At 52.5% G+C, this 142,954-nt stretch overlaps 1 protein-coding gene across 3 annotated transcripts; it reads right to left on the bottom strand.

The window, feature by feature from the left end:
* Positions 1–26,486: 26,486 nt before the first annotated feature.
* Positions 26,487–137,007, bottom strand: UBE3C (ubiquitin protein ligase E3C). 3 transcript variants are annotated; one of them, XM_059172391.1, is made up of 23 exons: positions 136,814–137,006; positions 113,486–113,539; positions 110,330–110,404; positions 109,692–109,838; positions 109,121–109,236; positions 108,859–109,016; positions 104,458–104,611; positions 103,827–104,047; positions 103,098–103,252; positions 99,760–99,947; positions 93,639–93,725; positions 88,515–88,672; positions 88,122–88,354; positions 79,114–79,218; positions 78,374–78,461; positions 77,235–77,332; positions 76,164–76,296; positions 70,112–70,359; positions 50,998–51,210; positions 43,298–43,486; positions 43,132–43,198; positions 35,305–35,435; positions 26,487–28,253 (listed from the first exon to the last, which is right to left on the bottom strand). In XM_059172391.1, exons 1-23 carry the CDS (start codon positions 136,877–136,879, stop codon positions 28,083–28,085), a joined length of 3,255 nt encoding a protein of 1,084 aa, XP_059028374.1. In that variant the 5' UTR covers positions 136,880–137,006; the 3' UTR covers positions 26,487–28,082. The 3 variants fall into 3 exon arrangements, with proteins under 3 accessions (XP_059028374.1, XP_059028375.1, XP_059028376.1); XM_059172392.1 differs by lacking the exon at positions 136,814–137,006 and adding an exon at positions 124,701–124,802; XM_059172393.1 differs by lacking the exon at positions 26,487–28,253 and adding an exon at positions 34,213–34,897 and having other exon boundaries at positions 136,814–137,007.
* Between the last annotated feature and the right edge of the window lie 5,947 nt (positions 137,008–142,954).

The raw sequence follows: 142,954 nt of genomic DNA, 5'->3' as shown, positions 1-142,954 counted from the left end.
CTGAGATCGTGACCTGAGCCGAAGGCAGAGGCTTTAACCCACTGAGCGACCCAGGCACCCCGAGTGAAGGAAAATCTTGACACATATTCACGTTGTATCTTATTTATGATTATATCCTCTTAAAAATTATGTTTTACTGTCTCCTAAGGGCGCACTTCTCAAATAGAATTGTTGGGGCGTCTGGGGGGGCTCAGGGGGTTAAAGCCTCTGCCTTCGGCTCAGGTCACGGTCTCAGGGTCCTGGGATGGAGCCCCACATCGGGCTCTCTGCTCAGCGGGGAGCCTGCTTCCCCCTCTCTCTCTCTGCCTGCCGCTCTGCCTGCTTGTGATCTCTGCCTGTCAAATAAATAAATAAAATCTTTTAAAAAATAATAAGTAAAATGAAATAGAGTTGTTGGGGGAAAACCAGACACATTTTGCCTCCTAACACACGTTGTCGCATCGTGGTCGCACACGCCCCGCACTTCGCACTCCCACCAGACAGTGCTCGGGCCAGCCTGCTCCCTCCCACGCCCTCCCGCTCGCTGCAGTCTGGCAGGTGAAGCTTCTGTCTGTCTGTCTCCTTGGGATGATGGGACTTTCTGAAAATGGAGAGTATTTTCTTCGCTGCCCAGTGCCAGGCATGCGTCCCACTTTGTTGGTGGTTCTCAAACTTCAGTGGGGATTAGAATCACTTGGAGAGTCCTAAAAACAGGCCTTTCCAGCTCCCCAAAGCCCAGAGTTTCCGAGAGAGTGGGTCCGGGTGGAGCCTGAGGCTACACTTCTGGCAAGTTTCCCAAAGGAGGCTGGTCCAGGGAACCTCACTTTGAGAACCAGAGCTCTCAGCGTTCTGAAGGGGGAGGGTGGGTGACTGGGGTCCAAGGCAGCCCCTCAGGAAGTGAGTCAGGAGGCAGCGCAGGCCTGGAGTTTGTTTGCTACCGGGATGGAGGTTGAAGCGATCCGATCTGCCGCTTTAGTAGAAACAGAGATGAAGCTGAAGACATCTGAGATTCAACCGATGTAGAGAAAAGGGCCTCCTTGGAGCTTTCCTTATCTGACTCCAAGCGGTGACCTCTCAGGAATAAGGTCACAAGAAGTTCCTCCTCGGGCAGATCTCCCTGAGTAGAGAATGAAAGCGATCCCAAACCCTTTGCCAGCAGAGCTCTATGGCCCTGCAGGGAGAGGGAAGCGTTGACTCGTGCCCACCAGACAAACATGACCGCAGCCGCTGTCCCGTGGTGACCCTCCTGAAGACCGGGCGGCTGCTCTCCCCTGGGCGCCCTCGTCTCTTTCGCTTCGCCCAGGGACGCGGCACACAAGCCGCACGTGCTCGCCGCCACGCCGTGACTCCCCACTCCGCTGGGCTTGTGTGTTCTTCGCACACGGAAATAAAATCGTTTTCTTCCTACCTGTGAATCTCTTTTGTCAGTTTAATTTGCAGTCCCCACCCCCAGGACTGAACCTAAGAGGGTGGAGGGAAAAGTCTCCTTCCTCCCCTGCCAGATCAACTTGAACTCATGGGCCAGGGTCAGATTTTGAGAGGCACGAATACCAGTCTGAAACCATATCCCGAAAAGACGTAGGAGGGTGCTAGCCTCTAAAATCACGATTCCTTCCCTAACGGAACTTACATCCAGCAACTTAGTTAAGGAACCACGCGGTTCCTGATGGAGAGTGGCTCAGGGCAGCGACTGGCGACATCTTCAGAGAGAGCTGGTAATGAGACCCAGACCAGCCACGGCTGTGAGGGGGTTCCCTCCCAGTGTCCATATTCTCAGCCTCTTTAGAACCTTGAACTGATGGTCATACTAGGAGGTCCAGGCGCTTCCAGATTCTGCAGAACCTGGGGACACACGCGCGGATCTCTCTGAAGTGGCTTTGGTCTTGCTGCAGCTGGCACGCCTGTCAGTCCGGGCCCAGAGGCATGGGATCCTGGGGGCTGAGTTCTTGCCCTGGTCTTCTGAAGGCTCCACCTAGCCGCCCTCTGACGTCAGGGCCACCCAGGGGCCACCTGCCCGCCAGGCAGCAGCCCCCCAGTCTTCGGTCCCCTCCCCAGTGGATTTGGAAGAAGGCAGGCAGAAGCCTCAAGGACGAGAAGGGGCAGAGCCAGGGAACTGAGGGCTCTTGCCTCCCTGCAGGGCCTGGGCGCAGAGAGGTGGGGCCCCGGGCGGCTGAATTCCTCTTCCTTCTGTCTGGCGTCCGGAACTGACGACCAAATAAAAGAAGAGCTGTGCTCCGCCGGCCGTTCCCACTAGTGTGCGTGAAGGCGGTCTTGCCCCTCACCCCCGGCCAGGCCCTCACCCACCCCATCCGAGTAGTTACCAGGGACTCTTCCAGCAAATTCTCAGGGACCAAGGGGAGAACGGAGACACCACTCCTTACTGGCATCAGTTCCCTACTGACCCAACCCTCTGCCTCCCAAATTCTTTGCTTGCCACTCCAAATTTCATATGACCAACAAATATTTTCTAGAAGCTTCATAATTGAAGGGGTTTGCATTTTTATAAAATGTCAGAATTCTGTGCACATCTTTTTTTTTTTTTTTTTTTTTTTTACGATTTTATTTATTTATTTGACAGACAGAGATCACAAGCAGGCAGAGGGGCAGGCAGAGGGGGAGGGGGAAGCAGGCTCCCTGCTGAGCAGAGAGCCCGATGCGGGACTCGATCCCAGAACCCTGAGATCATGACCTGAGCCGAAGGCAGAGGCTTAACCCACTGAGCCAACCAGGTACCCCAGAATTCTGTGCACTTCTGAGGCTCTTTTTAAAAAGTGTATCTTGAGGCGCCTGGGTGTCTCAATGGGTTAAAGCCTCTGCCTTGGGCTCAGGTCAGGATCCCGGGGTCCTGGGATCGGGTCCGTGTCTGGTCCCCTGCTCATCGAAGAGCCTGCTTCTCCCTCTCCCTGCCCCCCACCTTGTGCTCTATTTTGCGATCTCTTTCTCTCTCTCAGATAAATCAGATCTTTTAAAAAAAAAAAAAGGTTCTCTCTTTCTCTCCCTCTCCCCTCCCCAACTCCCTCTTTAAAATAAAGGAAAAACCAAACCAAGACAGGAAACCTTTCATCCTTGTACAGAATGGCTCAAGGACCATGAATCTGTTCTAGAACGCACTAGGACAAGGTGCGTAAGGCCTCAAGGAAATCCTGAGCACAACAACTTGTGTCAGACTCCAGCGGTCGCGGGGCCGCCATCTGGCCCGGGCGCCGTCCTGCGGTCAGAGCAGCCCCGCGTGCGTCTGGCGACCGCCGTTGCCAGGTGAGCCCAGCCCCGACAAACATGCGTGCGAGGGTTGCCGCGGAGTCTGTTTGGTTTCCAGAGCCAAGCGGCTCTCTTCTCTGGGCGTGGAGGGGCCCCTGAGGGAGACCCGCCCCAGACGGACCGGACCCCACCCCTTCCCCAGAGGAGGTCAGGTCCGGGCTGGGAAGCTCACTTCCTTCCCCTTCCCCTTTCCGGGACTTGACGGTCACCCCACATTTCTTCTAGGACAAAAGCTCCAGCTTTTCCACTGAGACCCTGCGGTAGGGACTGAACTGTGTCCCCTGTTGTGGTCTTGGCCTTGGGGGTCGGAGCAGGGACCACAGAGGGGGTCAGGTGATGGGGAGTCACTAGGGTCATCTGGTCAGGCTGGGTCTCATCCCACATGCCGGGCTTCCTTGTAAATGGGGGCATCTGGAGGGGGAGACACGGGCTGAGGGAGGCGATGGGAGGCCCCCGGCTGGACGCGGTATCCACAGGCCGGTGACAGGCTCAGACCGGGTCTCCCCAGCAGCCTCCGGAGGGACACCTTGAGCGGGGGCCCTGGGGCTCCGGACCGTGAGGACAGCTGTCCCCTGTCAGTGCCCCGCAGGGGCTTTGTCTGGGTGGCCCCGGAGAGCTGAGACGCGCCCTATCAGCAAACACAGGTGACAGCCTCTCACATTCCCCGCGGAACCTACTGAACTCACACGACCCCAGGGCTCTACCCTGTCATGGTCGCAGCTCGGTGGTCTGACCTTCCTGGTCAGCGTTCCTCACGGTCACCCTCCGGCCTCCTTAGCTCCCCACGGGCCACCAGGCCCCCAGCCCGTTCCCCAGCCGCTCACGACCGTCCCCCACTGTCGGCTTCATCCGCGGTCGCTCTCGCACATTCTGCGGAACCTACGGGACAGTCACGTCGCTGATACTGCCTGTGCTGCCTGCCCGCAGGCTAACTCGGTCCCTTAGGCTGGGGCCGGACAGGACCCGAGGCCTCCGGGCTCCCGCGTGGTCTCCGCGCGTGTCAGCCCTGGTTTGCCACCACCCGTCGCGGTCAGAGTACGGGGGCCCGCTCACTGCACCCCGACTCGCAGGTAGTTACGTCCCGGCCTGGCTGCCAGAGATGGGCGTTCGGGGACAGGGCCAGAAGGCACGACTGCGACCGACGACCCACGCCACTCGCAGTGGGGGACTCCCGACCGGTAGCCCCCATCAGTGAGCCTCTTACCTAATGGGACGCCCCGGCAGGGAGAGGTGCCCCTTCCCCGGGTGGGGACTCGCCAGTCGCAGCCCGTGGGGACTCGGGCTAGCACAGGGCGTCGCGTCCCGGCTTCCCCAGCGCCTGGCATCCGTGCGGAGCTCTGAGCTGGCCAACGGAAGACGGGGACACCCGGCCCTCAGCCAGGTTAGCCGTGGCTCCCCGGAGTCAGCCACGACCTCGGTGGGTGACATGAGCGAACCGCAGATGCTCCGGGCCAGGAAGGAGACGCCAGGCGAGGGCCCGAGGGACAGCGTGGGGCGGCGCAGAGTGGGTCACGACCCGGGGTCCAGCCGTCCCCGCCCGCTTCACCGGGGCCCCTTCTGTAGGGAGAAGACCACTCCTGGCGGGCAGCTGCTGCCATTGGGGGCCCAGTGCGGGCCGGGCCGTGTGGGGTGCGGGGGACGCCACAGGGAGCAGAGGGAGCCTTCGAGGGTCAGGGGAGTGAGGGTCCTTCCGCGTGCTCAGGCTATCAGCCGCTCGCAGCTCGTGCTTCTGCTGCCTCTTCCGCGGCGTGAGCCGGCTCAGCTGTCCTCCGAAGGCTCCGTGGGGCTGACGCCGGGCACCCGCTCCCGGGTGTCACCCCGATAGTGCCGAGGCGGCTGGCTCGGAGAAGCGGGGCTCCCCCAGCTCGGCATCTGCTCCTCAGCTCCTGATGCCCCGGCTGCCCGTTGGCAGGGGGTTCCCAAGGACCGCAGGTGTCCCTGCTCGCCCACCAGGGCAGCCCCCCACCCCCAGGCCCCGGGGACGCAGGTGCTGTCCGCAGGTCCGTCTTCTAGCCCTGCACACGCTTGGCCCTCCCCGTGTCCCGCCTCCCCAACCCTCCACTCCCTTCCACGCTCTTCCCACCGCCCAGAGTTCAGCCCAAATTCCCATCAGCTCCGCGGCTGGGCCACATCCGGCACACACCACCCACCATGTGCCAGGCGCCTTCCACGCCGCCAGTAAGCACCGCCTGTGGAACTGTGTGCTCGGCGTCTGTCTGTCCTGGCGTGCTGCCTGCGGGGCGCTTGGCACAGCGGCACCGCGGACACCCCGCCAACTGCAGCCGAAGGGCACGCGGTGCGCAGACGATGAGGGAGAGCGGGCGGACCAGCCACAATCGGGGGAGAGTCTGGCCCAGGCTGCCAGCCGGAAGGACCCTACCGCTGCCGTCTGAGACTCATCTCCGCGCCCTCTCCGTGTCTGCACCTGGAGCTCGACAGACGTGAGCCCTAACAGAAGGCCCCCAAATACTTCCTGGAGCGGGACTCACACCCTCAGGACCACCCCTGCCGGGGCAGGCACCCGTCCAGTGCCCGTCCCGCTGCAGAAGCGCACCTTCCCTCACAGCCTCGGTGAGAGCGCTCCCACCAAGGAAGGCTCAAGCTGGTGCTGACTCAGAACCATGGGTTCCAGCGGGGGACGGGCACCCACAGTGGCCTGGGCGCCCCTGAGGCCAGCACAGCGGCAGGCGGGCCGCAGGCCGAGTCCCCGGGCCAGGTCTCCTTCCTTCCCTCCCCGCTGCTGGAAAGCACGGGGCTCCCTGGAGGACGGACTCACCTTCCTGGCACCGGCACCCTGGGACCAGAGTCCCATATAAGCTCAGGGCTTCCTGGGACTTGGTCTGGAACGGCCCGTGGACCGCCACAGCCGTCTTCCCGATCCAGGGGCTGAGCAGGCAGGCCCACTGCTGGGTTCTGAGGTCGGGGCTCTGTCTCCTGGACCCAGGCAGCCCACCCAGCCCTGCTGCGGGCTCAGCGCCTGGGGGCTGTGGTCCGTCCCCTCTGCGGGGACAGCGGGAAGTCAGGGCACTGGGCCCCAGTGCTCAGGGGGACGGCTTCCAAGTCCCTGAGCCTCTGTCCCACCCCCAGTGTGACTCCCGTGGGCTGCTGTCCTCCAGGCCAGCGTGTCTGGGGACTGGTTACATGCACACGTACCAATAGCAACACGCTTACATGCATGCACAAGCACACACACGGACACACATATACACGCACACACGCACACTTGCTCACACACACACTGGCACACACATGCACACACTGGCGCACACACGTAAACACACATTCACAAATAATGAACATGAGCAGCACCGTACAACACTCACGCATGCACACAGCGGCACACACCCCCACACACGCACACACGCACGCTCACACAAGCACACAGACACGCGGAACACCACGCACACACTGGCAGCGCCCGCACACGTGCATACACACCTGTTTACGCACATGATCATGACATTCAAACACGTGCGCACATGCCTACACGTACACACACGCACGCTACAGGCGCACTCAGCTCGCAGAGTGAACGCTGGTCCAGCTGTCCCAGCGGGTCCGCACGGTGACAGCACAGACACGTTAACTTCAACGCGCGCTACGACTGCCTTTCGCACCTTGTACAAACGACGCTGCCAGTCCTGACCGTCACACCAGCCCTATGTCAACACCCAAACATGATGAGGGTCCTGCACCCTGAAGGCAGTCGCTGTCTGTTCGGAAACGTCTCCCACATGACACAAGAGTGCGAACGGCCCTGTGATTTTTCCTGCCACACGGGGGGTGGCGTGCCAAGTGTGTAGTTACTGCTGCCGCCCGGGAGGGCCACACCGCCTCCTGGAAGTCCTCCTGGCAGGGGTGGCCAGCTCTCCTGCCCCCGTGGGAGGGCCTCCTGCTGCACAGCAAGGCCCACTGTCCTCCGGGAGCAGACGCCCGGGCATGCGTGCGGGACAAGAGGCCCGGAGTGGCGGAGAGTGGACAGTGGAGCCGGGCGCCAACTTCCAGGGAGCTCTCCGAAAACCCCGATCTGGGACACGGGCCTTCCTCCCACTGACGCTTGTAGCTTTATTCTGGAATTTTTTTCTTTTTCTGTTCGTTTGGATTGTAGTAAACATGTGAAATTTAGGGGCGCCTGGTGGCTCAGTGGGTTAAGCCTCTGCCTTCGGCTCAGGTCACAATCCCAGAGTCCTGGGATCGAGCCCCGCATCGGGCTCTCTGCTCAGCGGGGAGCCTGCTTCCTCCTCTCTCTCTGCCTGCCTCTCTGCCTACTTGTGATCTCTCTGTCAAATAAATAAATAAAATCTTTCAAAAAACCCCAACATGTGAAATCTACCTCTGTGACATTTCGGGGGCCGAGGACACTCACAGTATCGTACCACTGTCCACAGAACATTTCCCTGTTCCAAACGGAAACTCTGTCCCCATAAACACTAGTCCTGACCCCTCTACTCCGTGAGTCTGACCACTCCAGGGCCCTCGTGGAGATCACACAACATTTGTCCCCTTGGGACTGGCTGGCGTCCCTCAGCGACGAGTCCTCCAGCTTCACCCGTCCGTCCTGGAGCGGGCGTCAGAGTCCCGTCCTTGTCCTGCGCACCTGCTCTCACTCCTGGTCCTTCTCTCTGCTCGGCCTGGAGGACATGCGCCGCCGGGACAGCTCCGCTCCTTCAGCGCCCCCCGCCCCCCCTCGGCACGGGGTCAGAGCCCTTCCTCCCACATGCCCCATCCTGGGCTCGTAGGCACACGGCTCAGAGTAAGCATAGGACAGCCAGTGACTCTGTCCATTGCTTTGCTGCTGGCGGGGGGCAGGGTGCTCGCAGGCAGAGACACGGCTCCCCCTGCACCTTTGTCCCCCTGAAACCGCAGGCTCCTCGAGGTCAGAGCTCGGCCCCTCCCCCAGGTGATCCAAGGGAGAGGCTCTAACCTGCCACCTGCACCTTTGCCTGAGCCCCACCCAGGCAGAGGGTCACCCCCCAGCTGCCACACCGGACCTGCCCCCCCAATGCCTGACCCCTCCCCCATACCCAGCATCCAGGCTGCCGGCTTTCCAGGGGAACCAGCTGAGCCCAGCCCAGCGGGGCCCTTCCCAGAGCACACGTGCCCGTCCACTAGGGCCCTCTGGAGCCTTGGCAAGCACGGCAGATGGCAGACGGCGCCGGGTCAGGCACGGAGCCCGCAGCAGGGCGGCAGCTGGGGGCAGAAGCCCTTCCGGGAGGCCCTGGGCTTCAAAGGGCGGCTCTGCTGTGCAGCACGCCCACCCCGCCCGTGCCTACCTGCTGCCGGCCAGGCAAACCTGTTTGCCCTCCTGCCCTGACTCACTCAGTCCAGTCTCCGGCCTCCCCACCCCCACAGAGGAAGCGCTCCCAGCCCCCTCCTCACAGGCAGCACCTCTGCAACTCCAGTCCTGGCCAGGACAGAGGGGAAGCTGCCTCCCCCACCCAGTACCATCTCCTGAGAAGTCTCAGCCCAGTGCCCCAGAAGAAAACCCTCATCCCGGGAGGGCCTCCCTCTGCCCTGCCCGCTGCTGGGCTGTTAGTCATTCCCAGGTTAGCATGGATAAGCAGGCTGTGCGCTCCAGCTGGGACAGAGGGACCCATTCACGGAGGAGGCTTGCCCGCGGCAGGGGAGGAGCTGGTACTTCCCAGGGAGCAGGTCTGGTTGGGGCCTGGCACGTCGGTCCCAGATTTCCCCAAGAAACACCTGGAGGTGATGAGGCCTTGGGTGGGGTGGGGAGGGGGATGGACAGGCCTCTGCTCTGTCCTGTGCTCTCCGGCCTGCGGACTGCTCTTCCCAGGGGCTGGTCCACCACGAGCCTCGCGACCTGTGACCATCCCTTTCTGGCCCGTGACCGCGGACAGCATCCTCTGCTTCTCTTTGGGGCCGTGCCCGCCAGGGGAGGGGTCTGTCCTGACTCGGACCAGCACCAACGACCCCCAGACCTTGCTCCGGAATGCCCCCTTCAGCTGTTTGCCTAACAGGAATCCACGGCCCCTGGGGCCTCCTGTTGGCAGCGATCCCGTCCGGCTCTGAAACCGCTGCAGGTCCTGCGAGCAGAGATGCTGCCTCTGTTCCCGACGGCCTCTTCTCGGGGACCGAGGCTCACTCACTGCAGCGACCGCCAGCCGTGATGGCTCTGGGCCCTCAGCCTCGGAGTCCTCCTGCAGGGCTGTGGCCCGCCGAGCAGGTGCTGTCCTTGGGGGAGGCGGGGCTGAGGCTGCAGACCGCTCCGGGCGCCGTGCCCCCGCCGCTGCTGGGAGGAAGTGGGGTCCCGTCTCTGAGCCCATCTTCGCTGGCGTCAGGAACCAGGACATTACCTGGGGAGCCCACGTCGGGCTTGTCCCTGCGGGTGAAGCCTTGTCCTTCTGTGTCCCTGGGGTGCAGATATGCGCAGGGAGGGGCGGCAACATTCCTCTCCCGAGACGGCGGTGTGAGCAGGAGCATGGGCGTGGGGGCTGGCCTAAAGAAAGCTCTAGAACAAGATGTACACTCCAGGGTACAGAGCAGGCAAATCTGTGCTTCACACTTTGCCATGGCTGGTGGACCCAGACCACTGGCCCTCAACAGAACCCAGAAAGACCATGTGGGCCCCGAGGGCTCCAGAGGGAGGAGAACAGAGGACAGGCTGCCTGTGGTGGGCCTGGCCTGTGCAGAGGCCGGCGGTTCCGAAAGCAGTTCACCGAGCAGAGCGTCTGAGCGTGTCTCGGTGAGAGCAACACCCACTGTCTGTGGGAAGCCAGGTCTCCGGAGAACAGCTTTCCTGTCCCCGCGGCAGGGGAGGAGCTGGTACTTCCCAGGGAGCAGGTCTGGTTGGGGCCTGGCACGTTGGTCCCAGATTTCCCCAAGAAACACCTGCCTTGGCCAGGCCCAGCGTGGCCCCCAGCCAGGGATGCCTTGCCTGTCCTGACCAGAACCAGCCTCCAGACAGCTGAGGCCCTAGGGCAGGCGGGGGCGTCCCCTGGTGAACTGGCAGCTTCTTCAGACCCGAGTCCCCTCCGAGTGGCACTTCCGTTGCTGGCTGCTTGTGCTGGGGACGGCCTGTACCTCCTGGACCCCAGGTGCACCGTGGCCGCTCCTGGCGAGGCCAGCGGTCCCCCAGCCGCCTGGACCGGATGCCCCGGTGGATTAAAGTGCTTGCAGACACCCCATGATGTGTGTGTGACGTCTACACCACCGCGAGGCTCTCAGAGCTCGGGGACGGAGCAGCATTCCCTGCTAGCGATTCAAAACCGAAGCCAAAGCCCTGTTCCCAAACTAAGAGCTAAGGTGGCAACATAAAGCCCAGAAAGGTCAGTCCCAAGGACAGGACATTTAAGGTCCTGGGAAGGAGAGCCCCGGGCAACCGCTCGTCTGGTGTCCGTCTGGGCGGCACCTGACACAGACGCGGCCATTCTCGAGGCCTGCAGTGCCGAGCGTCTGGGCCCGGCCAGCGGGGGGTGGAGCCTGCAGGTCCCGCCCAGCGTTTTTCGGGAAATACAGATGTTTCTCTGAATCCCGAGAAAAGTCGCTGGAGAAACTGGCAGAACAGGAAGAAGGACTACAATTCTCTTGCAAGAATCAGAACTTGGTCACCACGGTCTCGGCGGGCTGGGAAGTCCTGCTGTCAAGTGGACGGTACAGGGTGGTGTGGACGGTTCTGGGAACTGGACAGACAGAGGCATGGGGCAGCCGCCCTGGGAGCGGCCGTCACGAGGGGAATGTGTGCCAGGGCCGTCGGCTGCCCCGTGAGTGATGCCTGCACGGGACGCCCGCGCCGCTTCCCCCACCCCGGGGAGGACACCACTCAGACCCTGGAGGCCCCCTCCCGTCCCCCCTCCCCGGACAACGCACCCCCGGGCCCTGCGGGGGAGTCTCTGCGGGGTGTGGACGGAGCAGCCCGTGGTCTGAAAGCTGCCTGCCGGGCTGGAGCGCCTGCCCCCGGGCACGGCAACGCAGCGGCGTCATGAAACGGAACTTGATGGATTTCCAAGATCATGAATCACGCGTCTGAGACACGGCGGCGGGATCTTAAGAAAGATAAAGAACCCCCCCCCCCCCCAGCCGACTGAAATCCCATGAACCTTGCCTTTCCTAGCCCCAGGTGTTTCCATGTGACCGAGTCACAGAAAAACGACTCGCTCTCATCATCACGGGCCGTCAGTGTCAGCTGAAGACGAGAAATACGGTGGGACGGAAAAGGGCAGACTCGTGTGATTTCAAGACCCCGAGCAGCGGCTGGAATTCTGGCTTCTCCTTCCCGGATCCTGAAGCCAGGCCGTGTCGGGGCCTTGCGGGCCCACCGGCGTCCTCCGGGCCTGGTGCTCCTGCCCCCTCTGCCGGCTTCGCTGTTCTGGACCCCAGCTGTGCCTGGCGTGCGTGAGGCACTGGCACGCGGCTTGGGTGGACGTTGCCCTGCCCTGCAGGAGGACACGTGGGGGGGGCACGGGGGGGCGGTGGGGGCAGCAGGTACAGTGGGGTGGACAGGTGGCCCGCTGAGGAGGCGGCAGTCTACCAGGCCCCGGAGGGACATGAATTCTGGACCACTGCGCAGGCCACCTAGCACCAGCCCCGCAGGGTCGGGGAGCCAGGGGACCTTGGGTCCATCCCCGTAACGGGGCCACGGCCTGGGAGCCGCAGCCGTGCGCAGGGTCCCCTCAGTGAGTTCTCACACAGGCCTGCCGCCGGATCCTCTCGGGGCCCTTTTACAGATTGACCGACGGGAAACAGGCACAGGGACCTGTGTAAACCGCCAGGACCAGAGCTGACGAGCTTGAATCTCGCGCCCCAAGCTGCCCCTCCCACCGCCCCTCCCTACCCCCACCCTCAGGCTGCCGCCCAGCCCCGGACGGCCAGTCCCTTCCTGCTAGCGTAGGTCCCCCAGAATGAGGGCTGCACCCTGGACAGGGGCCTCTGATGGCAGTCCAGGCACAGACGTTCTAGAAGGTAACCCTCAGGGGGGCTTTTCTGTCCTGGCCTCTGTGGTCTCGGCGGTCGAGCCCGCCCTCCCGCAGAGCACGCGCTCCTTCAGATCGTGCTGGGCGGCTCAGGGGGTCTGAGCGGGAACCACAGTAAACCGGTGTGGACCCTTCTCTTGCGTCTGTGAAGGCCCTGACTTCATGTCCGCGCCGTCCCTCGGAGGTGGCCGGCCAAGGGGGACTCTCACCCAGCTGCCCGAGGTCCGCGTGGACGCGCGGTGTTCGTGGCCACTGTGCCCGCCCAGCTCCCACTGTGACTGTGTGCGACACACAGGGGGCTGTGTGCTTCCACGTGTCAGGGGGCTGGTTCGGCAGCCCGAGCCCCAGGAGGGCCGGCCTCACGGAGCTGAGCCTGGGGAACCCCCCGCTCCACTCGACTCCCTGCCTTCCCGCACCTGGGGGCCCAGGCCTGCAGGGAAGCGTGGGCGCCCTGGGCTCGGGCTCTGGGCCTGGGAGCAAAGTGGCTCAGCACGCCCCCCCACCCCCCGGGGTGGTACTGGACTGGGCTCTCAGTCGGCGGTTCCAGGCCTGGCGGGCTCTCCCTGACACACAACAGCGAGCCCCCCCTCGCAGCCCCCCTCTGTGCCCTTGGGCTGTGCACCCTGATGAAAGGCCCGCCCCGGGGGACCCCTGCCCACCCCTGCCCACTGCCTCCAGCAGCCTCTGCCATCGCCTGGGGATCTGCGGGTCCCAGGAGCCCATTCTTCCACTAAGGAGGGGCCTGGGAAGATGGAGCCATCGAAGAAAGGCAGCTGGAGGGGTCGCTGGCCCCATCAGTACGGCGCACGGCTCTCGGTCTCCGAGCCCCATGTGGACTAGAGATGACTTAGAGATAAAATCTTAGGGCGCCTGGATGGTCAGGGGGTGAAGCCTCTGCCTTCAGCTCAGGTCATGATCTCAGAGTCCTGGGATCGAGTCCCGCATCGGGCTCTCTGCTCTGCCATCGGGCTCTCCCTCCGTCTCTGTCTCTGATGAATAAATAAAATCTTAAAAAAAAAAAAAGAAAAATCTTAAAAGAAAAAAAAAGTGGCTTGAAAGACATCTAACCCCGCGTGGTGAGTTGAAAGACCGCCAGGGGAGGAGAGGTCTCTCTCGCTTCTTGCCTTTTTTTGAGATTTTATTTATTTATTTGACAGAGAAAGACACGGCGAGAGAGGAAACACAGCAGGGGGAGTGGGAGAGGGGGAAGCAGACTCCCCGCCGAGTAGAGGGCCCAGGACCCTGGGATCGTGACCTGAGCCAAAGGCAGAGGCTCAACGCTGAGCCCCCACGGCGGGGGGAATGGGCCACCAGGGGAGGCTGGAAGGGCCTGCAGAAGGTGTGCTCCTGACCCCGGGGACGTACCAGGCGCACAGCGGGGGCAGGAAGGCGCGCACACTAACCTGGGTATGGGGGCACGAGCCCCCCCCCCCCGGCGCCCCGCTTACACCTGCTGAAGGGGGGCCCCGCCCAGGTGGGGAGGCCCTGGGGGCTGTGCTGGGCTTGAGAGGACCCCAGGGGCGGTGGAGTTTGTGCTGGGGCCTGGCCTCACGATGACCCCTTCCTCCTCAGGGGCTGTGGACGCAGGGGAAGAGACACCACCCTGCCCAGCAGGCGCCCCCAGTATTGTTTGTGGGTGACTCAGGCCTGTGCTCCCTTCAAGCACCCGAGTCCTTCCACGGCTCTGCTCACCTTCTTCTTATCTCGAGCCTGCGAAGGCTCCAGGCTTACCCCCGGGGCCCCGCCAGACGAGCGGCCCCGGGCCACCTGGGGCAGACAGAGCTGACCCTGTGCCAGCCTTCCACCTCTGACCCCCAGGCTCGGGCTGTCTTCGCAAGACTCACCTGATGTCTGCCACCCGCTGCCTGGCCGGGCCGGACGGAAGCGGGTGCTACTCACGGGGCCAGTCTCCCAGCCTCCCGCACGACCCCGGGACAAGCTGGAGGTCACCACATGACCCTGTGGGGCCAGGAGGGGTCGGCTGTCCTGCCTGCTGGCCCTGCCCGCCCTGTTTATCTGCTATGGACAGAGGCCCTGTCTCTGCTGCATCCCCCTGCTTCGGCTGCCTGTGCATGGACACTCGGGTGGACAGCCTGGGCGTGCCTGGGGTAATGGCCATAGTTTACCGTCGGCCTGAAGGTCCCACCTAACTGGGCGTCCCGCTCCTCAGGGTGGGGGGGGGAGACGTGAGCTCCCATTGGGGCTGGTCCCCAGGCCCTGACTCCCCAACAGAGACTTCCGGAAAGTGGGGGTGCGCTTCCCCACTCAACCTGCACCGCGAAGGGCCTTCCCTGCCGCCAGGTCCCCTCTCCACGTCCCACAACAGTCGGCACAGACAGCAGATGGCTTACTGTGCCCAACGGTTAATCTTCATTCCCCAGAGGGCTCACCGCACTGCTGGGTGCCGACACCTGAAGCCTGCCGGCTGGCGGGCTGGCCAGCTCCGGCCGGGCTGCGGTCCGGCAGGGAGGCGGAGAGCTGGGCTGCTGTGAGACCCCCTCCGTCCATTCATGTGTCCTCCTGCCCAGGGCACTGGGGGCTGGCTCTTCTGTGGTGGGGGTCCCAGCTTCATGGTCAGCCCGCAGCACCCCCGGTTTTCATCCCTTGGACGCCAGGAGCACTTGCCCTCCCTGGCTGTGGCACTCAGAAGGGCCCCCGGCAGTGCCCAGGGACATGGTCGGACCCCGTGTGACCCTCCGGGCAGTGAGAGAGGCGGCGGCATGCAGCAGGTCACAGCACCGTGGGCCCAGTGCCTGGTGCAGGGGAGGCTCTGTGGGACCTGTGGGTTCTGGAAGGCCTGTCGGGTCTGTGCCTGAAGTAGACCGCCCCCCCAGAACCGGCTGGGCCACACTGTTCTTGGCCAGGGGTGAGCCTGGGACGCCTGCCTCCAGCCCCCAGCCCAGGCACAGCAAGCCGCAAATAGCTGTTTTGGTTCCCAGTTTCCTGACCCGCGCGGCGGAGGCACCACCTGGTGGCCGTCCTGGCCGGCATGGGGGGGGACTAGGCCAGCTGCCCGCGGGCTGGAGCGGATCTGTCCCCTGTGCTGACCTTGGTGGCTCTGCCGAGTGTGATCACTACCCAGTTCCAGGGTGACCTGGGCCTTGCTCTTCCGTCAGCTGGCGCGTGCCGCCTGTTTCCCAGTGTGGCCAAGAGCTGCGGACCCGCCACCCCCCACAGGGCCCAGAGCCCCGCATCCACACGGCCCCCACGGGGCTGAGCCGCACCCCCCGGCCATGCCCCTCGCTGTCCATGGGTTTCGGGGCTCCCCACCACCCCACCCCCCCGCCCCCGCGGCGCTGAGCAGACCCAGGGCCGGCAGTGCAGACCCGGTTCCCACCCCCGCCCGCCCTCGGAATCCTCTGGAGGCTCCCCAGTGCTCTCAGGGCCAAGTCCTGCGCCCCGTGTTGGGGCAGCCCTTCCTTGCCCTTCCAGCTCTCCGGCACGCCAGCCCCTGGGCACAGCGGGCGCCCTCAGGTTTCAGATATCAGCTCGCCCTTCGCTTTGGAAAGCTCCCTGACCCTGGACGGGGACCAGCCCGCCCTTTCTCTGCTCGCCACCCAGATCCGCAGGCAGCGTCTGGCGGCTCCTGGAGGAAGCTCAGGGCTGGGCCGGGGCGGAAGGCGCGGCAGAGCATCGGGAGCCGCCCTCCGGGTGCACGCGCGGGTCACAGGGGACACATAGGGCACGTGGTTCTGTGTCCTCGTGGCCGTGGTCTTTGGCCCTGAAAGATCCTAGAGCTGAGGGTCCCACCCCTGGGGAACACAGCGCTCGGGGGTTCCCACGGCCACCCTGCCCTCCTGGACACGGGACCCAGCTTCTGCTGCGTCCTTGACAGTCCGAGAGGACATCACAAGCTGAGGTGTTCACTGTCCCCGGGGCCAGATGCTTCACCTGGACAACAGATGGCTTGAAGCGAGGCTTCCAAGTCGCACCAGGACGCTGGGCGGGCGGGAGCCCAGAGAAGGGACCACCGCGTTTCAGCGGAAGAGCCTGGCACACGCAGCCCCCACGTGCCAGCCCGAAGACCTTCTAACTGGGGGTCTGCATGACCTCGGGAGCTTGCGACGGCTGCGCGCGGACGGCGCTGGGATTGGGGCGCGGGCGGCCTTTGTCCTTCTATACAGTACGCACCACGGCTCTGATTTCACAAAACAGCAGCCGAACCAAACAGCGAGGTGGGGGCCCTGCCGGGGTGGCTCCTGAGCCTGGACCACCAGCCCCTCACCTGTTGCCTCGGGAGGGGCCCTGGCCCTGCGAGTTGGTGTATGTGGTCATTTTATAATCAGGGAAACTGAGGCCCAGAGCATGTGACAGCCTGAAAAAATAGTAAAAAATCAAAACCACCATCGAGACGCTGTAGGGACTCCTCTGGGGTGTGGAGCCGAACAGCAGCCCCCACGGCGTCAGAGCCAGGTCTGCAGAGGCGATGCGGTTAGGGTGTTGGGACGGGGATGTCATCCTAGACCACCCGGCAGGCCCGATGCTGTCACAGTGCCCTTCCCAGAGAAAGCAGGTGCGGGCCCGTGGAGGCGGAGACAGCGGCTCTGACCAGCGTGACGACAGTCTCCACGAATGACCACGAATAGGAGAGAAAACCGGAGACATGAGAGTCTCCGCTGAGACCCTGCACGCACGGGACAGTTTCTCACTTTCTGTCTCCTGCAGAGCCCGGCGCAGATGGCCCTCCCTGGGGCTGACAGAGGGGGACGGTCTGTAACCTCTCCTGGCTCTGGGGGTCCCCAGCGGGAGGGTGCCCCTGCCTGGTCGGCCGCCACTCCCCCAACCCGTGGTGTCCCCCGCTGTGCTGGGGAGGGGCTGGAGGTCCCTGTGGGGACTGATCTCCTCCTGGGCCCGTTGGGGGAACAGCCTTCCTTCTACGGGACCTGTTTCATGGGGCCATGTCACCAAACCCTCACGATGAACTGGGGTATTTCTCTTCTGAATGTGGGTCCCTGTTCATGAGGCGTGTCCCCCTCCTCTGAGAGGGCAGGGCTGCCTCCAGGTGGGGCCAAAGGTGTGGCTGATGGACGGCCTCACCCTGGCTGCCCCCCCCCCCCAAGCCCAGGACCCCAGAGAGGCCTGGGAAGGAGCATTGGGGACAACGGCAAGGGGACTCCTGGGCCCGTCGTCGCGTCGCTCACTTGGCACCCCCACTGGAGCGGGGTCCTGCCGTGAGCTTGTCGCCCAGCCCCACCCTGTCCCGTAGGCTGCACTCAGCCGGGGTCACAAGTCGAAGTTTCTGGCTGGACCAGAAGAGGAATCGTCCAGCCCAGGGGCCAAGGACCCCCTCTCCCATGTGTCCTGCGCTCACACATGGACTGAGCTGGACACACCAGGACGGGCATCGGCCCCCAGCCTCTGCAGGGCCCCCTGGGACACCTGGGCCCAAGAGCAGGAGGGCAGGTGGAGGGCAGTGAGGCCACACTCAGGATGCGGGGGGACAGGGAGGACACCCAGCCCATCTCTCTGAAGACGATTTCAAAGGAAGCAAAACCTGTGTGCTCCACGGGGGTCGGCTCTGCTGGGCCCAGGGTGTGCTGTCCCCGGGAAAGCCTGGCCCCGGAAGTTCTGACGCGACGTCCTGCGCTACCTCCCGGGGGAGGGTCCTCCCCTCTCTTTGAGCCCGGGCTGGTTCTGGCCAGGACCAGGTGGAGTTCTGGGTGCGCGTGTGTGCGCCGTGTGCAGACGCACACGTGTATGTGAATGCGTGTGTCCACGGCCCGTGTGCGTGTTTGCGTGTGGCCCCAGCGCCCCCTGCCGGCCACATCTGGAACGACGCACAACCGCCCAAGCCGGGGTCTCCGGCTGGGTGGGTCGGGAGGCCCCCGAATAGGACGCGGCCTGAGGCCCCTTCCCCACCAGCTCCCGCGTGAACAACGCTGCTGCGTGTCCGGGGCCAGCTAGACCCGCCTTCAGGACCCCGGACGCACCTTCGCGGTCTCCTTCCCCCGCACGCCCCGCGTCCCTCTGGACCTGAGCCCCAGGCGTGGGTCCCTCCCAGCCCGGCTCCGGCACAGAACCGCCACCCTCTGGGAACGGCCAGACGTCCCTGGGGGGCCGAGAACAGAGTCCCCTTGCAGGGCCCCAGGAGCACAGGCTTCACACAGATGCCTCCTTGGGCTCAGGGATGGCTTCTGCCCCTTCTGAGCGTGAAGTCACCTGGCGTCTCCCCTCTGGTCCGCAGTGGGTGCAGGCCGGGTCCCAGCACCTGGGGTGGGCCCTCCACCCGCCCGCGCTCTACCAGGCCCCTGAGTGTCTCCGTCCCTGGCAGGGCCCGGCCCCCTTCCCTTTCGCAGGTGGCTGTGGCTGTCGGCCTCGCTGGCCACCAGCATGACCCTGTGCTGTGGGCTCAGGGGTACCCGTGGACGTGACCCGACTCTGCGGCCACAGTGTCACCTGACCCTGGCCCAGGTCCTCCCTGAGCAGCCCCAGACCAAGGACATGGAGCGTGTCGGTCTCTCCTGGCTCCCGACACGGGCCTTTGGACGTGCCCCGTCCCCACTCAAACATCCCCCCACATGTCCCCAACGGTCGGATGGGGGTGAGCCCAAGTCCCTGCTCTGCTAGAGAGTTAACAAACGGCGGGTCCCTCGTCGATGGGGACGAGCTCACGTCTGGAGGGCAGCCTGCAGTCCGGCCTCACACGCCTGCATGACTCATGACTGCCTCGCGCGTCGCAAGCTGCTGGCCCCGACGTTCAGGATCCGCTCTAAGGGACACAGAAGCCATCTCCCCAACTTCCTGTGGAGTCACTGTTCCTGCCCAGCTGCCCCCCTGTCCTTCCCCGGGGCGCCTGGTCTGTGCCTCCGCGCCACCTGCCAGTGGCTCCCGCCCGCCTGGTGCGTGCCTCCCACCCCCGCTCGTTGAGACTCAGGTGTCCTCCGGCCGGCACAGCCCCTGCCCTTCCACACCCCCCGCGCACACAGAGCCCCCCTTAGCCGCCGTCACTGTGCGTGCAGTCGGTGGCAAATAGTTGCCGCAGCCCTGCTGGTTCTGGCTGTGGGAAGATGGCGGGGAGCACAGTGGCCACAGGCCCAGGCTGCGGAGCGTCTCCTTCACGGGGGTCGGGTGCTGCAGGAGGTCACAGGGGCCTCCTGGACGTGGTCAGGCCGGTAGTGCCCACGCCAGCACGGACACGGGCAGACGCTGTGGAGACCACGGCCCAGGCCCCAACTGCCCTGGCTGAGGCTCCGGGTCCCGCCCACGCAGCTAAAGGGCTCGCACTCCACATAGATGGTACGGGTGCCCATGGGTGCCCGTGAGGCCCATCTGGTCCCAGCCTACATGTTCCAAAGGTCTTGGGGACTGGAGGAATCTGGCAGCTGCCGGAATGTCCTGTGCCTGGACCTTGGGTCGGGCCAGATGACGTGTGCTAATACGGTTGGGTACAGTGGTGCCCGTCTCTTGTGCCTGGGGGTCGGGGCTGCGCTGGACCAGTCCCCAGGGGGCTGCGGAGTGAGCACGTGAGCTCAGCGAGGGGGGTGCCATGTGCCTTCGCGACCGAGCCTGTAAAAACCCTGGACACCCGGACACCAGTGAGCGTCCCCGCCACAGGGGTTCAGCCCAGGGGCACCTGGAGGCTGGTGCTTCTCTGCCCAGGTCCAACCCAGGTGCCTTCCCTCCACTGGTCTAACCTGCGCCCTCCCGGTGTAGCCAGCCTGGCTCCAGGAGCTGTGAGTCCATCCTGTGACTCCCGGAGCCTGGGGGCGTCTCAGGGACCCTGGCCAGGTGGGAGAGGTTGTGGCCATGACTTCAAGGGGAGGGAGGAGCCCAGGAGAGCCCAGCCTGAACGCGGCATCCTGGAAGCCGAGATGCTCACAGGTTAGGAGACAGTCAGTGTGTTCCAGGAAGTAACAGATTAGTGACCCGAAGGCCTGAGGCCTTGTCTCCGGGGTGACCTCTTGTTATGAAACAGGATGCTTAGGTCTTTGATCCATAAAAATGTAAAAGATGAATTTCTCATCCTGTTTTGTTTTTTTTTTTTAAAGATTTTTTTTTTTTTTTTAAGATTTTATTTATTTATTTGACAGACAGAGATCACAAGTAGGCAGAGAGGCAGGCAGAAAGAGGAGGAAGCAGGCTCCCCGCTGAGCAGAGAGCCCGATGCGGGGCTCGATCCCAGGACCCTGGGATCATGACCTGAGCCGAAGGCAGAGGCTTTAACCCGCGGAGCCCCCAGGCGCCCCCTCATCCTGTTTACTCCAGTTTTTTCTTGTGTCCATCCTACCCCATCTGTTTTCCTTCCTTCTCAGACATGCACGTGGGGTTCCAGCTGTGCTCACTGTGGGGCAGGGGCCTGGCCTGGGGGGCCCAGGGAGGGCAGGGAGAGTGTGGTGGGGTGTCTGCATTTGGGTTGGGGAAGACAGACTTTGAAGAGCTCTGAAATAGCCAAGTGGGCCACCAAGTATGCACAAGGCAAGGTGGGGCGCAAAGGGAGGTCCGGACCGAAGACCCACGTGTGAGACACCGGGCTGTGGACAGGACGTGGTGGCTGCCGGCACAGAAAAGAGGCGGGCTAGGGCCGGCCCTCCAGGGGAGCCCAGCCATGTGGCCAGGGGACACAGCTGGAGGACAGAGGGCTCCATGACCTGCCTGAGCCAGGGTGTCCCGGGCACCAGAGTAAGGGCAGGGGCAGTCCAGTTGGTGGCCAGAGGTCAGAGGTCAGGGTGCCAGCAAGAGGCTTCCTGCAGGCAGGGAAGGTGGCGGAGACCGGATGAGCCTGCGGGCGCCAGTGTGCTGCGTGCCCCGGCACGTGGGGGCACGTGGGGACACCGCGCACGGTAACTTCTCACAGCTCTGGCCCCGGAAGCCCAGGACTGAGGGCACGGTGGACTGGGTGTCGGGTGAGCCTCTGACCGCTGACGTCCCGTCGCGGGGTGGTCACCAGGCGGGGCGCGGGGCGGCTCTGGCGTCCTCCTCTGACGTGGTTCAGCCTGTCTGGGGCCTGCCACGAGCACACGGGGAGTCGCGTCTCCACAACCGGCTTTATTTAGCAGAACAGCAACATCACAGCAGGTTCACGACTCTGAACTCAAAGACAGGGGCGCTGGGGGCGGGGGCTCAGTCGTCAAGTGGCTGCCTTCAGCTCAGGTCCTGATCCCAGGGTCCTGAGATCAAGCCCCCTCATCAGGCTCTCTGCTTGGCAGGAAGCCTGCCTCACCCTCTCCGACTCCCCCTGCCATGTTCCCTCTCTCACTGTGTTTCTGTCTGTCAAATACATAAATAAGGGCGCCTGGGTGGCTCAGTGGGTTAAAGCCTCTGCCTTCGGCTCAGGTCATGATCTCAGGGTCCTGGGATCGAGCCCCGCATCGGACTCTCTGCTCAGCGGGGAGTCTGCTTCCTCCTCTCTCTCTGCCTACTTGTGATCTCTGTCAAATAAATAAATAAAATCTTTAAAAAAGAAAAAAAGCAAAACTCAATGACATTTCCTGAGAGTTCACTGGGTTTCTCATCTGTCACACAAGACAGAGCGACAGGACAGACACAGGACAAGGATAAGAAGTTAACAAGCCACGCAAGAAAGCCGCGCGCGGGTGCGCAGGCGAGGGGCAGACCCGGCCGGGGAGGATCTCGGCTCCGTGAGAGACCCAGCGGGCACGGCCTGCGGGGCAGTGGCCCTTCCCGTGCGGGGACAGGGAGGGTCAGTGTGGCGAGAGTGTGGCCCTGGCGGCGGTCAGTTCAGCGTGCCTGAGTGGAGCAGGTTCTCCAGCCCCGGTGCTGGCTGCGGGACCCTCCGCCTGCTGGGATGACTCCGTCCTGGCTGCGCAGTTGCCTCCCCCAGGCCCCGCCGCATGTGCCGGTCCTGAGCGCGGTGGGGCAGGGCAGTGCGTGGAGCCGCTTGGTCTCCTGCAGGACAGGCGGAGGCGAGGCGGCTGGGCAGCTTGGCGAGGGCAGAGACACGGAGGCGGGGGAGTCGGGGCGAGAGCCCACGTGGAGTCAGTCGCGGCCGGACCGGCTTCCCTTAACACCGTTAACACTTCCTGTGCACTGGGCAGTTTGGCTGAGAACCTAAACTGCCCTAAAAGTCTACTCGAAAGGAAACAAAGATGCACCGACGAGCTTCTGTCGCCTGTGCTTTTGGGGTCGTGTCAAAACTAGCTGATTTTCTCACCCATCAGCAGGTGGACACTTAGGCTTTCTCCATCTCTCAACACCCACACACCAGGCTCCTCAACTGTGCCCCCGTCTTGGCATAAACCCAGGCCCGGGACTGCGGCTCCTCTGCTAATTGGGTAGCGCTCTGAGCAGCGGAGGTGAAGGGACTTTAAACTTGATCTAAGACGTTCCGCAAAAGCCGTGCTTTCCGTCCTGTCGTCCTAGGGCCAGCACGTGAAGAAGACACAGCAGGACAGCCCCACTGGTTCTGCGACGAGGTTCAAGCTTCTTGACAGGTCACTAGCTCCTGACGGTGGCCAGGCGGGTGCTGTCTCGGAGAGAAACCCGGACAGACTCCAAGGGGCCCCGGGCGCACAGCCGCACCCGCCACCAGCAGAGGGTGCGCGTGCGGCCTGCGGGGCACTCGGCAGGGGAGGCCCCACGGAAGGCACAGCACCCCAGAAGGGTCTGTCCTGGGGCCAAAAGGGCAGGGCAGCCTATAAAGAGAACCGACCCCTCACTGCTGTTGGCAAAGGGTCTCCCATTGGGGCCCGAGGGTCCACATCTGCACGTTCACGGAGGCGCGTTCACTTGAAACCTGCTTGGGTTGGCAAAGCTTTTCTTGATTCACAAAGCGACTTCATTCCACAAGGATTACAGAGCCACCGGCGGTGCGCTCGGCGTTATGCCGGGAGTCGGAACAGCGCCGTCGACACAAACTCCTACCCCGTGACACTTACGCTCGTGGGGAGGGGCGGAGGACGGCGTGGAGGCCATCCCACATCAGACGGAACTAGCGCGGCCGAGGACGCTGTGAGGAAGTGAGGACGGGCCACGAGGGGCACAGGGAGCGGCGGCAGTTTTTAGTAAGAGGTAAGGAAAGACGACACTGAGCAAAGAAGTGCCTGAAGAAAGTGAGGGCGCCTGAGTGTCTGTGGCACAGGGAGCGAGTGCGAAGGCCCTGAGGCCGGCGGCAGAAGCCAAAGCAGCCAGTGGAGCCCAGTGAGCAAGAGACAGGTCACTAGCTCCAGGTACGGTCACCAGGGCTTCGCCTCGGACTCTGATGGAGGAGCTGGTCTCCTTGGGCTACTGAGGTAAAAACAGACTGGAGGTGACCGAGGACAGGAGCAGGGGAACCTTGGAGAGGCACCTGCAGAGCCAGGCAAACCCAAGACTAGGACTCAGGACGGGAGGCGGCAGGACGTGGTGAGGAGTGGTCGGCCCGGCCGTGGCAGGAGCAGGGCTGGCAGGTGACCTGGGGCCCAGGCGGGGTTTGGCAGGTGTCTTGGGCTCACGGAGTCTGGGTCGAGGGGGGAGTGGAGGCACAGGGGAGTCCTCTGGACACAAACGCAGTGTGTGAACTGTTGTCTGCGTCCGGACTGGGACCCCCAGATATACCTGCTCGTGTGTGTGGGGGAGGGAGCCACAAGGGGCCACAAGGGCTCCCAGCCCGGCCCGGCCCGTCTCCCAGCAACCCTGTGTGGAGCACTTGCGCTGGAGGGAACCAGCCTTGCTCCGCAGCAGAGGGCTCAGTACTGCCCAGAACGGAGGAAACGGATCTACACAGCTCGGAGGCGTGGGGACACTCTGCAGCCCTGCCCTGAAGCACTTATCAACTCAAGACTCTCCGAAGTGACGTCATTGTTTCCTGACAGCTACCCAAGGACTGTCTGGGACACTTGAAAAAATGCAGACTGGTCAGCCCCCCCGGCCCACCCCGTTCAAGCCGGGGACCCTGATCTGGGGTGAGCCTGCATTTCCCTGACCGTGAAGGACGGGCCTGCTCGGCGCTCCGCGGTTCCCGACTGCCCAGTCACAGGGCTCGTCGAGCGCGCTGCTCTGCTGCTGGGAGGGTAAGTACAGAGGTGCTGGGCTGCACGGTGGGCCCCCAGCAGAGGTCCGTGTCCTCACCCCTAGAGCCTGGGAAGGCAGCCTTACGTGGGAAAGAGGACTTTGCAGGTGGGATCACGCATCTTGAGGTGGGTCACTCCGGCTCCTCGTCGGGCACCTGAGCAGTGCAGGCAGAGGTTTGACGTGGGCAGGAGAACGGCCGCGGCACGGATGTGCCAGCAGCCACCAGGAGGGGAAGAGGCAGAGAACAGGATCCTCCCCAGGGAGAGCCCGGTTGGCATCAAACGTCTCTAGGCCTCCCGCACAGAGGACAGAGGCTGCCGTTCCCGCCACCCGACGGGGGCATGTGACGGCAGCCAGAGGAAGCTCATCAGACAGGAGATGAATGTTCGTGACGAACACGGGGCAATCCATGCAGCGGGACCCTCCGGCTGGCTCTCCGCTCTCGGGTCTAGTCTGTCCGGCAGCCACTTACCGCCTCACCCCAGCTGCTCCAGAGAGCGCCGTGTCCAAGGAGAAGCTTCTGGAAAGCTCAGCAGGCCGCAGGCTCACCCAGAATCAGAATGTGTGCTCTTGCCCGCAGCTCTAGCGGTTGGCCCGCCAGAGCCCCAAGATGTGCTCAGACCCCGTGTCCCCACTCGACCGCACACATGGTCCCACCTCCATGGAAAGCTCAAGGTCACCAGAAGGCTGCCCTCTGCTTTGACTCTGGAGGGAGAGAAAACACACGTGGCCCCAAGCCTCTGCAGGTGCGTCTGCTCCCCTGTGCTGACCCCAGAGCCCAGCGAGGCGGCCAGTGGTGGGAGCTCCCAGGTAAGGTGAACGGAGCTTCCGCTCACTAAGTGCTGACCGCGGAGGAGCCACACCCTGACTCACGCAGCGCGCTGAGTCGTCCCAAACACAAGCGAGGGATGCTCCTTTCCGAGAGGCACTCAGAGGCAAACGGGGAGCCGTCCCCTTCAGCAGGAGCGGAGGGGAGGGAAGACAGATGGGTGACTGTCCTCGGCCCGCCTCTGCAGAGGACACCGCGACGGCGCCGGACAGGGCAGCGTCCCGCTTCCCAAGGCCTGGCTCGGATGCCGTCGTCCACACCTGCAGTTGGTAGACGTGGCATCAAACCATGTGAGACCAGGCTAAGGTGAGATTCTACTGCACGTCCCTGCGCAACGCGGCTGGGAAGCCCAAGTACCTAACCATCCCCATCTCACACACCAGCGGGTGCACCAAGTACTCAGGCTCTACGAACTCCCCTCAGAATCTTCTGGAAGCAGGGAGCTTTGCATGGCCCACAGCCCTGCAGCCCACAGGTCCTCTCAGCTCTCCAAAGCCTCCCGCAGGACGCGCTGAGGCTGCAGACTGCGGTGGCCAGCACAGCGCCAGGAGACACCTCTGGACGATGAAGAGAGACCTCGCCGGCACACACCTTCGCCTGGGGACGCCTGGGGACGCCTGGGGACGGAGGTGTCGGGGAAGCCGCGTCCCGCGAGGTAACACGTGGCTGTCAGTTCAGACCGGTCGCTACTCACTCAGAATGCCTCCTGGGCCAGAACAGACGAATTTCAAAGCGCAGACTGTTCTCAGTTTCTGAGTTTCTGTCTCGGCTGCAAGAGATCAGCGAAGGAGCAGCTTCGGTCGGCTTCTTTAGGTTCTTTCTGTTTTACTTGCATCACCGTATGCCTTTGGCCGTTTCTCTCTCTTTAAAGTGTGAGGCAGCTTCAGTACGAAATTGTCAAGCTCCCCACTCCTGTTGGGGAAGCTTCCAGAGCCCTTCCTGTGCTCCAAATCCCGTGAGCGTCGGCGGGTCTGCGAGGCCCTGGCTCCGTTCCCCATCGCTGCCGACCGTGTGCCTGCGACAGCACGCGTGGCTGCCGCGGGCTCTGTGGAGCTCGGCCGGGCTGTGCGGAGGTGTTCCCGCAAGTCGCCGATGGAACTGTCACCGGCACCGAGGACGGCCAGCCAGGATCTACCTGCAGGCGGGTGTGAGAAGCACCAGGACTAATCCCCGCTTTACCTCAGCACCCTGGTTTGCACACGAAACCGCCAGCAGCAAGCACAGAGTAGGACGCTACACGGCGAGGCAAACAAAGCACAGAAGAGTCTTCTTGCACGTGGGGAGGCGGCGTCCCTCCCGGGCGGGCCTCCGGCCGGCAGCGGCCCCGAGAAGGGCAGCCCAGTGAGCGCCAGGAGGGCACCCAGGTCAGCGGGGGACAGCGTGTCTGCGCAGGGGTGGCGGGCTTCCTGTCCAGCCTGGCGGGGTCTCAGCATAGCTACAGGGTGTCTTTCCACCTCGTTACCTGACGTCACATACACGCCCGGGGGAAACAATCGTTCCAGTAGCGAACCACAATGATCTCGGGGGACTCCAACACAATCTTGGGGAAAAAAACATTTAATGCAAATATTCAACCACTGAAACATACAAATAAATAAATAGGCTCAGGAGAGCTGAGAAAACCCAAGTAAGTGTAACCGCCGCTCCCTTCGGTCCCAGATAGTCCGCTTCCAGAATACGGATAACAAAATGCACAAACCACTATGCAGAGAAGGTCCAGAACGTCCAATGTAAACCAACCTAAAATAAAGATAAAACCAAGGACAAACCCTAATTATTTTATTTCTGTATATCAAGACTACAAATAGCATTTAAACACTTAATTTATTATTCAAATTATGAAATTATACATTTTGTTTTGATATGGTCATTGTCTTAAAAGTGTCATTCAGTTTCCCCGCATTTAAAAGCATATTGCTAATTCTGGTCAATTCCATAGGACAGCCCACAGCCCCAGTGACAGGCAATGCTAGGTGAGGCAGAGGGAGGTCAGAGCGAGAGCCCTCAAGCCCCCGGCGTCAGCGAGGGTCAGTCTGGCTCTCCCAGTGGGTGCTCAGACGCGCTCCCCGCTCTCAGAGGCCGACATCACCCAGCAACAAGGTAGGTCCTGATAAAGTGCCTTTTGAAGAGAGTCACCAGCACCCCTCCCCCCGGACACGCGACGGGGGCTGTCCGGTCTTCCTCCGGAGCAGCACCGTCGAGAAGCAGAGGGTGCAAAAGCCTGGCGCGCTGCCCAGGGACCGGGGAGAGGGGCGGGCGCGGCCCCGGGGTGCGGAGGGCGGGCGGCCTCGAGGTCCCGCCACAGCAGGCCGTGCCCAGTGCAAAGCCGCAGCCCACCACTTTGGTTCAAGTGACTCAGATCGATGCCAGTGTCTGCTCTCCCCCAGCCGCCGCCGATCCCGGGCCACACGCGCTGCGGGACAGGCGAGCCCCTCCCCTCTCCCGGAAGCCCGCAGCCGCGCTTGGAGCTGGACGCGGGAGCACGACGTCCGCCCGCACACACCCCCACACAGGAACAGCCGGACCGGCACGATGCGGTCAGCGTAAACCGAAACAAGCATGCTCGTCCTGTTCAGGGGAATGGCTTAAAAAGCACAAATAAAATATTATCATTGCTGTGTATTTTCCAAACCTAACCACTTTGGGAAAAGGCAGCAGGAGAGAAAATGCCTTCAGTTTGAACAATCAGGACTGTAAACAATTCCGCCACACGAGAAGCAGGAGCCCCGAGAGGATGCGCCTCCAGCTCTCAGACCGGGCATCTCTGCCGACGAGCACCCGCGCTGCCGCCCCCGGGGCCCCCAGCTCAGGAAGGGCTCAAGTCCACTAGCAAAGCCAAAGCTTCTTCTTTGGTTAATTTCACTGAGTTGCCACTAGTCTGAACACGGCGCCCCTTTCGGCACAGCCACCGCGGTAGCCACATGGCACGTAACGCTTGTGAGTCTACGTTGTCGGAAAAGCAGTGTCCATCTGAGTGAGTGACCATGACTTCACGGACCATCTGGAACGAGGGGGAGGGGAGGGAGGGACGGGGGGGCAGGAGAGCTGCAGGAGTCCGGCCCCAGCGCCCTCGCGGCCGGGGGTGCTGCCCGTGGTGCGGGCCCTGGTCGCTCCTCAGGGGGTGGCGCCGCGTCCGCTCAGCTCAGCTCGAAGCCAGCAGCGCACTCGATGGCGTACAGCAGCTTACTGCGCAGCAGCGACTCGTCGTGGAACTCCGGCAGCTTGAGCAGGTTCATGCAGGTGCTGGCCGTGGGCAGCCGCTCCAGGTCGGAGCCTCCGTTGTGAATGCAGAACGCGGGGTACAGCTCCTGAAAAGACAGCAGGCGTGCAGGACGCGGCCTTAATGGGCGGCCCCTGGATGGACTTTTTAAAAGCACACAAAACCCGCCTGCTCCCAACAGGAAAACGCTGTGGTTGCATTTTCGCGAGAGACATCTGGTTTCTGGCGGTGCTCGAGACTGTGCTCTGCGGCCGGCAGGCCCTGGGCACCGCGCTTCGCGCAGGAGAAAGAGCTAGAAGGGCACCTGTGGGAAACAGAACCTCTCCACCGAGCAGGGCCTCCGCGGTCGCTCCAGAAGGCCTGAACGCCGGTGGCTGCTGGCCTGTGTCAGAGCAGACAGAAGCCGCCGGGGGAAGGAGCAGCGGGGAGGGGCCGTGGCAGAGCACGTCTTCTCCAAACTCACAGCCACATGGATGTCCCAACAGAAAAAACAAAAACCAAAAACCAAACCAAAAAAACAAATTCATTCAAATGGGGAGGAAAGCACTGAAGCAACATGAAACCCAGGAAGCTACACGCTGGTGGCTTAATCTCACAGTGAGGCGTTGTTCTGAGTGGTTTTCTGTTTCTTTTTTTTTTTTTTATAGATTTTATTTATGGGCACCTGGGTGGTTCAGTCAGTTAAGTGTCTGCCTTTGGCGCAGGTCATGATCCCAGGGTCCTGGGACCGAGCCCTGCACGAGGCTCCCTGCTCAGCGGGAAGCCTGCTTCTCCCTCTCCCGCTCCCCTGCTTGTGTTCCCTCTCTCGCTGTGTCTCTGTCAAATAAATAAATAATATCTATTAAAGAAAAAAAAAAAAAAAAAAACAACTCTGATATGAAGAACTGAGAAGAGAAACCGGAGGCTGAAAAGTCCGTATTGTTTACAACCTCACCTCCGCTGGGATGGCTACTACCAGAAAAACAGAAAGTGGGGGCACCTGGGGGGCTCAGCCGTTCAGTGTCTGCCTTCAGCTCAGGTCATGATCCCAGAGTCCTGGCGTCGAGCCCCACGGAGGGCTCCCTGCTCAGTGGAGAGCCTGCTTCTCCCTCTGTGCTCCCTCTCTCTATCAAATAAATAAAAACATCTTTAAAAAAAGATTTTATTGGGGTGCCTGGGCGGCTCAGTGCGTTGAAGCCTCTGCCTTTGGCTCAGGTCATGATCTCAGGGTCCTGGGATTGAGCCCTGTGATGGGCTCTCTGCTCGGCAGGGAGCCTGCTTCCCCCCAACTCTCTGCCTACTTGTGGTCTCTCTCTGTCAAATAAATCAATAAAATCTAAAAAAAAAAAAAAAAAAGTTATATAAAAAAGATTTTATTGATTTATTTGTGAGAGGGCTCGAGCGTGAGCAGGGAGCCCACCAGGCGCCCCCGCCCACCCCCGTGATGGTGTTCTGAAGCCACGTGGTGTTCCGTAGAACTGGTGCCCGTCTACGCAGATGCCCCGGACCACGGGACCCGAGAACTCACTAGGAGATGAAGCAAAGGCAGATGAAAACCACAACTACCACTGGTAAGACAAAATCCAAAAGTAAAATAGAAAATAAAAACCTTGGAAGTCTAAATCTGAATTGGAAATGTCAGTCTGAACTTGTGATGTGATGTTCTCTTGGGGGAAAAACCCACCCGTTTGCGAGTGCTGTCCGCGGCGTCCAAGCCCGGAAATCACGACCACGCGCGACGACAAACAGCCAGATGCATGGGTTTCGGCTTCTGTGGACCCACTTCTCACGGGAAGGACCCGGGGCTCCCCACGGAGCCAGGAGAACCACCTGACGAGCGTGGCCACGTGCCAGCCCACAAAGCCACCCCGCAGTCCCTGAACGTGGGTGCTCCGAGGGAAGGGGGCGCCTGCAGTGGCCGAGGCACGCGACATGCTGAAGCCACGGGTGCACGCTGGCGGCCAGGAGCCGAGCGGAGGGCTGCCCCGGGCGCTGGCTCACCCCCGGTCCTGGGAACCGGCGAGTGAACAAAGATCACAGCTTATTCGACCATCTCTGCATGGAGCCCTTGGTGTGACCCACGAACTAGTGAGAAAAAAATAAACTTTTCTTCACAGGCGACGCCAGCTGGGACGTGAGGAGACGCTGCAGTCGGCAAACGGCTGCTTTACCGGCGCAGGGCAGAAGGGATGTGGGGGCGGCGGCAAGTGGCGTCTGCCACCTGCGGGCCCACCCCACTCCTGCCCCGGCCCGGCCCCCGCCGCCGCGACGCTGGAGAGCAATGTTACCCGCGCGACGTTACCACCAGGAGAGAAATTCAGGTCTGGAGGCTGCAGACCCTCTAGCGACCAGGTTCACAGGACAGACAGAGGAGCGACCCAGCCCCTCCGTGAACTCAGGGACCAGGGGCAAGAGAAGGGGGCGGCAGACAGGTGGCTCGCTTGTCCTGGGGCACTGGCGGACAAAGTCTCCGCAGCCTGGCCACCGGCCCCTGAGCGCCGCGCTGGGGTCTTCCGCACAGGCCCACGGAGATCTATGCACCGGGAGAGAACGGCCCCCCCCCCGCCCCACTCTAAGTCTGAGGACGTCAGCGTGCTCCGGACACTGTCGCGGACCTCGGTCGCTGTCCACGCGCTCTTCCCTCCTGCTTTTCTGTGGCTGTGCGGCGTCCTACTAGATGTGACGCGGCCCCACTGGCCCACGGACGGTCAGGTTACTTCCTAATTTTACAAATTAAAAGGGGTGAGGGGACAGGCTACATCCCCTCACCCCCGTGCAGGCGCGTGTGCCCGTGGGTAACTCGACTGGGCAGGCCGTGCGCGGAGCTCTGCGGCGGCCACAGTAACCGCACCCTCTCCCGCGCACACTAGCTGCACCCGGCCTCGGTGCAGTTCGTGGGCTCGCCTGCAACAGGAGCCCGATGACGTGGCGACGGCCTTCGTCCCGAAAGCCCGACTCTGCCAACGTTTGAGCAAGTGTGCTTTTAGCCCCGGTGCTGAGGGATTTCAGACACACTGCCAGAGCCTGCACACCTCACTGCACCAGGAAACGGCGCCCAGGAAAGCAAAACGGCCCCCCATAGGCGCCTGGCTGGTACCTGGAATAGATGGTTTCTCCTCGGGGTCAGTGCCCTGTGCACCTGTCACAGGCTTCCTCCTCAGAGCTGTGACCAGACACCCGTGCTTCCAACACTAGAGCGAAAGCTCACTCAGACGGCGGCGGGCACCTTCTCGTGCAATCCGCCACCCTGGCGCGGGCACGGGAAGCCTGGACGCACAGCCCTGACCTCCCTCCCAGGACGGTGTCCTCAGCAGAGATCCGAGACACAGATCATGACTCACGCACAACGAGGTTCCTAGCCTCGTACGGAAGAAGAGTTGTAATCAGCTAATAAGAAACAGGAAGTCCACTGTGGTAACTTTGCAGGAGAGGACAGTACGAAATTTATTAAAAATATTTCAAGTATCTGCTTCCCCCTCTCTCTGCCTGCCTCTCTGCCTACTTGGGACCTCTCTCTGTGTCAAATAAATAAAATCTTAAAAGATGCGGGCCCTGGGAGGCACCTGCACCCCGGCCCCAGCCAGCCCAGGCGGCTTCGGGTGGGTTTTGCTTGGTTCGCAGGCTGAATTTAGCACGGACCTCACAGCGCGGGCACGGCTGGGAACGGCGCGGCCCACACGACGCTGACTGCAGACTTCCACGCGGCTCACCAGCCCGGGTACGTTTCAGCTAAACTGAAAGCTTCATTTAAACAGTGTATGTGGCACATAGTCTGTGTTAAAACCACTGTCTTTTAAAAAATTATAGTCTATATGCCACTTTAAGTGTCTCATAAAAGTGTCAGAACAGGAACAAAAAGAGAAACAGAAAGCACATTAATTACATTTATTATTTCACATTCTGACTACATGGAGTGCAGTTGATTTTCTCACATGCTTGAATAATCTAAGATGAAAACATCACAGTTTTGAAATACAAAAGGACCTCTGAAGGCAGAGTCAGTGGGCAAGGGAAGGGGAGTGACCGGCTACATGGGGGAGCCCGAGACACATTTTGAATTAAATGCCCCATTTCAGCGTTTCTTTCATAATGCTAATTGAATTTCCTCCTTGGAGTCTTAAAAGTAAAAAAAAATGAAGTTCTTCATTGAAATCTGAGTCAAGGGCACTGTGTCGTGCAGAACTGAACAGAGCACAACGGGAATTTGCATTAATTCAGAGTGAGAAAAATCATCAATTTGTTACGTGGCCCGATGGCAACTTAACAATTTTCTACAGCACTTTAATGATTTTTTTGTCTGTAACAATCACATTCACTGAACATATTAAACTTTAATTAGCTTTAGCAGACGCCATTCTTCTCCAATAATGCAGCACTGAGTTTGTAACTTTAAATTATGCAGGTTTGCCTTTGCTCCTTATGGCACTTGGACTGAAGGACACTCGTGCCCGGCCTGCCTAGCCAACTGGAAAGCACAAATATTAAGGTGATTTCTTCCACTCCGGAGTCTGACTTAGGACACATGCAAAGATATCTGAAAACTCTAAACTAAATTTTACATTTAATATATTTTAGATCCTTGGGAAAAATCTAAACTAGGAAGACGGTCTCATAGCTCCGCAAAGAATTTTTCATGGTCCGATGAAGCTCAGTCGTGACCGTGCGGGGTCACTAAGAGGGACCAGAGCTCACTAGGACTCCACGCAGGACTTCTCTTTTTATAAAGTTTTATTTATTTCTTTGTCAGAGAGAGAGAGAGAGAGCGTGCAAGCAGGGGAAGCGGCAGGCAGAGGCAGAGGGAGAAGCGGGCTTCCTGCAGAGCAAGGAGCCCGATGTGGGACTCTTGATCCCAGGACCCTGGGACCATGACCTGAGTCGAAGGCAGACACTGAATGACTGAGCCCCCCAGCTGCCTCTCTATGTGGGATTTAAAAACTGAATGTAAAGCCCCTCACTTCTCCTTTCCTTTAAACTTGCAACACTCTCTCAGGCCTTTTAACACATTCTCCTCCAGTTCCCAAATCTCTGGAACCTTCCCCTTCCAGCAACACCCCTAATTCTTACCAGCCCTCGACGAAATCAGTCAGGAGCCGGCAGAAATCTCTGGGTCCTCCTCTCAGTGCTGATGGGAGTGAGCCTTCCAAACCCCTTTCACAGAACGAGGTCCTTACTTTCCTTAGGTCTAGGTTTGGTGTCCTTTTGAAGCAGGAAGATTCTAGAAGCCTGGTTGCTCATAATAAAAGGTTGCTGATAAAACTACCCGACCGTTACTGTAATCTTAGCCTGTCTCATGACTGTTTACAGGACCAGATGATAAAATCTGGCCCCCAGAAGGCCCTTTCCTTGGTACGGGTTGGTGCGCCGCCCCCTGCTCTTCCTGCTCTCAAGGCCCCACCAGGGCCACATCCCCAGACCGCATGACACGCCATGAGGAACCGAACAGCAGAGCCGTGTGTATTCCAGGCTGCTGCCTGGTTTTCCTCAGAGTCACAGAGGCCCGTTTTCCAGTGTGGGCCCGTGGGCCAGTGCTCGGCACCACGCAGCTGGCCCAGCCAGGGCCGGTTCCACAGCGAGCCTGAAACACCGCTCACGTTCTGAGTCCCTGCTGACGTGTACCGCTGGTATGCAGTAGGGTTTTTAACCCAGTCTGGAGGTTCTCCCCTTAACAGGTGAGTTTATTCTACGTCCCTTGCAATGGTTCGGCTCTCTCATTAATGTCCCGTATCTACTGCAGGATTCTTAGCGTTTTCTGTGTCTGATTGACGAAGTGGCTTCCGTGAGCCTTGCTGGGCACGCTTACTTCCAACCTTGGTACTTTGCAAGACAGAGGAGTGATCTTTAGTTCTGGTTTTGCTGAAAATGACTCACCGCTTCCAAACTACAGCAGTGTCAGTCGCATAAGCCCTGCCCGCACACATGCCCCTCCCGTTTCTCCCCTCCACGGCTCCGGCTCGGGCGGTCCCACTGGGTGCCGCACGGAGCGACTGACAGTCAACTTCTTTTTTTTTTTAAGACTTCTAAAAAAAAATTTTTTTTTAAAGATTTTATTCATTCATTTGACAGAGATCACATGTAGGCAGAGAGGCAGGCAGAGAGAGAGGGAGAAGCTGACTCCTCACTGAGCAGAGAGCCCGATGCGGGGCTCGATCCTAGGACTTGAGGATCATGACTTGAGCCTAAGGCAGAGGCTTAACCCACTGAGTCACCCTGGCGCCCCTCAAAGTAACAATTTAAAGAATAACTCCTACCATATAACTCATTGATCGAAGGTTCCGGAGTACATGCCTCTCGGTTAGTTAAACCAGCAGAGCAGAACTCCATGCTTATCTGCACGGATACTCTTCCCTATCATATATATACGCACCGCTGTGTATTTTAAACTATTAACGTTGCTTTATTTTAATTGACAATGAATAAGGGAACCACTAACTGTCCCCTGACTAAATTTAATTGCTAAAGATATTAAGTTGAACCAATGAGGTAATCATCAATTATTGGAACTGATAAGTAACACAAAATAAGTAACAGGGAACAACCAGGGAAAAATCCACCCCTGACCCCTTGCACAACGGCGGTCTGAACCCCACGAGTCCACGAGCACACAGATGTTTCGATAAGCGCACATCTGTAACCACAAGGGCACCTTCCCGCTACGAGGGCCGCTCCCTGTCGTCTGGCTGCCTTCCTCTGGGGATACCGCGGCGAGGCACAGGCTCACCGGCTGCCCCGTCAAGAGCTGTTTGCAGTTAAGTTCTGGAAGCGTCAAGAGGCACCTGTGGATCTTCTCTGCGCGGTGGGGGTGCAGAGGTTCCCCAGCTCTTCCGCTCCCCTCTCCTCTCCCCGAACACCCCACCTCCCTGCTCTTAGCTTGTGCTCTCCTCGGCGAGGAGGAACACAGAGGAGACGGTCCTTTACGTCCCGCGAGCCCGGCCCCGGGGCCCCGGCCCAGTCCCAGGCCATCGTGACCACAGCCCGGGACCCGTGCCAGGAAGAGGCGTGGTGACCTGCGCATCAGGATCCCGCGGACACTTAGCACCACCAGGGACAGAAAGACCTGGCGCCGCCCGGGCCGCACGCCGCGGGCCGCCAAGACGAGGCGGTGGACGCGTCAGGTCACCCGCGCGGCCCTTCCTGCTCCGAGCGGTGCGGGGGCCTCTTACCTTGAAGCCCAGGAGAGGCGGGCGGGAGCAGCTCGTGACGAACTTGAGCAGCTTGCGCTTCTCCTCGTCCGTGAAGCCTTCCACAACCCTCCAGAAGACTCTGATGACTGGGTGGTCGGCTGAGTAGCCTCCTGTGGGGATGAGAACAGACGCGTCAGTGCGAACATGGCTGTCGCGTGGGGCTCCCCCGGAAACGCAGAGCGGCCACCTGTGGCGCGGCGTCACCCCACCTGCCGGGGCCGGAGGCGACACCCACTCCCCAGCCAGCTTGCTTCTAAGCAGGCTTGAACACGCCCCCCCGGCCGCGTGACCGGGCCAGCCGGGTGGCCTGGCCGCTCTGCTCCTCCTGCTCCGGGGAGACGATGCACGAGCAGGGGAGGGACGGCGCAGCTCTGAGGACCCAAACCTAAGGCCAGAGCGACGGTGAGCCCGGGCACAGGCGACGCCGCACAGGGGTCCGAGTGTTAACAACCAGTCTCTGAGGGGCAGACTCTAACCAGGGACGTTCGCGAGAGCCACGGGTCCGAAAACTTGTTTCTGACACACCCGGTTACTCTGCCCGCGTGATCTAAGCGTCTCGCCGCACTTGACCGCCCCCCGCCCGGCCAGCAGCGAGCCCGCGCGCAGGACACCTGCTCTCGGCGCGGCGGCCGCTTACTACTCTTCATCTGGTTAAGTGCTTCCTAAAACTGAAATAATTGCTATATATTGTTCCCCCATTGTTAATAGGCTACAGAAATAACATCGATAAAATATCTTAAGTGCATTAATTGGCACCAAAATGAATATGATAATATTTTAAAGCCTATTTACTGGAAAAGCGGAGATCATTAAAGGTCTGAGCTTCCAGTGCGGGCGGGTGGTGCAAACAGCCCAAGACAGCTTCTTGGCAAAGGAAAGGCTGGACTGATTCCCTTTCTGTAAACTGATGACTTGAGAGTGGGGACAGAGTGACCTTAGGTATTCTCTGCCTTTACATAAACATTCGAGTTCAAACTTACAGCAGTAAAAAGTAATGACAGAAGGGGACATACGTGCACACGCTTATGTACCGATAAATGCATGCATATTTGTCTATTTATGTCAGCGTCAGCAGACTCAGACGTCGGCAACCACAGCCGCACCCCCCTTGGAACACCCCCCCTTTCTCAAACGAATCCCATGTTCCCGGCAGACCACCGAGGCCTGTGGGCCTCCACACATGCGCTCTCAGGGAGGCTGGTGCACGTCGGGGAACAGGGCCGCGATGGGGCGCCTTCACCGGCACCAGGTCCAGACCCCGCCAGAGTGACCTTGCGGGAAAGCTGGGAAAACAGGACTGAGAAGTCTGCATGGGGTTCTTTCTTCAAATCATACATTTCACCATTTAAAGTTTCTTTTTTAAAAGGTTTTATTTGAGACAGAGGAAGAGTGAAGAGCGGGAGGTTTTCATGTAAGTTGAGTCACACCACATAGGTCCTGTTTTGTGCCTGGCTTACGTCTCTGGGCATGACGTTTCCAGACATCAGAAGTTCGCTCTTTCGAAGACTCAGTGACACCCACTGCCGCGCACAGACCACACCCACTCCTCTGTCCATCGGCAGGAGGCCGTTCGGGAGGTCCCCTCTGGGCCCCTATGAATGATGCTGTGTGAACACCCGTGCGCCAAGTACGTGTTCAGTCCCTGCTTCCAATGCCCTCGGGTACACACGTGAGAGCAGAATTGCTGGGCCCGATGGTAAGTCTGTGTTTGGCTTCCTGGGGAGCCACCAGCCCATTTTCCATAGTGGCTACTTTACAGGCCAGCAGCCAGCAAGGGTTTCAGTTTCTCCACATCCTTGACCACACTTGTTACTCTCTACGTGGTGCCTGTGTGAGTCGTCTTCATGGATGGGTGACCTGTTCCACTGCTGTCTCATGTGCATCTCCCTCACGACTGGTCACATTTGGGTATCTTCTTTGGAGAAATGTCTATTCACCTCCTTGTCCCATTTATGACTTGGCTTGTCTTCTTGTTGAGTTGTAAGAGTTCTTTATATATCCTGAACACATATATATGATTTCCAAATATTCTCCCCTTTTATAGGTTGGCCTTTTTACTTTCTTGATCATGTCTTTTGATGTACAAAGTTTGTAATTTTGATGAAGTTCCATTTCTTTTTTCGCTTATGCTTTTGCATCATACCTAGGAATCCAAAGTCAAATCCAAGATCATAAAGACTTACCCCTTTTCTCCTAAGAGCTTTATGCTTTTAGGCCCTACATTAAGGCTGCTGACCCATCTGGAGTTCACTTTTGTATATGGTGTGAGGTAGGAGTACAGCCACTTTTTAACTCATGGTCAACTTTTGCAAAGAGCTGCCATCATCTTACATGCAGTCAGGAGGGTTCCACTTTCTCCACGTACTAACACCTGGCGCTCGCCTACCTTTCTGATTCCAGTCTTTCCAGTGGGTACACAGTATTCTCTCATCACGATCTGACTTCGTGCTGAACAGCTGTTGCTGTGCTAATTTGCTTACTGGCCATTTACACGTATGTTCTTAGGTGAAACTTTTTTTGGACCATGTTTTAAATTCAACTGCTTGTCCTACGAAGTTGTAAATGTTCTTTATATATATTATACGTATCTCCTGAACATGGTTTCTTCCAATCTGTGGCTTGCCTTTTCATTTTCTTAACAGTATGTTTTGAAGCACAAAAGCTTTAATTTTGAGGAAGTCCAATTTTCTTTCAATTTCTTTTTTCTGGCTCTTGCTTTTGGTGTACAACCAAAAACTCCGTCCAATCCAAAGGCCATGCAGATTTTCTCCTTTATGTTCTTTTAGAGGTTTTATAGTTTTGGCTGTTACCTGTGGGGCTCCCAGCCCGCTGAGCTCATTTCTGCACGTGGCGTGAGGTAACTGAAGCTCTCGGTTTTCCATGTTATTGTTGTCCCAGGACTGCCGTACCGTCAAGGGAACGGTCAGCAGACTGTGAACATGCGGATTCGCTTCTGAAGCCGATCACGGCGCATCGATCACTGTGCCAGTCCTGGTGCCAAGTCCACAATGTCCTGACCACTGCAGCCAAAGAAGTTTTAAATCCAGCGTAACTCCCGGAACTTGCTCTTCTGCAAAACTGTCTCAGCTATTTTGGGTCCTTTCTGCTTCGAAATGAACTTAAAAATCAGCCCGTGTGTTTCCACCGACAGGCCTGCTGGGATTTTGGTAGGGCTGCACGGAATCTGTTGATGAACATCGGGCGATACGGAATGTCCGACCCGTGACGCCGGCTGTCCCCTCTTCCTCTCCGCGGTGGTGTGTGCGCCACAGCGAACGGGTCCCACACATACACTCACTTTGCTGTGTCTACACTGTACTCTTTTTGCCGTTACCCTGAATGAAACTGCTTAATTCTGTTCTCAGATTGTGTGTGAGACCAACATTGGTTTGTGGTACTGATTTGTGCTGAAATGGTTTTTTATTTTTTATTTATTTATTTATTTATTTAAAGATTTTATTTATTTATTTGACAGAGAGAGTTCACAGTAGACAGAGAGGCAGGCAGAGAGAGAGAGAGGGAAGCAGGCTCCCTGCTGAGCAGAGATCCCGATGCGGGACTCGATCCCAGGATCCTGAGATCATGACCTGAGCCGAAGGCAGCGGCTTAACCCACTGAGCCACCCAGCCGCCCTGAAATGGTTTTTTAGTTCTCATTTTGTTTTTCTGTCAAGCTATCTATGAAGAAAGCTGGTTTTACTTCCTTTATGGGGGTGGAGGGGCACCGGGAGAGGAGGGGGAGAGAGAGTCTTTTTTTTTTTTTTTTAATTTTATTTATTTGACAGACAGAGATCACAAGCAGGCAGAGAGGCAGGCAGAGAGAGGGGGAAGCAGGCTCCCAGCGGAGCAGAGAGCCTGATAAGGGGCTTGATCCCAGGACCCAGGGACCATGACCCGAGCCGAAGGCAGAGGCTTTAACCCACTGAGCCCCCCAGGCGCCCCGGGAGAGAGAATCTAAGTGGGCTCTACACCCGGCACGGAGCTCGCCGTGGGGCTTGCACTTACGACCCTGAGGCCATGACCTGAGCCGGAACCAGGAGTCGGAGATACCTGGCCAATTGAGCCTCGCCGGCACCCAGTTTTACTTCTTTCACTTTTCTTTTCCAACCTGGACGTTTTTCTTTCCTTTCCTGCCTCCTGCCTCACTGCACTAGCTAGAAACCACGGTCACGTGCCTCTGACACAGGCAGGCAGCATTTAACCTTCTCCAGGGGGCCGGCAGCTCTGACGTGCTGTGCGTGTCTGCTCTCAGGGCGAGAAAGTTCCCTCCTGTTCTAGTTTCCTGAGGGTTTCCACCCCAAATGGGTAGGAGACGCTTGGATGCGCCAGAGCTGCACTCGCTTTTTCCTTTCTCTTCTGCCTCGACGGAGACGACTGTGCGGGTCCTGTTCTCTACACTGTCAGCACTGCACGTTACGTGCACACGTTTTCAGATGTTAGATGAACTGTGCATTCGTGGGGTAGGTGCTGCCTAGCTGCCGGATTCAGGCTGCTAATATACTGAGGATTTTTGATCTTTGTTCCTGAGGGATATTAATTTATGAGTTTCTTGTGTTATTTTTGTATCAGGCTAATAGTGACCTTTGAGGAGAGAAATCTTCTCCTCACTCAGCTGCAGCTGGAACTCCTACACAGGGTATGTTTTTAAGGCTTAAATACTATTCTGGGAAAAATACTCATTTCATAATATTTAGAAAACAGAGAAGAACAATGAAGAAAAGTCACTTGTAATTTTGTTAATTATAAATGATTATTATGATTTTATGAAAATGAAGTGACTTTAATATTTTTTTCTGATTTTTAATTTTTTAAAAAAGATTTTATTTATTTATTTGACAGATCGCAAGTAGGCAGAGAGGCAGGCAGAGAGAGGGGGAAGCAGGCTCCCCGCCGAGCAGAGAGCCCGAAGTGGGGCTCAATCCTAGGACTCTGAGACCATGACCTGAGCCGAAGGCAGTGGCTTACCCCTCTGAGCCACCCAGGCGCCCCTTCATTATTAGTTGTTTTAAAGCAGGCTCCACACCAGTGTGGTGCTCAACTCATGACCCTGAGAAATCAGGAGCATCATGCTCCGCTGAGGGACACCGCCAGGTGCCCCAGCACTGGAATGACTGTAGTTCTCCTGGCCTTGAAAATCGAATTATGCAGCGTGTCCCAGATGGTAAGCACAGGGAGTGGACACTGCGTAGCAGCGAAGGGCCTCACGCCTGCGACCGTGCAACTCCTGCTTGGTCCTACCAGACCCCAGCCACGGAGACGTGGTTTCACACGCACTCACTGTATCGTCACGTTTACTTAAGAATATGTCTACATTTTCTAAGATATCTAAAACATTTTTAATATTATATTTTGTTATTTATTTATTTATTAAAGATTTTACTCATTTTATTTGACAGACAGAGATCACAAGTAGGCAGAGAGGCAGGCAGAGAGAGGAAGCAGGCTCCCCACAGAGCAGAGAGCCCGATGCAGGGCTCGATCCCAGGACCCTAGGATCATGACCTGAGCCGAAGGCAGAGGCTTAACCCACTGAGCCACCCAGGCGCCCCTATATTTTGTCTTTTAAAAGTAATCTCTATTCCCAAGGTGGGGCTTGAACCCATACCCGAGATCAGGAGTCACATGTTCCTCCAACGGAACCAGCCAGGAGTGCTGCTACATAAAATGCTTCAGGGGTGGGGCGCCTGGGGGGCTCAGTGGGTTAAAGCCTCTGCCTTCCGCTCGGGTCATGATCCCAAGGGTCCGAGGATTGAGCCCTACGTTGGGCTCTCTGCTTGGCAGGGAGCCGGCTTCCTCCTCTCTCTGCTCTGTCTGCCTACTTGTGATCTCTGTCAAATAAATAAATAAAATCTTAAAAAAAAAAAAAAAAAAAAGATAAAATGCTTCAGGGGTGCCTGGTGGCTCAGTCAGTTCAGTGACGGACTCTTGGTTTCAGCCTGGGTCATGATCACGGAGGCCTAGGATCGAGCCCTGCGTCAAGCCCCACATCCGGCTCTGTACTCAGCATAGAGTCTGCTTGGCCCCTCTGTCTGCTCCTTCCATACTTGTGCTCTCACACTCTCTTGCAGGTAAACAAACAAACAAACAAACAAATAAATAAATAAAATATTCGGGAGAAAATAATAAAAAAATTAAAGACTTTAAAATGTCTGTGTGCACAATAACATGAAGAATCAGTGGCTCACGGGGTGTGAGGTACCAAGGAGAGCACGTACCGCACGGAGCACGGGCTGTGGGCATGAACAACGGATCTTGGAACTTACAATTAAAGTTGAATTAAGAGAAAAGAATCCACGGCTCACAACTACAGATTTTCATATGTGTTTAAGATCTGGAGTTTCCTACAGATGAGAAAAAAGAATGAAGGGCTGGAGGTACCCTCAGCCAAGCTCCAGAAGGCTCGCCATCCCCTCGGTGCTCACCCTGCTTGCCGCACTCTCCGCGAGCCCTACCCGTCCTGATCCTACCCCTGAAGTCTTCACATCCTTAATAAGCAATTTAACTTCTGGGCTTCTCTCATTTAAAAAAAAGAAAAAAAAAAAGTACACATATAAATAAACAAAAAACTATTTATTACAGTGGAAGGTTAAATAAATCATATATACCTATTTAATCTCAATAACTAGTTGTAAGAAGAGTAACAGCTTAGAGATACATATGTGTGTGTGTGTGTGTATATATGTACACATATTTTTATTTATTCATTTTTAAGGAGACAGAAGTTTACTGAACACTCCTTAAGAGGCTGTCTGCTGGAAAGAGCTTATTTTTATTTTTGATGCTACAAAGACAATGTATACTATAAATTATGTATTGCCACAAACTAGAATAGACTGAAATTCCACTAAAGTTACAGTGATTGTTTTAAGGACTTTTTTTCCTCTCTTCATGTTCCTAAGTGTATATGTGGTTAATTTAAAAAACTTACAAATGCCCAAAAGATACGCCAGGTCTGGCTCTGAACAATCTCTCTCTCTGAAGACTAATGTCATTAAGCATCTTTCTATGTGTTAACTGGCCATTTATGTATCTTCTTTCTGGTGTTTCATTTTCCTGAAGGGCAGAAACTTTTAAGTTTAACTTAATAAAAGGAGGTCCAATTTTTTTGGTTATTCTTTTTAATTGTTAGTGTTTTTTGTTCTGTTTTGGGTTTTGGGCAAGGCGTTAGCAAGCACTGTTTTCAAAGCGGAAGACTTGAACCCATACCCGAGATCAGGAGTCACATGTTCTTCCAACGGAACCAGCCAGGAGTGCTGCTACTTAAAATGCTTCAGGGGTGGGGTGCCTGGGTGGCTCAGTGGGTTAAAGCCTCTGCCTTCGGCTCAGGTCATGATCTCAGGGTCCTGGGATCAAGCCCTGCATCAGGCTCTCTGCTCAGCAGGGAGCCTGCTTCTCTGTCTCTCTCTGCCTGCCTCTGCGCCTAGCTGTGATCTCTATCAAATAAATAAATAAAATCTAAAAAAAAAAAAAAAAAAAAAAGCGGAAGACTAGAAGCGATCCAATGCATTCATGGAGACTTAAGAAAACATGGTGGGAAGAGAAAACCACAAGACGCAGAATCATATGTAAAAATGAGGACAGTAAGAAGAGATCCTGTAGTTGTGTGTAAAGATATACAGAACCAAAGAGCAGCTACTTGTTGGGGGGCAGGCGGAGGCAGAACAGGCCAGCTGGGGATTTCACGGGGCCCTCGTGCTGGGCTCCAGACTGTGTGACTGAATCACCGAACAGAAAGCAAATGGAAAGTCCATTTGGAAATACCATCTGTGACGTTTTCAGGAATAAGCAAGCAGCAGTGGCAACTTACCTGAATAGTTTGTAAACGATTTGAGGTCGTCCAGACTTATGGGGACTTGTGCACCAGAAATCAGTACCTGAAAAACAAGTTCGATTCGTAAAATGTGAGGCAGCCTGCCAGGCGGCTCCTCCGAGTTTCATGGCAGCGGAGGTCCCGGGGGGCACGGCCGGCCTACCTGGATCTCCTGCTGGTCGAACATCCGCAGCCACTCCAGGTTCACCACGTTGGCCAGGCCCTGTCTGAAGGCCAGGCAGTGCTGGCGGATCTGCCTGTTCAGCCTGTAGTCGGCCACGAGGTGGATGTACGCAATCCTGTTGGCACTCGTCACAGGGATGTCTTTGCCACCAAATTTCAGTTCAACCACCTAGAAAGAGTAAAACAAGGGTCTGGAAATTCTAAGTAGGACTAGAGCAAAACGAAACCAAGAAACACTTCCTTCAGAGAAACCCGCTAGCACGGCTTTGTACACGGGCAGCGGAGTAAAAGGCCGTGCGGCTGGTGACAGGCCAGCCTGTGTCGGCGCAAGGACGCCCCGCTGATGGGACCCTCCACAGCCGGGCATCTTAGTCTGCCTTTCGGAGCGTCAGCCACCAATGCAACAGGTGATGATGGCAACTCTGTCGTAAACATTAGCAATCGGGTGCCTGGGTGGCTCAGTCAGTTGGGTGTCCAACTCCTGATTTCGGCTCAGGTTATGATCTCAGAGTCGTGAGCCTGAGCCCCACATCAGGCTCTGTGCTCAGCGGGGGTGGGGGTCTGCCTGAGACTCTCCCTCTCCCTCTGCCCCCACCCCCAACATACAGGTGCACGTTCTCCTTCTCTAAAATGAATAACTGAAAATTAAAATAGGGCGCCTGACTGACCCCATCGTCGAGCATCTGCCTTCAGCTCAGGTCATGGTCCCAGGTCCTGGGATGGAGCCCCGCATCAGGCTCTCTGCTCTGCAGGGAGCCTGCTTCCCCCTCTCCCGCTCCCCCTGCTTGTGTTCCCTCTCTCACTGTGTCTCCGTCAAATAAATAAGTAAAATCTTAAAAAAAAAAAAAAAAAGTTAAATTATGAATCACAAAGGGCAAAGATACGAACCGAAAAATGAACTCATGTCAAAGGGGATTCATTCTGGAGAAAATACAACCTAAGGAATGAAGGTTGTAGGGGAATCGTAAGTCATAGTGGTACAAACAGAACATTCTTCTCTTTGTGTCTCTGTCATACAGTTATCACTATGAAGTACTTCATTCTTTCATTCTTTTTATAAAAGATTCTTATTTATTTATTTACAGAGAAAGAGACAGATACAGGCAGGTGGAGGGAGAAGCAGACTCCCCACCAAGCAGGGAGCCTGATACGGGGCTCGATCCCAGCACCCCAAGATCATGACCTGAGCCAAAGGCAGACACTTGACGACTGAGCCACCCTGGGGCCCCTCATTATTTTTACTATTTTTAAAGATTTTATGTTTAACTTATCTCTACACCAACGTGGGACTCAACCCGACAACCCAAGATGAAGTGTAGCAGGCTCCACTGACTGAGGGGCCAGGGCCCCTCCGGTACAGCAGACAGGACTCAAGAGGACAGCAGTCTATTAGCGATGACGGGCTGTCACTCAGATGGCCCACCCCCGGGACGGCCGTCCGTCCTCACTGGGCCTTGCTCACGCAGTGTGTCGGGGACACAGATCCGGGTGCCTGGGGTGGCACTGCCGGGGTGTCAGCAGGAAGCCCACGGCAGAAGCCAGGGCCGGACCTGGACGCAGGGCTGTCCCCGCCCGCTGTGACAGGGACACCTGCAACCCCCACCTGTCCCGGGAATGGCTTTCATCATTAATAAAACGGTGGTATTTCTGCTTGGTCTACCCGGTGTCTGTGGTTTGTGAGCTCGTGTGAACCAAAGGGGACGGAAAAGCCATCGCAGAGGTGTCAGCCTAACTCCCAAGAATGCACCATTTTCACGTTTGCTGCTTCTCAGACGCACCTGGATGAGGCCGCCTGTGCTAAGAACAGAGACAGCAAGTGAAGACGACGTTCCGGTGGGTGGCAAAGCTTGGGGTGAACACAGAGGGCTGCCCAGACTGTGGGTCACGGAAGCCGCGAGCACGTCCTCCTCGCGGTTCAGCCTGAACGAGGACAGCACCTCCGGCTCCGGGCAACGGCCTGCCCCGGGCAACGGCCTGCCCCGGGCAATGGCATCTTGGCCAGTTTCTGCACCACTTCCCATGGAGGCCCCGTCGCAGAGGAGCTTTCCTGAAATCATCTTCGCCCACGGCTGCCTGGCTACCTTGCGCCACAGACACGACAAGGCTTCGACACGTGGGCTTCTTCCCCCGGTGCTCCCCCTGCTCGCTGGTGCTTGAGGTCTGGGCTGGAACCAGAGGCCCAGTAAAGGCTCTGTATCCACACCTCCTCTCACTTCCCCACTCCGGGGAGACCGTGATGCATCCCATGCTTGCTGTCCGTGCACTACCTGGGCCCCACGAGCCTGCAGTGCTGCTTTCCTGCAACTACCAGCCCTTACTCCAAGTGCACCAACAACGGGTACCAAATGAGTGGGTAGTGAGTGATTCAAAGACAACTGTCAGGTAAAGGACCCCCAAAGCCCCAGACCCTCTGCCTTATCAGATGGCAAGGCTGTTTCCAGGGACTGCAAGGGGACAGCGTGTCGTCATCTCCGCTCCTGTCTCGGCGACGCTGGAACAGCAACTCAAGTCTCACACTGTGTTGGATCGGTCCTGGGGTTCCAGGGTGAAGGTGTACTTACATCTCTCAGTATGAACCAGCAGCTCTCCTGCGCTGTGCTCCCCGCCCCTCCTGAGTGCGGCTGGATAGCACTGGGGGGCACACGGGCTCCCCACGGGCTCCCCACCCAAGTGCGCCCACTTCATCCTCGGGGCCCCGTCCACGCCCTCTGGAAGGGCAGACGAGCTGCTGTGACCAGCCCAGGCTCACGCGGCACGGCAGCAGAACCAGGGCCTGAACGAGGTCTCGTGCCTCAAGTTCATGCTCTGGGCGCAGCGACACTGAGGGACCACCTTAAACCCTGAGCCCTTTCCTTAGCAGAGACACGTACACAAACTCGTGGTCTAAAATTTTACATGCGTTTTTAGGCAGGCTAACAGCCGTACTGATTTCCCCAAAGAAAGCAAGTTGGGGAGAAACCCTAGTATTTCTGAAAGGAAAATTAACGTGACCTACCAACATAACGGGGTATTTGCATGTTAGAACTCTCTAAGTCACGGTATTTCATGCACTTAAACCCGTACAGAGGACTGTTTCTGTATCTGCCGTTGCAGAAATACGGAAGGTGTCCCCCATAGATCAGCTGCTTTCCAGAGACTTTCTCAGTTTCCCTGCTGGACCCTTCAGTGCAATTAACCCCCTGCGCGGCCACCCACAATCTCTTTATTCAGCAGGAGCTTCTGCGAACGACTGAAACATCGTCACTTCGCACTTCTGCTTCTAACCGGTTCCAGTGCTACCCGAGCTGCTCTAACGGACGCTTATGTGGGCGACGTCTCACTGTCACCGTCTATCCTCAAAGGAAAATGGGAAACACTCCCGCCAGCAGAGGCCGTGGACATGGCACTATAGAACCGTCTGGCGCTTTTGCTTCATTGGTGAACCACGCCAGCGGGCGGACCGAGACGGGGACCGGCGGCCTCGCTCCCGGCGTGTTCATGGTGTCCTCACGCCACGACACACAAGTCTGACTGCACAGAGCGGAACTTCAGCTGTCTCGGATGGCAGGGGTGGGAACAGACGCAGCCGTAACCAGGACGGGGCTCTGTCCTCCCCGTTCTCATCTCCTCTCCCGGCGCCAAGGTCCGTTCTCCAGGATGCCCACAAGGTCCGCTCTCCAGGATGCCCAGAGGTGTCCGAGTAAGACGGGAGCAGGACGCCAAGGTGGTGTCATTTCCCTTATTTCCACTTAGGATCTAATCCACACCTATTTCTTAAATAGGTGGCTTTTTGTTGTTGTTTTTGAAGGTTTTACTTATTTGAGAGACAGCGTGAGCTCATGCACGGTGCGGGGGGTGGAGGGCAGAGGGAGAAGAGGGAGAGCCCCAAGCAGACCCCCTGCCGAGCACAGAGCCCCTGACGTGGGGCTCGATCTCACGACCCCGAGATCATGACCTGAGCCGAAATCAGTAGGACGCTTCACCGACTGAGCCTCCCCGGACCCCACTAAATAAGTAGCTGTTTAAAGGCCAAGAAACAGACTAAAACTCAAGTGCCACGAAGGCAGGCAGAACACCCAGAACACCCAGAGTTTAGAACAAGGACGCGTAAACCTGACTATGCTTCTCGTCCCAGCTCCCGAAGACGTCCCTGCTGCGGGGCCAAGCGACGGTTTGGCAGTCCCAGGATCGAATCTCAGCTTCCTGGGAAGGGAGGCTCAGGGGTTTTCTTTTTTCTTTTCTTTTTAAAGGATTTTATTTTTTTAAGTAATCTCTACATCCAACATGGGGCTCGAGCCTACAACCCCCAGATCAAGAGTCACACATTCCTCTGACCCATCCAGGTGGGCGGCCCTCGGGTGTTTCCTTGTTCCTCATTTCCCGCCGGCTCTGAAATGCACGTGTTTAGACTGCTGTACCCTGAGGAACTGAAATCCTGCAAACCAGGATTTGGAATCAAACACTGGTTCTCCTTCCGTGTATGTCCCTGCTCTTTCTAAAGCCCAAGGCCTCTAACCACTGTTCTCCACGACGGCAGGAGAACGCGACTTGCTGGCGTCCGTCCACCTTCTCTTGTATGCCCCTAAGCTTAGCTGCTGCTTCTTTTTCCTTTTTTTTTTTTTTTTTAAGAAGATTTTATTTATTTGACAGACAGAGAACACAAGCAGGCAGAGAAGCAGGCAGAGAGAGAGGAGGAAGCAGGCTCCCCACCGAGCACAGAGCCTGATGCGGGACTCGATCCCAGGACCCTGAGATCACGACCTAAGCTAAAGGCAGAGGCTTTAACCCACTGAGCCACCCAGGCGCCCCTTGAGTACAGTTTTGATATGAAGTTACTTTTAAGGTTGCAAAGCTGATGACCTTTGAAAGCCTGAATTAAAAACCAGCAAAAGAAATTTATAAAGATCAATGGTAACAAGCGTTCTGTAGTTAAAACAGAGCTACTCGATTCAGAGATTACTCATCTACATAAGAATGGCAGAAAAGCTGCTTCTCCCTACAAAACAGATCTATTTGTCTAAAAACCAAAAATTAGAGAAGCACATTGGCCACTTTAAAATCTGGTAAAACGAGACATAACAAGTACGACTTCAAAGGTCCTCCAACAATCCGGTTTGTTGCACACGTTAAAAAAGGTTTTGGGAGGGCGCCTGGGTGGCTCAGTGGGTTAAGCCGCTGCCTTCGGCTCAGGTCATGATCTCAGGGTCCTGGGATCGAGCCCTGCATCGGGCTCCCTGCTGAGCCTGCTTCCCCTTCTTTCCCTGCCTGCCTCTCTGCCTGTGATCTCTGTCTGTCAAATAAGTAAATAAAAATCTAAAAAAAAAAAAAAAAAAAGGTTTTGGGAGAAGATATTTGCAAATGACAGTACAGACAAAAGGTTGATATCCAGGATCTATAATGAACTCCTCAGACTCAGCACACACAAAACAGACAATCATATCAAACAATGGGCAGAAGATATGAACAGACACTTCTCCAATGAAGACATACAAATGGCTATCAGACACATGAAAAAATGTTCATCATCATTAGCCCTCAGGGAGATTCAAATTAAAACCACATTGAGATACCACCTTACACCAGTTAGAATGGCCCAAATTAGCAAGACAGGAAACATCATGTGTGGGAGAGGATGTGGAGAAAGGGGAACCCTCTTCCACTGTTGGTGGGAATGCAAGTTGGTGCAGCCACTTTGGAGAACAGTGTGGAGATTCCTCAAGAAATTAAAAATAGAGCTTCCCTATGACCCTGCCGTTGCACTCCTGGGTATTTACCCCAAAGATACAGATGTCGTGAAAAGAAGGGCCATCTGTACCCCAATGTTCATAGCAGCAATGGCCACGGTCACCAAACCGTGGAAAGAACCAAGAGGCCCTTCAACGGACGAATGGACAAGGAAGATGTGGTCCATATACACTATGGAGTATGATGCCTCCATCAGAAACAACTTTTATAGCAACATGGACGGGACTGGAAGAGATTATGCTGAGTGAAATAAGTCAAGCAGAGAGAGTCAATTATCACATGGTTTCACTTATTTGTGGAGCATAACAAATAGCATGGAGGACATGGGAGTTAGAGAGAAGGGAGTTGGGGGAAACTGGAAGGGGAGGTGAACCATGAGAGACTATGGACTCTGAGAAACAATCTGAGAGGTCTGAAGTGGCGTGGGGGGGGGTGGTGGGTGGTCGGGGAACCAGGTGGTGGGTATTAAAGAGGGCACAGATTGCATGGAGCACTGGGTGTGGTGAAAAAATAATGAATACTGTTACGCTGAAAATAAAAAAATTAAAAAAAAGGTTTTGCAAATTATGGGACCATCTGAACACAAAAAGTACGCCGAATGCCCCCCCGCCGACCGCTCATTTTAGCAAGTCCCACCTGGTGGCCAGTCTAGCCCATCTCTACCTCCCCCCACGGCCCCAATCTCCCCACGCTGTGAGGAGACCCCGGGTGTCAGTGATCCCTCCACGGTGAGCGCGTGGCATGAGAACGTCCCTAGCGCACTCTGCCTAACAGCTAAAACGTGGAAATGACTCAAATGTCCGTCAACGGAGAGACCGGATCCCCACACTACGGAGCGCCGCTCGGCTGCCAGAGGGACGAGCATGGGCTCCTGGGGCAAGGGAAAACAGCAGCCACCAAGGGCCCTGGCCGCAGGGTTCCTGTCCGCACCGCACCTGGGGTAGCCGAGTGTGCGCAGAGCCGGCAGGTCGTGCTCACCGCCGCGGGGTGGGACGGGCCTGCTCACGCGCACCGGCTTCTCTGCGGAGAGGAGACCATCCTGGCTGGAGAGCTCAGGAGGGCGGTGCACCCAGAGCTAGCCGACCCGCCGTCCTCAGAAGCGAGATTTGGTGGAATGCAAATCAGGCCCCGACAGTGCTGTCATCTAGAAAAATCAGTTTCAATCTCTAACATGTAGGGTTTTTTTGGTTTGTTTTTTGTTTTTTTAAGAAGAATAAAGACATGGGCACCTGGGTGGCTCCAATAGTTAAGTGTCTGCCTTGGGCTCGGGTCACGATCTCAGGGCTCTGGGATCGAGCCCCATGTCGGGCTCCATGCTCGGCCGGGAGTGTGCTTCTCCCTCTCCCTCCGCTGCTCCCTGTGCTCATGTTGTCTCTTCCTCTCAAATGAATAAATAAAATATTTTTTAAAAAGGGGGCACATGGGTGGCTCAGTTGTTGGGTGTCTGCCTTCAGCTCAGGTCGTGATTCCAGGGTCCTAGGACTGAGCCCCGCATTGGGCTCCCTGCTCAGCAGGGAGCCTGCTTCTCCCTCTCCCGCTCCCCCTGCTTGTGTTCCTTCTCTCGCTGTGGCTCTCCCTGTCAAACAGGTAGACAAAATCTTTAAAAAAAAAAAAAAAAAGATTAAGACAGTAAGACCAACCAGATTGATCACGCAGGCCAGCGGTCGGCGTCAGAGCACCCGAGGTCCACTGAGAATGGGCAAGGAACAGAGGTACACAGGGACCCTTGCGGCTCCTGTCGAGAACAGGCTACCCCCAGTCCCCAGGGCCAAGAGCCAGACGAGCAGCAGCCCCGGGAAGGGAATCCCAGAGGACTGGGGCCGTGGCCCGTGCGTCTCCAGCCCCCCACGCCCCATGTCGAGCCCTCCGGGCACTGGACGGCTCCGGAGCACTTCCACACGGGAGGACACCCGCCGCCCGGTGGGAACAGCAGCGGCATCACAACAGGCCCCTCACCTGCGCCTCCCCCAGGTCGTTGTTGACCACGGTGAAGTTCAGCCCCAGCTCCTCTACGTCGCCTTCGTAGCTCTTGAGGAAAAGCAGATTCTTGTACACTTCGGGGTCGAGCGAGGCCAGATGATGGATGTCCACATCCGCGCTGGTGCCAAGCAGTTTGGACAGGAAGAAGCCGGCAAAGGGCAGTTCCACCAGCATGTTTTCATACAGCGCCTGCAAACGAGAGCGTGGAGCGCGGTCAGCGTCGGAGGAGCTCCTCTCTCAGCCTGCCCGAGAAGCCACCCACCCCGAGATTGCGCGGAACCCGGATGGACCGCAGACACGCCCCTCACCATGCCCGCGATGGTGGGCGTAGACACTGGCGGAGACCCTCCGCACGCGAGGCCAGGCTGGCCACCTGGTGCGTATGTGAGGGCATCGCACGTGCTAACGTGGACGCCGAGCGCACTTCGGGGTGCCTCGCAGAGCGTGCACGCCCGTGGACACTCCAGAGCCACATCGCCCATGCGGCCACAGAGGGGCATGTGTTCCTGCAGACGCTTCGCAGGCATCGGGGGCTCTGAGGGCTGCTCAGCGAAGCCCCTTGCCGGGGGCTGGGAACGACAGCTCAGCACCTTGGAGCTCCGCGGGCCGGAAGTCTAACTCCGGGCGGCAGCAGGCACATCCCCTTGGCAGGCCTCCTTGTCTGATGCTGCTGACGGTACCCCATGGCCCCTGGCTTTTAGCTGAGTCACTCGAAACTCGGCCTTTCCGAGAGGCTGTCTTCCCTGGGTGCGTGTCTGCATCTCCCCGCTTCTCTCACAGAGACCAGTCGCTGGCTCTGGGGAGCCCCTCTTAACCCGGTGTGACTCACAGGAAAGGTTCACTGGCAAATAACATCAAGGTCACAGGTATGGGGGATTAGGATGGAACCCCATCTTTTTGGGCGTCACAATTCAACCCACGACCACAGGCTGGACCGGCTCGGTGGCTGCTCCTCCACTCAGCCTTTGTAGCAACGAAGGAAGACAGTGTGTGCACGAGTGAGGGCAGCTGTGCCAGGGCTGGACCGTGCCTAATTCTCAATGTCAAGAAATACTATTCTTCAGACTTTTTCAGCCCCCAGGAGGAAAATCATTCTCAGCACCCTGACCACACAACCGGGGCAGGCCGGACACGGCCCACGGCGGCAGTCTGCCCCGCCCCGCCCGAAGACGAAGGGACCAGGCCCTGGGGCTCATAGGGCTCCCGTGGCCCTTGTGCGGCCACGGTGGGTGAGCGTGTGGCGGAACTGGCGTCAAACCCAGACGCCCTGACGGAGGACTTCTCCACTCGGAGTTACTGCCCACTGTTCTGCTGAAGGGCCACGTGCATAACTGTCTTTTTATTTGTGTATGTTAAAGCATACATACATATATACCATAGAGTAAATAAAATGTACAACCTCTAAGAGTACAGCCTGACGAACTACCTGGTTGTGCCCGTGCAGCGGCCACTTGGGTGAAGATACAGAGCACCTCCCCTCCCCCAACTCCCCATGAGAGCTCCCTCCTGTCCCTCACGTCAACCCCCTTCTGTGGCCACTCCCACCCCCAGAACCCCCTCCAAGGGCATCAGACAGCCCTTGTCTGCCTCCTCACTACGTAAGGCTGTTCACTAATTCACATGAGGCCATGCGGCATCTCCAGCCCTGGGCCTGCTGATGGACGTGGGGGTTGCGTCCCATCTGGGGCTAGGGTAAAGAAAGCTGCTGGACCATCAGTGCAAGGCTTCCTGTGGGTCTGCGCTCTGCTTCTCTCAGGAGAGACTGAAGACCTGCTAACCCCAGGGGAGTGCCAGGCATGCGGTGTGTTCAGCTGCATCTGGAAAGGACATGCTGTTTTCCAAGCACAACCATGTCCCACCATGACCAGCAATGCAGGAAGCTTCCAGCTGGTCCAGACCCTTGCTGATGATCAGTGTTGTCAGCCTTTTTAAAGTTGAGTTATGGGGCGCCTGGGGGGCTCAGTGGGTTAAGCCTCTGCCTTCGGCTCGGGTCATGATCTCAGGGTCCTGGGATCGAGCCCTGCATTGGGCTCTCTGCTCTGCGGGGAGCCTGCTTCCTCCTCTCTCTCTGCCTGTCTCTCTGCCTACTTGTGATCTCTGTCAGATCAATAAAGAAAAAATCTTAAAAAAAAAAAAATATCGTTGAGTTATCCTGGTTTGTATGAGGGGGTGTCTCACTATGGTTTTAATCTGCATTTCCCGGATGACCGGTGGTGCTAGATAAATTCAGTGATTATTACTACATTCATCTCCAGATTCTCTGTCCACGGGCTGGGGGTCAAGGGATGCAGGTTTTCCAACAGGATGGCAGATTCATCTTGCGTGGTAAATACGCCTATGGCCTAAAGCTGTAAAAATGCAGCAAGGGATCAGAAGTGGGTTGTAAAGTTTTCAGAAACATTCTGATCATTTTCTTCTACATAGGATGGACTTGGAAGCCCTGACGAGTCTCGTCAAATAAGTTCTGATGTACCCAAGCTACCACGTGCCAAAGCCAGCTCCAGGCCAGGTGTCGCGCTCAGCACACACCAGCTGTCTCCCCTCCATCTGGCCTATCTGGAAGGTCTCCTAAGCAGAAAGCAAGAGTCCCTCTTCTACAGAAGTCGAGGGGAAATCTGGATTTCCAAGCCCACGGCCCTTTCTGCTGGAATAAGTGTGGTCTGCAGAGACGGGAGAATGGCAGGGTGCGCAGACTCGCGGCCCCCGCGTGGTAGCTGGGGTGCTGGGGGCAGAGCCTGAGGCACACATTCTCATCTGGGGAACAGCGGGGGCCCCGCTGCAGGAAGTACTCAGGGAGCTGTGCCGCAGACGTATGCGAAGATCTTCTCTAAGTCACCGCTGAAAGACCCAAGTATCACCAGGCCAGGAACGCGGCCCCCAGCACGCTGCCACAAAGCCAAACTGTCATCCCTGGGGTGGTCATTCAGCGGTTCGCCTGACCCTGTCCGCACACACGAGAGCTGAGCCATGAGGCTCTGGAGACGCAGCTGTGCCAGTGAACTTACAGGAGACTGGCAGCTCCTGGGGGCAGGGGCTCCAGCCCTCCGAGCCACCAGCCCTGCGCCACCCTTGGAGTTGGGCCTGGGAGCCTTGCCCTGGCGACGGGGACTCAGCTAGGTCACGTCCCTGTGTGCCCTTTCCGCACGGGCAACAGGCGGTGGGGGCACCAGGCTGTGCTGTACACCCCCGAGCCTTAACACGCCGAGAAATGGACCCTCACGCAGGGGCTTCCCGAACCCTCCTATGCCCCCGGGAATGCTCAGGTTCACCTTGAGTGAGACCCACACTTTCAAGTCCCTCCCACTCTCAGGACGGGAGGGAACCAGAAAAGAGCCCTTAAACATGGTCCTGCACTGGCTCTCGCCACGGAACGCCACTGGCACCCAGTGCGGATGAGCCCTTCTCCCCGAGGTGAACGCCCCAAGGATGCCGGGTTCACTCTCTGTTAACTACGTACTTCATGGTGCCCCCCGGCCCTTCGGACTCAGATGTTCTCTGTCTGCCAGGGAAACCGAACTGTTACGTCCCTGGGCTTCTATTTCTGATCTGAAGACGGATGGGCACCCAGTTAGTTCTGAAAATGCGGCAGAACAGGACTTGTGAGTGAGAGAATGGGCAACACGGTGGCGGCCAGCACTTAACTTGTCCACTGGTAACGCCAAGAAGGAGTTGTTTTGAGAAACCGCAGTTTGCTCAGAGTTAAGAACAGCTACCGCTATAACCGGCAGCACTTAGGAATCCCGTTATTTCCAAATGAGCGATGGCCTCAAAGCCAAGAAGGTTCTGTCCCAGCCGTCATGATTGATTCCAGGTGTTGAAGAGAAGCGTCATCCGGGCAGCGGACGTTAAAGTAAACCGGGAGCGTAAATCACGGGACGCTCGATACGTAAGGTCATTGTTTGCCACTTGCGCATCAGTAACAATAAACCAGGGAAATCCGTTAAATAGATCCGAGCTACCTGAATTTTAAACAGAAATCCCACTGTGACTCATAAAATGTAAATGCTTAGGTGCAATTTTTTACGTAAGGCAGGTTTAGACCTTTAGAGCATTTAATATACAAGCACTAATAAATGATAGCACTAAGAACTCTGATTGCATCAGCTAAATGGATTATAAATTAAATTTCCATAATGTATGCAACTTAGATACAAATGTAAGCATAAATCAAGGTATTTTCTAAACACAGGTTAATTATACAATTTCAAAACTGCCTATTTTTTATGCAAAATAATCCACTTAGCATTTTTCACCCTGGCCTTGGTTCTCAGCCGGCTGAACCACAGCTGTTCCAGAAGCTCATCAATCACGACTTGTCACGGAAAGAATCGCAATAGGTATATGGAAAAAACCTGTAACGTATTTTTCAACTGTCTGTCTTTTATGAGTGTTTATAGCTAGAAATTGTGCCAAAATGATTTGAAATAAAAAGGATTAATTACAGTAGAAGCCTTTTAATATAAGTGAGTGCAGTCGCAATGCGGTTAATGCAAGCCGTGGCACTGCCTGGAGAGTGAGTGGGAGCCGCGCGGGAGGCCACTTCTGTTTGCTGCCAAAGAACTTCAGTAATTTACTACATTAAGAATCAATAAAAAAATAATGCTTTTCAAATGCGTCTCTATCAATCTTCAGGTAGTTCTAAAGCGAACATTTATAACTTAATCTAAAAACTATATGAGTTGTCTTGTGTTAAAGCCACCCTAACTGAGCAAAAGATGATAATTTTAATTATTTCAGATCATGCTAACATTGGAGTTTAAACAAATAAAAGAAGAAATGTACAGAAGGTCGTGGGCTGGTAGTGATGCGCTACGTAACAGCTGTTCTTCCACAAGAACAACTGAGCAGGAAACGCGGTCTCCGTGTGGGACTGCTGTGGTTTTCAGGACCATAAACCCCCACAGGGCAGAAAACACCCCTCATCCCTAAGGCCCGAGTCTACATACAACATGCGGCAACCCAGTCACTCGAGAGACATCTATTAAGTGACAACTATGGGCTAGGGACTACTTTCCACCTTTGGATTCCACAACCGTGAATTTGTTTGCAGAAACCCATTTCTTCTCTTCCAAGACACTTCAGGTTGTGCAGAACGATGTGTGTCACGCTCCATTCAAACCCCTGGGTCTTCACAATCCTACCCCAGAGGTCTTCCCACACTGCTCACAGCTCTCGTCAGCACAGTGGCGGCGCTGCCCAATGCTCAGTTCTGCACTATGGGGCCGGGTCCGGTTATCCCCATGTCTCTCCTGCACGCTGTCACCACCTAAGACGGCGAGGCAGCCCCTCCAGCTCCACACTCCCTTACACTCTTGGATATCCTACAGTACTTCTAGAAATAGGGACTCTGGGACACCTGGGTGGGTCATTGAAGCATTCATCTGCCTTCGGCTCAGGTCGCGATCCCAGGGTCCTGCGATGGAGCCCTGTATCGGCTCCTTGCTCAGTGGGGAAGCTGCTTCTCCCTCCACCTGCTGCTCCCCGGGCTTGTTGTTGTTGTTTTTTTTAAAGATTTTATTTATTTATTTCACTCAGAGAGAAAGATCACAAGTAGAGCAGCAGGCAGAGAGAGGGGGGAAGCAGACTCCCCACCGAGCAGAGAGCCCAACTCGGGGCTCGATCCAGGACCTTGAGATCATGACTTGAGCCGAAGGCAGAGGCTTAACCTACTGAGCCATCCAGGAGCCCCTCCCTGGGCTTGTCTTGCCCTCTCTCTCCCTGATAGACAGATAGATAAATAAATGAAATCTTAAAAAACAGAAACAAAACATGGGGCGCCTGGGTGGCTCAGTGGGTTAAGCCTCTACCTTTAGCTCAGGTCATGATCCCAGGATCCTGGGATCGAGCCCTGCATTGGGCTCATCTGTTCCAGAGGGAACCTGTTCCCTCCTCTCTCTCTGCCTGCCTCTCTGCCTACTTGTGGTCTCTGTCAAGTAAATAAATAAAATCTTACAAAAAAAAAAAAAAAAAGAAAGAAAGAAAGAAACAGAAACAAAACAAAACAAAACCAACCAAGAACAAAAAACCCCGAAACAGTGACTCTGCCCATTCACGATTCAGCAAATGTTGGAGCAGGGGCCAGTGGCTCTGGTGTTCAGAGAAAAGGCATCACGGAAACCCTGAGGTTCAAGGCAGGGTGCTGGCACGGCCCTCCGCTTCCCTGCAGAGGCTCCCAAGTGGCCTTGAGCGGAGCGCCTGGGCCCTGCCCATGGCCCGAGAGCCCTTCTCTGAGAGCGGCCCTCTAGTGCCTCCCGTCACACCAGCAGCACAGGGCGCTGAGCGGGGGTTCCTCGGGCCACACCAGCCACTCAGGCCGGAAGAAAAGCCTTCCCCAAGGACAGGTCTTCCCTTGCTCAGGCCAACTGCTGGTGTGCACTTGATGCTTCGGCAGCTTTAGTTTACGAAACCGTCCTCTTTCAGAAACCCACAGGGGACCCTGGCGGGTGGGGCGTGAAGGTCCAGTTCTCAGATCCTGTCTTCCTCGCCGGACAGCCCGAGACGGAGCCCCGCTGTGGGGTGAGCGGGCGGAGCCGAGCGCCGCCGAGGCTTCCCTGCCGCGTGTGTCTCCCCGCTTTCCTGGCTCCGCCCGCTCTGCCCACAGAGGCATTTCTGGAAGACCAGGAACCAAAAGGTTCGCCAACGTAACCCACCACGAGAGGGGACTACCTGGGAGATGTAGGACAGTCGTTCCGTCCCTGCCTCTGAAAGAGTTAACAGGAGTTGAGGAAACCACGGAGGCTCCGTTAAAGGACCCCACGTGGCAGAACATCTTCACTAGCGAAAAGAAAACTTTTCTCAGGTTTGAAGATTTTTTTACCGCACAGGATAGTAAAATACAGACTGAAATTCGAGGATACGGACGTCCCTCCAGGATAAGTAATGTCGCTGTGGCCGGGTGCTGAGAACCTCTACAGGCTGGGGACACACAGCGCGGCTACAGCTCCTCCGGCCGAAACCACCCGCAGAAGCCCAGCCCACGCTACCCCTCCAACACGTTCCGGCTCGGGCAAAATCGCGGCATCGCACTGTGTTTTTGGTAGCAGCTCTCCTGAGACAGGACTCACACGCTGCACAACCCACTCCTTTAGAGTGAAAACCCAACGGCTCTCACTCTTACACAACCATCAGCACAATCAACTTCCGCACACTTTCATCGCCCGCAGAAGAAACACTTCCGTCGCCGTGGGCCTCCTTTGTCGCACCTTCCCAGCCTGCGACGATCACGATCGACTTTCTCACCGCACAGATTCCCTCTCTGGACATTTCAGACGGACGGATCCCCGGCGGCGGTCTCTGTGATTCGCGCTCGTCCCGGAGCCCGTTCTGCTCCGGTGTCCCCGCGGCCGTCAGGACTCCCTCCTTCCCACGGCCACGCTGTCGCCAGTGGTGTGGACGCACCGAGTCCGTTCGGGCAGATGACGAACATTTGACCCATTTCTCCGCGTGGCTTTCACAGAGAAAGCCGCCGTGAGCACGTTGTGCCTGAACACAGGCTGGCCCGGAAGGCAGGTCGGTGTGACCTGGCCCGACCCGCCCGTGTCCCGTGGGGTCGCATGACGTGCGCGCGGCTTCCCCGCGTCCTGGCCAGCACCGGGTGCCTCCTTCCGACCTCGTGGGCACGAGGTGGTCTTGCGCTGCGGTTTAGGTGTGCGTTTTCCTGATGACTAATGACGGTGAGCACGTTTTCACGTGTTTGCTGCTCACTCGCTTACCTTCCCTGGAGAAATGTCCATCCGGGTCCTTGGCCCACTCTAAACTTAGACTGTCTGGATCCTGGAGTCCCTTCTCTACCCCAGTCCAAGTCTCGTACCAGACACGGATGCGAAGACTTTCAGTTTCTGGATGGTGTTCTTTAGAGCAAAAAGTTTCTGATGAAGTCCAACCCATTTTTTTCTTTTTGTGTTTCTGGTTTCGTTTCTAAGAAAAAGGATTATTCCCGATAATACTGCAATGGTTAGCACCGTTTGCAGGGTGGGCTGTGCTAGGCTTCTTTTTTTTTTTTTTAAAGATTTGTTGGGCACCCGGGTGGCTTTGTAGTTTAGGCGTCTGCCTTGGCTCGGGTCATGATCCCAGGGTCCTGGGACTGACTTGAACCCCACATTGAAGCAGCGGGAAGCCTGCTTCTCCTTCTTCCTCTGCTGCTGCTCCCCCCACCTATACTCTCTCTGTGTCAAATAAATAAATAAAATCTTAAAAAATAAATAAAAATCTGTTTACTTACCAGAGAGAGGGAGAGCAGGTGCGCTGGGGAGAGGCTGAGGGAGAAAAGTGGACTCGACGCCCGCCGCCCTGTCCCTGGCTTTGACTCTCAGCGGCTGGGCTCCTGCGTCCCTCCCACGGCCGCCAGCCCCGGCCCTTGATCCTGACTCAGGGCCGCCTCCTGCACACTCCGACCTGACTTTGACCCAGTAGCTGCCTCCCGTCCGCTCTCCTGTGACTTTCTGTCTCTCTGCCCCCTGCCGTCCTCTGTCCCACCCAGGCACCCAGTCTTCAGGCCTGTCCTGAGTGTCCCTCCCCGATCTGGTTTCAAACACCCCACACCCGGACTCCTTCCTGCCCAGTGTACGCGGCCCCCACCGCTAACCACAACACCACACCTCGTCTTGCCGCCTTCTTGTTTCTGCCCTCAGGTCCTCATGACCAGCCTCTTCTCCACGGCCCAGATTTAAAGGTTCACGGCCATGATCACATCTTGTGCCCTCGACTCCCCTGTACCCAGCTCACCGGCAAACACCGCCCACCCCGGGTTCAACCTACCGCCACTCCTGCGTCAGTGCTCCCCACAATGATGCCGCTGCCGGACTGACGTGGGCTTTACGTTATTTTTGTTTTTTTACTGTTCTTGCTGCACAAATGAAGACCAGAGATGAGCAGCAGACTTAAAAGCAGGACCAGCAAGCCCGGGTTTCTAATTTTTTTTTTTTTTTTTTTTTAAGATTTTATTATTTATTTGACAGAGAGATCACAAGTAGGCAGAGAGGCAGGCAGAGAGAGAGAGAGAGAGAGGGAAGCAGGCTCCCTGCCGAGCAGAGAGCCCGATGCGGGGCTCGATCCCAGGACCCTGAGATCATGACCCGAGCTGAAGGCAGACGCCCAACAACTGAGCCCCCCAGGCGGCCCTGTGTTTCTAATTTTCACGGTGACGACTCAGCATGGCTTAGAGAAAGGAAAATGGCCTCAGTATAATGATACTGATCTGCACTTAATCAGCAACAAACTTATGAGAAGGGACAGCTTAACAGTGAGCGGGCTCTATACTTGACTCAGGAGAAGAAAGAATTTTGCTAAGTATCTCAGCGGGCTAAAGCTACAGCAATACTTTTAGGTTGTGGAATCAACTGAATTCTGGAACATATGTGTGATTTTTACCACACAATCTAACTTACTTGTTTTTATTTCCCATTCAGTTTTGAAGAAATAAAATGAACGTAGACAGAACGCCATGGCCCTGGCGGACGGGAGGGAGAGTGCAGAGAGGGGAGCCCTTCGCTGCTGAAGGGGCAGACTGGAAACCGTGGGTGTCAGCAGCCGTGAGGGCCAGCCCGGTCCTCAGAAGGGGCAGGAGTCCAACAAAGGGACCACTTTTAAGTTATGATGGTCTTTGGTTTTTCTGCTTCCAAAACAAGCTGAAGGTCAAGGAGAGCAAACTCATAATGAACCATCCGCTGTGGGGAACGGGGAGACGCAGGGAAAGCTCCAGACGCGTTTGTGAAATTTGCTGACATCAAAGTAAAAAAGTCTCAACATTGATTGGAAGGCTTGGGCTAAGCACAGAATGATCAACTATTTGCTGAATATTATGTTTAAAAAAATCTAGGGGAAAAGATATATTAACTTTAGAGACAAGAGCACTTAGTCCGATGACAATCAGAGGAAGAAGCTCAATTACACTGACCCTTAATGAGTCGGAGAGTTCAAAACAAGATATTATAAAAGAGAAGCTTTGCCATTTAAGACCAGCGGAACTTAAATCACCAGTACTCACTTCAATCTACACTTTTAAAGGCTCAGCAAATTCAATGAGCGTTTTACAAAAGGACTCCAATGATATTCAAGAATAAATTTTCCCAGGTCTCAAAAATGCCAGGATAAACTGTTCACTGTTACACTCTCTGCTACTTTACGTGTGCACTGTATGCTACTGAAACACGAAATTATAAACCACATGGAAGTTTCAGGGTCTTCTAATTAAAAATTGGAAATACATGACCAAGATATTATCAAATAATCTGATTTATAGGCATCCTGCTCCAATTAAATCAATATTCTGAAGCAAGGGGGGAAAAAGCCATTTTCAAATAGAATTCAAATATGATAAAAGAGCTCCTTCAATAAATTCCTGAACTTAATTGGCTTAAATGGACCTAGGTGCTTCTATCTGTAAAAAAAAAAGTTCAAGATGACATTACCACATCCTTGAGCTGTTTATTTATTCCCTGTCTGAAGCCTGATTTACAGGCGATAAAACGCAATCACGACCCACACCAGAAGCAGGAATCATCTGCTAATGGAACTTCTAATTGAGAAGTGACCAGTGACATGAGGTAATTCTTTCCATGTAGGATTGCTCTTCCAGACCTCTGTGCACTTTATCACAGTAAACAATCACTAACATATGCATTAAAGAAAATTTAAATACATTATGACCCAATAAATATCATAATCAATCAATACACAATTTTCTTCCCCTAGGATTTAACGTGCAGACACCACACTATTAGGGAAAGACCGTTAGGCTCACTTAGATAGGGACAATTTTTAACATGCTGGTACAAAGTTTAACCATTTGTAATCAGATAATAATCAGATGTTTTAGGAACTAGTATTCCCTTAGGAATTTACAGTAAACTATCTTAAGTAAAATCTTAAATACATAAAACTAAATTGTCTACCATCCTCATAGAACTAGAGTTTTGTTACTGGTTCTGTCTAACCGCCACTATTTTATTAATTAATTAATTTTTAAAAAAATATTTTATTTATTTACTTGACTGACAGAGATCACAAGTAGGCAGAGAGGCAGGCAGAGAGAGAGGTGGAAGCAGGCTCCCTGCTGAGCAGAGAGCCCGATGCCGGACTCGATCCCAAGACCCGGAGAAGACGACCCAAGCCGAAGGCAGATGCCTAACCCACTGAGCCACCCAGGCGCCCCTAACCTTCACTATTTTAAAGAGCATCACTGAGATACAATTTACACTAACTTTACTTCTGGGAGGAAGGTGTAGGTCCCTAATTCTCCCTAGAGCCTGGTACATAACGCAGAGGAGAGGAGTAAGAGTGCTCTGCTGTCGGCTCTGGACCTCCAGGCCCCGCAAGGACACCGCTTCCTCACAGCGTCTGCACCTGGGAACATCGTGCCCATAAACAGGAAAAAAAGTTTATCCTCGCCAGACTTACAGAACTAATAGGCCGAAAACTTCAGCAAACCAGGACCATCTAATTATCTCGTCTCTGTGTTAATCAAGATTGGACAATTTGTACATTTGGAAAAAAAAATAATAGCAAATTTTAGTAAGATTTAACTCATGCAAATAAAATCACTTCCCCTATTGTCCGTAACCACACTGTGAGAACCACTAAATTCAGGGGGTACTTGGGGGGCAGCCGGCCAGCTCAGTCAGTGCAGCATGCCACTACTCATCTCGGGGTCATGAGTTCCAGCCCCATGGGGGGAGGTAGAGATTAAATAAATAAATAAATAATAAATACTTAAAAGATTTAGGGAGTATCTCAGTTTAGTCTAGCAAAATAAAGGCTCACCATTATTATTTTAAAATTTAATTTCATTACTATTAATTTAGGAGATTCTCAGGCTCACCTTAATAGAAAGAACTAGTATATCATTTCAAAGATTTTCATTAAATGGGTTATAAAATATTATCGTCCGGGGGGAGCTGAAGCTGGGTCCTGGGGACCACTGCCAGAGAGAGACGGTATCTCACAGAGACGGACACCAAAGCCAGCACACGGCTTCAGGTGGGAGAGGCAGGTTATACCTTCGAATGAATTAAAGTAGAAAATAGTCTGTTTGACAGTTATGTTAAAGAATTTAACAGCAGGTCAATGTCTGAAATTTGTCTCTGATGATAAGGAGAGACTAAAGAAACATATGTTCATAATGGTGAGGTTAAGTCAGAGCCCATTTCTAAACTTGACAACACCGAGAACCTATATTATTAAAATAGCAACATTTGGAATCAGAACAAATGAACAGTGACCTGGCTGTTAACCGCTGACCTCAGAGATAAAAAGAAAGGGTATGATTTTTTTTTTTTTTTTTAAAGATTTTATTTATTTATCAGAGAGAGAGAGAGGGAGAGAACAAGCACAGGCAGACAGAATGGCAGGCAGAGGCAGAGGGAGAAGCAGGCTCCCCGCTGAGCAAGGAGCCCGATGTGGGACTCGATCCCAGGACGCTGGGATCATGACCTGAGCCGAAGGCAGCTGCTTAACCAACTGAGCCACCCAGGCGTCCCAGGGTATGATTTTTCTACTGAGGACCTCCTGGGTCCCCTCCACCATCCCGAGCTCCATTACCATCTGTCATTAATGAACACAGGCACAGCACTGACGACACAGGTACAGTAATTACCACAGTGCCACGCCGGCACATGGCTGGACAGATCACTGAAACAGAACTGAAAGTTCAGAAAAAACCCTTACATTCATTGTCAACGGACTCCTGACAAGGGAACTGGGTTGGTCTTCCCCAACCAATGGTGCTGTGACGACTGGACAGCCACACACGCAGCACCAAGTGGGACCCCTACCTCACACCATCTACAAAAATTAACGAAAAATGATACGTAACTGGAAAGAGAGGAGCTTATCTGGCCCCTAAAACTGAAAAATAAAATCCTAAATCATACCATAAAAAATCTAAGTCAAAATGGATTAAAGACCTAAATATAAGAAATAAAAGTACCAGGCTCAGAATGATACACACAGGTGTAATTTTAGGACCCTGGGTTGAACCGTGCAACCAGGGTTTCTTAGATAAGCCTGCAGAAGCTCAGGCAACAGAAGAAAAATAAATGCATTAAGACGTCCTTAAAATTAAACACTCTGGAGCTGAAAGGCCGCTGTCAAGAAAGCAAGAGACACCCCACAGAATGGGAGAAAATACTTGCAAATCATCATGAGGATGAGAAGGGACCCGAAACGAGGACATAACAGAAGACACACCGCTGAAGACACGGAGGACTGACTCAAGGGGACCTTTCTCCACAGAAAGATGCCCGACACCGCGAGTCCTCCAGGAGCTCAAAAGCACAATGAGATATGATTTCACACCCACGAGGATGGTTCTCATAAAAACACAAAAATAAACAAGTCAAGTAAGTAAAATAAAGAGATTAAGCAGACAGTGTTAAGTGTCGCCTTGGTGTGGAGGAGCCGGAGCCTGCACACACTGCTGACGCCCAGAGTGGGCTGCGGACAGGCAGAACCACCGATTCAGCACTCCCAGTCCGTGGCGCAGAGTTCTCTCGCCTGAGAGAGACGCACACATCTGTGCACACAAACACTCCACAGACGGTCCCGGTTCATGATGGTTTCTCTCGGGACTTTTCAACCTTAAATGATGTGAAAGCGACACTGTGAGTTCAGGACGTGGACCTCTTGCTGGGCTAGTGCTTCGAGGTCGGACCCTCCCTGATGATGCCGGCCGGTAGCTGCAGCTCCCAGCAGCCGAGCGACCACCAGGGTCAACGGTCGGCAGGGTGGGAACTGGGTGCGCCCCCACCGCCCGCCCGTCCGTCTGTCACTTTCAGGACAGCGTTCGTGCAGTCCAGGAGCGACTGGACACCCTACTGTCACACAGGCTTCGTGTTTCCTGACTGCGTACCTGTGGGCTCGTGGGAGCGCTCTGGGCGCACTTCAGGTGGGCCGCGCTCTGCGGTGACCTTGGCGAGGGGAAATATGGGAAACGCATTCTCAACATCTGATATCCTCAATTCACGATGGGTTTTTATTGGGATGTCACCCCGTCCTAAGTCAAGGAGGACCGGGACACAGATGCTCACAGCAGCACGATTCCCAACAGCCGGAGCGGGAGCACTCGCAGGTCCCCTGTCGGATGGGTGCGTGAACCACACGTCTTCCACCCACACAGTGGAGCACCAGCCAGCTCGAAGGAAGAAGCCCTGACACAGGCTACGGCATCGGGAACCTTGGAAACATTCTGTGAAGAAACCAGTCACCAGCGGCCGTGTGTTGCAGGAGCCCACTTCTGTGAAACGTCCAGAGCAGACAGATGCATAGACAGCACATGAGTGGGAGCCCAGGGCCGGAGGGGGCAGCCTGGAGGGGGCTGCTTGTGCACGAGAGCTCACCTGTTCACAACAAGAGCACGCCTGTTCACAACACAGCCACTGTTCTCCAAGTACACGGCGGCGACGGCAGCACACCTCCCTGAACCTGTCAGAAACCACGGAACGGCCCACTCTAAAAGGCTCAAGTTCTACATCGAAATCTAATGATGTACCGTCTGCTGACGAACATAACATTTAAAAAAGGGCTGATGGACGCCTGGGTGGCTCAGTCGGTTAAGTGGCTGCCTTTGGCTCGGGTCATGATCCTGGCGTCCTGGGATCGAGTCCCACATCGGGCTCCTTGATCGTTGGGGACCCTGCTTCTCCCTCTGCCTCTGCCTGCCTCTCTGTCTGCCTGTGCTCGCTCTCTCTCTGACAAATAAATAAATAATAAATCTTTAAAAAAATAAAAAATAAAAAAAGGGCTGAATTTTATGGAATGTGAATCATTTCAAAAAAGCTGTGATGCATCTATCAGTATATTCATTTATTTTTTTAAAAAAGTCACAAGAGCATAATCTGCTTTGCAGGCACTATTTTTTGTTTTTTGTTTTTTAAGATTTTATTTATTTATTTGACAGACAGAGATCACAAGTAGGCAGAGAGACAGCCAGAGAGAGAGGAGGAAGCAGGCTCCCTGCTGAGCAGAGAGCCCGACGTGGGGCTCGATCCCAGGACGCTGGGATCATGACCTGAGCCGAAGGCAGAGGCTTTAACCCACTGAGCCACCCAGGCGCCCCCAGGCACTGGTTTTTAAGTCACTTCTCACATGGGCTGACTCCAGGGTACAGAGTGGCAGGTCCGTTTCCCAGGGTCAGGGAACGGAACGCAGCTGCATATCTGCGAGGAACTTACTCTACAGCTGAAAATGAGGGCAGTTCTGATTAATTCTCATAGGAAACAATGTAGCAACGTTGATTTCTTATTTCCTGAAGAACAAGAGACTCCTTAACCGCCATCCATAGGTACTGAGTCTGCGCACGGCACGGCAAGTCCTCTGTTTACCCCCTGGCAGGACGTCCCTGCAGGGGGCGCCACTGTGTCCTTCCGGCCCCGCCCTCCCGCCCTCCTAGCAGGGGGTCACTGTTCACCTCTTCCCTTCTGACACACCATCTTCTCTGACCTTCCTCCCCACACGGCCACGGCCACTGCCCGCGGTCCCGTGGGTGCCCAAGCGCCGAGGGCCGCGACCTCCGCCGGGCTCCGGGGCAGCCAGAGCTCACCTTCTGACCTTCCCTCCTCATGCGGTCCACACGCACCGCCGCCCCCGGGCCCACCTTCCCTGCTCGGGACCGCTGATGCCAACCAACCCCTCCCTCCCGGCTCCAGAGCTGCTCAAGCCCCAGGCGGCCGCTCCAGTCCAAAACTGCGCAGTGAACAGGTTTCCCTGAGCCAGCGCCGGCCGGTCCCACCGCGCCCCGCGGACAGCTCTCCTGGAGCGCGGCCCCGCGCAGTGTCCGGCTGGCCGCTAGGCCGCTCCTCGCCCCTCTCCTCCCCCCGACAGCTCACCTGCACCGAGCCGCCCCAGCTTTGAAAACCAACCCACCCACACGTTCCTGGACCGTGTCCTCACTGTGCCGGCTCCCCTACCCTCCAGAGTGAAGCCTTCGGAAAAGGCCACCGACGCCCTTTACTATTCTTCTACCTTCCCTCTTCCTCACCGCACAGCAAGCTCATTTCATCAAACCATGTGGCCACGAACATCGCCAAGGACAACCCCTGCCCATGAGCTGACGAACGGACATCGGACGTGGCTGTCACAGGAGGGACCGAGACTTGGCACTACCAGGAGCGAAGCGTTCGCACGGGCTACGCCTCTGACGATCCTCAGAAACACGACTCCAGATGAAGGAAGCCAGTCCCTATGGGCCACGTATGTGAGGTGCCATTTCACATAACGCCCAGAACGGGACACGGCGGAGACTAAGGGTAGTTATCGTCGGCCTATGGTCTGGGGAAGGAAAGGGCGAGTGTTGGCAGACACAGGAGAGGAATGCTCCGAGTCTGACAGCGGTGATGGCTGCACCACTCTGAACACACGGAGACTCCTGAATCGCACACCTGAAAATCATTCATTCGCCATCCACTCAAGTGATCGCTACGCCCACGGTGGGCTCGAACTCACAGCCCCAAGATCAAGGGCTGCACGCTCCATGGACCGAGCCAGCCGCTGAACCCCGCGCTCCCGGCAGGCCAACTGCAGGAGTGTGGATCGTATCTCAATACAGTGGTGCTAAGAAAAAGCACCAGGGACATAAAAGCCCTGCGGACCGGTCCCGTGGTCACTTTTCAGCCCTCCCTGACCTCGAAGCATCACGTTGCTATGAGCAAGGCCAGCACTGCTGAGGACCCAGGCACAGTCCCAGACCCTTAATTCTGAGTCTCCCCCTCTGAAACCCATCTGCCCCATGCTGTCCCCTTACAAATGTAGTAAGTCTCAGTCATTTGCTCAAACAATGATTTTCCATGACCCCCCCGATGGAGACCAAAGATTTCACCATGGCTCTTTGTCATTTGTCTGTTGGCTTGGCCCTCCAGCAGGGTCAGCAAACCGTCCTGGAAACGGCCCAAGAGCACACACTTTCTTTGGGCTTGTTCAGCTGCCATAGCAGGGAGAGCAAGCGTGCGCTGTAAATGACGCCTACTGGAATTCTAATAATCTCCTTCTAACTACTAAAACGAGGTGGGTGGAGTTGGCCAGAGGCTGCAGCTGGCCGCCCTCCGTCCCAGCGCGTCACCTCTAGTCATACCTGTCAACCTGCAGAAGCCCCACTGATGTCAATTCTAGTGTCATAATCCAATCTGTCCCTCAAAACGCGGACATTGCGGACAGTAAATACTGAGTGCGCAGCACTATCCCACTCTTCAAGAGGGGAACCAAAATGCATTCCCAGACTATCCAAAGATGCTAACGAACTTCCCCCAAATACCATGGAAAACATTTATCTATCTGTAACAACACACCAATGATTCTTGGGTAATGTGCGTTTTATGTAATAATGATCTTATTATATGTTGTGACCCTTTACAGACCCATTATATGTTGTGACCCTGTCTCTACGCTGTGAGACAGACCCCCGTAATGCAAACAAACAAGGAAGACATCTTCTGAACTCAAGCTGGCGGCTGGCCGAAGCCCCGTAAGGAGCCAGCATGGCTGGTGGGGAGGACAGAAAGGGGCTGCGTCCTTCCAGTGAGGTGGGCCAGCAGCGGGCCCCCCCTGGGGCCCAAGCACTGCGCTCTCCTCAGCCTTCGCCTCAGTTCTCGGGATATACAGTGGGCTTCTGGGTCAGACAGTGGGTTTGAGGCAAACCTGTGTCACTGCCACCAGAGTGGCTGCTCGTGCGCAAGCGTCTGACCCCGGGGGTCCTTGCCCGCTGCCCCAGACACATTTTCCCTGTCACCAGAGTTACGGTGAGTGCCATGAATCATTCGTTCAAAAAAAAAATCGAGAACCGACTTTCCATTTCCCAGGGAAAGAGCCTAGATGATTTCCCACCTCATTTAGAGCAGTCCAGACCCAAGTCTCAATTACTGATTTTACCGGGATGTCTGTCAGCCGCGTGCTGCTGGAGTCAGCCGCCGTCCACCTGGCATCTATGTAAGTACAAAGACTGCAACAAAACGAAACAAAGTATCCCGGAAATACAACCTTGCATATAAACACTACCCCACTTAGAAAGGTCAGTAATCAATGAAAAAGAAAATAAAAAAACCAAATTCTGTCTTTGGATTGCATGTGACGCCCAGGGAAGCAGTCGGCTGGGCCTGATTTAGATGGGGTATCCAGGCCTGCAGCTCCTACCAGGCACACCCACAGGCAATGCTACGGGGGGGGGGGGGATGTTTGCGTCCCACAACGTTCACAAGCTACTGTCCTAACCCCAGGGCAGCATTAGGAGGTGGGACCTTTGGGAGGTGATTAGGTCAGGAGGGTGCAGCCCTCGGGAACGTGACTGGTGTCCTCATCAAAGCGACCCCTGAGAGAAGGCTGTCCTGGAGATGAACCAGGACAAGGGCCCCCAGCAAATGGGACGCAGGGCATCCTGACCATGGCCTTCCAGCCTCCAGAACTGGGAGAAGCAGATGTCTGTGTCCCCTAAGCTGCCCGGTCTGTGGTGGTGGTATGTCCCCCCGAAGGCCTGTAGCAGGCTGCCCGGGTTTATCACTGTCTCACCGGGAAACGGCTCGCTTCCACGAGGCTACACCGCTCACAAATCGTCTCCCTCATTTACAGGAGAGGGAGAACTGTGTGTGTGGGTCGGCAGGGGTGCAGCATTCTGGTTATCAGGGCACTTCTGTCACCTCATCCTTAATGGCCATTCTCCCGGAGTCTGCGAACAGCACACACAATGCTCGGTCCGCGCGCGGCACTGGTGCTCTTCTACCTCGCGTGCAGCACTCCGCAAGCTCACAGGGCCTTCAGAGGACCCCTTGAATGCTATCCACAAGAGCGATGGGGAGACTCACAGTACTTCCAGGGGGCACACTGATGGCAAGAGACAGATATCCAGAGACTTCGACAGACAGGATTTTACGTTACACGTTCCCCAGGTTTTCTGTGCCATACAAGCGATTTATGCGTGTGACTCCTGTGTGTGCAACGTGTAACGAGGAAACGTTGAGTTATTATGTGAAAGAACACTGCTCAGGGTTCACCAGGATAAGGTCGGTAATCCTGAGCAAAAACCTTCAACGAAGCAGGCAGCAACCACACAGAAAGGAAAAGCTTCTGCATCCGGCAGTCCAAGGTCCGTTTGCACACAAAGCTCCCTTACCTTTCCAAGCATCCGGCCCAGGAAGTAGTAGTGTCTCGCAAACGAGTCTCCCACGAGCATCCGAGCGGCCGGGCTGGGGTACAGGAGCCCTTCATTAGTGGTCTTGAAGAAGCCCTGGTTGGGGTTAAAGCCTGACTTGAGCAGTTCATTCAGAAACTCTCTGAAAATACCGCCACCGTCAATGCCGGCTTCGTCCAGGCCATGGGCGTTCAGTAAGTGTACACGGATCCGCTTTTTCAAATCAGGCTCTGTAAAAACGAGCGGATAACGGGGGTGGGGGGAGAAAGGATTTTAAAAGAAGGCAATAAAATAAGCCGGTACTATGGGGGGTTTTGGGAAAAGGAGCAACAATGTTAAAGATGTATTAGTGCAGGACTCCAAACACAAAATAAAATAGATGAAGGGGCACCTGGGGGGCTCAGTGGGTTAAGCCTCTGCCTTCGGCTCAGGTCATGATCTCAGGGTCCTGGGATCAAGTCCCACATCAGGCTCTCTGTTCAACAGGGAGCCTGCTTCCCCCCTCTCTCTGCCTGCCTCTCTGCCTGCTAGTGATCTCTGTCTGTCAAATAAATAAATAAAATCTTAAAACACACACACACAGATGATGGGCCCGCTGGACCTGTATGTCCCCCAAAGCCGACAATGGGAGAGAGAGAAGACGTTCATGTATTACGCATGCAGATGAGGAGAAACCGAGTGCCCAGGACGGGATTAAGTTATCCCTCACAGTCTAAAGGCTATGACACGATCTAAAATAGTCTACAATATGCGGAGAGGGCAGAGGGGATTAAGCACATAAGAGTATGAGGGACAGAGACACAGATGCAGGGATCCGAAGGGGCACGTGCACCCCCGTGTTCACAGCAGCAACATCCACTATGGCCAAACTGCGGGAAGAGCCGAGATGCCCATCGACAGACGAACACATAAAGACAACGCGGTATATATACACAATGGAATACTACGCAGTCATCAACCCGCCCCCCCCCCCGGAAACCTTGCCATTTGCGATGATGTGGATGGAACTGGAGGTTATCATGCTAAGCGAAGTAAGTCAATCAGAGAAAAACAATTATATGATCTCTCTGATAAGAGGAATTTGAGAAAAAAGACAGAGGATCATAGGAAGGGAGGGAAAAATGAAACAAGACGAAACCAGAGAAGGAGACAAACCAGAGGAGACTCTTAGTCTCAGGAAACAAACTGAGCATTGCTGGAGTGAAGGGGGTGGGAGGTGGGGGGCTGGGTGATGGACACCGGGGAGGGTGTGTGTTGTGGGGAGTGCTGGCTGTTGTGTAAGGCTGATGAACCATAGACCTGTACCCCTAAACCAAATAATACATCCTATGTTAATAAAAGAAAAAGAAAAATACTAGGGGAACAGAAATTATTACCGAGGAAGTCAAAAGACAAACGAATAAAGGGTAACAGTACAGAGTCTCTGAAGGAGGTGCGCGGAGCAGGAGTCAGAGCCCAGAGTCCACATTTTCACCGAATAGTGTCATTGGGCTGAGAAACGTGTAAGTCTGTTCAGTTACAGTGTGTCACAAAGAAAAACAAGACAAATTTGTGAAGCTGCTTAATCATGGCTGGTGTCTAAGAGAACGTCCAGCCAGGTCCTCCAGAGGACAGGACTGCTGGACTCGCCTACAATGTGCCACAAGAGCCTCAGGACGCAGACCCCAACCACAAGCCAACGGAAGGGAAGGTGTTCTGCCAGAGTCCAAAGCAGGTGGTCTGCACTGGACAGGCTCAGTCAAGCTGCAGGTTTCAGAAAGTGACCCTCGCGTCCTCATCTCTGTCCCCCCACCTCCCGTCCTGTGGGCGCTCTGCATCTCAGGAGGCGGGGAGGGGCAGAGGCGGGGGCCGCGGGCCAGAGGGGCAGGGGTGCAGAGCAGCTGGCCCCGGGTCTGCCTGAACACGGCAGTGGGTGAGTGTTAGTACTCCTGAAGTCCCGGAAGCCAGCTGTGACTATTCTAGAACGTGGCTCAGACCGGGCCACGCCGATTTACCGGACGGATATCTCCCCACCATGCCTGGCAGCACAGACTTCATGCTCCAAGGAGCTGGCAGAAGCCGTGCCCGGCGAGTTCGGCGCTCACGCCGGCACCTCGCTGGGGAGTAGGGGAGGCAGGCCGACCGGAGCCATCTGCCGACGGCCTGCTTTTGTCCTTTGTAAGGAATAACGACCACCCACTACTCACCCCGAGCTAGAACTGACGTTAGAATTTCACACACATTACTTCAAGTCCTTCAACAACCTGCTGGGTTAAGAATTATCCCCATCCCGGATGGGCTAAAAGGGTGCGGGCATTACGGAGGGCTTCTGTTGGGAGGAGCACTGGGTGTCGCCCAGAAGCGACGAAGCCCTGAAGCCCACTGCAGACACCAGCACTGCACTGTTCGCTAACAAACGAGAATTTAAACAATAACTTGAGGGAAAAAAAAAAAAAAAGAATTATCCTCATTCTGCAGTGAGAAAACCAAGTACAAGGAAGGTCGAGTTATGTATGTAAAGACACAGCTAACGCTGTAAAGGGCTATAATTTAAAGACAGGTTTACTGCCTACAAAGCACAGGCTTTTATGCTATACCATATTCTCCTCTATGTTTAAAATTTAACTATGGCTAGCTTTTGACCGGCCAGACTCCCTGAGCACGTTATCCGCACGAATTCCGATGAGGAGGATGACAACATACGTTCAAGCTCATGGCCCAGGTAAGATGCCCAAAGAAAGCTAAGTGGATGACTGGAGGTGCAACTCAGAAAGCAGTCGGGGACTTCTCAGCTGCACATGTTCTTCTTAATACCCAGTTTCATGGAGGAACAGAAGCCTTTGTTGTCATGTGTCATGTTTCTCAAGCCGCCAGCAGGCAGCGGCAGATCTTGTCAAAACTGTAAGTGTACAAATGTTGTCAGGGTGACACTCAGCTATGGCCCAGGCTCTCCACACTCATCCCCCCTGTGGCACCAGTAAGGGGCTGGGAGTGTGTCGTCTTTGCAGACGCAGCAGCCAATCACAGAAGTCCCCCCCCGTGATTTGGCGGGAACTGAGATTCTGTGTCCCCTGGAGCGCATTTCTGAGAAGAGTGCCATGTAACGGCTCAGTGATATTTTCAGAAGCAAACCTCGCCTGAGATATCTTGCCACTACTTGTTTCCAAACACAATTTAGTATCTACTTATACATGAAGGTTTCAAGGGGAGGGAAAACCCCCTAAGTAAAATGTTATTTGATTTGACACCATCATAGTTTCTTCTTCAGGAAAACGATGTAACAAAGTGAAACCAGCTCCCACTCAAGAGCCCAGACAGGCAAGGCTGTCGGGAAGCGACCAGAGAACGGCTCAGGGCCGGCTCTGGCAGAGTCTCGTCCAAGCTCATGGGCGACGATTCCAAGAGCTACGTAGTCCGGAGGGCCGCCATGACCATTCTCCGTGGCTGGCACTGGGGGCGATGGGAGCGTGGCAGTCTGGGGCCGGGAGCTGCGCACCGGCACCTGCTAGGCTCCCCACTAAGAAGAGAAATGGCTCCGCGTCTCTGAGCTCCCGCAGCCGGCTCCATCGTGCTCGGGGCCGACACCCACACTGCAGAAAACAGGCCTGAGGGGCAGCCGGCTGGCTCGGTCTTGGGGGAGCGAGTTCAAGCCCTACACTGGGTGTGGAGACTACAAAAATAAAATCTTAAGAGAGAGAGCGGAAGAAGACCGTGCCGAAAAGACACGCACACGAGACGGTCAGAGCCCATAAAGGCTGGACGTGCTGCGAGGGCAAGACGGTAGGCAGGGCCATCGTAGCGACTGCCTCTGTGCAAACGATCAGGGCTCGGCAGCTCACCCCGGTTTCCCAGAAGTAATTCCGAGACGATGTTCACCTTTCCTACTCTCCAGAGCTAGCAAAATGCCAATTTTAACACATAATTTAAATAAGTCACGTTCCTAAGGCCTGACTTAGAGAACACGGGCTGAGACGGAAAGCATCATAACGTACAACTAGGAGATTTCTCCAAATGCCTTAAACTCGGTGCAGCTATGAGCGTGCATCTGGGCAGTTAGGGGGTGACCAAATTCTGAATCACTTTACGCTTCAGGATTTATTGGGAAATGTGGGGCTTATTATAGATAATCAGACAGTAATGTCTTTAAACATCATCTATGTGAAATGGGGTTCAAGTTCATTTAAAGCCGCTGAAAGACACACCTGCCCCTGTTGGCCGGGGGGCTCACCCCAGCTCCAGTGCGTTGGGGGGTGGCCTGCTCCGAGCGTGCGCAGGATCGGCGTGCGGGAACAGCGCAGCCAGCACTGCCCCTCGCCTGCAGGGCCGCCTCCCCTCTCGGAAGCCCCACGGCTTTATGAACCCCTCCGGCATCAACCACGCCTGTTCCACCCTCAACAGTCTGGAGCCAATGGCACGTTTACCGTCTTGTCTGTGGACGGAGCCCCCCCAGGTCCCACCGCACAGCCGGCACCGACTGCGCAGCAGCCGGCTGAGAGGAAAAGAGAGGAGGACGCGGTCCCGCAGCGAGCAGAGCCTGGCCAGCGGCAGACACAACGCACAGCGACAACAGCTGATCTGCGGAAACTGGATCCCCACAGACGGAGGCCCCGTCTGTTTTCAAAAGTGTGCTGGGCTTGAAGTCAGAGCGCCAGATTCCCCCCTCGTTCACGCAGAAAACTCAGAAACGTACTCTGCTGGGCAAGAGCGCGCTGGTGCTGTGGGGACCCTGCAGCGGGGACCAGGACTGGGCTGCTGGGGTCCAGCTTTGGGGCTGCCACACAGGTTGCACGACATACCCACAGCACATGAGCGTCAAGTCCTCGCACACTAGCCCGGAACAGACGGGGCCAGCGACTGCGGCTCGCCCTGTTATTCCCGCAGCATAACCCAATTTGCTCTTGAAGGAAAAAAGGACATGAGGTTCTGCTCCCCTAGAACAAGCAACTGTCCCTTCACTTCTGACACTGTCCCATCATCTCCTACAGCTGCGCCAGACGCCGCTACGCATCCACCGTTCCTTCCCTGCACTGACGGAGCCCCAACTTCACCCAGTATCAAGGACACCATATTCTGAAGCTAAAAGCATCCATATATAAATGATAATGCTACAAGTTTCACACTGGGTGTCCAATATTCATGTGAGGTCAAACATGTCGCTGAGCTCTAAACGCGACCCGCATCACCCTCTCTGAGCGACGGCCTCCTGCCACCGACACACGCGCCCGTCGCAGAGGGGTCTGCCTGCGGCGCAGTTTCTTCTGCTCCGTTAAGTGTGGCTCAGAGATTACAACACAGAAGTAGGCTACCCTATGGAGTACAGAATGTCGACGGCTGCCCATCACCGGTTTTAGATGTAAGTTGTCAACTGAATTTTAGACACAGACATTCATGGGTGAAGTTTCTTGCTTAAAAAAAAAAAAAAAAAAAAAAAAATCAGTATTTGAAAGGCTCCTGTTGTGATAACTGCCAGTGTTATTTGATAACACACACCTACGGAATCTGACATAGCACGTTTCACTGAAAAAGTCATTACAGAACAAGATGACAGACACTAATGCTTTAATGATTACCTTTCTCTTTTCTTCTATTTTTTTTTTTAAAGGTTTTATTTATTTACTTGAGAGAGAGACAGTGAGAGCGAGCATGAGCGAGGAGAAGGTCAGAGAGAGAAGCAGACTCCCCATGCAGCTGGGAGCCCGATGCGGGACTCGATCCCAGGACTCTGGGATCACGACCTGAGCCGAAGGCCAGTCGTCCAACCAACTGAGCCACCCAGGCGCCCCACTTTTCTTCTTTCTAAAAAAGATTTTACTCATTTATTTGCCAGAGAGAGAGAGAGAGAGCAAGAGAGAGAGAACAAGCCAGAGGAGCAGCAGGTTCCCCGCTGAGCAGGGAGCGTGATATGGGCTCGATCCCAGGACCCTGGGGTCATGACCTGAGCCCAAGGCAAATGCTTAATGACTGAGCCACCAGGCGCCCCTAATGATTCCCTTTTTCTAAAATGATCCCTCGCCTCCCCTGCCACACACAGATACACAGACAGAATTATATGTACCATTTTCTGGGGAAAGTTTGTCATAAGCATCTTCATAAATATAATTTCTTCTTATTGTGACATTAATTCCATCCAGAAATGGACCATCGCCTTGAACTTCTTGCTTATCTGCATAAATCAACCTTTGAAAGATCTGAGAAACAGGGGAAGCTGTCAGGTTATGTAAGCAACAGACTTTTTGTTATAAACATAAGCAACAAGAGGAAAATCTGTTAAATAAATCTTAACTTTTCTATCTCTATAAATTCTGAAGCAAATTTTAAAAGCCAAGATGTCAAATACAGACTTTATGCCTTCTCAGGAAAGGTGCAGTATTTACGTATTTGTAACATGGCTCTTTTCCTCCCTTTTAGAACAAAATTTAAGACTCCCCTGCTGTAGTATATACTCACTATTCTCTTCTGCAAACCCTTCAGAAAAACCCAGCGGGGAGAGGAGAGACAAACTGTGGACTACTGTGGGTCCGGCCGTGTCCCTAACCGCCAGCAGAGGGGGCGCAGGAGCCACGCAGTGCCGGGCTGCCACCGGCCGCTCCAGCAGCCTTCAAAGAAACTCCTGCTCATCCTATAAACGGAGCGGGCAGGACTAAAATCACCCTCCCGAAGCCAATACTTAAGAGTACTCTACTAGTTTTTAGAAATTTGCAGAGTTGATGAATACAACAAACAAAACATGTTAAATCTCAAAACAGGTGCACTGGTCAGAAATCGCCAGACTCCTGCTCCCCTCTCTTCTGTGAGGCTGTGCTGGTGAAAAACGACCCAGCAGACAGTACACAGCATATCTTATTAAAAAAAGTGCATTTTCAAAAACAATGCAAAATTTACTAGACAAAAGGACCTTCTCCCCCCATTATAAGAAGACAACGGTGTGACAGGCCTTTAAACTAGTTACAGCTGTCAAGTCTACGCAGAGGCATTTGGTCAGACCACGCTCTTATACGTCACCACCAGCGACTGCAATCTCGTGAGAAAAACAGCGATGACATGACCAGCGAGCCACTAGGCCACACCGAGCCTTCCTCGCTGGTGTTGGTTTGCACTGAAGCGACGGAGGAACCGCGGTGCGCACCTTGACCCGCTCCTCGAACGGAACCACGAAGGGCAGCTCAGTCAGGATGGCCAGCTGTCGCTCCTCCGACACAGAGAGAGGCAGGGACTCCAAACCCACTGCAACACACAGGGACACCTCTGTCAAGCTCTCACACACGTGACCTCACTTCGCCGCACTCTGCCGGCACGGAGTTGTACAGACGGAAGGCCCGCGCTGACTCTGTGTCCGGCGCGTGCTGAGAGCACTTGCTTACTTCGGGTCTCTGTGTCCCACTCAGGTAACTCTCGCGGTATTTCACACTTTTTCATACTTCTATTTGTTATGGGATCTGTGATCAGTAATTACCGGTCACTGACTACTCAGATGACAGCCACCATCTCCTGGCTGAAAGTGTTCTGAATGAAGGTATGTACGGCATTTTTTTAGACGTAGTGCTATTACGTACTTAACATTCTTTTTTAAAGTAGGCTCCACACCCGGCACAGAGCCCAATGTAGGGCCTGAACCCACGACCTGAGATCAAGACCCAAGCTGAGCTCAAGAGTCAGAGGCTTAACGGACTGAGCCACCGAGGCGCCCCTGCATACTTGACTTTTACATGCTCTAGAAAACCAAAAACTTCGTCTGATTCGTTCACTTTATTGCAGTGGTCTGGAGTCAAGCTGGCCTGTCTCAGAGGGATGCCTGGACTTTTCCTTTCCAGACTCACAAGGCTACCCACCAGACGGTTCCATTTAAAGCCATGCTGGAAAAGGCAAAGCTATCAGGACAAAAGCAAGTCAGTGGGTGCCAGACGCTCTGGTTGGGCAAAGGGGTCACCTCCAAAGGTGCAGGAGATAATTTCCGGAGCAGTCAGGCTTTTCCAGATGGTGGATCAAGGAGACATTTACCCCAAATCATAGAACACCAGGGGCATCTCCGACTCTTAGTTTCGGTTCAGGTCATGACACAGGATTGTGGGAGCCCCGTGTCGGGCTCTGTGCTCCGCATGGAGCCTGCTTAAGATTCTCTCTCTCCCCCTCTGCCCCTCCCCCCACTAAAAACAGTTCAAAAGAAATCTCAGAACAGTACACCAAAAGGAGAGGATCTCCCAGTATGTAAAGGAGAGCCCACGACCCCGGGCTAAGGAGAAACCTGCCAGACCACAGAGAACTCACCGTCCAGGCTCGACTGCAGGGGGCCGATTCTCCCCATCCGCCGGAACCTCCACACGTGTCGGGAAGCCGGGACGTAGAGCTGGGTGACCTGTGGGGCCCGCAACCTGGCTTTAGCCACATCGCTAAAGACTTGTGCACACCCAGTATGAAACTGGTGTAAAACCACTGCTTTCTTTCCTTAAATGTTTTCACGGTCTTCTTTCTTCTAGACCCTCTACTCTCTGCCCTCATCCCCAAAACCCTGAAATGAATAAAATCATGCCCTTTTCTGACAAGTAAGAATGAAAATTCAAATAGTTCATGACCTTTGTTAAATTTCTAAAAATATTTATACTACTGAATCTACTTTAGGTCTAGATCTAAGTAATATTCAAATTTGTTTCTGTTCCTTTAGAAAGTCAAGGACATGCCACTTCTCCTCTAAAGGCTATTAAATACACATTGACAATTAAAACACCAATAAAAGCAAAACCCCTTGCAATCCCAACAAAGAACCACTAGGCTCCAATATAATTTGTGGTTAAAGGAGAAAATTAGGTCTAACAGTGAACTCAGGACAAATCTTTAAGTCAATGACACTGCTACAGATTCTATGACCTAAGAATTAATAATAAAAAAGTTTACTGTCACTATTTAGTCACATAGTAAGTAATAAATGAAACAATTTAAAAGAATTTATCCTTGTCCCCAGAAAGACAAAAGCTTTTTCAGAAAAATATTAGAAGGATCTTTCAGTAAACCTTATCTGCTTTAATGTCTTCTTGTTCCGACAGCCAGTGATTTGGAGGGCAGAAATTTCTCCTCGTGTCTCTGGACTTCAGCATTTTCACTAGATTGGTGATCACCTGCAGAGGAAGCAGACGGCAAAGTCACATGAACAAGCTCAGGCCGACAGCGCAGGACAGTCAGGCCGTAGAGACGTACCCCCGTCTGGCGACTGCAGGAATGAATTTTGGATACAAAGCAGGGAGTGAGTGCTAACGAAGGGAGGAAAATTACCGGGAATATGTCAAAGGCAGACTACAAAGGAGGTCGTAATGGAGTTTTCAAACACAAATTTGGACTTGTATTAGCTCGTTTGAGCTATAAATAGGCAAGAAATCTCCAAGTATGCAGCAATTTCGTGGAAGTCTGCCCTACAGCAAGATCATTTCGTATTTTCCTGAAAGGACACTACAAGAACACTGAGGGGAAGAAGTGTCCTGGAAGGATCTCTGACACCAGTCAAAACACGGAAAACAATTCCAGGACCTCCCTCATGTCAGTGTCTGGGGCCGGGGTATTGCACACAGACCCAGTCTACTCTGTCATGGAGCATCCCCGCACCCCCACGGCTCAGGCGCTCGTTATGCCCCTGCAGTGAGCACCGGCCCCTCCCCGGGTCCGCAGGAGGCCCCCGAGGGAGACAGTCCCAGATACCTTCCTGGAGGGCCAGTAGGCATTCGAGCGTTGACCTGGCATCAAAAACCAATTGCCAATTTAGAAATGGTGATGAACTGACGGCCCTGCGTATTTAAAAAAGACCCAATGATAGGGTCTCCAACTCTGGATTCCAGCTCAGGTCACAGTCTCAGGGTCCTGGGATCGAGCCCGCAGTGGGCTCTGCTGGAAATTCCCTCTCTCCTTGCCCCTCCCCCCATGCAGGCACCTGCTTGGTCTCTTAAAATAATTAAAATCTTTTTTTTTTAATCTAAAGATTTTATTTATTCATTCATTCATTTATTTATTTATTTATTTATTTATTTAACAGGCAGAGATCACAAGTAGGCAGAGAGGCAGCAGAGAGAGAGGGAAGCAGGCTTCCTGCTGAGCAGAGAGCCTGATGTGGGACTCGATCCCAGGACCCCGGGATCATGGCCTGAGCGGAAGGCACAGGCTTTAACCCACTGAGCCACCCAGGTGCCCCAATAATTAAAATCTTTAAAAACAAACAATAAATAAGACCTGATATTTCATATTAAATACAAATGTTCGTTGTAATAAACCAAGATAAACCAATGTAAAACTGTAAATCCAAAGCCTTAAACCTTTACAAACAGGATTTGATCACACAACTACTACTATGTAGCTGAAGTAAGACCATGAGAATATTTTCTGAAAAAGTCAGCCAGGCCTCTATGCACACCGCCTCTAGCCAAGTGAAATATAACCCGGGTGTGGAATTAGGATAAAATAGAACTTGGGTAAGGACTAAAACAAGGATAACACGATAAATTTCCAAGACAAACAAGATTGCATAATTTCAATTGTTAATAGAGATTTCCTATTAAAATTCCACAATTCGGCATCCCTATACGATAGAAACACAGATGTTTCTTTTACGACACGCGAACTCTGGTATTCAGGACACCAAAAATTCCGTGTCCAACACAATGGGTGAGAAAGGGCCCTTGGCTGACACCTCAGACCACTAGAATGTGGACCCCGCACTTGGGCGAGAGGCCTGGGGACAGAGGAAACAGTAACGCCCAATGCAGACGGAACGACATCAGTATGAACGTCTCAAGGTCTGGGTACCGCTTCTGGATGGAGGGCTGTTTCTCACCAAGTTAGCGGTGACATCTACCCTGTGGCACCTGGAAGCCTGTCCCGATACTACAGTAATATCCTTTCTGAATCGGCAGAAGCGAGCTCAGGTTAGTGAACTGCAGGTGGTCACCCGAGACTCCGGACTGCTGTGCTCGCCAGGGGCTTCTGGGCTCACGACGACTGCCTCCAACTGCAGCTGCGGCAGAGTACCAGCCGAGCATGGGGCTCTGTCTGGTCAACGCCACAGTCATGACAGAGTGTGCTCACTGACCTAATGCACTTCAATCTCGAAAGTCTCTCGGTTTCGCTCCCCTAAAGAACAGAGCGGGTGTCAGTGAGTTCCGCTGCACGTGCGGTCCTGTCTGGGATGGGGCCAGGTCGGAGCCCACGGAGCACACCGTGTAAGCACACGCTCTTCCAACAGCAGAGACGGAAGCACCACCATCTTGTGTGAAGAACATCTCAGCCATCTTTCCATTTTCGTAACCACCTATATTAGCATCTTTAAAGATGTTCAGACTGAACAGATACTGGGCTGAAATTTACACATAATACACAACTGTTAGCAAAAGACATGTTTTCTGACCAATATACAAGCGAATTGACTTGGCAGCCCCTGTTCACTTACAGCTTGTGCACACTGTCCCCTGGATGTTGACACCCTCATGGACGACCCTCCCCATCACACAGCAGAGGACACTCAGCTTTGCCGAAGGTAAGAGACTTGCTCCAAGGCTTGCCAAGGGGCAGAGCCAGGGCTGCCTAACTCCATCTGTCTCTTGGTGTCATCTCTCAACCTCTGGTTCTGAGGTCATTTACTCTCCACAGGTCACAAATATTAAACTACCAATGAAGGAATGAATGCTGTAACTTACTTTCTGCTTTTAAGTTACTGTGAAATTTAACACTAAAAAGTTTCAGTATAGGGCACCTCCTTTCTTACTCTCACATTCTAAGCATAAAAAAGGAAGGATCATGTATTACTTACTAATGCCCTGGTATCAGTGACCCTCTTTAAAAAGGAGAGAGAGAGAGGGACAGGGAGAAGTGTGAGGCACAGAGTGATGGGCCTCAGGAAGTGTGTCGAGGACGCCGTCCGCAGAGTCACTGCGACAAAGCAAGTCTCAAGTTACACCTGACAGCAAACCAACCTTGAAAATGAGTCCCAGACAGGGTCACCCGAGGAAATAAAGGATACCTCACTAAATTTTAACTTTCAATAAATACAAAATAATTTTTCAGTATATACATACTCCAAATACCGCTTTTTCAAAAAATGTAAATAGATCCAAAACACCGCATAGGACACATTTTTAACAAAAAAAGTCTTTGCTACTTATATGAGATCAGAATTTGAGTGGAGGACACATGGTAACTTGCTAACCCTGGATCAATTCCCAACAAACTTTTCAGAAACGTCGAATCCCACGTCTTAAATGCAACTAGAAGCACTTTCCTCCTTCATTTAGACTAGTTCTCTTCCGGGCACCCGGGGGGCTCAGTCATTGAGTGACCGCCTTCGGCTCACTCAGGTCGAGATGGCAGGGTCCTGGGATCGAGCCCCGCCCCGGGTCCCTGCTCCGCGGGAGGCTGCTTCTCCCTCTCTCTGCCTGCTGCTCCCCCTGCTTGTACACTCGCGTGCGCGCTCCCTCTCTGTTGAATAAATAAAATCTTTAAAAACTAAAAAAATAAACCAGTTATCTTCTAAGTCATAAGAAATTACAAATTTTAAGAAACCATGAAAATTTGACTCTATTTGTGATGCCAAAACACCTTTGACCATGTCCCCTTTCCCTGCACCCACTTTCAGGATCACACAGTCAACTGCCACCCAAACACTTAGTACCGAGGGGGAAAGTGTACGGAGGTAAGCACTAAAATGATGGAAACAGACTGGCGAGCGTAGAAGGTCAGGAAGACTGGGGTCACGAATTTGAACTGGGACAACAGACAGCCAGTGCTGAGATCTGACGCATCTGTCTCCAGTCAATTTTATTCAGTTTTCTGGCACAGATATGCCCACGACAGAAGACTGTCCCAAAACTGAAGAAAAAAAATTTTTTTTAAAAGATTTTGTTTATTTATTTGACAGACAGAGATCACAAGTAGGCAGAGAGGCAGGCAGAGAGAGAGAGGAGGAAGCAGGCTCCCTGCGGAGCAGAGAGCCCAATGCGGGACTCGATCCCAGGACCCTGAGATCATGACCTGAGCCGAAAGGCAGCGGCTTAACCCACTGAGCCACCCAGGCGCCCAAAACTGAAGAAATTTTAGATTTAAACAGGACCTAAGTCCTGGGTAAGCCCAACTTCGCAAACTGAGGCCCAAGGTTATACATATCGGCCCAAACTGACCCCTGGCGCCCTGAGGCCCGTGATTCTTTAGCGCCACACACTGAGCTCTCCTGCTGGTGAAGGCCCGAGCAAAGGCCCCAAGAGCCAGTTCAGTTCATCTGGGGGGAAGCCAGTCCACCGTTCGTAACTGCTCCCTGGAGCCCCCGCTACGTGAGCAGTCGGACTCGAGAACCAGCGGGTTCAGACGTGAGGCAAGATAGAGCCATCAATAAGCAAACGCTGGGCTAACTCGGTGTGCGGCTCAATCGAGTTTCGGCAGACCCCAACAGCTGTAAGGAGGGCACGTTACATTTGTTTGGGGTTTAACTCTTGTCCCCCACATCATGTTCTCCCGTGCCAGATCAAACCTTAAGGATTATACACATGCTCAGTAACTCAAAAAATTATTTAAGTAAACATACAGAAACACACAAAATTGCTATACACACTCTATTGTCTACACTTGAATTAAGAATAGGTGATACACGTGAACAGGTTCCCTGAACCCAATGTTAAAAAGATCAAGTCGGTAACTGCTTAGAAACATAGAGATGCTCCTAAAAGTCACCCTCGACAGCTGTCCCAGGGCAAGACAGCAGATTAACAGGCCCTGTCTCACAGGACCACGTATGTTTCAGGGTGCACCAGCTGCGACCGTCACACGAAATCCTGGTGACTACACGCTTACATCACACACATACTGAGCACTGTATGTACATTAGCTGGCTGAAGGCCACGGAGGGTAAAGTCTGACATTTCTGAATGGAGATTCTTGACATTCAGTTAAATTACTGTAACCCAAAAAAAGTACATATAGTCCAAATTGCGAAAGCCAACTGCAAGACTAAATTATATTTAATATAAAAGAACAATCTCTTTTTATCTGAAATCTTCTATGTAAAATCTGATAAGTAAAATCAAACATCTTGGGTAATTTTTTTTTTTTTAGGATTTATTTACTTATTGGACAGAGAGAGAGAGATTACAAGTAGAGAGGCAGGCAGAGAGGGGGGAAGCAGGCTCCCCGCTGATCAGAGAGTCCGATGTGGGGCTCGATCCCAGGACCCTGAGATAGAGACCTGAGCCACCCAAGTGCCCTTTGGGTAATTCTTCAAGAAGTTCAATACAAAGTGCAGGATACAGACAGCACACGATCTGCGGGTACTCGAGTGTGGTGAAGTACAATGCGGTAAACGTGTGTCTTGTAAGAATTTTCCACTAACCTGAGATCATAACAGACTATGTAGAGACAAAGTACAAGAAAGAGCAGTGAGGACCAGTTCCGGGAGCACCGTCTCGCAGGCCAGAACGGCTGTTCTCCTAGAGTAAACGCTTAGAGTGACCCCCGCATCGTTTCTCCGTCCTCTCACGGGACTGATCTCGTTTATCTCAGCGTGATTAGCTGAACATTTGGTTTTTTCACCACGTAGAAATGCTGAGAGAGCAAGCGCCAGGCCAACCGCCACTCACGATTCCCCGGGGGGCGGAGTCCGCGTTCTCGGGTAAAGCCTGCGAGTTCGAGGAACTGGTGAGAGCGGCGTCCCTTCCACAGAGGCCACGACGCCTCCCTTCAGATGACCCAGGGCGGAGGCGAACCAAGTTCTGTGAAGCCCTCCGTTACTACTCCTGAACACTGCTGTATTTGTAAAGACAACAGGATTCTCCAGGATGTTTAAAGCACTACAAAATTATTTCTTAAAGTACCCATCCTACTTGGTAGTCAGAAACAAAACAAAACCCCCAAAGGTGGGAAAGGGCGCTCTGAGAACACCGGAGCCTGGTTTCACCAAACAGGGAAAACTATCGGAGGCACGCGAGGGTTATGTGACGGCGTGGCTGTCGTTTTAATTCTCACTTAAAAAAAATTCTTTCTGGAACCGAAACATGAAATCAGCCCCTGAGAAAGCGAACACCAATCACAACACACACTCCTCTCCCTCCGTACAGAAGCGCGCGGATGAGGAAGGCGTGAGGCACCTCGTCCGGGCTGCCCGACACACCTTCCTCCTCGCGGGTGAGCCGCTGGCGCAGAGCTGCACACAAAGGCATGGCAACCAGGACTTCCTACCTCTGCACAGGGCTAAAGGAACCGCAGCTATAAACTGCACGTCAAGAGGAGTTTATAAATTTGATAAACGCGTAAGCTGTTTTAGCAGTGTCACTGCAGGGCTCAGCAGCTGACCTCAATTCTCACAGCGACAAAGAAAGATGACTCTAACCACTTAAAATTCTGTGTTCTGTGACCAGCCAACAGAGCCTCTCACAGAAATTAGTCTGAAAGGACCAACGTAAGACTAAGAAATGAAAATGTTGGTGGTCGAAGGAGTCAGGCCTCATCATCTGCAATTCTGTCAAAACCAGCAAAAGGCAGGAAACCGTTGGCAAAATGCTGTTACCTTCTCTGGTTGATTCTACCTTGAATTCTTCAATTCAAATTTGGCACGAAAACACACAAAAAAATCTAACATTCTATTCTAGTACTTTTCGGAATGGGGTGCAGAGCAGCGGAGTTCAAGGGAAGCCTTAACTGCCCCAGCCCTGGAGTGACTGTGTTCACTGACTCAGCCTACGTAATGCTCTTACGATAGTGTCTGGGGACACAGGAGCCATGGAGGGGATTCTTTTCATCTCCCATTAAAGATAACTTTTTCTCAAAAGAAAAACCAGTAGCAGCTAAGCCCTTCTCTGCAACGCAAAGAGTATGCCTTGAGTTTTCATTATTTTTAGGGCTCAGCTTACCAGCAGGTAGTGTAACTTTGTTTTTTACCCCTCAAAGAACAGAAATTCTGTTCAAAAAATTGTCTTCAAACAACTCTGTCCTGAACTCAGAAAGTCTTTGTAACAACTCAATTTCAAACCTAAATCAATTCCTTACCAAAAAAGTAGAACTTCTCCTTAATTCCTAAAACCTTTAATCCTTAATCAAGTGGTAATGAGTCATTTTGAGGCATAAGAAAAAATTCACTATAAAATTTTTGCTTTAATGTTGAAGCAAAACAAAGCAGGGCCCAGGGAAAGTATCTTCTATAGTATTATTTTTATTTTATTTATTTATTTGACAGACAGAGATCACAAGTAGGCAGAGAGGCAGGCAGAGAGAGAGAGGAGGAAGCAGGCTCCCTGCTGAGCAGAGAGCCCGACGCGGGGCTCCATCCCAGGACCCTGAGATCATGACCCGAGCCGAAGGCAGAGGCCTACCCCACGGAGCCCCCCGGGTGCCCCCATTCTGTAGCATTATTCAATCCTGAGGTTTCTCGGTCCTAAAGAGAAGCCTGTCATATGAAAATCATGAAATTCTCGATAGGCGCTATAAAATAACGAGATTATCTGACACTGTGCACAAAACCTGATATCCTACATAATGGAAAGCCTTATTAACAAAGATCCCAGAGTTTAATACTTGAAGAAAAACACATATGCTACCATAATACACATATCCAGCCAAGTGTACCTAAGAATTCTAAGTTTGAAATAGGTTAGGTAGCTTATTTTTAACTTAGAAAAGTCGCAAAGTTGTCAACCTTTAAGAATGGATATATTAAGGGTTCAACACATGCCCTTTAAAGTTTTCTTGGGAATATAGGGCTAGGTAATTAAAATAAATTGTGCAAACATATATTACATCAATCCGCACAAATTATAAATTCAATGATGCATTAGGACTGTGTTCAGTGCAATCAAAACATTATCAGTTACTCTCGCTGCTACTAATGCTCACGCTCCTAAGTGAAATGTGTTGTAAAATCAGGCAGAACGGGCCGGACAGAGACTACCGTGCACTCGTCGGATGAATAAGCAGTCCTTAATTAGCCCATCAGGTTAAGTGCAAGCATTAATGGGCCTTTCCTAAAGTCTAGCTTGACATCTTTCTCCAAACATGGCCAAGAAGAAAGTTCCATTAGCAATATTAATACAAGCTTAGTTGATCATTTTCATTCAATTAACTTCTTTCAATTAAATAGATAGCTTGACAAAAGCAGTGATAAAGGACCTGAAGGGACAGCTGATGACTCGAGCTGCACATTAGTGTGCTAGGGGTCGCGGGTATTAAACGGACTGTAAATCCAGCATTCAATTTGGAAAATGCACTTCTTCTGCTCCCACTCCTTTAATGAGCGATTTTAGCTGACTAGATGTGTTTGCTGCAGAAATTTCATGGCCAGTCAAGCACCTTTTTCTTTTCCTTTTTTCTACCGCACCGTTACATTCTCAGCGGTGGGGACTTCCCGCCAGTGCACCAGCCACAGCCACTCATAACTCCTCTTTCTGCATGGTTAAAAATGAAGATATTTTTAAATAATTTATATGCCACTTGCATTACATTAATGACCTTATCCCCTACCTTTGTTAATCAATTTCTGAAAAGATTAAAGAAATACAATCTGTAAGAGATCGTTTAGTGAAAAATGAAAATATTTAAAAATTTTATTTATGGGGCGCCTGGGTGGCTCAGTCGTTAAGTGTCTGCCTTCAGCTCAGGTCACGATCCCTGGGTCCTGGGATGGAACTCCGCGTTGGGCTCCCTACTCCGCAGGAGGCCTGCTCCTCCCTCTCCCACTCCCCCAGCTTGTGTTCCCTCTCTCACTGTGTCTCTCTCTGTCAAATAAATTTAAAAAAACAAAATCTTAAAAAAAAAATTTTATTTATAATTCATCGTTACTCATACTTAAAGCAACTTTAAAAAGACTCACGTGATAATGTAAAAACAAGGGTTTCAAAGAAGGCAAAAGTAAAATGAAAATGACTTTTCATTTTAAAAAGTTTTGCAAATTAAAAATTATGCCGAAAACAAACCTGTACTTCTTATGAAATGAGTCGTCAGAACACATTTGTACATTACTTGACCTCGGTAAGCACACACACAAACACAAACCCCACGTACAGCTTACCTTAAATAACTGAACCCATCGCTTCTGCTCCATCTGTATGCACTGCTGCATTTCAGAACTGGTTGTAACTCCGATACTCTGAAATGCGGTAATATATTCTTCTCGAACTTCCGGCTTTGTTTCTGGATAAGCCAACTTGATGATCCCTAGGCAGGCATCTCGAAGGCAGCGAGACAACATTATCAGCTCTTCCAGAGTAAAAGGCATCATTGATGATTGTCTTTGACCTACAACTGGAAAACATAATCCAATGTTCTATCATACTTGACTTTTTTTCTTTCTTTCTCATTTCTTAATACAATGAAAGACTTAAGAGACTTAAAACTTTTCTATCACCTATGAAAACGGACAGGCCATGAAGCCAGCAAAAAACGGATTCTTCTGAACTCTCACCTTCTATGGGATCTCCAAAGAATTCGTTGTCATGTATGGAAATTAGCGAGTGACTGAACAGAGAGCTAAACAGGTAGAAGAGAGGTATGATCCGACTAGAGTCATCCAAAGACATGGGGGCGCCCCTGGAGATCACCTGCAGCAGCGGCACCATAGACCTTGAGAAGGCAGCAAGAACAAAAAAAGATTTTAAGGTTAGTTCCAATTTGCGAATGAATTAAGACATGACACCAGGCAAAAATCAGCAGGGAAAATAACATTCCTATTAGCAACTGAACTACTTAAAGGGAAGGTAAAGTCCTTCTAACAATGTCGGTTCATAAACTGCTCAAACTAGAGAGCAGGACCCCAAGCCACCACTCTCAACCCCTGCCCCCACTACTGTGATCACCAGACAAAAGCAATTACTGAGAGTGCCAGTGGCCCCCAGACAGACGGTTATAGCAAGTAACGCCACTACTTTCTGGGTTCAAACTACCCCTCCTCCCTGCTTCACGTATCCAACAAAGTATCTGCTCTCGTGCTGCTCTCACGAAACACCTACCCAGTGGCTAACGTTTAGGACCGTTAAAAACTGCTAAGTGTGGCCCCCTGATAAATGCTTCAGGAACAGAGATCCCCCTCGGCGTACTGGGCTTTGTTCCTGTTAACCACACTTATCTACCAGCTCGTTACCGCTCCTGCTTTTCCCAGGAGTCCTGGCACATCCTAGGGCAGCTCGAAAGTAAGGCGATCTTCAGAGAGCCCTGTCGTCTCTCTCATGTGTCAGGAGCTCTGAGCTATTAAACTTACTTCTCCACGCAGAACCTGTTCCCCCTCCCCCTTGGGGAAATGTGGTTCCTTGTCCTGTTGAACACTCAGTGACAGAGGTTGACCGGCTCTTTCCAATCTATAAAGCCCCAGGGTCCCCTACAGCAGGTCCTATCAGTCCCGCGCTAGCAAACGTGGGCAAGATCGCTGTTTGATCTTCATACTGCGGAGATCTAGTTCTACACAACCACGGACCTGTATTAGATGCGATACGACGGAGTAAGGATCCACAAATTACCAAGAGGTTGCCCACGACTGCCAAGAGTTACGTGAGAGAGCAAGGCAGAAGTGAGGCCAGGCAAATGTCCTTTCACTCTTGTGGGGCTTTGGTGCACTAGCCTGAGCCACCCGGAGCTTTAGGGCTCCACGGGGCCCTTCAAAGAAGAGCACTGCCACCAACAGGTCCATGAGGACAGGGGCTCTGACATGCAGCCTGAACTCTGCTGTCACGGAGAAGAACCGTCGTCTGACCGACTTCCTGTGTGTCCTGACCCTGAACGTGCAGCCCGGCCCTGGGCACTGGCTGACGGAAGCAATCTGTCCAAAATAAAAACGCAGGGAAGACACATAAAAAGGGACAAGGTACAATCGTCCTACCTCATGGCCAGAGCCAGGCTGACAGAAAAAGGGTCTTTATGTTAGGATAAAAGAGGTGTGGGGGCTCCCATCGAACCAACCAGACCGGAGCGGGCAGGAGCCCTCCTGCCCCTCCTGAGTGACTCCCCACCAACTCGAACTGGGCCCTCACACGATGAACTGCCGACGGACAGAGGAAAACCAGTTTAATGTCACGTTCCCCTGATACTAGTAGAAATGGTTGGCACCTCTCGGTTCCCTCACAGAACCACACAGACAACAGAGGACCGTGACAAGCGAATGCTATTCGGGGGGACACGGTGCAGGTCAAGTTACAGAAGAGTGACATGCCAGCCCCCAGTGGTCACCCCGGCACTCGAGCATACCCAGCAGCTGGGCCCAGACGCGTCGGCGTGTGCAGCGCTCTCGCACTCGGGTCCCTACGACGAGGACAATTATTCAGCATGAGCTTATCCCATGAGGTAAACAAAAGGAAGGAATCGTTTTCTCTTAGACGACAGAACACGTGACCGGCAAGGAGGGCCGGACGCACGCCTGTGGTCTCCTCCAGCAGGGACACGAGGGAAGCACATGTTTCTCGATTCCCTGCGGGCCACACTTTCTGCCGTAAACACTAACCCAAATACTCCTCTGAACACAGGTCAATCTCAAAGACTTCTGAGCAAATAAAAAGTCTATAATTTACCATAATGGAAAAGCCACGGATTGAGAGCCTGGAGAGTTGGCTGGCATGGGAGCAGCCCTGAGACCGCAGGTAACCCCCTGCCTCCAGACACAGCGCCCCCGCCCGAAGGCCATCGCGGCCCTTCCCACGGGAGTCTCTTCTACACGAGTCGCTGCCTCATGCTCTTGCCGAGAATGAAGTCTGTCTACTGTGACCACTGTAACCACAACTTACTGCTCGTGTCGGTGGGGCAAGAAACGGGCAATTCACAGTCAGAACAGTCTGCACAGAGCCCAAGCCAAGCAGGCCCCAAGCCGGCTCGGGCGGGGCTTTGGTGGCGGGAGGTCCAATGGCAAAGACGAGCCAGGAGCCCACATGCTCCTGCCCGTCGTCAGGATGCCGGGCTTCCAGCTCAGGCCACCAGCACGTCGCCAGGTTAGCAAGGAAACCCCATCTTCTCCTGCTCCTGTGATGACCACTATGCTCGCTGGAACTTACACATCCCACTGGGACTCTTGTTAGGAAACGATTTCCAAATTAACTCAATGCCAATTTCAGAAAAATCAGGTATTTCAATTTTCGTTTCTTTCTTTCTTTCTTTTTTTTTTTAAAGATTTTATTTATTTTATTTGACAGACAGAGATCACAAGTAGGCAGAGAGGCAGGCAGAGAGGAAGGGAAGCAGGCTCCCCGCTGAGCAGAGAGCCCGATGCGGGGCTCGATCCCAGGACCCTGAGATCATGACCTGAGCCGAAGGCAGAGGCTTAACCCACTGAGCCACCCAGGTGCCCATCTTTTTTTTTTTTTTTTTTAAAAGATTTTATTTATTTATCAGAGAGAGAGAAGGGGAGAGAGCGAGCACAGGCAGACAGAATGGCAGGCAGAGGCAGAGGGAGAAGCAGGCTCCCCGCTGAGCAAGGAGCCCGATGCAGGACTCGATCCCAGGACGCTGGGATCATGACCTAAGCCGAAGGCAGCTGCTTAACCAACTGAGCCACCCAGGTGTCCCTGTTTCTTTTTTTTTTAATATATTTTTTTTGTTTATTAGAGCTAGAGAGCCAGCACAAGTAAGCAGAGCATCAGGGAGAGGGGGAGAGAGAGAAGCAGGCTATCTGCTGAGCAGGGAGCCTGATGTGGGGCTCGATCTCAGGACCCTGGAATCATGACCCTCTGAAGGCAGCAGCTTAACCAACTGAGCCACCCAGGCGTCCCCATTTCAATTTTTAAATCATATTCCAAGAGTAAACTCAAGAAACTCCCATGGTAGTAACACAATCCTAATATATATCCCATTGTAAGTTTCTTGAGGGACTTTAATCAAACCAGTAAGCTGAAACCCAAATTCTCAAATTGGTTTTTAAGATATGATGAGTTTTAAACATTCTGCATGACTTTACAAGCGTATAGAGCGGTTCTGACGGTTTACTGTAACAATAACACCTCATTTGTCCTTCACCCTCCGCGGCCCCAGCTCCTCACCAAGAGACCGACGCCATCCACAGGCCGTCAGCAGGCCGAGCCGCGGCGGGGCTGCACCGCGGCGTGGAAACACTCCGAGGCCAGCGATCATTTCCTGTCCAGTGATCCCTGATCTTTTCCACTAAACAAACCTGTCACAGGCCAAGACTGGCATGGTCATAAGTGGCGGAAAACCACCAGAAAAACTAACAGAACATACACAAAACCTTTACATTGTAACTTGAGAACAAAGGCTGTAAAAGAACGTTCCGGACATGAAGTTCCAATCCCTGCCGCCTCTGCCTCTTGTTTCCCCTTCACAAGCGCCCGCAGCTGCTGTGGCGTCATCACTCACTTTGGAGGCAAGGACATTAAATGAAGAAAACCAGGCACGTCTCTCAAAGCGATGCTATTCATAAACCGACAGTCCCTTTTATTACGAGCCTGTGTAGGTCAGTGACCTGAAGCCCGGCTCCCACCGCACAGCAGCGAGCCTGAGACAAAGCGTCCGGCGCAGGCGTCCTTTCTGACGTCCCGGTCTGACACCACATGCCGCAGACCCAGCCAGCTGAGCTCACAGGTGGGACAGCCCACCCTCCTACCCCAGAAAGTCTTCCACGGCCTGTCAGGAAAGACAGGGAGGAAGGGACGGAATGCGGAGAGGCAGAGGGGAGGGGGCGGCAGAGAGACACTGAAGGACACTCCCTTCCCAACTCTTGCCCCAACACTGCCAGGTGCCTTCCTTCAGGGACAGGCAGCAGGCCACCGCAGTTACTGGCACAGCCAGCGGCACTTTGCCAGTTCCTTCTCTGGTGACCTGAGCGTCACGCTCGTCTTTTCCTGTTACAGCAGAGAGGAGTTCCCTTGGACTCCTGACAGAGGACAGAGTCAGCGAGGCACTAGGCTAGGGTCAGCTCACCACAAAGCAAGTCTGAATATTAAATTCTGTTTAGTACACATTCAATTAAAATATGTATATTAAAGATTCCAGACTTCAAGTTACATAATGATTCATATAAGAAAAGTCAAATTACAAGGGCACCTGGTGGACTCAGTGGGTTAAGCCTCTGCCTTCGGCTCAGGTCATGATCTCAGGGTCCTGGGATCGAGCCCCGCATCAGGCTCTCTGCTCAGCAGGGAGCCTGCTTCCCCCTCTCTCTCTCTCTGCCTGCCTCTCTGCCTGCTTGTGATCTCTCTGTCAAATAAATAAAATCTTTAAAAAAAAAAGTCAAATTACATAAATAAAAAGTTTTAAAAACCAACTTCTAAAACATTTAATATGTTTTAATGTCTGTAATGGGTTAAATTTGCTTCAACTCTGTGTTTTCACTATCAAAACATTTGAAAGTCACATGGTTTTAAAAAGAATACAGCATTAAAAACAAATTTACTGTCACATAAAGCCATATTTTTAATGTATATGGATAAACATGTATAAAAATGGGCTTTAATTTCTTTTTATGAAATTGAGACCATCTAGAATTTTTCTTACATACAATAAGTAGTACTTTAAAACACCATCTTAAAATATTTTTTACTTAGGTTGCCACTTTCCATGTACATAAGCTCAGTTTGTAAGTCCGTGTGACACGTACCCTGTGATCATCCGTGTTGTCATGGAAGAGATGAGAAACCACAGGTGTCTCAGAAACCTGGCATTAAAGGCTAAACTGTAGAGAAGCCTGGAAAGGGAATGGAGAAAAATAAGTGAGAATAAGTAGATATTCATTCAATATATTTCTTCCAAATTCAAGCAAGCTATAAACCGAAGAGCGTGTATGATTCAGAAAATGTCTGTATTAAGCCCACAAAGAGCATACTTCGGGCTCCAGGCTGCCCACTGGGGCACGTGGGAAACGTTCTGGCCCCACGAGATGAGCAGGCCGCAGGCGCTGATCCGGAGCTCGGCAGTCCTGAGCCGTGGCCGTGAGCTCCACCCCACGAGGAAGAGATGGGCTGCGGAAAAGCGCAGGCTGAGTGTGCTCATCCTCTGGGTACAGATTACACTAATGTGTTGCAACATTTTATGGTACTAATAGTATTATTTTTCTACATTTAAAACTTTTTAAATAGGAATTTTAGGTAACCATTCTTGAAACAAACACATAAGAACGTGTGTGTGTGTGTGTGTGTGTGTTTAAAGATTTATTTATTTGACAGAAACACAGTGAGAGAAGGAACACAAGCAGGGGGAGTGGGAGAGGGGGAAGCAGGCTCCCCGCCAAGCAGAGAGCCCGATGCAGGGCTCGATCCCAGGATCCTGGGATCATGACCTGAGCAGAAGACAGAAGCTTAACCCACTGAGCCACCCATGTGTCCGAAAGACATGTTTTTTAAGGCTTAACTAGTATCTCAAACAGAATTCAGATCTAAAAGTAGATTCTTTTTTTTTTTTTTTTAAAAGATTTTATTTATTTATTTGACAGAGAGAAATCACAAGTAGGCAGAGAGGCAGGCAGAGAGAGAGAGAAGGAAGCAGGCTCCCTGCTGAGCAGAGAGCCCGATGCGGGGCTCGATCCCAGGACCCTGAGATCATGACCTGAGCGGAAGGCAGCGGCTTAACCCACTGAGCCACCCAGGCGCCCTAAAAGTAGATTCTAAAGGTTTTTAAAAACCCTCCTGTATAGTATGAATTCGATTAAAAAGACTAAAAATCTCTGTGGATGAAGGGTAGATGTTTAGGGGTGCCTGGGTGGCACAGTCGGCTGAGCTCCCAACTTTTGGCTTGGGTTGTGATATAAATATCCTTTATTATTAAAAAAATTTAAGACATAGTTCAGTTTGCAGCAACTTGCCAAACAATATCTCTTCACAGACCCACTGAGAACCCAGAGAAGCTCCAGAAACAGCTCTGTTCACTCAGCGTTCTGGTGTCAAAGCCACAACCAGGTTCCAGAGACAGTGCCCTTTGTCTTGACATCTTTGATCTAAAAATGAGCAGAGTTAGGGCACCAGGGGGCTCAGTGGGTTCAGCGTCTGCCTGCAGCTCCGGTCATGATCCCGGGGTCCTGGGACGGAGTCCGGCGTCGGGCTCCCTGCGCAGCGCGGAGCCTGCTCCTCCCTCTGACCTCTCCCCTCTCATGCACGCTCTCTCTCTCCAATAAATTAAATCTTCAAAAAAAATAAAATTAAAAATGAACAGACTTGAAAACTGAACTTTCCCTCGTACTACAGTGTCCCTGGAACGGGGAAAGCAGCGTTCATTATGTGGACGCTTTCCTCGCCAGTCCTGAAGGCTACTGTTAAAAAGGACACCTAAGCAGATGAGTACAGGTACACGTGTGCTGCTTCCAAGTCTACCTGTGCCTCCTGCGCATCGGCTGTCACTCATAAACGTTTACAAAATTCTCAGAAGTTTCAAAACTCACCTACTGCAAAGTCTGACCAAATCAAGACCACTTACTAATTTGATGTGTCTAACAATAATGATTATCAATTAGCTTAGAATCTATATGTGACTTCAAAATAGATTTAATAATAAAATCATGATGTACTGAAATGTTTAAAAGCTCACAGATCTTATTTAGTCTCTATTATAGAAAATTCTAACATGAGTCAAAAGCAAATTAAATGTATTGATTGGACTGAAAGTAACACTGATGAAAAAAGCTAGCATAAAATCATAGGCAAAAAGTAAATTTCTCTCTGTAGGGATCCAGCTTCAATACTTTCAGAAGAAACTATAAAAACTTGTTTACAAAAACAGGAGTGGTATAATCTGCAATATACAACAAGACACAGATCTGTGCTTCCCCACTAATGTCACGGGCACACTCATGCTACCTCAGGCTATCCCGGACAGGACCGTGAGCCAGGGCTGAAGAAAGCACGCGGCCGCGCTCAGAACACAGGACAACAGCCATGCGCTTCCAGACAAACAGCTGTCTAAATCGTGATTCATAACATAAAACAATTAAGCTGGCTCATTCTATCGGTTTTTGGTAGAGAAATGCAGCACATGTTGCAATAAAGCTGACCTGTGAGGCCTTGTTAGTGGATGTACTTTCAAGAAAACCACAGGAAGATAATAGCAACCTTTGTGATGCCCAAAACATTACTTTCAAAAATTCCATTTCAGAGGTTCTAGAAGAGCGTGCAACAGCGGAGCTGAGGACCAGGAACACGTCCGAGCGGCCGCGGGGCTGTGAGCCCCACTCCTGAGCCAGCCCTCCCAGGAAGCGCCTGCCATAAAATGAAAACGCCACGGGAAGTTGGAATTACAGGCGACATCTCAGTGTGTGACTCAGGAAGGCCTCTGACAGGATAACCTCAGTGTGAATCTCACAGACGACTGAGCCAGGAAAGAAGCCAGGAAAGAAGCATTTTGGACAGAGTCTAGCAGAGGCCAAGGGGCCCGGCCTGGAGCACAGGGGAGGCAGAGAGCCAGTGCGAGCGTGGCGGGGGCAGAGGTGACCGGACACTTGATCAGTGAGGGGGACACAGCCTGGCAGTGACTGAGGAACCCGAGTCTTCTCCTGAAAGCTAAGGGGACGCACTCGCAGGTATGTGAGGAGGACAGCAGCCGGGTCACGTTTCTGACCGTTCAGCCCGGAAAGCAGAGCGCGAGCACGTACACGCACGCGTCCCGGCGACGGACTGTGTCTGCACCATCACCACGGAAGGAGCGACCGCAAGCCCGCGCTCCCCAGCCAGTGCGTCCAGCAGACTTTCTGTGGCGCTGGGAGTGGTCTGTGCTGTGCTAGCTAACAGGGCACTGGCCAGCCATACGTGGCCACCACGCACTTGAAAGGTGCCAAGCTACGTGGCCAAGGAACTGGGTTTACACTTTCACTTTAATTAATTTCAAGTGAAGTAGCCACGTTTTGCTAGTGGCTCCCCTAGTGTAACCCCAGGTTTTGTCGGAATGTGCTGAACTCAATCTCACGGAGTGGGTAGGGGTCTCGGTACAGCCCATTAAACTGCTAACAGGAGTCTGGAGCTCCAGAAAGTGGCTGGAGCCTGTCGTCCAGAAAACCGACTGAGTAGGAAAAAAAAGAAGAAACTAAAGGGAAAGGAAGTCAAAGCTGAGGAAGCACTGACACAGACCGAGAAGAGAGCAACAGCAAAGGGAAAGCCGTGAGAACAGTGTCTGCAAAGGCAGCAGGGGGGAGGGGTGTGAGGAAGGGCAGCTGTGCAGAAGGCCACAGAGGGCTGGGCTTGTGGGGTGCCCTGGGGGTGCCGCACCTCCCACCCCCCAGGCAGGGCAGGATGAGGCGTGGCCAAAGGGAGGGCACACAGAAGGGCACAGTCCTCAGCTCTACGCGGAACACTTCCCAGCAGCACAAAGCCGCCTGATGACACACTAACGCCTCGCCTGCCAGCGCACAGTCCAAGTCAGCCAGGGTCAATGCTCAGCACCGCACGCGGGCTGCCCTCGCGTGTCCACATAAGTGCCCATCTCTCTGGGTTTAGTTCTCTGGACACTGGGATACTGCCTTCTTGTGTTCCCTCTCACAATGCAACCACAGTATTCATAGTAAAGATAGTGAATATATTTTCTTAAGGAAAAAATAAATTTTATATCCAAATACTTATTCAGAGTCCCAAGTCCAATGGCAAGATTTATGAATTTTCTCCCATAAAAGGAGCTGGCAATTCATTTATTACTTTTCTGATATTTAAGTAATTCCCATAATCTGAAACTCAAAACCTATCAAAGACCACACACTTAAAGGGCGCCTGGGTAGCCAGTCAGTTGAGCGTCTGCCTTCAGCTCAGGTCATGATCCTGGGGTCCTAGGACTGAGCCCCACATCAGGCTCCCTGCTCCGCGGGGAGTGAAATTCTCCCTCTGCCCACACCCTCACTCATGTGCGCACGTGTGCTCTCGCTCTAATAAATAAATAAAAATCGTTAAAAAAAAGTACAGTGAGAAGTCCACATTCTCCTCCACTCTTGACTTGCCCAGCACAGACATGTAAATAACCAGCTCTATGACTTTCCTGCGTATGTGTCCAATATGTTTTATGCAAATACAAACATACATTCCCACTTTTCTCACCATTCTGACACAAAAGTAAGTTATTATCCACTTTGTACCGTAGTTTCCTTTTTACAGGTAAACATGTACCTTGGAAATCTTCCCACATCAGTGTACAAAGGGTCTTCCTGTTCCTTTATACATCCTGACAATGAATGTTAGACAGGAATGAAAACTGCAGGGCACCTGGGGGGCTCGGTCCGTTGAGCGTCTGACTCTAGATTTTGGCTCAGGTCATGGTCCCAGGGTCCTGCGACTGAGTCCCCAGTCGAGTCGGTCCCTGCGCTCGGTGTAAAGCCCATGTAAGATTCTCTCCCTCTGCCCCTCCCACCGCTAGAGCAAATGCATAAATCTGAAGACGCCGCAGAAGCAGCAGCAGCAGAAGCAGAAGAAGAGAAAGAAGAAATCAAAACTGCAGATCCCAACCACGAAAGAGGGACTCGCATGGGCTCAGAGGTGCTGACAGGGCATCATCGGCCCTGAATTTATTAATCATCTTTTAAATACCTTTAAAAAAACACCAAAAACCTGAAAGCAGTGAAAATCGAGCGTAGTTAAGGAAGTCTACCTGCTTTCACGAGCTCTGGGAAACATTCAGGTACTTAAAAGCTGATGTAGTTAAACCATAAATGAAATTCCTGGAGTAGTTTCTTAGAGGAAACAGGTGCAGTAGTCGTAAAACCAAGGCTCCACATAAAGCTCCTTTCCCCACTGAACACCCTTCGGAAGCCGCTCACTGGTGAAGCCCAGACCAGGCAGCGATGCGCTGAGCTGCAGGGGTTACAGCCTGCGGCGCGGACTCCGCACTGCCATCAAAGCCCGGTCCTGGCCGAGCTGCTCTGCTCCCGAGATCTAACGTCTCGCCCTGCCGCAATCAGCCCACAGAGAGCCAGGTCCCCGCGGAGGGAGCGCGTCCCCTGCCGCCTCACTTCCTCCAGGGGCAGCAAACACCAGGGTGCTGGGACAGCGCGGGCCGGCGGGCTGCGTGCAGCGTCCAAGGCAGGCTCAGCCGGTGGTGTGTCCTCAGCGTGTGGCCCGTCCAGGCAGGCTGCTTTCCTAATCAAGACACCAGCTCTTTCCACGCCACAGGAAGGCACTTTATAGAAACAGCAGAGAGCTCTTCGGGTGACCTCAACGGTCGGATGCAGAGCGGGCCCCAGTGTGGGGAGACGGAGGCTTTCAGCAGGTCGCCTGCGACCGTCCGTCCCTGCGCTCCCCCTCAAACCCCATGACCCCTGCAGCGTGCGCTGTGAGGTACCTGCCACGTTCTCTGGACACCATGGAGCCAGCGCTCCAATGACAGAAAAACCGTTCAACGCTGCGGTCCCACTTACTTACGTCAGCACATGGGCCTCATCCTGACCCGGGCCTGTCCCCTCACGGGCCCGCTGCACAGCTGCCCAGGGCGGCCCGACGCCGGGCGCGCCGCGGGAGCGCCACATCCGGGGACACGCGGGCTCCGGGAGGCAGGCTGGGTCCCGCACTCGGAGAGGGGCCAGGCCTCAACCGCAGCCCGCTCTCGGCCCGCTAGGGAAACGCGCTCGTTTCATTTACTACACGACAGGCCAGGGAAGTGGAGGCGAACAGGACCGGCTGGTTTAGAAAAGAAAGACCAGCGGTCGTTCTCCACGCACGGCGGCACCGCGGGAACCTCCTCCATCGCGCCCCGGGGGGAAGCAGCAGCCCAGGCCGCCGCCGGGGCGCACACCGCTGCTCTTGCGGCCCCGCACCACTTGCCTGACTCTGGGCACCGCCATCCGGTGCTGCACCATGAGTGTGTGGCCAATGGACGCCATCAAGGTGAAGGCCTCCTCGCTGGCGGAGTCCCTCCACACCAGGGCCAACAGGGTGCTGGTCTGCTGCTTCGTGTCCAGCTTCTTGAGACACTCCTCGGTGATGTAGGGCACCGACAGCCGGCCGTCCTCCTAAACACAGCGGGCAAGCTGCTCTGAGTTCACGACGGTTGGGCGGCAAGGACCCGCTACGCTGCGCAGGGGATCGGACTCCACTCCCCCGAGAACACAAAACAGGCCTGATCTAAAAGTGGCCCACATCACAGCGAGCACAGCCATTAAGGTACTAGGAAACTTTCTAAGTTCCACCCACAGTCGTCGTCTGTATTAGGCACCAATTATACCCAGCGTAACAACACAGGACCTGTACATACTCAGTGTTTGCCTCCTGATAGGACAATATTTCAGTACTGACATTTCAGGAAAAATTAATTTCATATTTTAGATACCACTGTACTAAGCATACATGTGTGGGAATATATTACCGTCTAGCAGAATTTCCATTGGAAGCTATCTGGGAGACGACAGTTAAGCAAAAATAGAATATTAAATATTTTTTAAAAAATCAAATAAGATACATTTTATATCTTACTTTCTCTAAGGATCTGATTCACTGAGCAAAACCTGAACTAAGCTGCTGTGTATTCATCTATATGGGGAATTCACCAAAGACACATGCTTTTCTCATATATGTGCACGCATACTCAAGTGTTCGTGAGTATGAAAATACACGCACAACACTGGGTGCTACTGACGACCCTGTCTGGAAACTTGCATGGATAGGAGTTATGTCATCGACAATCATGTCCAAAATAAAACACTGCTTTAGATGAAAGTAATAAATTCTACCTGCCAAACTTGAATCCGTAAGTAACATGCACGGGTACTACTTCTGTAGTGTCATACTTAAATTACACAGAGACCTAAGTGTTTAAAAACAGTGAAATCTGACTCTGGAAAAATCTCATTCAATCAAATTAGATTCTACATAATGATCATAGGAAAGAAAAGGCAATATATAAGCAATGGACAAAAAGATCTGACCAAAAAATAAAGATTTCAAGTCAAATCTGTTGAGTACCTGGCCTACAGCTGGGTCATTGGTTCTGAACCCAAATGTGGACAGGAAAGGAGACGTAACAAACATTGCGGGGAAATAATGAAGAGAAAAAAAGAGAAGCAAAGGCATCAAGTCACATACCTGTAGTAACACAGACCTTAAATCCCTTGTATATTAAGGGAGAAAAATAAAGTGGAGTAAAATTTCCTACAACTATAAGTAACAAAATTAAGTTGCACTTCTTTTTTTTTGCAGTTTGTCAAAAAAACTTCAACGGCTTTGTGGGATGCCCAGCCCAGGAGACGGCTCACACACCAAAGCCTTACACTTAGAAACTTCGAAAGAGAAGTTTTATGTCATATGCATCCATAGTCTTATGGGCTTTAGAAAAATTTTTAATTTAAATTGAATTTAGTTAACACACAGGGTGTTACTGGTTTCAGGGGCACAGGTCTGTGACTCCTCGTCCTACAGCACAGCCAGCGCTCACGCTATCCCGGGCCCCCCTCCATGCTCCTCCCCCGTCACCCCAGCCCACCCCCCGGCCCCCCGCCCCTCCGGCAACCCTCAGTTTCGTTTCCTAGAGTTGAGTGTCTTATGGCATGTGACTTCACTCCTATGTGGGATTTAAGAAACAAAACAGGTGAACACGGGGGGGGGGGGGGGGGGGGGGGAGGGAAAGAGAAAGATAAGATAAACAGAGATAAGGTGTCCCTTCCCTATGTTAGAGAAGTGTAGCCACAAGCCCGCGAGCCCGAGTGTTCCCTCTGTTCCCGTGTCTCCTACTCGGCTCCTGTCTGGGACTCCCGAACATCTCTCCAGTGGGGGCCGCCTCATCTCCACGTGGACACCAACCATACTGTGTACAACCATTTTCATGTCACAGCTTCTCCAGAAAGCTATTCCGTATTTCAGAAGTGTCTGCTAAAAACACTTTAATCTACATTCCATCTACAGAATCCTACTTTGTTTTGTTTTTTAACGATACAAAAGAGTCCCATTTTTGGGTGCAGTTCTGAACTCTGAAAGATGCAAGACTTCCAGCTTCCACCAAAAACACTCAGTTTTGCCCTTTTGTGATCAGCCCTCCCTCTGGCTGTAAGGGGCAAGGCCTCATCTGGTTTTTCTTATCATTCCTTTTCCATCTCTGCTAATAAAGCTATCTGTACTGGAGGGCGTAGTACTAACACATCCTTTCACTTTGCCAGATCCTAAAGATTTACTTCCCCTGGAAAACCTGAGCCCTCTAGAGTGTAGTCCTCCTGGGACTGGACTTAGTATTAATCAATGGGAAATTTCCTAACAAAAAAATTTTTAAACCCATGATATCTGAACCTCAAGACATTTCAATTGTGTAATTAAGAGAAAAAGCAGCAGATAATATCACGGAAATTATGTGTGTATAATGCAAAGCTTTTTATCCCTTGAAAATAGCAAACCATGCTGGGTAAGAAATGGGACAACGGGTGCAGAGATTATACACGACAATAAACTCAAAATTCGTTTTCAAATACATCATAACACCTGTCATCTACAAAACTGCTGAAAAGTAACAGGAGACATTACTTGGTGTCCACAAGATCGGGTAAGGAAGAACTTAGCTTTTTCTCCCTTTGAGGCCGGGAGAAGGGGCGGGTGTGTGTGGCTGCTGACTGCCGAGGGTCTCTGTGCAGACAACGCTCTCCCCGCATGGGGGAGGCTGCAGGGAGGGAAGTATGCTGAGAGATCACTCAGCTGGACACCACTTTACAAGGGCGAATTTTATGGTAAAGTGTATCGCCATAAAGCTGCTATAAAAAAAATTCTTAAAAATAGAACAATGCTTGTTATTCAGTAAGTGCCCTTCCTGAGAACTAGGAACTTGTTATTAGCCTTTAAACCCAACAATTTCACTTGGAGGAAAATTTCCCAAGTAACAGTTAAATTACTATACAGCGTGGCCTGCCGTGCATGAAAACCCACATAACCACGTGACCCACATACACTTGGGTAGGAGAAGGTGTGGAAGAGAGGCCCAAACCCAGGTCGCGAAGAGGGGCACGTGCGGGAAGAGCAGAGCGGCTACGGAGCAACCTCGTCTGCGGTCTGAATGCTTTATAACAAGAACCCTTTGAGGCGCTACTTGTATAGTTGAAACTAAGGACGGACACAAAGTCCGACCCCCAGATGAGGAGTGGGGTGCAGTGTAATCCGTTCGCTGGCCCTGGCCCTCAGGAGCTCACCGGGGCGCTTGGCTGCTTGTCTGCCTCTTCAACCTCATCTTCCGAGTCGCTGGCCGAGTCCGGACAGCTCGCGCTGGCAGGTGAAACTGGGAGCTGAGACAGAAAGGTCTGGAGCACCCTCAAATACACCAGCAGTCCTTCCTCGGAGAGGGTCCCTTTGTAAGACAGTCGGTCGTAATATCGGATTAGAAAACTTGGGTATCACTTTTCTTATATTCAGAGAGACATTTCTGACCACAACTTCTTATCAAAATTACCGTAATCCACGCACACATGTATGTGTCAACACATCAGAGAAAGATGCTGTAATTCTAGAATGCGCACACATCGGAAGTTTGGCATGAATGGGGACGACAACCCTGCACTCACAGTTCGCCCATTCAACTTTAAAAATGTTCTAATCTGTGTGGCCTTGTAACATATCTGAATCAGGCCCCCTTTTTTCTTACTTAAAGTAATGTCTACCCAAGGTGGGGCTCAAACTCACAACCTGAGATCAAGAATCACATGCTCCACTGATAGGAGCCAGCCAGGCACCCCTGAATTGGGACTACGTGCCTAGAAACTTTCCCCAGGGACACCGGCTAGGACACAGACCTTCAGCAAATACGCTCCCCCTGCAGAGGCCACCCTGACACGGCACACCGGCCCCTGGCGTCCCGTCTCCGGACTTGCACCTGCTAGTACCACACGTGCGTGTTCAGGCAAAACACATCTTGTATCTCATACCCAGGTAATGCTCGCCAACCGTTAAGACAAAGAAGAAGAGCCACGGTGCCCCACTGCTTGTCTTGGAGCACCTGCTCTCCAGTAACAACAGTGCATTCAGGAAGGGCTCGTACGGGAAAGCAGCGTGCGTGTCCGCTAAGGCTGGAATGATGAAATGGAAAATCTGATCTGTGAAAGGTGCCGCCAAAAGCTCCTCAGTGAAGGCGCTGAACACTTGCTGTCTGAAAAGAAGAGTGGAAGCTTTTATCGAAGCATATTGTTTACAAAATCACTGATTACAATTAACATGCAAAAAATATTCTTTTCAAAATTAATGGAAGCTAAGTATACGATATCAACTAAATTGCTTTGAAATTAACTGATTTTGTGCCTTTCCTATTGAGGAAAGTTTTGCCATGTTTTCCTATCTTTCAACAGCTACTAGAAGACAAGAAAATAACCAGATGATCAGAATCATAAATTTATATTAGCGTACAGGCCAAACAGAAATAGTCAACTTTTTCTTTAAACCGAGTCACACTAATACAGTAAAAATCTGACTTTGAAGTCTATATGTAAAATAGCATCTGTGTAAAAGTTACTGTTAGATATAGAACCTGTGAACTTACAAAATCAATTACCCCATTCTTACCTTGCACCTTCTGGACAGGAGTTGTAAGTAAAGTGCAATGGTTTCAGAACATTCTCTAGCAAAATGTTTGCTATAGGAACCCGAGATAAATCAGAATATTCAATACTTGATGGAAGCTTGTTGTTAATTAACAAATAGAGAGATCTATAATACCCTAAAAGAAAGGAAAAACACATACTTAAAATTTGGCACCTTAATCATAATGAGAAAAAAAAAATGGGTCAATTTTAAAATGCTTTTTATAAATCTGCATGGGTCCAAATTTAATTCTTCTTCAACTTTCCTTTTTCATTAAATGTTACTAGTTAAACAGACAATGGCCCCTATTTTTAAAGTTTATTAATTTTTTAAAGTAATCTCTGCACTCAGTGTGGGACTCGGACTCATGACGCCGAGATGGAGAGTTGTACGCTCCACCCACTGGGCCAGCCGGGACTCCCTTCCACTTTTTTTTTGTTGTTTTTTTTTTTAAGATTTTATTTATTTATTTGACAGACAGATCACAAGCAGGCAGACAGGCAGGCAGAGAGAGAGAGAGGAGGAAGCAGGCTCCCCGCGGAGCAGAGAGCCCGATGTGGGGCTCGATCCCAGGACCCTGAGATCATGACTTGAGCCGAAGGCAGAGGCTTAACCCACTGAGCCACCCAAGCACCTCTCCCTTCAACATTTTTATTAATAAAAAGTTAAATACGTATGTAGTCTGAAAAGGTATATAAGCTCCATCTGCCCATCACCCACTCCTCCATTCACTGGGAAGCAAATCTAAAATAAAATTATTTCAGTGTGTCATCAAAGGACTTTATTTTTCTTAAAAATGCCATATGACAGCTAAAATAAATTAATAATTCCTTGCATCTAGTCAGTGTTTAAGTCTCCAACTCTGCTTGCAATAAATTTCATTTAACTGGTTTGCTTGAATCAGGATCCCAGTAAGGCCCAGGTATTGTGATGGAAGAATTTAACCGGCTCTGTGGTTTTCCTGAGCACGCTGAGCTCCTGGATATGGGCACACGGAAGCATCTGCCATAGCGGTAATCCTCATGGACTCTCACACCATCCTGTCTTTGGGCAACAGGGTGGGCTTGGCAGGCAGGCCCTGAGCTCTCCCACTCATGGAGAGCACCGCCAGAACGCCTGTCCTCATCTGCGGACCAGAAGCCAGGACCCGCCACTCGCCAGCCCTGCTCTGGCGAGTTCCTCAGTTCCTTTTAGAGGAGATGATGGCTTTGGAGACCACAGTATGGGCACCGGGAATTCAAGCTGAAGCAACACCCTTTCTGACCTCACTAAGCGTCTGACGGGCTTGCAAGGTGTGCAGTAAGCATCAACTCTGGCCTCACCAGTGACCCAAATCCTACAGTCTTTTAAATACATCCGCCTCCTTTTACAAAGGGTAAGAGGAATCTCCAGGTGTCGTTGGTACATTTCTCACTACTGTCACATCTGGTAGCGCACATGAAATACACAACTCACTTGCTTCACTTTGTGAAAACAGTCCTACAGAAATTTATGCAGAGGCCACTTTTAGGCAACAGGCTTGAGCAAGGGGAAGTTGATCAGGGCACAAAGCCCTGGCTGAACATGGTCAGGCCCATCAGGAGACCCACCTCGAGGTATCTGCAGGCCTTGATGGACCAGTGGGCTGCTTACAGTCAGGCCCAGTTACCAAGAAGGGAGAAAATTCTGTATGTCCCAGACCGCCTCACTTTGCTCCTTTGCACACTGCCCCACGCACAGCCTGGAGGCAGACAGCCCAGCCTCTGTTCCCTGCAGTGGACACAATACACTTCCGTCCCCTTTGTCCTGCTTCAGGTGAACCCTGCCACCACCACAAGGCCGGCTTCTACCCCAATCCACCTGATGGCTGCCCCACAGCTGGGGGCCCCAGCCAAGCAGACAGACACCACGATCTCCCCTGGAGTCCTGACCACGAAACACGGACTCCTCAGTGCTCTGTCCTCACACCGGCTCTGTAACTCCAACCCTGACCTCGTGCATTCTCATCTCCAGCGAAACCCAGCAGGGAAGCTTGAAAGCTCTTTGGCGGGGAGCCAGAGAAGACGGAAGAGGGCGGGACAGACGAGCGGGATCAAGAGGCACCCGCTTCCAGCCGTAAAATAAGTTAAGTCGTGGAGATTAAAACAAGAAAACAAAACAAGGGCGCTTGGGTGGTTCAGTGGGTTAAGCCGCTGCCTTCGGCTCGGGTCATGATCTCAGGGTCCTGGGATCAAGTCCCGCGTCGGGCTCTCTGCTCAGCAGGGAGCCTGCTTCCCTTCCTCTCTCTCTGCCTGCCTCTCTGCCTACTTGTGATCTCTCTCTGTCAAATAAATAAATAAATATCTTTAAAATTTAAAAAAAAAAAAAAAAAGAAAAAAAAAAGAAAACAAAACAAACAAAAAAAGGACAGCATAGGGAGTACATCGAGGATTTTTAAAAATATTATACCATTAACACGCCAACACCAATCTATGTACTAAACAGATCCCTTGACAGGATGACTAGAGTCTGAAGGCCAGCCGCACTCGCTAAGGCACGCACATCCGTAGGACAACACACACTGTGAATAGGAAACAGTGCCAAATGTCACAGACTCCTACTGCCGGGAGAAACCGGTGAGCAGAATTCAGAGCAACAAACTCCCAGTGACGTCACTAAGTCACAGGGACGGAAAGCACAGCACAGGGAGCACCGTCGACAGTAACAGAGCATGCGACGGACAGTGGCCAAACTTGCCACAAGGGGCCCTGAGTACTGCACAGAGCTATGGAATCACCCAATGGCATCACATGTCCCCACGGAAGGTGCCAGAAGCGGCAGTTTCACCGCAAGATTGTGACACACTTTCTACTTCTAGATGCACTGCAAAATAATGCATTTCTTAGTTATATTCTTTAAACTTTTAGAAAACAATAAAAGTAAAAACTCTCACGGACTGCTCAGCCTGAATCAATACACGCAGTCAGGCATCAGCCAACACAAGGGATGATTTCAATCACCATCACTTTTTAAATTTTTATTTTTTATTTTTCTAAAAGATTTTATTTATTTATTTGTCATAGAGCGAGAAGCAAGAGCAAGCACAGGCAGACAGAGTGGCAGGCAGAGGCAGAGGGAGAAGCAGGCTCCCCGCCAAGCAAGGAGCCCGATGTGGGACTCGATCCCAGGATGCTGGGATCATGATCTGAGCCGAAGGCAGCTGCTTAACCAACTGAGCCACCCAGGCATCCCCCATCACTTTTTTTAAAAGATCAAAGCCCACAAATTTCAATTTACTTTCAGTTGGCTCCCTAATTTTTCAACAAACTAAGGAGGTTTCTTTCTTTTTCTTTTAAGATTTTATTTATTTGAAGGAGAGAGAGAGAAAGAGAGCACACGTACACACATGTACATGTCAGCCAGAAGGGCAGAGAAGCAGACTCCCCACTGAGCAGGGAGCCCGATGCAGGACTTGAACCCAGGACCCTGGCATCATAACCTGAGCCGAAGGCAGATGCTTAACAACTGAGCCACCCCGGCACCACTTGATCTTTTTTTTTTTTTTTTTTAAACCGAAGCCGAACGCCAAGATTGAGATGTATGCGAATCTGATTTTTACAGTTTCAGTACTGAGGACTGAAATAGCTAGGTTTAGCCTAGATTAGTCCATCAGCTCTGGGGAACAAAAAGACATTGATTTACGGTTTTACCAGTAACTCCTACCTTCCAGGACCACCTACAGCACGTCTTCTGACCGATAACATACCTATTTTTTAATGCTAGTCCTTCTCAAGTCCAAGCCCTGAAGTGTTTGTCTTCCTAGCTGTGAGACCACTGGGAGTCAGATTTTTAAGTGTTGGTCTCACACTGCTTAATTCATCATGAAAGTGTCAGAAGCCCTCTCTGTTTCAGTTACCACCGTGTCCTCGGAGGAATTTCAGATCTCGGTTATTATGGCTTAACACAACGCAGCCATGACCGGGAGAGCGTCAACGCGTCACAGCGTGACCCAGTCAGAAAGAGATCTCAGACCCGGTGTCTTCATCTCCTCTGCCGGACTGAGATGAAGACCGGAATTTCCTCCTGAGACCGGCGAAGCCACTGACCTGTCCCTCGGTCCTGCGGCACCACTGCCCCTGCCAGCTGGGGACGCGGATGCTGGCCCCGCTGTAGGGGGATCGGCTGCCGCAGGCGCACGTCAGCGCGGCCCCACAGGTTTCTGGACGCCAGCATCCACTTGCTTCACTTTCAGTCACAGGAGGTGTTAGAGAGCGGAGCGCGCGTCCAGAGGTTTAGGGTGGAGGACGAGTGTCGGCGCTCCCCTCGTCAGTGGGGCCCTGTCGCCGTCACTCCTGGTGCTCGGAGCAGGCACGCGAGCTCTACAGGGCACCCCGCCGGCCCTGCCCTGGCCCTGCCGCCACCTACCATTCTGAATCATGTAGTGCAAGATCTGTTCAATGACGGACGCCACATAGCTAGCGTCTTGCAAAACAGGCAAGTACGTATTCTCAGACGAAAACACCTCAAGCATCCTCATCGGAAGTGCGACATTCAAACTGTCATCGCTACAGCTTTGCAGTAACCTGTAAAACAGAACAGAACAGAGATGTTCACGCACCGGATGGCAGAGGTCGCCCTAAAGCCCTACGGGCAACTCTCGCTCACCGCATGCCTTGACGGGGTTTACCTGCAGCCGAGGCTCATCAGCCTCTTTATCTGAAACAGACACGTGAGTCTCTCGGACCCGTCCAACTGCTGGACAAACAGAGAGCTGTGTTTGATCAAGTTCTGATACATCCATATCTGAAACACAACACACACAGTCACCTCAGTCCGCGCAAAGCGCATCGTTACAGCACAGTAACACTCCAAACTTCTGCAAGTGCTGAACAGACACTGAATCGAGACATGATAAAACGTGAATCTTCTCGATCAGGATTTATTTTGTAGTGTAGACCACACGACCCAGATTTTCTGCGTTAACACAGCACATCAGTATAAAGCTAAGTCACTAAATGTCTTACTAAAACAAAGTACACTTAAACCTCATCTAAATCTGAAATAAAACAGCTTGTTTGCAAAAATCACCAATTCGTAGTAAAAGTACGCGAGAAATACCATAATTAATCATAAGGTGCACAAGGTTATCTCTGGTGATCTAGCCTCGCAAACACACCCTGGAGCCCGTCCGACCCCGTTAGAAACAGAATGCTGGGAAGCCCGCGACCGAGGCTGCGTGACGTGGAGCCGGCACTCACCAGACGTTTTGAGTCTTCGCTCTGCTTGTAGAAAAACAGCAGCTGCCTCACCAGGAGGGTAAGGTTGGGCCCGCTGGCGACGGAGAAAGTGCCCCCCGGCTGTGAGGCACTGGCGCAGCGATCGAAGGCGCTTCTCCGGAGGGCGTGCTGGGGGCAAGGCAAAGCATGGGCTCGTGGGCCAGGTGTGCAGCCGCAGCGGTCAGGGTTAGGGCAGCGGCCCAAGTGTGCCCGGGGGTGGGGGAAGGGGAGAGGGACAGGGAGGGACGGGCGGGGGGGTCTAGCCTGGGTCTACTGCCGTGCAGTTCTTGCACAAAGGTGACCTGAAACCCAGAAAACTGGGACTGGAATGAGGCCCTTTCAGCCCCCAGAGGCCCTTCAACACTCCCATCTTCAGCCGCACCCTGTTTCTATATTGTTACTTAACAAAAATCACCTCAGAACTCCCCACTCTATAAATCTTTACGTAAATATAAACTACTAAGATTAATTACTGGGGAAAACACTATTATCCACATTGATTTTCATTACACACGTGTACTAAAATACCCACAGAGTGGAGTCCATTTCCAAGGCTCAAGGCCTTATCTAAAATGAGCTCTGGTGTGCCTAATTCTTCCTCAGCTTAAAAGCAAACTTACTTGCTGCCTCCGGTCTCTGCAGCCTCGTATAAATGACTGTATGATCACCGCGTTCTTCAGTCTTCGCCTTTCCTCCTGCGTACCAGAGGGAGGAATAATGGGGTCTTAGTGAAATGGTATTTAGCTAGCAAAGACTTAAAAAAACAAAAAACCAACCAAACAGCTATAGAATTTACACACCACAAAATTCAGTCTTTCAAGCGTACCATTCACCGATTTTTAAAATATTCAAAATTCAAGTGTCACCACAATCTGATTCTAGAATACTTTTCAGCACACACTCCAAACCCTGGACCGATTAGCACTCAGTCCTCAACCCCTGCCCTAGCTCCCCAACCCCCGGCAACCACCAATCAAATTTCTGTCTGTATGGGAATGCCTATTCTGGACATAATGGAATCCTGTAATATGTGGCCTTTTGTGTCTGACTTTTTTCACCTGGCACAGTATTTTCAAGGTTCACACATGTTGTATCACTTATCAATACTGCACGACTTTTCACGGCCAATTGATATTTCGCCACAGGGTGGCTCACAGTTCGCTTATCCATTTGCCGCCTGATGACATTTGGGCTGTTTCCACTCGGGGCTACTACGAACAATGCTGTTGTGGGCATTCACGTAAAAGTTTTGTGTGGACACAAGTTTTCATTTCTCTTGGGCATATGTGCAGGAGCAGAATAACACGGGAGGAACAGCCAGACTGTTTTCCAAGTGGCTACACCATTTCACAATCCCACCAGCACACTAAGCCTTATAATGACAGCTATAGTTTGAAATAGAAAAAGAATACCGACAACCCAAACATCAATTTTAAAAGCCACTTTTCTTATCTAAAAGCAGAAAACTCCAGTTTTGGTTAAAACTCTCTTAAAATGTTCAGTGACCTAGCAGAAATAATTTATTCTTCACATTGTTGTAACCAAAGCAGCTCCCACTGTTTGAAAGCCTACTGTGCGCAGGCCCTAAGAGAGACACCGCACAATCATCCTCGATGACGACTCCTGCCAGTTTTACAATGCAGAAGCTGAAATCTCCACAAAAATAAAGTGATGCCGGAACACGTACGAGAGTCAGAACTCAAAGCCAAGTGCAACACTAAGGCCAGCACTCATCCTGCCCCATGACACCATTTCCTGTCTTCCAGGAGTGTCACCTGCCAGGCTTGAAATGCACACGTGCACACACATAATCCTAGGATGGCAGAACACTGATCAGGGCTCACAAGTGTACTTTCTGAGCTTCAAGTGATCACAGCAAACGAACCCCTGAGCCTAAACCTAGTTTGGAAACCTTTGCATTACGATGATTCTAAGAGCATTTCATTAAAAACCTATATGGTCCCATGAGTTTTCAAAAACATTTATTTTTATTCATTCAGTTGTTCACTGAGGAGAAAGTCTTGGTAGCATCCCAGCCTTCTGGTTGGAACAGGGACCTAAAGGCTCCATTGTAAATGTACTGGAATCAGACTGACCCTGACAAGGACTGAAGAAGGGCTGCAAACCAGCTAAACCCTGTATTAATTAAAGGTGATTTGTCCTTCTTCCTGTTGCCTGCCAAAAGAAAATGTAAAACTTTCCAAAAAGAGAGCTCTTTTGCTTTTTGTTTTGCCATATAAACTCACAGTATTCAACCAAAATAACCAGGCAAAAGATAAGAACTAAAAATCAGAAGGACAAACAACAGAAACAAACCCAGAGGTGATCCAAAACTGGAGTTTAAACATTATCTTTAATAATCTATAATTATGTTCATGGAATCAAAAGACTAGAGAACTGGGAAATAAAACAAAGACAATTCTAGAACTAAAAAAAAAAAAAAATCTGAAGTTCAGAATTCAAAGAATATATGTAACAATTAGACACTGGTAAAGAGATAATGTGTAAATTAGAAGTTAGGTCAGAAGGAAATATCCAAACTGAAGGAGAAATAATCAAAACAATAAATATATGGAAGAGCATAGGAGAGATATATGACACAACGCAAAGGTCAAATATGTACATAATTTGAGTCCAAGAAGAAGAGGAGAGGAAGAATGGAACAGAAACACTACTCAAGAGATGACAGCTGAGAATTTCCTAGAAAAGATGAAAGACATCAGCCAACATTTCTTGTTGAGCAGTCACTTTCAACTGACAGCAGTTACACCACCCAGGGAACATCTGAAGGTAATTTTGGTTATCTCAACTGGAGAGAACAGCAGGAGCCTCTGGACCAGAGGCCACAGATGCTGCTGAACACCCTTCAATGTACAGGGTAAGCCCCCACAGCAAAGAATAATCTGTTCCAAAAAGTAGGCAGTGCTGAGGCTGAGAGAGCCCATCTAAAACTCTTTGTATTTGCTGTTCCCTTCACCAAGAATGCTCTTCCTCCAGCTTCTTTTTCATCCTTCAGTTATCAGCTCAACTCTAACCAGCTCAGAGTCTCCTTCCCTGAACTCCCTTCCCGGTCACCATCACCATGTCCCACTGCCCTCACAACACTTGCATCCGTGCTCCAGAACCCAGCAAGACCATTATCCATCTCATTCACTATCCATACAGCCAGCAAGCAGAACAGCACCTGGAATGTATTAGCTCTCAATTAATATTTGCTAAAGGAACAAATGAATGATCCGAAAACAAAACAGAAATCTGGAAAAGCAGGCCATAAAATATACCATAACTGCCGATTAAAATGAACAAAACAAGCAATGTTAAGAAACTGTCACCAGAGAGATGAAATGTAAAATAAAGAATGTAATAAACAAAAAACAACAAATGTCACTAGCTCCATTTATCTTCTACACAAATAATTAAGATATTGGCCTTAACAGTGAGTTTTCTTCTTTTACCTGGCAAAACATGAACATGATATACTAAGTCTTTTTAGATCTTCTAGAAACCACTATCATAAGCAAGAGAACTTTATAACAGCCTGCTTTCCCCTCTATTCTGGAAACTGCCCACTTAGTCTGTCCTTTCCACACTGGTTCCAGAATAAATTACTTATCATAAATCCAAACAATCCAGAAATGCTTCCAAAGTTTAATATACACAAAAATATGCATGTTATGTCACATATAACATACATCTATCTATACCCATTATGACAGATTTATTTAAATGCTATGGAAAATGCTTATTTAAAGAGACTATTACAAAACTGTTTTTACCTCTCTCTTTCTTCTTTCTTCCTGAGTACGATGTAAAAGAGAAGCCTTTTCTTCCTACACACAAAAAGAGAAAAGATAAAAAAAGGCTTTAGTTTCAAATTCTAATATACTCTCAAACAAAGATTAAAGAATGTCTTCACTGAAAAAGGATCCTAAAGAGCATACAAACATTCTGACCTAATGAGAAGTCTGAGGCACAAGAAGTTAAATGCCATCCCCCGATTAGATCACAGACCTAATTAAAGTTAGTATTTCAGTAGTCTTCTAAGAACAAAATCTGATTTCTTTACACAAACAAGTTCAAGTAAAACTGGGAATATCTGAATAATATCAGTGTATTATATCCATGCCAATATCCTGGTTGTGATTATCATAGCACAGTTTTATAAAACAGAACCCCCCCAGGGGGTGAAATCAGGCACTGTGAACACAGGATCATTCTGTATTATTTCTAACAGCTGCACATGACCTACAATTATCTTAATAAAATATCTGATGAAAAAATTCAGTATTGTTACTGAATTTTAAAAAATTCTCTTTTCAGGGAGCCTGGGTGGCTCAGTGGGTTAAGCGACTGCCTTCGACTCAGGTAATGATCCCAGGGTCCTGGGGTCGAGTTCTGCATACAGGCTCCTTGCTCAGCGGGGAGCCTGCTTCTCCCTCTGCCTCTGCTCACTACTCTGCCTGCTTGTGTTCTCTGTCATATAAATAAATAAAATCTTTTAAAAAATAAACAAAAGCTAAACCTAGTTATTTAAAAAAAATTGTTTTCATCATAAAACTAAATTTTGAACAAAATTACTTGGTACCTAGAAGGAACCGAAGTAATAAACAGGAAACTTACACACATTTCCAATAAAATAAAAATACTTAAAGATAACCCTCCTTCCCCCAGAACTGCTCCAGTCTATAGTGTATGGGCATTTTATTTTATTTTATATTTTTTTAAGATTTTATTTATTTGACAGAGAAAGACACAGTGAGAGAGGAACACCAGCAGGGGAAGTGGGAGAGGGAGAAGTAGCTTCTTGATAAGCAAGGAGCCTGATGCAGGGGCTCGACCCCAGGACCCTGGGATCATGATCTGAGCTGAAGGCAGACGCTTAACAACTGAGCCCCCCAGGTTCCCCTGGGCATTTTATTTTTATAACTGTAATCCAAAATAAAATTAAAACTCCAAGACATTATATATGAATCATTATAAAAATGAATAAACAGGGGCACCTGGGTGGCTCAGTGGGTTAAAGACTCTGCCTTCAGCCCAGGTCATGATCTCAGGGTCCTGGGATCGAGTCCTGCATCGGGCTCTCTGCTCAGCAGGGAGCCTTCTTCCTCCTCTCTCTCTGCCTGCCTCTCTGCCTCCTTGTGATCTCTGTCTGTTATTAAATAAATAAAATCTTTTTAGAAAAATGAATAAACAGATCTCATAACAAAAACAAATAAAAGTATCAAAATAGTGTCAGAAGGCAAGTAATCAAGCCAATTCAAAATTATACATTGATATGTGAATCAACAGTGCGCAGAATGAAAAGTTTCTCACTGACAAAATTTAAAGCCAAAGAAGTAAATCCGGGGCACCCAGTTGGCTCAGTCAATGCAGCATGTGACTCTTGATCTTGGGGTCATGAGTTTGAGTCCCACGTTGGGCACAGAGCTTACTTTAAAAAAGAAAGAAAAGAAAAGAAAAGAAAAGAAAAGAAAAGAAAAGAGAGAAGAGAAGAGAAAGGAAGAAAAATCCTCCAGGTATTTTCCACTATAGAAAATTCCACCACTTTTTGAATTTCAAATAAAAAGATTTTATCTACTATGACCAAATTCAGAAAAATATTTTGTTTTAAATTTTAATTAAAAGGAGGAGGGCAAATGGAAAATTTAAAGTAAAAAGTGCGAAGTTATGATAGAATAAGAGAAAGCTTCTAGATAAAAATTTCTAGCCAGTATCCTGACTTATGAATAGAACTGATACGTTTGTGTCTATGGTTTTCCTTCTATCTCCATTTGTCCGGATATGATACATGTTCATTATTTGGTTCTAGCTAAAAGGCTAAGATTCCTTAAAATAGTGTGCACTGTCACAACTACGGAAAAACACAGGCAAGCCTGAAATCAGAGCGAGGGGATGGGTAAGGGGTAACGGCGTGAGGGAGGGCACGCGCTGTGAGGGGCACGGGTGACCGATGAGTCATGACCTCTACGTCTGAACGAATGATGCTCGAGATGTTGGCCAAGTGAATTTAAAGGGAAAAGTCTAAAATTCAACAAACCAACATTTTACCTTAAAAACATGGCCCATGCTGGCAAAAGCCACTCCGCTCTCCTCCCCACACGGAGAAGCTCCTAGTCCTCGCTGGACGACAGGCCGCACAGGCTCAAGGGCCCCACTCTTCCCCGACCACACTGCTGCTTTCACCCGCTTCCCCATCGGGCACGCGCAGGTGTCGACACGCGTCTGGAACGACCGAACGCCTCCCTGAAGTCGGACGCTGCGGTCGTAAGCCTCTAGGAGGAGGAGCAGCCCTAAGAGCTGAGAAGCACCGCTCGGCGCCTGCAGCATAGCACCCGGGCTGCGGTCTTTTAAAATCCAAACACGTACTCCCTATCGAAGAGCACGATGGGACTGTATAGTCAAACACTGGAACTGCTCAGAAATTCTCTCTTACGTTTGAAGCTCACGGTGTGGGAGAAGCCACGACAGCACAAGAGGCACTGCTGGGTGTGGGGGTGACTATTAACTTCTGATCACCCGCAGGTCGGAATCCCCGGACAGGACATCATACGAAGGCAAAGGTCACTTCTCTGACCTGTGCTCAAGTGCTCTAACACTTCCTACTTCAAAGACAAACTCATTTCAAAAAAACAAGCAGAGCAAGCCGATCCAAAATAACGGACGTGCACACACAACCCCGATACGTGATTTCAGTAATAAAACTGTATTTTTGAAAATGCTAATAAGAGCTTTCAAAGAGTACCCCTGCCCCTTTAATAGTCTGCCGACAAAAGACGACGGTCAGGGAGAGGTCAAGCAATCTCCCACGTGAATTCAGGCACACCGCACAGGCGACTCTAGGAGCAGCAGCACCAGGTAGCAGCGACACTGAGCTGTCCGCTGTGCCCTTGCACAGAAGGACAGGAGAGGAGTGTGTGCCACACGCAGAACACTAACAGGGACTGAAGGCTTCTGTCCACACACTAAGCAATATTCCACGCCCTTGGCTTCGGGTAATTCTCGTATTCCTCGAAATGAACCTATGAGGTTAATTAAGCACGATGATCTTCCCCGTTTACAGATGCGGAAAGTGAGGTCTGAAAGTGGTAGCAGATCCAGGATCTGAACTCAGAGGGCCTAGAGCTTAACCCACTAAGCAGTATGCTAGCTACTTTGAGAAAGAACATTATTTCACATTTTGAGAAGTTAAAAAAGTCCTTGCCTTCATTATACACGAGTAATTTGGAAGATTACCACAAAGGAGGGGAGAGGGAGGCCACAGAAAAAAATTTTGATCTTCAAAATCTGACAAGAAAGCATGAGGAGCAGGTGGTGGTGAGAACCAGAAAGCAAACTAAGCAATCAAAGAGATCAGGACACAAGGCTGCCAGGAAAAGCCAGCCCCGCACAGAAAGACAAGCGTGGCAGAGCACAGGATCGCCGTCCACACACCATGGCAACGGTCAGTATGCAGCCCCTAAACATGCAACCGAGTCCCAGGGCAGAACCAGAGCCTCCTCTGTGTTCCCCGTCTAGAACGATCCATTCAAAAGACATTCAAATGAGACCCAGGAAGGGCACGTACCCAGTCAACAGGTGTCTGTGAATCACGTAACATGCCAGGCACTAGAGATTTTATTTTGTAAGATTTTATTTATTTCTTTGACAGAGAGAGAGAGAGGGAGGAGTGGGAGAAAGCAGCAGCTCCCCACTGAGCAGGGAGCCCAACGGGGAGCTTGACCCCAAGACCCTGGGATCATGACCTGAGCCGAGGGCAGACGCTGAACGACTGAGCCCCCCAGGAGCCCCGGCACCAGAGACTTTGAAAGTAAGTGAGGCATTTCCGCCCAGGGAGTTCACAGTCTGGTGGGAGAAAGCAGCAGCCTGTTTGCTGGGGACACACCTTGCACCAGACACAGCCCTGGCCGCTAGCGTGGAGACAGACGCGGTCTCTGCCCCGTGCACAGAGGCCGCGCCGGGCGCAAGCGTGGGGAGAGCAGACAGACTCTGCCTCAGCGGCCAGGAGAAGGCCCAGAAGAAAAGGCATGTGAAAGGCAACTTGGAAGGACCCGTTCCGCGGGAGGGCAAGGTGGGGAATCTCCCAGCAGAGGGAGGGAGAGAGCGCGCGAGCAGGGCGCAAGACGAAGCGCGCAGGGGTCAGGTGGGAAGAGAGGGAGCCCCGAGCCCGAAGGGAGATGGTAATCACCTCACAAGTGGGGGCCGCTGAGCGTCCAAGGGGCCAAGGAGTTAACAGGTAATAAAAAGAACGGGGTGGGGGCGCCTCCCTGCACGCCCTCTCCCGGAGGGCCGCCTTTGGGACAGACAGACGCCGGACGGGCTCCTGAAGAGCACTGAGCATCCGCTACAAGAACCGTCTCTTCTCAGTGCTCAGTTCTTTCCAGCAGCCCCGTTAATACAAAACCCATCACACTGCCCTGTTTTCTGTTCCACGGCAGCCTGACGGACGGGAGAACCACCAACGCGCTCTGAGGGAGCAAGGTCAAAGACAGCCTGCGCGGGACGCTGGCTCAGAACACGGCCGTCTGCTCCCCACGGCCTGTCCCGCACCGTGTCCCGATGCCGCCTCAGCCCCGAGAAACTGGAGCTCTGTGCGGCACGAAACTGGAGCTCTGTGCGTTAACGCGGCGAGTGAGTGGCGGGGGTGCGGGGGTGCGGGGGTGCGCGGGAGAGGCCTCCTTGCAGGGCGGAGGCGGCGGCGGCGGCAGCGGCAGTGGCGGCAGGAGCAGCCCTGCAGGGCGCACCCCCCACAGGAAGTCACCCCGTGCCCCCCTCCCCCTGCTCCTCCCACAAGCCAAGTTCAAACCGCACAAGTGTCAACGCGGCAGGTCTGCATTTAGGTGCTAACGAAGGCTCCATCTAGGACTCCATCGCTTACAGACAGAACCCAGTGTCTGCTGAAAGAGAAAAACACGTTTGACCTCAGTGCACCGGCAGAGAGGAAAGAAGAGTAAAGGTAAGTGAACTGTGTTTTTTCTCCTTTAATGAACTATAAATTCCTTCAGAATCACGGCCTATGTCTGTCTTTATAATCCTGACACTTAGCATTGTGCATCATGGTATGATTGAAGGATATAATTTAGAAAGGATAAAGGTACAACCAGGAAATCTGAAGCTTGAAAGATTTTAAAGTTGAAAAAAAAAAGTCACGGTAAGAGGCAAGAATGTAAAATCACTTATCTACTGAGGCAGACATTAGAAAGACCTACATCTTCCCACGGACACTTAGTGCCACCAAAATCAGAATACCGGCCAGACAAATCTAAATCCAATCAATAATTCCAATGTTCTAAACTCCCTCAGGAAGTCGACAAATAATTCAAAAATGTTCTAAGTGCTCTTACAAATCTCATCGTGACCCTTCAATATGTTGCTGAGCCCAATTCCCAGTTCTCCCGGGAAGAGTGGCTGCTGAGATGGGACAGGCCAGCTCCCCACTGGTGTCTGCTCGGCTTACGTTCCGGATTATTCTGCGGGCTCAGGCAGAATTTTGCCTCGAGGATCTTTCTCAGACTTCTTTCCAGGGGTGGGTTTAGCGTGTCAAGAAGAGCAGCCTGGCGGTTGGGGGCTGGCCTGTCCGTCTCCGCAGCCACTCTTCCCGGGAGGAACTGGGAATTGGGCTCAGCAACATACTGAAGGGTCACGATGAGATCTGTAAAGCACTTAGAACATCTTTGAATGTGACTGCAAAGCGGGGAAAGCAACCCCACCCTGTCCGTGTCCTGCAGTAACAAGGCACCGAGGACCGCAGGTCAAGGTGGGAACGACGGAGGACCACTATCTTGATGCACCTGGACAGAGGGAGGAGCAAGCAGGGTGACTCCCAGGCTTGGAGTCCTCCCTCCCCTGCCCGGCCAACACCCGCGTCTCAGAGGCAGCCCTGCCACCTTCACAGGGTTCACCACAGCCACACCCCCTGGGCTGTTCTTCGCTTCATATCGCTCTTTAAACTGAGTTTTAAAACTTTTTACTTTGAATGAATTTCAGACAAAGTTGGAGAAAGGATACAGTGCGTTTCCTCATCGCCTCTCTCTCGGACCCCACTGCCCCCTCCACAACCAGAACACAACCGGCAAGAGCAAGAGATCAAGAAGGGCGTGGCGTCGCGACGAACGACAGACTGTACTGCAAGTGCGCCAAGTTCTATAGAACAATCTTCGCCTGTTCTAGGGTCCCATCCAGGATCCCACACTGCATTTCATCACTAGTTCTTCCTACTCTGCACCAATCTGTAACAGCTCCTCCACCTTTGTCCTCTATATCCTGGACTCTGCTCCTTGATGTGGGTTTTTCCGATATTCTCCTACGACTGGAGTGAGGTTACGCCACGACAGTAGTGGACGTTAATGGATATGGTAAAGTGCGCACCTGGGTCTCCATACTTACACAAATGACCAAATGTATACACGAGAGAGGAGAAAAATCTCTTCTCACAGAATTGTTAGTAAATGCAGACAGAAAGAGGGGAGCAGTCGCCGAACACCTCGCAGCGGCCACGGTGCGGACACGCGCTGAGACCAGTGGGCAGAGCTCGAGAACAAACAGGATTCACCCGACCTCCACGTGCCACCTCAAGAGCTTTACCAGCTACTCAGGGAAAGACAGTGGGGGCAGCGGGGAGCCCTGCACACACCAGGCCGGGGACCAGCAATCAGGCACAAGGACGTTACACACCCCTACAGCGTTATTCTCCTAAGTACGAGGTACTCCTGAAAAGAAACACAATGAAAACAAAACTGCATTGTTACATTTTAAATTAAATTAAAAAATAAACACTGAGTTACAAGAAAAACCTAACAAATTTATTTATGAAAAGCCCTATCGGAAACGAGGCCCCTCAAAGCAAAAGAACGGTTTGTCATCACGACAGAGGAGACCAGTGCCACGTGAAGTGTAAGAGGAGGCTAAGTCTATAATTTTATTTTTTAATTTTGACATTGGACAACACAGAGAATACTAACATGTTTATTATTCATCAGGCAAAGGCTATTTGACAGAATTCCTAACCAGAACACCAAGTGTGACTCTGGTTCAACAAACTTTACTTTCAAGAAAGCCTCCAGGGCCCAATCTTCTGAACATGCGCTTTTATTTAGTATTATTCTCCTGATGGTTCTTTAAAAGGGGGTCTGGCTCGCATCTACCCACTTGCCAGGCTCCTGGAGGCCATCACTCTGAACTTTGTACATATGGCATTCAGAAGACTTTTTCTTTTTTCTTTAAATTTTATTTACTTATTTGACAGACAGAGATCACAAGCAGGCAGAGAGGCAGGAGAGAGAGAGAGAGGGGGAAGCAGGCTCCCCGCTGAGCAGAGAGCCCGACACGGGACTCAATTCCAGGACCCCGGGACCACCACCTGAGCCGAAGACTGAGCCACCCAGGTGCCCCACAGAAGACTTTTTCGAGCTCTTCTCAATTCTTTCCACCACAGTCAAAGTGTACTTCCCATGGCTTCCAGTAAAAAAAAGGTTTACGCCACAAAGACCCGAATTCCTCTTGACGTGATGACAGGGACTTGAGACCTTTCTGCTCTCAATTCGGGAGGAAGCAGGTGCTTAGAGTCACTGCTCAGATTGTCCCAAAGCAGAGGAGTCACACGGCACAGGCCAATGGACCGCCATTCTACTGGGGACTGGGGACTGCTCTTCAGCACCGGAGCCGAACAAGACTGCCGTCTGGATAGGAAAGGGTCCAGTTTCCAGGGCTGGAACACGCTGGATCAAACCTCCTACTCAACCAACGTGGCATTCCGTACCAACTCCGCTCTTCTCACAACATCACACCTGAAGTCTGCGTTAGTGTGTCATGAAGTCATCAACAGAATTTAAAAGGTTTCCTCTCGTCTGGGAGTTAGACAAGAAAGTCTTCGTGGACGTGTTTATTCACTTGTGGCTGGCAAACCGCGAAGGCCGTGCTGGTTTCAGAACGTCAGTGAGCGTCCGGCAGAGCGGCAGGCGGCATCTGCTCGGTCCTCCCTGGCAGGCCAGCAACCCGCCTGGCTCGCTCCCGAGCCGACACACAGCTAACTCACTGGACACAGGAATCTCGTCAACTATGTTCTTTGTTTTGTTACTTACTGATCACCACTCTGACTCATAACTTTTTGTGTATTTTGCCAATTAGCAGCTCTAGCCTTTGCAATGAAGCACAGTATCCCAGACGAAGTGTTCTCAACTTTTCATTTTAACTCAGCATCACATTCTGTACTGACTTCTGGGCTATTTAGAAATTGTTCCTGTTTATTCCCGAAAGTTGAACGGGTTGGGGGTGGTGCCTTATGGTTTCACAATGAAGCCTGAGCACGGTGGTTCCAGGCGAGGTCTGGCTCATAATGGGGCAAAGGGTCTCTCTCAGCCAGTTCCTGAAAAACCATGGTTCAAAAATCTTTCCTAAGATCTTACTTACTTATTTGACAGAAAGCCCGCGTGAGCACAAGCAGGGGCAGTGGAAGGGGAAGCAGGCTCCCACTGAACAGGGAGCCCAACATGGGGCTCGATCCCAGGACCTGCGCCGAAGGCAGACACTTAACTGAATGAGCAACCTGGGCGTCCCTCAAAAATCTTTATCGTATTTGTTTGTGTTTCTTATGCAGGCTGTAAGTTTATAAGACTAAATAGCTAGTTCCAGCAGGTTATTAATGTGGCCCTTATTATAAATGAAGACATGATGAAGATCATAACTATCTTTAGTGCCTTAATTTCTAAGACAATCTTTACCTTCAGGCTTTAAAAATGACTCGTCTTCAATTGTTGTAAGACATTCTAACGCATGCACGTCAGGCACAGCAGTCAGGCGGGAAAAGATAAGGCACAGGCGTGATCCTGATTTGCTACACCCGTACCTACATGTAGCTCACACTAGTTGTCCATAATCATCAACTTCCAAAAGTGAAATTTCATTATGCTGCTAGAAAAAGAAACAAACTGCGACAGAGCCCAAGGAGAGTCCGCACACAGAAACGCGCGCTGACAACACCGACGGCACACACAGCCCCGCCGCGGACGCGCGTTCCCAAACTGCAGCCACCGAACGCGGACGTGTCACCGGCAAGCCGGGTTTACCACGAAGCTTCCGAACTCCAACCTCGCCATGAGCTGGCATTTCAGAGAAATCACAGGCTCGGCTCCCCAGTCATCTGTTTCTATTGGACACTGAAACAAACACCGCTAAATTCTAAAATGCTCCTTCACACGCCACCTAAATCGTCACACACTTTAGGACGAACAGTGGCCCATACTAACGGGCTGAAGCATGAACAGACAAGTCAACGCCTGATGGCCCCGGGGAAGACTCACACGGACACAGATGCAGCGCGTGATAAAGGAGGCATTTCAAATGTAAACAGGAAGTGTACTCTTCAACAAATATGAGAGGAAAAGCTGTGTGACCTAAGTAAATGACAATGTAGCTCTAGTCTTCACACCAAGAGATCCCTGACTGACATAAGATCCGTGTGTGCGTGCATGTGTGTACAAAGCACCATAAAAATATTTAAGATAATAGGAGAATTAAACACTCCCACGTGGACTATGACTTTCCCTAAGAAAGAAATATCACTCTTTAAGTCTTGTTACTATTTGCCATCAGTTATTTAAAAATAAATTTGAGGGGCACCTGGGTGGCTCAGTGGGTTAAAGCCTCTGCCTCTGGCTCAGGTCATGGTCTCAGGGTCCTGGGATCGAGCCCTGCATCGGGCTCTCTGCTCAGCGGGGAGCCTGCTTCCCCCACCCTCCCCCCGCCTCTCTGCCTACTTGTGATCTCTGTCAAATAAATAAATAAAATCTTAAAAAAATAAATAAATAAATTTGAGTACATCAAAGTTAGAACTTTCTACACAGAACAATATAACACAGGCTAATAAGATGACAAAATGGGAATAAATATTTGTAACACTGCAATACCAACTGTTTGTAACACTGCAACACCAGCTGTTTGTAAAAGCTCTCCAAAATAATTTAAAGAGATCTACAATCAAATAGAAAAATTAGCAGAAGCTATACCCAGTGCAGAGGAAAAGAACAATCTTTTAAACATAAGAACTTCATTTTTACTCATCTGAGGAAAGCATGCAGCTTGTGTAATGAAATAGGCTTTTTAACCCCTGTTTGGCAAACTCAGCATGCTGCGAGTTACAGAGGACAGTAGCTACTCCCATTCGCTGAGAAAGCTGCCTTAGCAATCTAGAATCTATTACAATTCAAAATGTGCATAGCCTTTGACCTAGCACTTCTAGAAATTTAACCTATACATATTAAAGGCACATATGCAAGGATTTGTACTGCAAAACACGGACAGCAAATGGCCGTTAAAATACACGACTGCTAGGTTACAAAATGTTCATCATGCCAACGACCACCAGCGTTTTCAATGAATGCGGTGCCTCCACCTGCACCGAACCGCAACCATCTCCAGAAGCGTTCTTGGGGGTAAGTGCCGTCTAATGGGCTCCCCCGGGTGCTCGTGCGACAGAAGGGGCCCCTGACGACTCCGCGGGCACAGACTAGCCGAGAGGACAGGGCAGAACCTAGGACACAGTATGGCTGTGTGGATCAGGGACAGAGAGGGAGGGCTGGGGTGAAAGGGGGGAGACGCGATCATTTTGCATCGTTACTTTCGATTGCCCCAGTTACAGCCCCTGCCCGCGGAATGCTTCGCTCTTCTGGAATAACAAGCAAATGAAGCTATGGGAGAAGGTTTTTAAAGGAGCTAAATGTGGCCAAGAGTGAGTTCTAGATGAGGTACTGGGGGGAAGAACAACGAAGTACCCGCCAAAGAACATTCGGATTTTGATTCTTAACGAGTTTTTGGTTCCAGTTTATTACACGTACAACGGAAAACATTTCACGTTCTACACTCCACAGGCCTGGATATGTTAGGAATTCTGAGGGCAGTTATGTGCCAGTTTCATAAACACTCTCATCAGATGCTTTTAGAATAACCAAGCCTGTTCTCTGCAGACGTACGCGTTACTTTCAGGGCTAATCTCACCTCCACAGCCAGGACGCCGCATCTTCTCATCGATATGTAAACAGGAGCAAATGACACCAGGCGTCTCTATCTGGCCTTTGAGCTTGAGGCACTTTATCTTATCTTCTCTGAAAATTAAATATGGCCAAACTTCAAAAATACCGTTAACAAAGATGTTTTTAAATGGGAAAAGATGCTTTTCTCAAATGCAGATACATTTTGTAGTAACAAAATGAGGCTTTTAAAAGTGCAAGTCATAAATAGTTTAAATCAGATTTCATTAATTATCAGAATAAAAAAAAATTACAGCCACTGAAGTCAGAGTGCGTTTATAAGATATGACTTCCATACTCCAAATGCTCAGATGGGCTAACCATTTATAAAAAGAACATTAGCATGCTTATTAATATCTTGACTTCTAAAAACAACAAAGTTTCCTTCGTTTTGCTATTGGGTTATCTCCCTTTAGCAATTTACCCCATTTAACAGTGTAAACAGAATAATCAGCCTCACACCTGTGTTGAGTCAGTATTTTCCCACTGGTGCGCTGACAAAACAGGAGCAGTCTGAAACAATACAAAGACTCATCAAGTAAGACACTTCCTTTTGAGTTAATTAAAATGTTAAATGTTACCAAAAGTATTATTTGTGAATAATACACCATCTATGATGTGGGTTTTTCCTAAGAACCTCCATGAAAATATAAGAGCACTTCATGCAACGGATATTTAAAGGTGCATCAACCACAGTAACTGATGACTATCATGTCCATGAAACCGAATGCGCAATACGATTCCTAATTCGAAACATACATAGAAAAAGACTAGAAAAAAATTTACCCATGTAGTAGCAGTGCTTTATTTTTAAACGGAGGGTGGGTTCCAAAGAGGTAGTTTTTCTTCATTTCAGTATATTTTAAATGTTCTACAATAAACATTATAATCAGAAAAGAACTCACTTTAAAATAAAGTATCCAACGCAAAATGAAATTGCTTAATCCCATTACAATAAATTCTGAAAGATGTTCTTTTCTTACATAAGAGCTGGATGGTAAATATGGCACCATTTCAATAGCAAAACCCTGGAAATAAACTACACATACACATGCAGACACGTAGACAGACACACACATAAACGGGAAAGAGGTTCCACGACACAGACCGCGTAGGGGAATGTCGTGCACCTGTGGAAACAGGACTACAAAGACCAAAAGAGCCATCACTAAGACACAACGCCAAGGAGAAGAACAGTGTGTCGCTCGCTTTTACTGAAGAAGTGAGGGGGCATGTTTATTTGTTTAGACTAGTTTTGAGCAGACACTGAAGACACTGGTCCTTGTGGGGAAATCCGGAATCTCTGTGAGAGGAAGGTGTCATTGTAAGCCCTTTAGATGGATTTCACTTTTCACAATTTTTAAAAAAAAACTGAATATTGTTTCAAAGGCCCCAGCCTGGAGACTGGAAATGGAAACATTATTAAAGTGAGGAAGAGGAGTAATAATTCAGTCTGACTTTCTCATTACCAAGAATTACGACTTTCATATTACAAGATGTGAAACAGAGGAGCCCAGAGAGGATGAGCAACTCTATCGCAGCTGGTTATGGAGACAAACCTTTCTTCCGGTTTCCTCTGCACTTTCAGCAATTTCACATTTTGTAGTGAAGATGTGATATGAATCGTGCTGCTTGCCAGCGCACTGGAGTTTACTCAAGTTCCTTCAAAACATTAGAGCATTAAAGCTTCATCCTAAGGAAAATTAGTTCAAAAAGAAGTAGGATTTTCTCAGGGCTCCCCTTCTCAGGGACTGCAGGCCGCGTTCCGCAACTTCCCCTGCAGTTGAAGGAGGTTGTGAGCAAAGCGGGAGGCAGACGCAAGACACGGAGGCCACAGGACACCGCCGAGCAACGCAGAAGACAGACCAGGGCCGCTGGGCTCTGATCTCTCCCTCAGAAAGATGTGGCAGGAAGTGCACATGCCTCCAGGAGCCACGAAGAAATGAGAGGGCAGGACAAGCCAAACGCCCCGCGGGAGGACAAAGACAGAGGACACCGCGGAGGTCACTGCGGCCAGGAAAGGGAGAAAAGGGACTCCCTGGAGACAAACCCGTCCTCAGGGCCTGACAGCAAGGCGAGGATGTGCAGGCAGCACTTACCACCCCGCCCCGGAAGAGACATCAGTACAATTTCTTCTAGAAAACAAAGTGCATCTAAAACCTTTACAAAGTGCATACTGTGACCAAGCAATGCAACTTCTTCAATTTGTCCTAAAAAATAATGATCAATTGTTGATTCTAAAAATGTTACAATAAAGAAACCCTAAAATCCAAAAAAAGCATAAACATATACTTTATACAAAGTTCATGCAATGAGCATGTATAGTAATTTTTAAAAACTGAACAGAATTTTAATTTTATTTTTTAATTTTTTAAAAATATTATTTATTTATTTATTTGACAGACAGAGATCACAAGTAGGCAGAGAGACTGACAGAGAGAGGAGGAAGCAGACTCCCCGCAGAGCAGAGAGCCCGACGCAGGGCTCAATCTCAGGACCCTGGGACCATGACCTGAACCGAAGGCAGAGGCTTTAATCATCTGAGCCACCCAGGTGCCCCCAGAATTTTAATTTTAGAAAACAGACTGAATGACTTGACTCAGCTTTGGGATAACACAGAGTCAGATACAAGATAGAGAGGAATGGCTAGAGCAAAAAAAACAAAAACAAAAACACGCCTCAGAATCAAGCCCCATACAAAGGCATGGGGTCCTCCCATGAGCCCAACTCACACACCGCCTCTGCTCATTCCCTCGGGGTTGAGTGCCGTCCGATGCGTGGCCACCCACACCGGGACATCCGTGCAGGCTTTCTTTCTTTCTTTCTTTCTTTTTTAAATTTATTTGACAGAGAGATCACAAGTAGGCAGAGAGGCAGACAAAGAGAGGGGGGAAGTAGGCTCCCCGCTGAGCAGAGAGCCCGATGTGGGGCTCGATCCCAGGACCCTGAGATCATGACCTGAGCTGAAGGCAGCAGCCTAACCCACTGAGCCACCCAGGTGCTCCCCGTGCAGGCTTTCTGACTGCATGCCCCTTTTCTGCTCTTTCTGTAAATGCCGGCATCCCTCTCAGAGTTCTGTTCCGAGACTACAAGTCTCCTCAGAGGGACACCAGCCCGAGGATCCCGGTGCGTCTCACGGCTTCAGTCACGTACGGATGGTCCCCGGGCTCTACCCAGAGGTCCCGACCAGTGCGTGCACAGCCTCACGTTGCACGGGCCCCCGGAAAAGAACATCGTCTTGGTTCCTGGAGTCACCACCCACTCTGGTAATCCCAGAGAAACACCCAAGGTGACCCTCCCACGGCACAGCTCCTCAATTCTGCCTCCTCAACGGCCCTTGAACTCCCCTCCACCCGGAGCCCACCGCTTTGCTCTGGGCCCTCACTACTCTGCTGCAAACTCTGGCTGCCTCTCCCTTGGTTTCCAACCACCTGCGCTGCCCCACACTCACGTCTCCCAAAACCTCACTTCCCTGCTTAGAGTCCTTCACTGGCTCCCCAAAGTGCCTGGATGTGCTGAGTGTGGCCCCCAGAACCCTTTATGACCTGCCCCCGAAGGCCTCTCCCAGCCTTCTCTTCTCCTACCCTGATCCAGCCGCGCAGAATGGGGCGCAGGGGATGCCCGCCCCCCACGGCCGGACTCCCCTCTCCGCGCAGGTCCGTCTCACCGACGGCAACGATACTCACACATCAACAGTAGCAAGAAAGCCAGCCCGGCACACAGAAGCCTATGGCACTAGCCTTATACCACTTGCCTGGGGTTCTGGAAACAGGACACAGACAGGACTAGAAGGAAAGGAAAACAAGCGTCCTCCTCTCATGCCTGTAGTGGACAGTCCAAATGCTCCCCCCGACCAAAACCGCACCATGACAGTCTCCTTCTTCACGCACCTCTCCTCCACATCCACACGTCTGCCGCCTGCCCTACAGCTGTCACGGTGCCAACCCAAAGACACTCATCCCCAAATTATCCACTCCCCCTGGCCCTGCTATATATCCCGTCTTCTCCCCAAGGGTGGTCGGATTGACCTAAGTAAATTCAAATGGCTGCAAATAAATGACATCTGTGTAAGTTTCCAAGGCACAGAGCTACAAAGTTGTCTCCAAGTCAACTAAGTTTCATCAAAATGTCTACCGAGAAGTTATTTGGTCGGCACCTTTTCCTCTGCAACTGTTTCATTATTTCCGTAACAGTTACACAGCTAATAACTACTGACTCCATGCAGTAGGAGAAAAGGAAAGCCATAATATTGAAATCTTAATAGGTTAAGACAGAAAAATAACATACAAAAGTCATGTTAGGATTAGCATTTACAACTTGGCTAAAACTGATACCCCTCCTGTGGTGGCTTTAGAATATTTTCACAAATTTGGGAGCACGTGGGGGGCTCAGGCAGTTGAGGCTCCAACTCTTGATTTCAGCTGAGGTCATGACCACAGGGTTGTGAGATCCAGTCCTGTGTCAGCCTCTGCACTCAATGGGAGTCTGCTTGGGACTCTCCCTCCCCCTCTGCGCCTCCCCCTGCTGTGCACACGCACGCACTCTCTCTCTCTCACAATAAATAAAATACATTTTTTTAAAAAGAATATTCCCACAAATTCTTTGATGCTGCTTCCCGTTAAGACGTGCAGCTTGACCCACACTCGCCTTGAGTGTGGACTGGATGGGCAAAGAGAACAGGACCAATGTGAACGTGACCTTCAGGACTGCCCCGTACAGGTGCACCGCCTTCTCTGCGCCCTCTCACCTCACAAGCCATGTCATGAGGACACGAGCAGCCCTCAGGAGAGTGCAGGCGGCGGGAAGCTGACTGCCCCCCCACGCCCCAGCACTGACTTCCAGGTACATGGACAAGGGAGCCCGCTGTGAGTCCCGCTGTGAGTCCCGCAGCTTTAGGCTCCTGAGCCTCTGCGAGATCCTGAGCCGCCAGCACCGCCCCGGCTGCTCTCGGACACCTGCCCCACAAAGCTGAGTGACGAGAAGGGAATGCTTCAAGACACTGTCACCCTGGAATAGAGAACACGTCCTTCGTTTCCTGGAGACTCAGAAAGTGGTAAGTAGATATCATGACTGTCTTGTTTTGTTTTTAAAGATTTTTAGTAATCTCTACACCCAACGTGGTGACTGGGCGCCTGGGGGGCTCAGTCTGTGAAGCGTCTGCCTTCAGCTCAGGTCATGATCCTGGGGTCCTGGGATTGAGCCCCACGTCGGGCTCCTTGCTCAGTGGGGAGTCTGCCTCTACCCCACTCACGCTCTCTCAGAAGAACAGAAATCATTAAACAAACAAACACAAAGTCACATGCTCTCCTCAGCGAGCCAGCCAGACACCCCAATGTCACGACTGTTTAGGTTACTGTCATTTAAATGCTCACTGCAGCACTGTTTTGTAATCTGCTATTTCCATAAACAATGAATCATTTTAATAAATAGGACATTAAAGTACAGATATTAATAAGCAAACATCACGACCATGTTAATGGTTGTATGGTGTTCCATTACGTTGTTACGTGACCATTTGCTTAACGAATTTCCTATTGTTAGATATTTACATTGTTTTAAGTTTTTAATATGGTGAATATCACCACAGTCATCATTTTTTCCCAACATCTTTCCTATGCACCTGTCAAATTAGATCCTTAGGATGAATTTCTAAATTCATTAGAATTACTGGATTAGAGGGGATGTACCTTGTTGAGATTTCTGAAGCTAAACGGTACCACCCACCCCCCAGCAAGTAGGTCGTGCGGATCTACCCCATAAGGCCTGTCTTTAACCTGCTTACCACGGAACGCAAGGGCTATAGGGAGACAAGCCAACAGAATAAGCTCCCGCTCCTGCCTTCCTGTTGACAGTGTAAGTAAAGGAAAATGTGAAGAGGCTGAGGCAGGAGAGCAGGAACGAGTAGAAGCAGCTACTCTTACGGTAGCATAAAAAAAGGTCACTGCCAAAGAATAAGATGTCCAACTTCCAAACTCCGTCTGCATTCGCTAAGTTACAAGAATAAAAGTAAAGTCCCCAGAGAGAACTTACTCCTGCTTCTGCAAGAAATTCTTCTGCGGCTCCCGTGTGCTCTTGTGACACCTCCTATGTGCTCCCTTAGCTAAGAGACTCAGTGGGCAAGGAGGTCCCTAGGCTTTAAAAGCAGCTGAAGTGTGCCCAGCCAGGCAGGGACTGGTGAGGCAAGCCAGGTACCTGGGGGACAAGATGTAAGCAGCTGCCTGCAGTGCTGCCGCGGGGCCAGCCTCGAAAGTGAGGCCGCCCGGAGCCCTGCGGTTGTCCAACCTGAGCGAGTCCCTCCTAGAAATTCTGGGTCCTAGCTAACTCGCCTGCTTCACCCCAGGCCCTGATTACAAGCACAAGGGGAACTAGACAAAAGTCTCAGCCCTTCTCTTCCGCCTGATCTCCCTAAGAACCAGATCAAGAATTCCTAACCTTACCTGCTATGGGGAACTACAGTTTTTTGGCCCCATATATGAAGGCTACCAACAGTTATGTTCAAGAGAACGGAAGTGGTACTGCTCAATGAAACAGTGATGTAATAATACCAGTCCTGACAATAAATTAACATAAATCTGATCTCAGAAAAATGTTTACTTTACTTAATGACAGAGCCACAAGAGTTTTATTTTCCACTGCAATATACACAGAGTAGCGTGACAACACATATACCAAGTGCCAACTTAAAAATAAAAAACAAGGAAAGCTGCCTTATGGCTCAGTTGGTTAAATATCCAACTTGATCTGAGCTCAGGTCTTGATCTCAGGGTTGTGAGTTCAAGCCCTGCATTGGGTTCCACACTGGGCATGGAGGCCACTTTAAAAAAACTAATTTAAGGGGCGCCTGGGTGGCTCAGTGGGTTAAGCCTCTGCCTTTGGCTCGGGTCATGATCTCAGGGTCCTGGGATCGAGCCCCACATCCGGCTCTCTGCTTCCCTCTCTCTGCCTGCTTCTCTGCCTGCTTGTGATCGCTCTCTGTCAAATGAATGAATAAATAAGTAATTTAAAAAAAATTAATTTTAAAAAATTATAAAATAATTAAAAAACCCCCAAATAACCCAGTTAAAAATGGGCAAAAGGTGACACATACAGATGACAAATAAGCCTATGAAAAGACACTCTACATCATGTGTCATCAAGAAAATGCAAATTAAAACGAGCTCCTCCTACACACCTATTCGAAGGACCAAAATCCAGAGCACTGACGACACCAAATGCTGGAGGGGCTGTGGAGCAACAGGAACTCTCATTCGTTGCTGGCGGCGGTGAAAACAGGACAGCCACTCTGGAAGGCAGTTCTGCGGTTTTGTTTTGTTTTTATTTATTTATTTATTTTTTTTTTAAAAGGCTCAGAGCCTTTTTTTTTTTTTTTTTTAAAGATTTTATTTATTTATTTGACAGAGAGAAATTACAAGTACACTGAGAGGCAGGCAGAGAGAGAGAGAAGGAAGCAGGCTCCCTGCTGAGCAGAGAGCCCGATGCGGGACTCGATCCCAGGACCCTGAGATCATGACCTGAGCCGAAGGCAGCGGCTTTACCCACTGAGCCACCCAGGCGCCCCTTGTTTTGTTTTTAAAGATTTATTTATTTGGGAGAGAGAGGGCACATACATGGGCAGAGGGACAGAGAGAGAGGTCGGGAGAGAAGCAGACTCCGCACTGAGCGAAGGCTCCCCCACAGGATGCTGAGATCTCGACCTGAGCAGAAACCAAGAGCTGGACACGGAACCAACCAAGCCACCAGGCGCCCTAGTTCTAATCTCCTTATACAACCAAACACTCCTACCACAGGATGCAGGGAGTGTGGGGGAGCATGAGTAAGTAAAGGAGGGTGGATTTTTAGGGCAATTAGCTATTCTGTATGATACTCTGAGGGTGGATAATATGTCATTATACATTTGCCAAAAACCACAGAAAATACAACCACAAAGAGTGAACGTTAATGTATCAATACTGGTTTATCAATTATGACAAATGGCCCACACTAAACCAAGATGCTCATAACTGGGGAAACGCGAGGTGGAGGAGAGGGCACGAAGGGAACTCTGTACCGTCTGCCTGACTTTCTTCTATAAAGCTCTAAAAAATAAAGTCCTATTTTTTTTTAAGCAGTGGACAAAAATTAAAGAAATATTATTTCTACTGCCACTCTTCCTCTACTGTCTACGCAAAGTTGGGCAAGAAATTTTAATTTTCTTTCTCCTATCTATGAGCTTTTCCAGGGACGCCTGGGTGGCTCTCAGTTAAGCATCTTCCTTCAGCTCAGGTCATGATCCCAGGGTCCTGGGGTGGAGGTCTCCATTGGGCTCTCTGCTCAGTGGGGTGTCTGCTTCTCCCTCTGGCTGCTGCTCCCCCTGCTCGTGTCCATTCGCTTGCGCGCTCTCTCTCTGCCAAATAAATTAATAAAATCCTAAAAAAGATTAACTTTTTATAAGCACATGCATTTCTTCCCTGTAAATCTCAAAAACTTTCTGTCTTCTGCTCACACCTAATTCTTCCCATTGGCCTTCCCCAGCACTCTGAGCTCCACAACTCCTCCCTCCTCTGCCTGCTCCTGCCCCAGCCTGTAACTTGCTCAACTTTATCCCTCCCTCCCCTCAAAATGAAAACCTTCATTAGCCCCTGAATGTAACCTTCTTCAAGTCCTTTTCAAAAAAGATCTACCCACTTTCTGACTTCCCATTCACTCCCTGATGTACTGCAAACTGACTTACAAGTCCTATGACCCTGGACTATTATCCCCCTAAAGTCATGTGGGCTTCATACTTGTTAGTGTTTCCTCACTGCACTCCTGCAGCACCTGGCACTGTGGTCTCCTCCCCCTCCCCACCCCAGCTCCACACCATGTATGATTCTTTCCTAAGTATTCTTCTCACTTATTAGATGTTATAATGCCCCACAAGCCATACCCCATCCCAGGCTCCAGGCCTTCCCCTCGGACTTCTATCCTGAATCATGTATCTGACAGTAGCTACCACATCTGCACACCTAGCTCAGATGTCCCTCAGTTCACACACGTACAATCAACAGCCTGCTACACATCTCTGCCCATGTCCACAGAAACCTAGACATTCCATTCAACAACCACTTGCCCCTCTTGGAGAATCCACTCCCTACTAATCACACAACTAGACTGCTCACTTAGTACCAAAGGTTCCAACCCCCATCCCAGACTCAGCTCATCGGGTGGGAAGCTGACCCAGACCGATCGGATTTCCTCTCCTGAGAAAGGGAATTGTGATCCGACAATCTCGGCTGGACACCTCAACTAGGAAATCATACACTGCCGAGGTCATGTGTAAGGTCAAGGGAGAAAGCCAAGAATGAAGGAGGCAGTGTAGCCCAAGGAGAAAAACCAAGAGTAACCACCTTGGTGCTGACGACTTGGTATCTGGGTGTGTTTCTGTCCACACATTCTTTGAGACACCATCAAATTCTTCCCATATACTTTCCCCTACTAAGCAATTTTCAGTGGATTTCTATGCTTGTAATCGAATGGCAGCTAAGATATTCTTCTCTGCACTACAAGAAAGGAAATGAAAATACCGTCCACGAACTATGCCATGCCGCCAAGATGTACCCTGGTAACAGAAATACTAACAGAAGGAAACTGTGTGACTTGGAATCAGCGGAACCCAGTATGTACTTGACTCCAGGTACACCCTCCCACCACCTAGAATGCCTTCTTGTTTCCCACCAACCGTAACTCTGCATCTTTTAAGACTAAGCCCCAACCAACTCTACCCTTTCCTGGACCAGCCCCAGCAGAAATCCAGAACATAGTAACTACTCTCTACTGTTATTTGACTTCTAATTGTTTAAATCTTAACTGTCCAACAAGACCATAATGAGGGCATGGAATTTTCCTTATTATGTTTCAGATGCTACACAGAACCTTTACAAATAAACACGAAAAACAGTCAATTAATTTGGAAAAAGAAAAGATGTATTCAAAAGGTGGCACTATTCAGTGTTCCACCAAGCTCAAGAAAGAAGGGAATATTACAAACAATTCAATACATGAAAGAAAACCGTTATAACCTTTTACCTTTTAAATAAGGAGAAAGAATCACATTGTAGCTTAAGAAAATTTAAAAAATATGCATTTGTAGGTGCCCAACACTTCTGCCCAGAAACAAAATTAAACCTGTAACACGATGAAACTACATCCCCACCAGAATTGCCTAAATTAAGGACCAACAATAAGAAATGTTGAAAGGAAGTGCGGCCACCGATACCCTCAGACACCGCAGGTGCGTACACTAGAGCGAAGTGTGTGTATGACCCAGCACAGGGGCGGGTGTGTACCCTCAAGAAGACACCACAAAAACAGATCACACAATGCGACATAATGAGGAGAAGGGACTCCACCTCTGGGACAGAATGCGGACCCCCAACGCAGAAACAAACTGTATGTGACCATCACATGAAGTTCAACAGGCAGAACTAAGTTACGGTAACAGAGATCACACAGCAACTATCTCGGGGAGAAGGAATATTGAATAGAAGGGAGCAGAAGGGAGCCTATGGAATGCTGGGAGTGTTACTTGATTGGGGGGGAGGGCGGTGGTCACGACGGTGCAGTCATTCCTAAAAATCCTCCCGGCTGAACCCGCAGTTGATTCCTCACCCCAATTCCAGGCCAGTGCACCCATCCTTAGCCACTGTGTGTTAAGTACTGTTGGCTCCTGAGTGCTACCTTCCCAGGATAACTGCCCTCAGCCAAGGGCCAGCAGTGCCAGAGTCCCACTGTCACCCCAGGGGTGGCCTGCAGCCATAGACCAACTGATACGGGGGGGGGGGGGGGGGGTTACAAAATTCTAGCCCCCTTAGCTCAAGAAGGGACGGTTCTGTGATGCCAGCCATGGTCCCGGGTTCTTGGTGGGACTGAGCCGCAGCTAGACTCCAAGCAAGAAGACCCCTTTTTCCCTGCCCCCTTCCCCCCGCCAGTGTCATGTGCACCAAGGTCACCTCCTCAAGCTCTTCTAGAGACATGACCTAAGACACATACAGCTGTTTAGTCTAAACTTCAACCAAAAAAAAGAAAAGGAAAGGAAACTGTTGTGCACGGCTGAACGCCAAGCCGCGCCATCTCCCCGCGGTGCCGATCAACAGGTAAGAGCTGCTGCGCGGAGCGGTGTCGCCCGTCGGGGCGACAGCACGCGAGCCGCGCATGCGGAGCGCTCCGGTTTCGGGGCGAAGCGGCGAGGAGCGGCCAGCAGCCCGCAGCGCGCATGGGCAGCCCTCGTGAGCCCTCACCTGTCCGCTGCACCTGCGGGGAGCGCCGAGGGCACCTGCAGGGTTCGGGCGGCCCGACCGACCTCCGTCGCACTCTCCGGCCGGCCGCCTGCAGCCAACCGCTCGCGCGCACCCCAAGGCCCGACGACGACCGGGGCGGGGGGGGGGGGTCTGCCCGCTCCGTGCCGAGGTCGCCGCCGGGACCGAGGAGCGCACCGCAGCGCCCAGCACGAAGCCAACAGGACGCCGCTCCGGGGACCGAGCATCGGCCGAGGACTCCGCGCCCACCCGGTCGTGCACCCCACGACCCGCGCGGGTCAGCGAGCGAAGAGGAGCGCCCCGCGCCGGAGACCCGTAAGCGCCCACGGACCAGGCCCGCCGCACGTTTCCGAACCCGCGGGGCGCCTCTACTTTCGGCCTCGAATCCCAGGCGGACGGAGAAGCAGCCGCGAGCCAGGCCGCCGTCGGGGCGAGCGCACGGGGCACCGCGGCGGCGCGAGGGACGGAGCATCGAGCCCCGGAGGACGGCGGCCGGGGACCCCGCGGTGTCCGGAGCGCCGGGCGCGTGGCCTGGAGGCGCCGGGTTCCCACGCGCGTCCGGCCCCGCGGCGCGGCCGCGGACACCGCCCGCCGCGCGGCCCCGGCCCGGGGAGCGGCCGCGGCCCCGCCGTCCGCAAACGCTTGCGGGGACCACCGCGGCCCCGGCCCCCGGCGCGGCGCGCACCCCCGCGGCCGCAGGAAGGGCAGCGGCCCGGCCCGCGGGCCCCTCCGCCCGCAGCCCCGCCCGCAGGGCAGCCCCCGCCCGGCCGCCCCCGGAGCCGCGGGCCCGCGCACAGGCCGCCCTCACCTTCCTGCTGGCGCCTCCGAGGGACACCTTGGGCCTCGTCTTGAAGTCCCCTTCGAAGCTGAACATCGTGACCGCCTATCCCATCTGGGAGGAGCCCCCGACCCTGACAGCAGCGGGGCGGGCGGGGCGGGCTCCCGGGGGAGGGGTCTCCGCGGGCGGGACGGGCCGCGCCGGGGGGCGACCCCGAGCCCCAGCCCGCCCTGAGTGGGAGGGGGGGAGGCGGCACACAGCGGGGGCGGCTCCTCCGCACCTCCCCCCTCATCCACGCCTCCCCACTGCTCCGGCCGAGGCCGAGGGCGCCGGCAGGGCCGCGGACCCCGCACTTGCACCGGGAGCAGCCGCCGGGAGGAAAGATGGCCGCCGGCCGGGACTGCGTGCGCGGCCCCGCCTGCGCGCGCGCGCCCGACGCCGACGCCGACGCCCCGGCCCTGCAGCCCGCGGGCCGCAGCCTGCGCGCGCCCGCCATCGACGCCGCGGCGCTCCCCGGAGCCCGGCCGGCGTGCGCGCGCCCGCCATCGACGCCGCGGCGCTCCCCGAGCCCTCCAGCGTGCGCGCGCCCGCCATCGACGCCGCGGCGCTCCCCGAGCCCTCCAGCGTGCGCGCGCCCGTCGCCGACGCGCCGGAGCGTGGGAAGGCCCCGCGGTGACCCGGCTCTGCGGCAGGGCGGGGCGGGGGCGCCGGCACCTGCGCGCCGGAGCTGGACGCGCGCGTGCGCAGGCCCGGGGCGCGGGCTGGCCGCGGTCGGTGCGGGGGGCGGCCGGCCGTGTCGGGTCCCGGGCCCCCGTGCGCGACCCGCGCGGACGTCGTGGGACCCCGAGCGCGCGGCCCCCGCCCTCGGACGGTGTCCCGCACTCGCGGCCGAGCCGGACCCCGCGGGCCGCGCTCGCCGCAGCGCGCGGACTCTGCCCTGACCGACCGGCCGCGCCCCAGGTCCGCGGAGCGCCCCGGCCCGGCACTGCGCCCCCGGCCGGCCGCGCGTGCGCCGGAGACCCCCGGGCCGGGCCCTGCGCTCCGCTCTGCGGCCGGCGGTCCGCGGGGGTCGTCCGGAATCGGCGCGTCGTGCGTCTCGGGGCCCGTCGGTCGGGCGGCGCCGGCGCGTGCGTCCGCGAGCGCGTCCTCGGGGCCCAGCTTCGGGCGCGCCGGGCCGGGGCCGCGCGGGGTACGCGGCTCTGTTCTCCACTCTCCCCGCGTGGCCGCCCCGTTCTCCGGCCTCAGCCTCCACCCGCGCCCGCGCTGTGCCGGGTTGGGGCCCGCGGCGCGGCACCGAGGACTTCGCGCTCTGCCCCCAGGCTAGGGGAGAAAACCCAAAGCGGGTGCTTCTGAAGGGTTTTCAAAGATGCTTTCCAGGTACTTCTGAGGCCCGGTAATGCCGGGTATGAAGCGGTATAACGGGCTCCCGCCGCCCGTGACCAACCTCGGAGGTGACCGCTCGCGCCCGCTCCTGTGCCATTCACGCCCGGCGCTTAACCACGCTGCCGGGATTGGGAAGCGAACCCTAGACATCATCTCCGAATGTCAGTCTGTACCTCTTTGTTTCGGAAGACACGATGTTTTCATTGTCGCCCTACGAAACCCAGCAGTGGATTGCAAGGATAAGTGGGGGATAAAAGATTCGCCAGCGTGGGCGCCGCCGATCCCAGGGCCGAATGCGGGTGGAGTGTGAGCGCTTCTGGGTCCTGTCCCGCTTCCTCCTCCAGGCTGCAGGTCGCCTAGGGGCCTGCTGTACTGTCCAGTGGGCCCGCAAATATTTGCGCGTGAAATCGATGATTTCTAAAAGGCAGTGGGAAAAGGTAGGTTAAAATCACATAAAAGCCATTAGAACCGCTAACATGAGACAGCACCAAATGCTAACCAGGAGGTGGAGAAACTCAGCCTTCCCTATGTGGAATGTTACAGCCATTCTGGAAACGAGTTTGGGCATTCCTTTTTCTACAGGAGACCGAACACTTACCAATGGCCCAGAACTTGCATTCCTGGACATTACACCAGGCAAATAAAAATGTATGTGCACATAACATTAACACACAACTGTTCATGTCAGTTTTGTTCTATCGGCCAAATCTGGAAACAACCAAAATGTCCTTTGAAGGTCAGTGGTCAACCCCACTGTGGTGTATCCTCCCCACAGGTGGGAATCAGCAGTGCCCCAGGTACCCTCAGGATGCTGCCAACTGCAAAAGTCTCTCCCAACAGGTCGCAGACAGACTGGATAATGCCATTTCTATCGCAAAATGACAAACGCCTAGATAGAGAGACTGGGTTAGTCGTTGTGAGGGACTAAGGAGGGGAAGGTGGGGCAGGTAGGACCATCTGGGAGCCATAGGAGGGAGGTCTTCGTGGTGGTGGAAGGGTTCTGGGGCTTGGTCAGTGGTGCTTACGTGTGATAAAATGAGACAGAACCATGAACACGGCCCCCGTCATGTCCGCAACTTGGTTTGGGTGTTGTACTAGAATCACATAAGATACGACATGAAGGGAATTACATAAAGGGCATACACGACATCTCTGCACCGTTTTCACAACTTCCTGTGAATCTATATCTCAAAATAGAATTCTTTTTTTTTTTTTTTGAAGGTTTTTATTTATTTGACAGAGAGAGCACAAGCAGGGGGAGTGGGAGAGGGAGGGAGAAGCAGACTCCCCGCTGAGTAGGGAGCCCAATGTGGGGCTCGATCCCAGGACCCCGAGACCACAACCTGAGCCAAAGGCAGACGCTTCATCAACCCAGCCACCCAAGAACCCCTGGTTTATTCTTTTAATTATTTTTTTAATTTAATTTTATTTTTTAAGATTTTTTATTTATTTGTCAGAGAGAGAGAGAGCAGGCAGACAGAGTGGCAGGCAGAGGCAGAGGGAGAAGCAGTCTCCCTGCCGAGCAAGGAGCCCGATGTGGGACTTGATCCCAGGATGCTGGGATCATGACCCGAGCCGAAGGCAGCCGCTCAACCAATTGAGCCACCCAGGCGTCCCTGGCTTATTCTTTTAAATGGAGATATATTACACATACTCTCTGTGTGTACTATAGTTTTAAGGGTAAATTTCTTTCAGAAACACTTCACGATCTGAGTTTGGGCTGCTGTAACAGAACACCCCAGACTATGTAGCTTACAAGTGACAGAAAGGTTCCTCATGGTTCTGGGGCTGGAAGTCCAAGATCAAGACCAGCAAATGTAATGTCTGGTGATAAGGGCTCCCTGGTTCACTGATGGCGCCCCCTCTGTCCTCACACAGCAGAAGGCTCAGGGGCCCCAGGATCAGGGCACTAATCCTACTCATGAAGGCTCCGCTCTTGTGATGTAATCACATCCGGAAGGCCCCTCCTCTTGACCACGTCACACAGGGGGTGGGGATAGCAACGTACGATCTGGAGGGTGGGGACAGTCCATAACATTAATGAAATGGCAGCAATAAGATGCCTTAACCTTGGACACACGCTGCTCTTCCATTACATTCCAGGGGACATAAAGAACGAAAATTAAGTGACTTTGTAAGATGGAATCCAAGAGCCACAACTGACCAGGAGTGCCCGCCACCCAGAGCTGACCGCGTGGGACATTCTCCAGAGTGGGCTCACGCTCACCATCGACAACCCTCCATGGAAATCATTCCAAATATGTTCTCTGCCTGCAGCGGAATGAAATTAGAAGTCCTTGACCAATCCTTGACGGAAAATTTAGGGAGGTAACAAAGGCGGAGCTTGAACAACACGTTCTAAGTGGCCCGTGGCTCAGGGAAGAGATCGAAGGTGGAAGCAGAAAGCCTATTGAGGGGAACGGAAGTCCAGGGAGCATGCCAAGACCGCAGTGGGGTCAAGGGCATTCCAGACCCAGGTAGATGAGAGTCTAGGTTCACGAACACAGGGCTCCTCTGGGCCGGTGCCTGGAAATCATGCCAAGTGTTCTTGGTTCCTGCTGAGGGACTGTGCGCTGTGTCTGCCCCGTGCAGGGGAATCTGGGGTCTCACCCGAGCCGGCTCTCCCGCTTCAAAAACTGGTCCTTGAGACACCAGGGCCCGGCGTCTTGCACACATTACAATTCTCGGCGGGGCAGGCCCCGGCAGCAGGCCTGACTTGAGTCACCTTTCTCTCCTCACCAGCATTTCTGAAGCGCCTTTCTCTTCCCTCCGAGCCGTGTCCGTGGCTCTGATGCCCTCCGAGGGTGAGCTCTGTCACAGCGGCTTGGGAGCCGTGGTGAGTTTACACCCCCGCGGCCCCCCGCCCTGTGCTTTGCAGCAGAATTGCTTAGGCCTGTGGCCCGTTGATTAGGGAAGCTCACTCTTACCCCATTGGACCCAGCTGATTCGGAGCTGCAGGTGCCATGCGGGTCGCCGTGGGATCCCCAGGACCCTTCCCTGCACGCCTACAAGCACAGTCTCTCCCCTACAGGCATGTTCTGTGCCTGTGCTGGGGTGGAGGCCTGGCTCTGGCAGCTGGCCCCCACCCCCCACTCCAGCCCTCCAGGTTTCACCTTGGCTGAGACCCACAGTCCACACCTTCCCTGATGTTCTCACCTGCTGCGTGACAGGGACAGTCGGAGCCCACAGGGCACCTGCAGTCACCCAATAAGGTCAAAACTTTGTGTGGCCCCAGATGAACATCCTTTAGCTCTGCTGCCTCACTCGAGGGGGGCGCAGAGCTGTGGGAGCTGCTTTCTCGCACGCCTTCAGCTGCACCCGCCCTCGAGGGTGCCACGCTTCGGGGTCCTGGGGTCAGCACTGGGCTCCGAGGCCTGCGGGCCAGGGCCATGTGCTTTGAGCATCACGTTGCTCCCCCAGCGGCCTGGCTCATGGTCCTGGTCATCGGACGTGACTCTGACCTTCAACGCAGGGACGTCAGTGTACAGGAAGCCGGGATGTGGGACGCGAGGTCCCATAACTGTCCAGAGGGGCGTGAAGGAAAGCTCTCGATCTCATAACTAGGCTTCACACTGATCAGCATTTGCCTTTTTTTCTTTTTATCAGAAAGCTCTTTAAGATCACGGACTATGAATCATTTATTTATTTCTGCTAAAAACGGAACTGCGCCCGGTGCAGAATGGCTCAAGACATCATCCTTTCAAGGCGCCTTGTATAGATGGCCGCGCTGTTCTTCAGCAAGACCCTCTTCCTGTTATCACTGACAGGTTAAACGACGATGTGTGCAATTATCTATGCACGCTTTCCACTTTCAAAGGAAAATCGCTTAGCTTTTATTTTTTTTGCTATGGAGGGCACATTTTAATTTTATTTTTTTAATTTAAATTCACTTAACTAACACACAGCGTATTATTAGTTTCGGAGGCAGAGGTCAGTGACTCATCAGTTGCACATAACACACAGGGCTCATTCTGTCCCATGCCTTCCTTAAGGCCCATCCCCCAGATACCCCATACCCCCAGCCCCCTCCCCTCCAGTAACCCTGTTTTCCTATGATTAAGAGTCTCTTGTGGTTTGTATTCCTCTTTGATTTTTTCCTTGTTTCACTTTTTCCTCTCTTCCCCTCTTATCCTTTGTTTCTTAAATTCCACATGAGTGAAATCATGTAATAATTGTCTATCTCAGATTGACTTATTTCACTCAGCATAATACCCTCTCCTTCCAACCTTGTTGCTGCCGATGGCAATATTTCTTTTTTGATGGCTGCATAGTATTCCATTGTGCATATGAACCACATCTTCTTTATCCATTCGTCTGCTGATGGACATCTGGGCTCTTTCCATAGTTTGGCTATTGTAGACATTAATGCTATAAATATTGGGGTGCAGGTGCCCCCTCAGATCACTGCATGTGTATCTTTGGGGTGAATGTCTAGTAATGCAATTGCTGGGTTCTAGGATAACATGTTTTCTTGAGGCAAAGCATTGTTCAGAAGCAGCCTTGGGTCCAAGCCCCGCCCACATAGGGGTCTAGCCACGTGCACTCGGGGGTCCTAGCCATGCCCTCCTGGCTGTGTGTCTTTGGATGAGTCAGATAACTTCCTCAACTTTACCTGCCAAGTGGGCAAAAGTCTCCCCCACCAACCCTGGCTGAGGTGCCGGCCTTGGCGCAGACGGCTCCTGAGATGGAGGTCTTGCTGACAGGGATATACTGAACAAACTTCATCTCTGCGGACCATTGTTAGTACTGAACATGGACATTCCGAGGGCACTTGGCCAGGGGTACTTT

This window comes from Mustela lutreola, chromosome 4 (assembly GCF_030435805.1).
Source record: "Mustela lutreola isolate mMusLut2 chromosome 4, mMusLut2.pri, whole genome shotgun sequence".
Taxonomy (NCBI): domain Eukaryota; kingdom Metazoa; phylum Chordata; class Mammalia; order Carnivora; family Mustelidae; genus Mustela; species Mustela lutreola.
This window is presented reverse-complemented; position numbering and strand designations above follow the sequence as displayed.

Excerpts from the sequence above, each read along its gene's own strand:
- UBE3C (XM_059172391.1), bottom strand. The coding sequence starts at position 136,879 with ATGTTCAGCTTCGAAGGGGACTTCAAGACGAGGCCCAAGGTGTCCCTC. Across the intron at positions 88,673-93,638 it reads ACAACACGGATGATCACAGG|GTCTATGGTGCCGCTGCTGC; the intron begins GTACGTGTCACA and ends TGCCTTCTCAAG. Across the intron at positions 28,254-35,304 it reads CGCCTCTCCTGGGCTTCAAG|GAGCTGTACCCCGCGTTCTG; the intron begins GTAAGAGGCCCC and ends CTGTCTTTTCAG.